The following is a 144179-nucleotide window of genomic DNA, read 5'->3' as shown; positions in this document are numbered from 1 at the left end:
TTGGTAAACTTGGTAATAAAGAGGGTATTAGAGGATTCCTCACTTTTACCTTCAATCCTTCTACTCTCGCCACCCATAGTATACCTATCAATGGCCTCATCAATGTGCTCCTCACGGTACCCTTTTTCTAGAAATCTTCTCTTTAATATATCAGCCTGCACCAGGTACTCTGAGACTTCTGTACAATTCCTACGCAACCTACAAAATTGGCTGTGGGGTATATTCTCCTTCCACTTAGGTAAATGGCAACTTGTACGATGTAAGTATGAGTTGCCTGCAGTCTCCTTAAAATGCGTCCTAGAGGTGATGTTTCCATCAGCATCCCAGGATAGCTCTAAATCCAGAAATACCAAAGTTAGCGCATCGACTACATGTGTGAAGCTGATACCATAGGGATTGGAATTGCAGTAGGCCACAAATTCAGAAACTGAATTGAGGTCACCATCCCATATGATAATCACATCGTCGATGTAGCGCCCATAATAAACAAGATGCTTGGCAAATGGGTTCCGGGTCCAAATATGATTTTTTTCCCAGAAACCCATAAACAAGTTAGCATAGCTCGGCGCAAAATGTGCACCCATAGCTGTGCCAGCAACTTGTCTATAAAATGAGCCATCAAACTGGAAGTAGTTTCTTTCCAGCGCAAATTTAGTGCACGAGCATATAAATTCAGACTGAAGCGGGTGCATGTATTCCGCCTCAGAAAGAAAATACTCCACTGCTCTTAACCCACCCTCATGCGGAATAGATGTGTAGAGAGAACACACATCTAGGGATAACCACAGATAGTTGGCTTCCCATTTATATTTTACCAAGGTGTCCAAAACCTGGGAGGAATCCTTAATGTAGGCCGGCAGGGACGTCACCAATGGTTGTAAGAATATATCTACATATTGGGATATTTTGCTGGTGATGCCTTCCATACCAGCCACAATAGGTCTCCCAGGTGGACACCTGGGGTCCTTGTGGACCTTAGGGATGTGGTAAAAATAGGGCGTCTTGAAATAATTATTAAGGAAAAAAGATTTTTCTGCCTTACTGATGATTCCAATACCACATGCCTGATTCACCAATTGTTTTAATTCCAATTTATACCCTGGTAATGGATCCTCACTTAAGCGCTCATACGTGTTTTCATCAGATAACAGTCTGTGGGCTTCAGCAAGATAGTCCATCCTATCTTGAATCACCAATCCTCCACCCTTATCTGCTAAACGTATAACAATGTCATGATTTTCCTTTAAAAGATTCAAAGCACTCTTCTCTGAACTAGATAGATTTTGGGCACTAATCTTCCCCTTGGGCTGCATACATATTTTCTTAAAATCGGCATAAACCATGGAGTAATAGGTCTTAATATACTCATTCTTCACATGGTGTGGATAGAAGGTAGATTTAGGACGAAAACTCGTGTGAATGAAGTCATTGCCAAACGGGGTGGAAACCAAATCCAGTGGTTCCACACATCCCTCGAAGAGCAATTCCTCCAGCACATTGAGTATTTCAACGTCCATCTCAGTGTTCACAATATCCCCACCGATAGTATCTGTGGGATTTGATATCACCTCTACAGCCCCACAGTCACCCTCACCTTTCAGAGACTGCAGACTATAATACCGTTTAACTGTAATATTACGTATATACCTATGCAGATCCCTAAACAATTCAAAAAGGTTTGCATTACAACTCGGGGCAAAGTTGAGTCCTTTATGCAAGAGACTCAATTCCCCTTCATTGAGTATATGGGTTTTTTTTTTTTTTTTTTTTTTTTTTTTTTTTTCTTGTTTGTTTTTTTTTGTTTTTTTTTTTGTTATTTTTTTTTTTTTTTTGTTTTTTTTTTGTTTTTATTTTTTTCTTTTTTTTTTTTTATATCTTTTTTTTTTTTTTTTTTGGTTTTCCATCATGTCTGTACCGTCTATTTATACTGTAGAAGAAATTGATAGTAGGAGACAAAAATCCCTGCAGATTTTTGAAGGATTATTTCCCAAGAACACCAATGATTCAGGTGATAAGGGGATTAATGGTGGTTTACCCCAATCCACTACTGGGGACAATATGAATAATGCTGCTATATGTGATAGAGAAAGAGTTTTTTGGACTCTTTGTAAAAAGACCGAAAATGCATATAATTATAATGCCACCCAATGGTGGGACATCACGTTTCTTAAGCAATATCTAGGTGAAGGTTTGGCACCGAGGGGGTTGAGGAATAAGAAGAGGTGTAACTTCCTGGACCCTGATCTACAAAAAACTTGGGATAAGGTTTCATCACTGTGCACCGCACAATGGATGGAAATTATAGTTATGCAGAGGGAGAGGATGCTGGCCTCAAATACCACCAAATTGGAACAGCTAGTTTCTGAATTAAATACATATATAGAAGTTCAGAGCTATAATAGCTGTAGGGATTTGCTAGAGAAAAAGAGGGTGGAATTTGAGGAACACCTTATCCGAGGAAAGCGGAATAAGTTTTCCAGGGATATAGCAGATTACGCAAGAGGTACCATCTTCAATTGGAAACAGAAAGGACCCATCCACCCCTCTGAAGGTAGTAGTGGAATAGCCGATAGCCATGATAACAATTGCCATGGGACCCCAATTCAGGGCCATGATACCGTGCGATCCCAGCATCGGAATCCTAATAGGGAAGGTACTGGTGCTAATGATGCACGATTTATCCACCATCACGATGTTACCAATGGTAACATTAATAAGAATAAGAAGGGCCAGTTTAATAAAAATAAAAATAAAAATAATTCTAATAATAAAAATAAAAATAAAGGATATAGGGAATATCCCAATCCCCATCAAAATCCATCTGGAAATACTAACAACAATCATGGTACATATGGGCAGATTTTCAAGAAGCCACCATACCAATCCCAAGCTGGGGGAGGGGTGTACACTGGGGCTGACCGTCGTGAGACCCACCCTTCAGGTAAAGGGATTAGATCCACACAGAAGCATCAGGAGTGGAATTTCAATAATGACCCTAAGGGTAGAAAAGGATATAAGGAGTGTGGTATAGATACAGGAGGGCACTCCGTCCCCAATAGAAACAGGGGTGGAAATAGGGAGACCACTGATATATATAGGAGACACAACCTTCCATGTCAAGGGGAGGATCCCCCTATCAGGTCATCCTCTTCGTTAGAGACTAATAAGGTAGGTCCCCAGGGAGGGATCAGTGATATCACTCGTGTTGGGCCTCTACCGGTATATAATATACCAGTATCCAACTCATTTGACGCCCTAGATGGACACATCGGTCAAGCTGAGGGGGCTATATTGGATATACGGACATCTGAGGATCGTCCGGGTGTGGTGTCTATAGACACACTAGATGCCCCAGCCGTTATTGTCCTGCCACATTTGTCATCCAATGCATGTATGGGTGTGAATGGGAATTTTTTAGTCCTACCCCCTCCCGTAGAAAAAAGAAAAATAGGAGACCCAGAGGAGCCAGAGGAGGAAAGGGGAAGCGAGGCAAAAAGAGGAAAATTGGAAGTCTAGATTCCACTGTAAAGATATTTAATTTATCCACCCATATACTCAATGAAGGGGAATTGAGTCTCTTGCATAAAGGACTCAACTTTGCCCCGAGTTGTAATGCAAACCTTTTTGAATTGTTTAGGGATCTGCATAGGTATATACGTAATATTACAGTTAAACGGTATTATAGTCTGCAGTCTCTGAAAGGTGAGGGTGACTGTGGGGCTGTAGAGGTGATATCAAATCCCACAGATACTATCGGTGGGGATATTGTGAACACTGAGATGGACGTTGAAATACTCAATGTGCTGGAGGAATTGCTCTTCGAGGGATGTGTGGAACCACTGGATTTGGTTTCCACCCCGTTTGGCAATGACTTCATTCACACGAGTTTTCGTCCTAAATCTACCTTCTATCCACACCATGTGAAGAATGAGTATATTAAGACCTATTACTCCATGGTTTATGCCGATTTTAAGAAAATATGTATGCAGCCCAAGGGGAAGATTAGTGCCCAAAATCTATCTAGTTCAGAGAAGAGTGCTTTGAATCTTTTAAAGGAAAATCATGACATTGTTATACGTTTAGCAGATAAGGGTGGAGGATTGGTGATTCAAGATAGGATGGACTATCTTGCTGAAGCCCACAGACTGTTATCTGATGAAAACACGTATGAGCGCTTAAGTGAGGATCCATTACCAGGGTATAAATTGGAATTAAAACAATTGGTGAATCAGGCATGTGGTATTGGAATCATCAGTAAGGCAGAAAAATCTTTTTCTCTTACGTCCTCCGACAGTCGCCGCCTCTTCATATTCGTCACATATGGGGTATTAGACTTTGCTCCGAAGGAGTAGCTAGGCAACAGAATATGTTAACAATAAAGCTTTAACATATCCCACCCTCAAGGGGTGGTCCCCTCAGTCAATACCCTCCTACTTCCTGCAACCATATCTCAGTTTTAATGTCTAGCTTGTCAGGAGTGGCTGGCTCTCTCTGTGCTGGGACTTTTTTGTCCCAGACTCTTTCTTCTTTTTAATATTTTGTTTGAGTTTTCTCTCTACCTTTACTTAGCTGTTATTTTTGTCAGCATTAGTTAGTTCTTCGGACGAAGAGGATCATGCGGACTGGGTCTCGGGCTGATCCCCCTGATCGCAGGTCGTGGGTCAGTGGCTTCCCAGTCTGCCATCGAGCGTTCAGCCAGGTAACGCTCCTGGCACAGTGAACGACCCATCCCTGTTCGGTGCAGGGATGATTGGTGAGGTGGCTACCTCACTGGACGCTGTGCGGTTTCTTAACCGCCATTGTGTGCGTCTTGAATTGCGACTCTCCCTGCCTCATGTGCAGCGGCTTGTTCGCCTGTGCGGGTTCCCCACGCCATGTGAGGTAAGTGTATCTATGTGGGGACCTGTCTGTCTGGGGGGGGTCTCAGTCTGGGACTGTGTAACCTGCCTTTATTCACACTGCTTGTCTCCCTATCTCTCGGCTGCATGCTGTGGGCTGCAAGGGGGGGGGGGGAGCTGTATGACACTGAGTGTGTCAGGCTGGGCAGTGTAAGGAGCTGTGTGCTGTGGGGCATGTTTTAATGGCATGTTGGGGCATATACAGCGATCGCTGCGGCGATCTAACATGTATCCATATAATGGGATAAAAATTGTGTGTGTTTTATGCACTGTGGAGCGGCGATTTCGGCGCCAAACGACGCCATTTTACCGGCGCCCGCTCCGGCCGCATGGTTTACATGCACGGCGGCCATTTTCTTGTAGCCTCCATAGGCTTACATAGAGCGCCCTGGCAGCATCACTTCCTCTCTCCTGGAAGCACCGATCGAGGCAGCAGCAGCAGCGGAGTCTCCTCAGGTTTTATCCTTCTATTCCTGTGTTCCATTGCCTGTATTCAGTCTGTATATTCCCTGTGGGGGTCTCATTGTGCCTGAGTGTGGTGCGGTGGGCTGCGCTTGCCGCGCTTGCTGGAAGGGGGCAGTTAACCCTTGGTTGTCTGGCTACAGGGGCAATGGATTCTCAGGAGGGCAAGTTTCCCACAGTATTGGTGGAAAGCCAGGGGACCGCTGTTTCCCCCCCAGGGGGGGATTTAGCCACTATTGTGGCTGGCCTTGCTGCACAGGTGCAAATGCTGGTGGCTGCTCAATCTACTAAACGGCCCAGAGTTGCTCTGTCCTCTGATTCTGAGGGTGAAGGTGATGGGGCTGTTCTGGCAGGGACCCCCCTATCGGGGTCCCGCTCCTCTCTTGATCTAGTGGGGTCTGAGGTAGAGGCTGAAGTTGAGGGGGTTGATAATTCTCCCCCTGGCTCGCCTGAAGAGCTTGCAATCATGGATGAGTTGATTGCTTCCATTAAGCAGACGCTACGTTTGCAGGACGAGGTGTGTCCCCCAGCTGCCTTGGCGGCTTATGGGACGCAGAGAAAACGCAGGACGCCGCAGGTCTTTCCCTGCAATGCTGATTTTCAGCGCGCTGTTAAGGACCAATGGCGCGATTTGCGCAAGCCTTTTGCGGTACCAAGTAAATTTAAGCTGCGTTATCCTTTCTCGCCTGCCACTGATGAACGGTGGTGTGTGCCTCCGCCAGTGGATCATGCTATTGCGGTTTTGAACAAAGCCACTGCGATCCCTGCAGAGGGATCCCCTGTTTTCCGTGATGCCACGGATAGGAGACTGGAGTCTCTTGCCCGTCATACTTATTCTGTTACGGGTTCTATGCTTAAGGCTCTGTTTGCTTCTCTCATGGCGGCCCAGGCGATCGCAAGTTGGACGCAGATGCTTAGGCGCGTCCTAGTGGCCGATTCGGCCTCGGCGGCGACCCTGGATATGGTGGATCAGATCCACCAGGGTGTCATGTATCTGTGTGATGCGGACCTGGACCTGATTCCGTTGGCTGCACGGGTGCACAGCGTGGCGGTGTTGTCTCGCCGCCTGGTTTGGTTGAAATGTTGGTCGGTGGACCAATCTTCACGTAAAACCTTAGCCAATCTGCCTTATGATGGGTCTCGCCTTTTTGGGGAGTCCCTGGATGTGTTGATTAAGGGGATCACTGGGGGTAAGAGCACTCTCTTGCCCCATTTCCCCAAGGCTAAGGGGACTTCTGGGAAGAAGCATGCTAATTTTCGGCCCCCTCAGGGGTCCTTTCGTGCCTTTCGGCCGCACTACAAGGGCAAGCCGTTCAAAGGTCAAGGCTCTCAGAAGAAGCCCTGGTCTGGTAAACAGAAGTCCGGCCAATCCGGATCTGCAGCCCATAACAGTGCGGCCTGAAGGGGCGCCCTCACCCAGTTTTGGGGTGGGGGGACGCTTGCTCGGTTTTCTTCAGCCCTGGTTGGCCCGTGTGCGGGACAGATGGGTTCAGGAGATCGTTCGATCTGGTTACAAGATCGAGTTTCTCTCTCGGCCGGAGAGCAGATTTTTTCCCTCAAATCTTCAACTGTCTCCAGAGCGTTTGCGGGATCTGCACCTGGCGGTGCGGGACCTGAGGGCTCAGGGAGTGGTGGTTCCGGTGCCTCATCGGGACAGATTTCAGGGGTTTTATTCCAATCTGTTCACCGTGCCCAGAAAGGAGGGCAAGGTTCGTCCAATTCTGGACTTGAAGGCTCTGAACCGCTCTGTGCGGGTTCGCAAGTTCCGCATGGAATCCCTGCGGTCGGTGGTGGCTGCCCTGGTTCCGGGGGAATTCATGGCCTCCATCGATTTGAAGGATGCGTACCTTCACATCCCCATATTCGAGGGTCATCAGAGATACCTTCGATTTGCCATTGCGGAGGATCACTACCAGTTCGTGGCGTTGCCCTTTGGGCTCGCCTCGGCTCCGAGGGTCTTCACCAAGGTGCTTGCACCGGTTCTGGCATTATTGAAGGCCCAGGGCATTTCTGTCCTGGGGTATCTGGACGACATTCTGATTCGGTCTGCGACCAGTCAGGGTCTGGAGGAGGACCTGTCTGTCACTATGCAAACTCTGCAGGAGTTCGGTTGGACGATAAATGTTCCAAAGTCGACACTGAGTCCGTCGGTTCGTCTTCCCTATCTGGGAATGATACTGGACTCGGTGCAGGCGAAGGTCTTCCTGCCGGAAGACAAACTCAGGACTCTTCAGGAGGAAGTCAGGTCCCTCAGGGACGTTCCGCACTCGTCTCTGCGGACGTGTATGAGATGTCTGGGGTTGATGGTCTCGGCCTTCGAGGCGATTCCTTTCGCGCAGTTTCACACGCGGGGTCTCCAGGCGGAGATCCTGTCCAAGTGGGACGGGCGACCTCAATCTCTGGATCTTCAGATCTCGTTGAGTCATCGCACCAGGGAATACCTTCTGTGGTGGCTCCAGTCCCCGTTGGTGTCCGGGGGCAAGTCGTTTCGTCCGATCTCGTGGACGATAATCACCACGGATGCCAGCCTGTCGGGCTGGGGTGGTGTTCTGGGCGTTCTGTCCGCCCAGGGGACCTGGTCGGAGGGGGAGTCTTCCCTCCCGATCAACATTCTAGAATTGCGTGCGATAAGGCTCTGTCTTCATCGCTGGACGGACCGGCTGCAGGGCTGCCCGGTTCGGGTACAGACGGACAATGCCACGGCGGTGGCCTATATCAACCACCAAGGGGGCACCAGGAGTGCCCGAGCGGCTCGAGAAGTAGCCGACATTCTGTCTTGGGCCGAGACTCATGTCCCGGCGATAACGGCGGTTCACATTCCGGGAGTGGAGAACTGGCAGGCGGACTATCTGAGTCGCCAGACCCTGGATCAGGGGGAATGGTCTCTCCATCCGGCTGTCTTCCAGAGGTTGTGCGCGAAGTGGGGTCTTCCAGATGTGGACCTGTTCGCGTCTCGCCTCAACTACAAGGTGAAGAGGTTCGTGGCAAGGACGCGCGACCCTCGGGCAGACGCGTCGGACGCGTTAGTGGCCCCGTGGCATCAGTACAGGCTGATGTACGCGTTTCCACCGATTCAGTTGCTGTCCAGGTTCCTTCGCAGGTTACACTCGGAACGCAGCACGGCGATTCTTGTGGCACCGGACTGGCCTCGCCGGTCCTGGTACGCAGACCTCGTGAATCTGGCGGTCGACGCCCCTTGGCGTCTGCCTCTTCGAGACGATCTACTGTCTCAAGGACCGATTTACCATCCTGCTTTACAGTCGCTGGCTTTGACGGCCTGGCTGTTGAGACCGAGGTCCTGAAGGAGAAGGGTCTCTCTCCAGAGGTCGTTCATACCTTGATCAACGCGAGGAAGTCTTCCTCGGGAAAGGTTTATTACCGTACTTGGAAGGCCTATTTTGCCTGGTGTGAGTCCAGGGGGTTTTCACCCCGCACGTACTCGGTTTCCCGTGTGCTGTCTTTCCTTCAGACGGGTGTCGATCAGCGTTTGGCGCTGGCTACGATAAAGGGTCAGGTGTCTGCGCTGGCCGTTCTGTTTCAACGTCCCGTGGCTTCCAACTCCTTGGTTGGCACTTTTATTCAGGGTGTGCGGCATCTGGTTCCTCCTAGGAGGGATCCTTTGCCACCTTGGGACTTGAATCTAGTCCTATCTGTGTTACAACGTGCTCCTTTTGAACAGATCAGGGAGATCTCGTTGTCTATGTTGTCCAAAAAGGTCGCCTTTTTGGTGGCGATCACTTCGGCTCGCAGAGTGTCGGAACTGGCGGCTTTGTCCTGCAAGTCTCCGTACCTGGTTGTTCATTTGGATAAGGTGGTCTTGCGACCTAATCCTTCTTTTCTGCCGAAACGAGTTTCGGAATTCCATCTTAACGAGGATATTGTTTTGCCTTCGTTGTGCACGAAGCCTAAACATCCAAAGGAGGTGAGATTGCACTCTCTGGATGTTGTTCGGGCAATAAGGGTTTACCTTAAATCGACTGAGTCTTTTCGTAAGACGGACTCTTTGTTTGTTCTTCCAGAGGGTCCTCGGAAGGGCATGGCGGCTTCGGCCTCTACCATCGCCAAATGGATCAGGCAGACCATTGAACAGGCCTATGCCTTGCAGGGGAAGGTTCCCCCTGTGCCTGTGAAGGCGCACTCTACTAGATCTCTGAGTACGTCTTGGGCCTGCCGTCATGGGGCTTCTGTAGCCCAGGTGTGTAAGGCGGCGACCTGGTCGACCGTGCACACTTTCACAAAATTCTACAAAGTAGATGTTCAGGCATCGGCGGATGCTTCCTTTGGCCGCAAGGTTCTTAGTGCGGCTGTTCCATAGGGTCCCTTGTTGGGGACTCCTGGCTGTTGGGATAGTTTTTTGTATCCCCTGGTTTTTTGTCTTTTCCTGGGTTGTTGCTCCTGTTGAGCACTTATTTTTGCTGTTGCCCAGCTGGTTTCCTTCCTTTGGTAAGGTTCCTTTCTTTGATGTGGAGACTGCGTTGCCTTTCGGCGCGGATGCGTTTCCCACCCCTCATGTTTGCACTGCTTTGGGACGTCCCCATATGTGACGAATATGAAGAGGCGGCGACTGTCGGAGGACGTAAGAGAAAACGGAATTTTTGTAAAATCTTACCTGTAAAATTCCTTTCTCTGAGTCCTCCGACAGTCGCCGCCCCCGCCCCTCTTGGGGTTTGAATGTATACTCTACTGCTATTCCACTAAAACTGAGATATGGTTGCAGGAAGTAGGAGGGTATTGACTGAGGGGACCACCCCTTGAGGGTGGGATATGTTAAAGCTTTATTGTTAACATATTCTGTTGCCTAGCTACTCCTTCGGAGCAAAGTCTAATACCCCATATGTGACGAATATGAAGAGGCGGCGACTGTCGGAGGACTCAGAGAAAGGAATTTTACAGGTAAGATTTTACAAAAATTCAGTTTTTCCTTAATAATTATTTCAAGACGCCCTATTTTTACCACATCCCTAAGGTCCACAAGGACCCCAGGTGTCCACCTGGGAGACCTATTGTGGCTGGTATGGAAGGCATCACCAGCAAAATATCCCAATATGTAGATATATTCTTACAACCATTGGTGACGTCCCTGCCGGCCTACATTAAGGATTCCTCCCAGGTTTTGGACACCTTGGTAAAATATAAATGGGAAGCCAACTATCTGTGGTTATCCCTAGATGTGTGTTCTCTCTACACATCTATTCCGCATGAGGGTGGGTTAAGAGCAGTGGAGTATTTTCTTTCTGAGGCGGAATACATGCACCCGCTTCAGTCTGAATTTATATGCTCGTGCACTAAATTTGCGCTGGAAAGAAACTACTTCCAGTTTGATGGCTCATTTTATAGACAAGTTGCTGGCACAGCTATGGGTGCACATTTTGCGCCGAGCTATGCTAACTTGTTTATGGGTTTCTGGGAAAAAAATCATATTTGGACCCGGAACCCATTTGCCAAGCATCTTGTTTATTATGGGCGCTACATCGACGATGTGATTATCATATGGGATGGTGACCTCAATTCAGTTTCTGAATTTGTGGCCTACTGCAATTCCAATCCCTATGGTATCAGCTTCACACATGTAGTCGATGCGCTAACTTTGGTATTTCTGGATTTAGAGCTATCCTGGGATGCTGATGGAAACATCACCTCTAGGACGCATTTTAAGGAGACTGCAGGCAACTCATACTTACATCGTACAAGTTGCCATTTACCTAAGTGGAAGGAGAATATACCCCACAGCCAATTTTGTAGGTTGCGTAGGAATTGTACAGAAGTCTCAGAGTACCTGGTGCAGGCTGATATATTAAAGAGAAGATTTCTAGAAAAAGGGTACCGTGAGGAGCACATTGATGAGGCCATTGATAGGTATACTATGGGTGGCGAGAGTAGAAGGATTGAAGGTAAAAGTGAGGAATCCTCTAATACCCTCTTTATTACCAAGTTTACCAATCAACATTGGGCTGTCAAAAGGGCCATTAAAAAACATTGGCCCATCCTTATGCAAGACTCCGCCCTATGTAGAGTACTTCCTACTAAACCTAAGATCGTTTTTAAACGGGCTAGAAGTGTCCGGAATATTGTGGCACCTAGTCTAATTAAAAACAAGAAACAACGGTCAGTAAATAACATCCCGTTATTCCTAAATATGGTGGGCTCCTATAGATGTAAACTCAAAAGGTGCATGGCCTGTAATTTCATGCACCATGGGAAAAAGCACTTTGTTGGAAAAGATGGGCGGACATTTAATATTCAACAGTTTGTCTTCTGCGGCACACAATTTGTTGTATATGGTCTGCGGTGCCCATGTGGATTATTCTACGTGGGCAGAACGGTGAGGGCTATGAGAACCAGATTTGGTGAACATCGCCGTTTCATCGAACAAAAGAAAGACAAACATAGCGTTCCCTGCCATTTTTGCCAAGTACATGGGGGCAGCACTGAGGGGTTAGAGTTATTTGGTATTGAAGCCATCCCTATGACATTATCAGAAGGTGAAAGATTTTCGCGTCTATGTATGCGCGAAACGTATTGGATATTTACGCTTAACTCTATGTCCCCCGATGGCTTGAATGAGGAATTGGAGGTTGGCACTTTGATTTAAAACTTTGTTTTTATGTATGTACCAGTCTATATATTTTACATGTTGTCAGCATATATTTATATCTTCCTCATCTCTTATGGTCTTCTATGTCAGTGTACATATATGTTGGCATGTGTGTTCCTTTATACGCACCCAGTATCAGTATACGGGAATATTTTGAGATACATATGCGCACATATATGGTGTTTATCTTGTTTTGTTAGTCTAGTCTCCACAGTGTCATGTAGGTTTATATATGTATATTGTGTATATATATGTGTATATATATATATATATATGTATATATGTGTGTATAAATTTTTTTTTTTTTTTAAGTTTTTTAAAGTTTTTATTGTATTATGAACTTATTCACTTTTATACATTTTTATTAGATATGTACAATTCATGGATATATATGAATGTTTGGATATTATTGCCCCTGATTACAGGCTCTCTATTGTCATGTCCCTTTAAGAAATAGTGAGGGGAGGAGCCGCTATATTGTTATATAAATGAGGGCAAAGGATCTCTGGGGTGTTGAGATCTGAAGAAGGAGGCTACGCCTCCGAAACGTTGTCCTTAGCAACCCCATGCAAGTCATGCTCTGGGTCCCGATCGTGGAGTCTCCCTCTGCTTAACCGCATTGTCAGTTTCTCTGAGCGGCTATAGCATCCGGCTCTTGGAGGGTGTGCGGCGGCGGCTGGACCGTGCGCAGGCTCACCACATCGAGTCTCCTTGAGTAATCCGAGGCGGTTGGCTTAGCCGTACGATACTCACTGACTAGTGCAGGACGAACAGCTGAGCCGCCGAGGCTAGGAGGAGACAGCCCTGTAAACATCATCGGGGGATATTTATTTCCATGCATGACTTCCTATCTGTTTGTGAGTACCTGTTTTTACGGCTTCTATTAACTTCAAATAAATGGTGTTACACTAGGGCGGTGTGCGCTCTGTTCCTTTATTTTTTGTACAGCTGCTTTGCCTCATATCCCATGGAGAGTTAGGAGAGCTGCCACGCTTCATTCATGTGTCTCACCACAGGCCATATTACAAGATTACCCAGCTTGAGAATCAATCTCCAGGATCTGCGCAGGGACTGGTAATGTGTGTTTTCTCTCTGCTTGCTTGCAGCTTCTCAATTGGTCATGTCCATTATAAGGTAAACTCCCTCCAAACTAGGAATGTTATCTGTTGTCTTTCTTGTGAAGTCGCCATCTTTGTTTCCACATTGCTTAGACGAAGGGAGGGGTGATCTAGCAGCCATTTTGAGTAAGGAAATACGTTGTAGCTGTAACATGTACAGTACATATACATAAGGCATATGGTATGCATCATAAGGTGAAATAGGCATTTCACTATAACCATTGATTACATCCATTACATAACAAGAGGGTTTGGAAGTCGCCTTTTGTGGAATCCAGTGCCTAAAGACCACTTCCAGCCTAGCCCTGCAACGTGCAGTAACCAGGCTCTAAAAGCGAAGCTGAGGTAGGCTGCACCAGCTAGCTGCAATTGTAAAGATCAGCTCTGGCAACAATGTGGAGAACAATCTTGATTGAAGGAACAGCAAAATAGGTTTTACTTTTCCAGCAGAGCTGAAGAAAAGACATCAATCCTTCTAGGACACTAGCAAAAACTGAGGTATGCAAGTAGTAGGAGGGATTATCCTGGACTGGCTTAGTTTTTTTTGTCAATGTCCAATCCTCCTGTAGGTGGCTGTAAAACCCAAAGCTGGGGACTAACAGTGTCCCTCAATGGACAAAAAAAGAAAACGCCCGGCATTTGCCCATGTGGTTTCTGGTGGAAAGAAGGATTCAACAACTCCAAACTTTGAGCCTGCAGCACTAGAGGCCACCTAGAGTAGAATGTTTTCCAGAAAAGGCATTTTTTAAATATTTATTACTCTTTACAAATACCTATAAGATTCATATTAGAACTCTGGGAACTGTAGGCTCTGGTTTACACTGATGCGATTTTGGATGCGTCCCAGAACACACTGATTCGCATGACAAATTAAATAACATGTGTTCCTATGGAGGCTGTTCACATATATACAGTTTGAACGCGATGCGATTTTAACTACTTCTCCTTAAGTGGACGTCATATGGGTCCTGGAGCTTAAATGGGTAACTCTGAATGATGCCTGCCTGCAGCATCATCATTCAGATAACTTATTTTTCAGCTGCTTGATTGTTTTTACAGGCAGCGGGAGGGGATGCCCTCCCCCTCCTGCCACACTCTGGTGCTTCTACAGGCTCACCCGTGCGATTGGCAAGCCAGAGAATGAATTGACCAGGGGCAGCTGTTTACCATAGAGCTGACCGAGGACAGATGGTCCCCGGTCTTACTAATGACCTTCGGAGGCTGGGCGCAATGTTATGACATCACGTCCGGCCTCGACAGATGTAAACACTGCTGTTTCCTCGGCTGGGAGGCAGAGATAATTTTTTTTAATCTCAGGCTTTACAGCCTAGAGGTGAAATCTGGGGACTTATAGACCCCAGATCTCGCTGTAAAGAGGACCTGTCATGCCCTATTCCTATTACAAGGGATGTTTACATTTTAACCACTAGCCTCTGCTTACAGTGATATTACTGCGGCAGTGCGGCTCCCCTGGGTCCAGCGACGTAGACGTCGCTTGACTCCTAGTGGTCTCGGCGGCGCCTGCCACTGGAGGCTTGCGTCTAAACACAGCGGGAGTCGGGCCAGAGGAGGAGAGGCGGCGATCACAGCCTCCCTTCCCCGATTGTCGGGGAATGTCTGAGAAGACCCGCCTGCTTATGTAAACAAAGCAGGCGGATCTTCTCAGTGACAGATAGCAAGAGATCACAGGATTCAGCGTAGCTGAACCTGCGATCTCTGTGTCTCTCACAGAACCCCCCCCCCCCCCCCACACACACACACACACGTCAGTAAGCATGAGGCATACATTTTTTTTTTTAGGAGGCATACATTTAACCCCTTGATCACCAACAGTGTTAACCCCTTCCTTGCCAGTGTCATTATTACAGTAACAGTGCATATTTATAGCACTGATTACTGTAGTAATGTCACTGGTCCCCCCCAAAAGTGTCAAAAATGTCAGTTAGGCTCCGTTCACATGTAGGCGTTTTGGGGCGTTTTTCTGCTCTAGGATCAGCTCTCAAAACGCCCAACAAGACAAATCCTATTCATTTCAATGGCCCCTGTTCACATCTGAGCGTTTTGAAGCTGTATACAAAACGCCCAACGCTCAAAAAAGTACATGAGCTTCTTTTTGGGCAGATTACAGGCGTTTTCCATTGATCTCTATTCAATCTAAAAACGCCTGCACAAAAATCGCGGTAAAAATCGCGGTAAAATCGCGGTAAAAAAAACGCCGCAAAAATCGCGGTAAAATCGCGGTAAAAAACGCGCGAAAAACGCTACGCTCAGGTGTGAATGTAGCCTTAGGGATCCGATCTGTCTGCCGTAATGTCGCAGTCCCCCTGCCATTACTAGTAAAAAAAAAAACGTTAGTAAACGCGATAACTTTTGCGCAAACCAATCAAAATCCGCTTATTGCAAGTTTTTTTACCAAAAATATGTAGCAGAAAACAAATTGGCCTAATAGCAGAAAGTAAAAAATATTGTTTTTTTTTTTTTTCAAAATTGTCGCTCTTTTTTTTATAGTGCAAAAATTAAAAAATTGCACAGGTGATCAAATACCACCAAAAGAAAGCTCTATTTGTGGGAAAAAAAGGACGTAAATTTCGTTGGGTACAGCGTCGCACGACCGTGCAATTGTCCGTTAAAGTAACGCAGTGTCGAATCGCAAAATAGGGCCTGGTCAGGAAGGGGGTAAAATCCTCCGGGGCTAAAGTGGTTAAAGCGTGACATGTTAGGTATCTGTTTACTCAGCGTAACATCATCTTTCACATTATACAAAAAAAAATCAGGCTAAAGCCCCGTACACACGTAGCGATTGTCGGCCGTAAATATTCGGCCGCCGAACGATCGGACGATTGTCGGCTTGTTAGTATGATGTTTCCGACAGCCGACAGCGCATTTTCGGCCGAACAGAATCTGTCCTGCAGGCATTAAAATTTTTGTAGGCCGACACCAGAACGGCCGATTGTTCGCCAGTCAGTACAGATTTCGGCCGACAGACAGCCGATTAGCAAGACTGGGCATGCTCAGAAAAGAAAAAAAGACAAGGAAAGTTAACCATCACATGACATCACTTCTGCAGTCGGCTGTTACTGGCCGACAAAATTCGCGTGCAGTCTTTTGCAGTTTTCAACAGACACGACAGCCCTGGACAAAAGACGGCCGATCATTCGGCCGACGATCAGTACGTGTGTACGGGGCTTTACTTTAAATGCTTTTGAAAGGTTGCTGCGGAAATACAATGTGATATAAAAACGACCACCATTTTGTTCCCTAGGGTCTCTGCTAAGAAAAATAAATAAATAAATAAAAAAACATATATAATGTTTAGGGGTTCTGAGTAATTGTCTATCAAAAAGAATGATAATTTTTACATATAGGAGAGGAGTGCCAGAATAGGCCAGATATGGAAGGGGTTAAAAAGGGTCCAATACGTATTGGATGCAATGCGGTGACATTTTGAACCCCTATACACTTCAATAGAAACTGGAAATGCATGGAAATGCATAGGTGTTTCCACTGCGTTTTCTAGGACTCTGTGCTGAGAGAGGGTGAGAGACCAGCCATACAGTAATCCGAAATTGCAGCTGCATCCAAATCGCATATGAACGTGGATGAAGTCGCACTGGCTGTGATCCTCCAAATTGCACTACAAACCTCATTCTAATCGCACCATATCAGTGTAAACCAAGCCTAAATGTGGAGAAAAAAATGAATCATCCTTCTGTTGCTGAGAAATCTGTACTTTCCTCACAGTGTCCCTGCTGCCCACATGTTTGCAGACGGCATTGTTTGAATCAAAGTAATTGACCCCATAGAAAATTTGTGATGATTTCCAGACTAAACAGGATATACTCCTGTGAGTTTCCTAGTAAGATTAGACTGTTATAGTTTATGACATCCAAGTTATTTTGGGGCTTTCTTTTAGTGATGTCCTGTGACAGTAAAAGAAAACATGAAATGCAAATATGAAATGTGTTTTGTGTGCCAGTCCCACAGGGGCAGGAGACCCGCAAACTAGTACATGTTTGTCCTTGTGTTCTGAGCTGTCAGATGGGATAAACAGGAATGGAGCCGTGATCGAGAGCATTATTGGGTGCTGTAAATGGCACCTGGAAAATAGAGGTTTATTTAAAAGAAAGTCACACTTGCCATTTTTTCATTTGCTTTTAAATTACAGATGTAGCACCCTCCTAGGTAGGTGCTAGGAAAATGCATATGTGGCCCCGTCTGCTTATCAGGGGGGCCTGAATTGTTAGCTAGCTGTCACATGTTTCCAGGTGTGTATTGAGTCTGAGGAGTCTCCCTACTGTGTCCAATGAGGAATCTTGTTGGTCAGTGGAGGAAACCTAGCCAATGGCACACAAGGGTTTATAACTGTCTCAGTGAGCAGGGTCTACCGCAATGCACCCTGGTATTGGATATAAATCTGTGGGGAGCATGTGACAGAGGGTCTTTTGGCGGGAGCATCAGTCCCAGGAAAACCAGTATAGTGAGTACTCAAGATCTGCCCAGGGGTCTGCCTAGGAAAGGGGACCACTCCAGAAGGTCAAGGGGATCAAGGAGCAAGCTAACCAGTAGTATTGGCAGTGAAAGGGGGTGCCAAGTGTTCAAAACCCTGAAGATAGGGAAGTGAAAGGGGGCGCCAGTGTGGGCCCTAAAGTGTTCGGCAGTGTAGCAAAGGTCCAGTGTGGGCCCTGAAGTGTTCGGCAGTGCAGAAAAGGTGTACAAGTAGCTACCTCAGGCGAGAGTACCTCAGTGAGCTAAAAAGGGACTTCCGCAGTAGAAAGGAAAGTTAAAGCATCAAGTCAGCGTTAACCGGCATCTGGCCAGCGTTAACCACCGGCATCTGGCCAGCGTTAACCAGCGTTAGCCAGCGCTAATCAGCGTCAAGCAGCATTTATCCAGAGTCCCCATCAAGTTGTGTATAGTTCAGTTGCAGGAGTATCCCACTCATCCCTTATCCCATCCAAGTTCCTAAATAAACCAAAAAAACCCCAAAGATACTGGATTGGTTCTGGTCTCAGTGCTCACACTTGGAGAAACAGGTTTAAAAAGGTACTTTTGTTGCACCCGGTGACCCAGGGGGACCCCACAGCCAGCACCTATGTTGGGAATTCTGCTACACAGATACAGGTTAGCACCAGGGCCGAAGGTAATTTTTTTTTTTTTCCTGGGGGAGGGTTCAGGCTTGGGTACCCAGAGGGCAATAATTAGCGCGCCTGCCACACTGACAAAATTGTGGGTGTGGAACAAATGAATTAATTTCTTAATAATATAGTGCCTTGCGAAAGTATTCGGCCCCCTTGAACTTTGACCTTTTGCCACATTTCAGGCTTCAAACATAAAGATATAAAACTAATTTTTTGTGAAAAATCAACAAGTGGGACACAATCATAAAGTGGAACGAAATTTATTGGATATTTCAAACTTTAACAAATAAAAAACTGAAAAATTGGGCATGCTAAACCAGACGGGGGGGGGGGGCCTGTACTTACTGGACCACGCTGCTGTGGGTGGGCGTCCATCCGGACAGACAGCCTCTGCACCGCAGTGAGGGCGCTGTTGGCCAAAGGGTACACTGCGACGCCGACATGCCAGGTGTGTTCCCTTTAAGACATTTAAAAATGAAACTGGAACCAACGTCCCAGCAGGGAGCCGTTTGGCCACTCCTGAGACCAGGCAGCTAAAAAACCTGACAATGCAGCCGTGAGGCCAAGGGTAATAGCCTAGGGGTATGCCCCCTGGGCATGTCAAAGCCTTTGGCTCTGCCTGTTCACTCCTAGTGGGAGGGGCTTATTACCCAACCGTCTAAGATTTAAAGCAGCAGCTACGTCCGTCGGTGGACGATAGAGAAATCAGAAGTAAAATTGCTTCCGACGAACGATCTGCCGATTTTCGGATTGTTCGTATGGTGCTTTCGAAAGCTGATTACAAATTTTCGGACGACAAAATCTGGATGTGCAGGCTATAACATTTTTATCGTACGTCAACACAACGTCCGATTTTCATTTAATTAGTACAGTTTTCGTCCGAAAAAAAAAAATCGTAAGAGCAAGACTAGGCATGCTCAGAAACGAAAGAAAACATACAAAACAATTCAACACATGACATCACTTCTGAAGTTGAATTCTGTGGCACAGGAATTTTCCTATGAAAGTAACCTCTTCACTTTCGATATGAGACTAGCATGCAAAAAAAATAAAAATCGGACGTAAAATTCTTCGATAATCTGATCATGTGTATGAGGCTTAAATGTAGTATAAAAACACTTTAATAAAAAGGTAAAAGCAATGTTACAAGAGTAGCGTATAAACCGGCATCAAACAAATTGGAAGGTTCTGGGCATCAGGCATCTATGGGGTCCTTCTGGTACCGGACATGCTAGTGCAGGGGAGCAGAGGTCTCCTGTGTGCTGGCAGGAGGCTCCCCTGCACTAGCTATGTCCGATACTAGAGGGACCCCCTAGTGGTGCTCTCCCCTTGTGCACTGAATTTTTTCCCTACTCATCTTTAGTTTTTCACTACTTTTGCATTTGGCTAGGGTCAGTGTCACTACAGTTAGCATGAGGCAATACCTGGACCCTATATAGAGGTTGCACAGGCATTTGAACTCCTCCAGGATGGCACATCACTATGTGCCATTGCCAGAAGGTTTGCTGTGTATCCCAGCACAGTCTCAAAAGCATTGAGGAGATTCCAGGAGACAAACAGTTACTCTAGGAGAGCTGGACAGGGCCGTAGAAGGTCCTTAACCCATCAGCAGGACCGGTATCTGCTCCTTTGTGCAAGGAGTAACAGGATGAGCACTGCCAGAGCCCTACAAAATAACCTCCAGCAGTCCACTGGTGTGAATGTCTCTGACCAAACAATCAAACAGACTTCATGAGAGTGGCCTGATGGTTTGATGTCCTCTAGTGGGCCCTGTGCTCACTACCTGGCACCATGGAGCTTGATTGGCATTTGCCATTGAACACCAGAATTGGCACGTCCACCCCTGGCACCCTGTGCTTTTCATAGATGAGAGCAGGTTCTCCCTGAGCACATATGACAGACGCGAAAGGGTCTGGAGAGGCAGTGGAGAACGTTATGCTGTCCTGTAACATTGTTTAGCATGACCTGTTTGGTGGTGGGTCAGTGATGGTATAGGATGCACAGACCTCTACATGCTACACAATGGCATCCTGACTGCCATTAGGTATCAGGACGAAATCCTTGCCCCATTGTGAGACCCTACACTGGTGCAGTGGGTCCTGGGTTCCTACTGGTGCACGAAAATGCCCAGACTCCTGTGGCGAGAGTATGCAGCCAGTTCCTGGGGGATGAAGGAATTGATACCATTGAAAGATCCCCACACTCGCCTGACCTAAATCCAATAGAACACCTCTGGGACATTAGGTTTTGGTCCATCTGATGCCGTACGGTTGCACCTCAGTCGGTTCAGGAGCTCAGTGATGCCCTGGTCCAGATCTGGGAGGAAATACCCCAGGACATCATCTGTTGTCTCTTTAGGAGCATGCCCTGACATGATCAGGCATGCACAAAAGTACGTGGGAGCCATATCACCTACTGAGTACCATTTTGAAATGCTGCAATTTGGACTAGGCTGCTGCATCATTTTTTCACTTTGATTTTCAGCGTATCTTTGAATCCAGCCCGCTGTAGGGTGATAATTTTCATTTCCATCAAACGATGTGGCATTCTTTAGTTCCCAACACATTACCCAGTCCATATCAGTATAGATATCCAGCATGATATTTTTCCCTATTGAGATCTGATGTGTTTTCAAAGTGTTCCTTTAATTTTTTTGAGCAGTGTCTATACACACACCATCGTTTGTAGACCAAGAGCCGGTTCACACTGCCGCTACCATAAGTCGCCCCATGTCGGAGCGACTTTTTACAGCGACTTTAGCTCCGGCTTGCGGCTTATATGACAGATGACTTAGTGTTTGGCCAATCAGAATATGATGTGTTGTGACCTAATTCCCCTTTTCTGTTTTTTTTTTTTACTCATTTCCTCATTGCCCACCAGTGCCACGTATCAGTGTCCACCAGTGCCACTGCCCACCAGTGCCACGAATCAGTGTCCACCAGTGCCACATATCAGTGTCCACCAGTGCCACTCACACAGACCAAGCAGAGATAAAGGAATATATATATACACACATATACACATATACACACACACACACACACACACACACAAAATATATATATATATACAGTGGGTACGGAAAGTATTCAGACCCCCTTAAATTTTTCACTCTTTGTTATATTGCAGCCATTTGCTAAAATAATTTAGGTTCATTCTTCTTCCTCATGAATGTACACATAGCACCCCATACTGACAGAAAAACACAGAATTGTTGACATTGTTGCAGATTTATTAAAAAAGAAAAACTGAAATATCACATGGTCCTAAGTATTCAGACCCTTTGCTCAGTATTTAGTAGAAGCCCCCTTTTGATCTAATACAGCCAGGAGTCTTTTTGGGAAAGATGCAACAAGTCTTTCACACCTGGATTTGGGGATCCTCTGCCATTCCTCCTTGCAGATCCTCTCCAGTTCTGTCAGGTTGGATGGTAAACGTTGGTGGACAGCCATTTTTAGGTCTCTCCAGAGATGCTCAATTGGGTTTAAGTCAGGGCTCTGGCTGGGCCATTCAAGAACAGTCACGGAGTTGTTGTGAAGCCACTCCTTCGTTATTTTAGCTGTGTGCTTAGGGTCATTGTCTTGTTGGAAGGTAAACCTTCGGCCCAGTCTGAGGTCCAGAGCACTCTGGAGAAGGTTTTCGTCCAGGATATCCCTGTACTTGGCCCCATTCATCTTTCCCTCGATTGCAACCAGTCGTCCTGTCCCTGCAGCTGAAAAACACCCCCACAGCATGATGCTACCACCACCATGCTTCACTGTTGGGACTGTATTGGACAGGTGATGAGCAGTGCCTGGTTTTCTCCACACATACCGCTTAGAATTAAGGCCAAAAACTTATATTTTGGTCTCATCAGACCAGAGAATCTTATTTCTCACCATCTTGGAGTCCTTCAGGTGTTTATTAGCAAACTCCATGCGGGCTTTCATGTGTCTTACACTGAGGAGAGGCTTCCGTCGGGCCACTCTGCCATAAAGCCCCGACTGGTGGAGGGCTGCAGTGATGGTTGACTTTCTACAACTTTCTCCCATCTCCTGACTGCATCTCTGGAGCTCAGCCACAGTGATCTTTGGGTTCTTCTTTACCTCTCTCACCAAGGCTCTTCTCCCCCGATAGCTTAGTTTGGCCGGACAGCCAGCTCTAGGAAGGGTTCTGGTCATCCCAAACGTCTTCCATTTGAAGATTATGGAGGATACTGTGCTCTTAGGAACCTTAAGTGCAGCAGAAATCTTTTTGTAACATTGGCCAGATCTGTGCCTTGCCACAATTCTGTCTCTGAGCTCTTCAGGCAGTTCCTTTGACCTCATGATTCTCATTTGCTCTGACATGCATTGTGATCTGGAAGGTCTTATATAGACAGGTGTGTGGCTTTCCTAATCAAGTCCAATCAGTATAATCAAACACAGCTGGACTCAAATGAAGGTGTAGAACCATCTCAAGGATGATCAGAAGAAATTGAAAGCACCTGAGTTAAATATATGAGTGTCACAGCAAAGGGTCTGAATACTTAGGACCATGTGATATTTCAGTTTTTCTTTTTTAATAAATCTGCAACAATGTCAACAATTCTGTTTTTTTCCGTCAATATGGGGAGCTGTGTGTACATTCATGAGGAAGAAGAATGAACTTAAATGATTTTAGCAAATGGCTGCAATATAACAAAGAGTGAAAAATTTAAGGGGGTCTGAATACTTTCCGCACCCACTGTATATATATTTTATATATATATATATATATATATATATATATACAAAATATATATATATATATATATTTTATATATATATATATATATATATATATACAAACACACATACACTATATATATATATATATATATATATATATATATATATATATATATATATATATACACACATATATACATACACACACACATACACACATACATACACACACAATATATATATATATATATATATATATATATATATATATATATATATATATATATATATATATATGTGTGTGTGTGTGTGTGTGTGTGTGTGTGTAATGGTATATATATTCAATTATAGGCATGGCTAATCTCTTTCTTCTTCCTGGAAAGTCTGATAACAAGTCGTGTCAATTAAGATAAGGAGGCGACTCCCATTGAAGTATATGGGACAGGTCGGATCACAGGTTGCTCAAAGTATTACAGGACCCTTTTCTGAAGTCGGAGTGACTTCAGTAGTGCCAATTAAGACGGCACTGATTAACATTGCTTTTGTTATGTCAAGCGACCTGGGGCAACACAAGTCGCCTCACAAGTCGTGCTAGTGTGAATGGGCTCTAACTTTCACGCAAACTAAAAATATATACTGATCTGGGTTATTTTTACCAAACAAAATGTAGCAGAATACAATTTGGCCCAAATTTAACCCCAGTTCACATTAGTGCGATCGCGGAGATTGCATGTAATTCGGAGTGCACTGCTCCTAAATTACATGCGATCTCATGTGCGGTGCAAATTTCAGCCATACACTCTGTATGGCTGAATTCGCACTAAACACGCACCTGACCCTTTTTTTTATCCGCAGCAGAATCGGATCGCATAGTGGTTGACACTAGTGCGATCCGATTCTGTGCAAACTTGCAGATCGAACTGCGATTGCAACTGGGGGTGTCGTCAACTTTTTGACACCCCCTGCGTATCGCATATGGCAGTGTGAACTGCCAGGGGTGCGGATGCAATGCGGGATCACACTGCATATTCGGAGCGTTCCCACATCGCACAAATGTGAACTGGGACTCATGGAAAAAGATTTGCAAAATTTTATACGAAACGAAGAAAAAATTTAAAAAATTCAGTACTTTCATTTATAAAGCATAACAAAACAAAAACAAACAAACACATGCAGTGTTGATTTAAACACCACCAATAAAAAATGATAAATTAATTTGGGTACAGTGTTGCATGATAATTGTCAAAGTTTGACAACGTTGCAAGCTGAAAATTGGTCAGGCCTGGGGTAAAACTGAAAAAGTGTCCGGTCTTGAAGTGGTTAAATCAGGGCTAAAAAATAAACTGGTTGTATACCTTGTTTTTTCCTGTCCTAATTTGTGGGAAGCTTTTCTATGTCCCACAGCTCTACCACCCCAATAATAAATTAAAAACAATATGCCAATAAAATTAAGTAATTTATTAAAAACATTGTTACATTATGCATAACTGCATAAAAAACAAACAAAAAAAAAAAAAACACCCTTATTTCATTAATTGAAATACCCAAAATATTCCATCATATTAAAGTGCACCCAGAATAAGCACAATAAAAAAAAGCCTCTTTCATTGCTGTAGCTATAAAAACTGGAGAAATTCTGAAAAAATAACTGAAATCACAGATTTATTTTATCCCATTTTTTATTTTTATGGGGAGCAGATCTTCTGAGCATGCTTCTAATGTAAACACAGTAGACTTTTTAATAGTGACACTAAACAGTCTCTTTATTCTCCAAAAAGAAAAAAAAAAAGAAAAAGAAAATCCACACATATCCACTTCTTCATGATCATGTAATCTATTTTTCATGAAATCATCTCACTGTTTTTCTGCCTCCTTGTAACATTCTCAATGCGCTCCAGAACCTCTCCTAATAACCCCCCCCATCATAATGGTCAGTGTTCATTAGTTGCGGTCATGTGCACACTGGTCAGTGGGACCGCAGAAAAGGAATGTATCTACCCTATAAAAAAATGTCTGTCCACAGCAGAAAATAAAGAAAAAAAAAAAAAAAGAATTTAAGGATTTGGAGGAGGAGACAGTGCAGAAGATTTGTTTTGTTTTTTTGGTGTTAAGGATATATTTTTTAAAATTCCACTTTAGTGTCATTTTAAGCTGTTAGAAACTGACTGAAACTGGACACCAAAAGTATTTTTGTGATCTTGGAGTATGAATTACACAGTACAAGCAGCTAGAGAGGTCAGGAATTTCTTGTTTTAAAGTTATCTGTTAAAGAAAATGTAAAAGCTTCTAATGTCTCTGGGCACAGGTGCACTTTTAAGACAAAATTCAAGGATATTCAAATCAACTGAATAAAACTTGAGGGCTAATCAAAAACAGCCCCAAAGAAGTAGATATTGATTAACTTTCTTCAAACAAGAGGTCCCAATTTAAAATACTGGTTCTTACCATGTCAGTTTAAAAGAACCCACCAAGTAACAGAAAGCTCCCACTCTGGAATCTGGAGAATGCTGTCTAGTGGACCCTACTTGTAGTCCCTAAACCCCCATGTGAAACAGTACAAGTTTTAAAATGGTGCCAATGTAGTGAAGGCTAGAAAACCAAGCCTACATAAGCAAACAATTTCTCCATTTCATTCAGTCTTTGTTCTTTGGAAAAAAAAAAAAAAAAAAATTGGCAAAATTGGGAACAACCCCACAAAATCAAGTCTCAACATTTCAGTCCAAAGGTTTACAGCTGCCAATGTTCATAAAAGCAGACCCTTCTGCTCAAATTTATACCACAAAAAAAAAAAAAATTATATATATATCTTAAAGTTCCATTTCCTCCTCTTCTCTGCCCCACAAGGGGTCATTATCACAGTCTAAATTCAAAATGTGCGATTTGTCTTCCTCCAGTGGATCTACTTGCCGGAGGAATGGTGTTTTAGGAATATCTTGTCTGGATGCTTGCGTTTCCTTCTTATGACTGGTAAAGCTCTGGAGTTTGTTAATCAGAAATTCTGGTTGGGGTTTCCAAAGGACGAGCTCCATGGAGGGACGATTCCTACAAAATAAGTACAATAAATACAAGCATATTCTTTAATACTGTGCTGTAATAAATTAAAATGTAAAGATTTGTAAATAGTTCACAGCAACTATTCTTTTCCAAAAGATGATCATGCTGGGGGTACATCAAATATTGTATAAGGTATCGATGCGCTGATCAAGTATGTAGATTGCTGCACTTAGAATTCCTGAATATGGGAACAATTGAATAGAGATAAAATAAAGTGCGCTATCTTCTCTGTATGTGATCAAAAATCACTGCATATAAAAAAAAAAAAAAAAAAGTCCACAGTGGCCTGAAAGAGCTATGAACATGGACCAATTAATGAATTCAAAGGTATAAAAAGTGATAAAATCATTAAAGTCAATAAAAACTGCTATAAATAACATAGTGTGTAAAATGACAGTCTCTGGCTTTATGACACTGTAACAGTCTTAACAGATTCTGCAATAAAGGTGCAATATCAGATGACATCCAAAGTGAGGACGGACTAAGGCAATGGCTTCTTACCAGCTGGCTGCGGGTAAGCACGGTCTGCACTGCAGGCAGCCGGTGTCATTTTTACCCATTTCGATTGAACGTTTTAGGAATTGATATAAGTGCACTTCTTTTGATAAACTTTTTGTTTTAATAGTAATGCACTATCAGCCTCTTCCTTTCCCTGCATGTTTTTTCTGCTAACTGAGCCGACCAGCCGATGCAGTGATCATCTCAGCTGTATCATGTGCAGGAGCATTGAGTATACAGAGGAGCCGACCAGCCCGTATTCATACGAGCCACAATACACAAGCAAAATGGCCAGCAAACAGCAACAGAGAGGGACTATCCATCCACAGAGAGGTCCGATATCTCAATGCTGCTTACCTGCAGCCAGCCATTGCCTTAGTCCGTCCTCACTTTGGATGTCATCTGATATTGCACTGATATTGCGTAATCTGTTAAAAGACTGTTACAGTTCCATAAAGCCAGAGCCTGTAATTTTACATGATATAGGTTATTTGTAGCAGCTTTTGTTGACTAATGATTTTATCACTTTTTACACCTTTGTGAATTCATTAAATTGGTCCATGTTCATAGCTCTTTAAGGCCATACATACACACACTATAATATATATATATATATATATATATATATATATATATATATATATATATATATATATATATATATATATACATATATATACACACACATATACACACACATATACATACATACATACATACACACATACACACATACACAGTGATTTTTGATCACATACAGAGAAGATAGTGCACTTTAATTTATTATTTCTATACCTCAAATATTAGTAAAAGGAAAAAAAAATAAAAACATGATCACTGCCTAAATATGGGACTAAAATAAAATGCAATACCCATTATTTTATTCTCCCCGTCTGAAAAAGTATATAATGTTTCGGGGTTTCAGGTAATTTTCTATAAAAAAAAAAAAAAAGCTGATTTTTTATGTGAGAAATGTCCGAATTGGTCTGGGTGGCAAATTGTTAATTTCCATATGTTTTATGTAAAGTAGTAAGACATGTACTTCGTACATAACGCATAGGTTAGCTTTATTTTAAATGAGACAAACTAAAGAAAACGGAATTTTTGTAAAATCTTACCTGTAAAATTCCTTTCTCTGAGTCCTCCGACAGTCGCCGCCTCTTCATATTCGTCACATATGGGGTATTAGACTTTGCTCCGAAGGAGTAGCTAGGCAACAGAATATGTTAACAATAAAGCTTTTAACATATCCCACCCTCAAGGGGTGGTCCCCTCAGTCAATAGTCTCCTACTTCCTGCAACCATATCTCAGTTTTAGTGGAATAGCAGTAGAGTATACAACCAAACCCCAAAAGAGGGGCGGGGGCGGCGACTGTCGGAGGACTCCGAGAAAGTTTACAGGTAAGATTTTACAAAAATTCCGTTTTCTCTTACGTCCTCCGACAGTCGCCGCCTCTTCATATTCGTCACATATGGGGACGTCCCAAAGCAGTGCAAACCTGAGGGGTGGGAAACGCATCCGCGCCGAAAAGGCAACGCAGTCTCCACATCAAAGAAAGGAACCTTACCAAAGGAAGGAAACCAGCTGGGCAACAGCAAAAAACAAGTGCTCAACAGGAGCAACAACCCAGGAAAGGACAAAAAACCAGGGGATACAAAAAACTATCCCAACAGCCAGGAGTCCCCAACAAGGGACCCTATGGAACAGCCGCACTAAGAACCTTGCGGCCAAAAGGAAGCATCCGCCGATGCCTGAACATCTACTTTGTAGAATTTTGTGAAAGTGTGCACGGTCGACCAGGTCGCCGCCTTACACACCTGGGCTACAAAAGCCCCATGACGACAGGCCCAAGACGTACTCAAAGATCTAGTAGAGTGCGCCTTCACAGGGACAGGAGGAGCCTTACCCTGCAAAGCATAGGCCTGTTCAATGGTCTGCCTGATCCATTTGGCGATGGTAGAGGCCGAAGCCGCCATGCCCTTCCGAGGACCCTCTGGAAGAACAAACAAGGAGTCAGTCTTACGAAAAGACTCAGTCGATTTAAGGTAAACCCTTATCGCCCGAACAACATCCAGAGAATGCAATCTCACCTCCTTTGGATGTTTAGGCTTCGCGCACAGCGAAGGCAAGACAATATCCTCATTAAGATGGAATTCCGAAACACGTTTCGGAAGAAAAGAAGGATTAGGTCGCAAGACCACCTTATCCAAATTAATAACCAGGTACGGAGACTTGCAGGACAAAGCCGCCAGCTCCGACACTCTGCGAGCCGAAGTGATCGCCACCAAAAAGGCGACCTTTTTGGACAACATAGACAACGAGATCTCCCTGATCTGTTCAAAAGGAGCACGTTGCAACACAGATAGAACGAGATTCAAGTCCCAAGGGGGCAGAGGATCCCTCCTAGGAGGAACCAGATGCCGCACACCCTGAATAAAAGTGCCAACCAAGGAGTTGGAAGCCACGGGACGTTGAAACAGAACGGCCAGCGCAGACACCTGACCCTTTATCGTAGCCAGCGCCAAACGCTGATCAACACCCGTCTGAAGAAAAGACAGCACACGGGAAACCGAGTACGTGCGGGGTGAAAACCCCCTGGACTCACACCAGGCAAAATAGGCCTTCCAAGTACGGTAATAAACCTTCCCCGAGGAAGACTTCCTCGCGTTGATCAAAGTATGAACGACCTCTGGAGAGAGACCCTTCTCCTTCAGGACCTCTGTCTCAACAGCCAGGCCGTCAAAGCCAGCGACTGTAAAGCAGGATGGTAAATCGGTCCCTGAGACAGTAGATCGTCTCGAAGAGGTAGACGCCAAGGGGCGTCGACCGCCAGATTCACGAGGTCTGCGTACCAGGACCGGCGAGGCCAGTCCGGTGCCACAAGAATCACCGTGCTGCGTTCCGAGAGTAACCTGCGAAGGAACCTGGACAGCAACTGAATCGGTGGGAATGCGTACATCAGCCTGTACTGATGCCACGGGGCCACTGACGCGTCTGCCCGAGGGTCGCGCGTCCTCGCCACGAACCTTCTCACCTTGTTGTTGAGACGAGACGCGAACAGGTCCACATCTGGAAGACCCCACTTCGCGCACAACATCTGGAAGACAGCCGGGTGAAGAGACCATTCCCCCTGATCCAGGGTCTGGCGACTCAGACAGTCCGCCTGCCAGTTCTCCACCCCCGGAATGTGAACTGCCGTTATCGCCGGGACATGAGTCTCGGCCCAAGACAGAATGTCGGCCACTTCTCGAGCCGCCCGGGCACTCCTGGTGCCCCCTTGGTGGTTGATGTAGGCCACCGCCGTGGCATTGTCCGTCTGCACCCGAACCGGGCAACCCTGCAGCCGGTCCGTCCAGCGATGAAGACAGAGATTTATCGCACGTAATTCCAGAATGTTGATCGGAAGGGAAGACTCTCCCTCCGACCAAGTCCCCTGGGCAGACAGAACGCCCAGAACACCACCCCAGCCCGACAGGCTGGCATCCGTGGTGATCACCGTCCACGAGATAGGACGAAACGACTTGCCCCCGGACACCATCGGGGACTGGAGCCACCACAGAAGGTCTCTTCTGGTGCGATGACTCAACGAGATCTGAAGATCCAGAGATTGAGGTCGCCCGTCCCACTTGGACAGGATCTCTGCTTGGAGACCCCGCGTGTGAAACTGGGCGAAGGGAATCGCCTCGAAGGCCGAGACCATCAATCCCAGACATCTCATGCACGTCCTTAAAGACGAGTGCGGAACGTCCCTGAGGGACCTGACTTCCTCCTGAAGAGTTCTGAGCTTGTCTTCCGGCAGGAAGACCTTCGCTTGTACCGAGTCCAGAATCATTCCCAGGTAGGGAAGGCGAACCGACGGACTCAGCGTCGACTTTGGAAAATTTATCGTCCAACCAAACTCCTGTAGAGTTTGCATCGTGACAGACAGGTCCTCCTCCAGACCCTGGCTGGTCGCAGACCGAACCAGGATGTCGTCTAGATACCCCAGGACAGAAATGCCCTGGGCCCTCAACAATGCCAGAACCGGTGCAAGCACCTTGGTGAAGACCCGCGGAGCCGAGGCGAGACCAAAAGGCAACGCCACGAACTGGTAGTGATCTTCCGCAATGGCGAATCGAAGGTACCTCTGGTGACCTTCGAAAATGGGGATGTGAAGGTACGCATCCTTCAAATCGATGGAGGCCATGAATTCCCCCGGAACCAGGGCAGCCACCACCGACCGCAGGGATTCCATGCGGAACTTGCGAACCCGCACAGAGCGGTTCAGAGCCTTCAAGTCCAGAATTGGACGAACCTTGCCCTCCTTCCTGGGCACGGTGAACAGATTGGAATAAAACCCCCGAAATCTGTCCCGATGAGGCACCGGAACCACCACTCCCTGAGCCCTCAGGTCCCGCACCGCCAGGTGCAGGTCCCGCAAACGCTCTGGAGACAGTTGAAGATTTGAGGGAAAAAATCTGCTCTCCGGCCGAGAGAGAAACTCGATCTTGTAACCAGATCGAACGATTTCCTGAACCCATCTGTCCCGCACACGGGCCAACCAGGGCTGAAGAAAACCGAGCAAGCGTCCCCCCACCCCAAAACTGGGTGAGGGCGCCCCTTCAGGCCGCACTGTTATGGGCTGCAGATCCGGATTGGCCGGACTTCTGTTTACCAGACCAGGGCTTCTTCTGAGAGCCTTGACCTTTGAACGGCTTGCCCTTGTAGTGCGGCCGAAAGGCACGAAAGGACCCCTGAGGGGGCCGAAAATTAGCATGCTTCTTCCCAGAAGCCCCCTTAGCTTTGGGGAAATGGGGCAAGAGAGTGCTCTTACCCCCGGTGATCCACTTAATCAACACATCCAGGGACTCCCCAAAAAGGCGAGACCCATCATAAGGCAGATTGGCTAAGGTCTTACGTGAAGACTGGTCCACCGACCAACATTTTAACCAAATCAGGCAGCGAGACAACACCGCCACACTGTGCACACGTGCAGCCAACGGAACCAGGTCCAGGTCCGCATCACACAGATACATGACACCCTGGTGGATTTGATCCACCATATCCAGGGTCGCCGGTGAGGCCGAATCGGCCACTAGGACGCGCCTAAGCATCTGCGTCCAACTTGCGATCGCCTGGGCCGCCATGAGAGAAGCAAACAGAGCCTTAAGCATAGAACCCGTAACAGAATAAGTATGACGGGTAAGAGACTCCAGTCTCCTATCCGTGGCGTCACGGAACACAGGGGAATCCTCTGCAGGAATCGCAGTGGCTTTGTTTAAAACCGCAATTGCGTGATCCACTGGGGGTGGCACACACCACCTTTCATCAGTGGAAGGCGAGAAAGGATAACGCAGCTTGAATCTACTTGGTACAGCAAAAGGTTTGCGTAGATTGCGCCATTGATCCTTAACAGCGCGCTGAAAATCATCATTGCAGGGAAAAACCTGCGGCGTCCTGCGTTTTCTCTGCGTCCCATAAGCCGCCAAGGCGGCGGGGGGACACACCTCATCCTGCAAACGCAGCGTTTGCTTTATGGAAGCAATCAACTCATCCATGATTGCAAGCTCTTCAGGCGAGCCAGGGGGAGAATTATCAACCCCCTCAACTTCAGCCTCCACCTCAGACCCTATTAGATCAAGAGAGGAGCGGGACCCCGATAAGTTGGCCCCCGCCATAACAGCCCTATCACCTTCACCCTCAGAATCAGAGGAAAGAGCAACTCTGGGCCTTTTAGTAGATTGAGCAGCCACCAGCATCTGCACCTGAGCAGCAAGGCCAGCCACAATAGTGGCCAAATCCCCCCCTGGGGGGGAGACAGCGGTCCCCTGGCTTTCCACCAAGGCTGTAGGAAATTTTCCCTCCTGGAGAATCCATTGCCCCTGTAATGCCAGACAACAAAGGGTTAACTGCCCCTTTTAAGCAAGCGCGGCAAGCGCAGCCCACCGCACCACACTCAAGCACAATAAGACCCCCACAGGGAATATGCAAACTGAACACAGGCAATGGATAGCAAGAACAGAAGGGTAAAACCTGAGGAGACCCTCGCCGCTGCTGCTGCCTCGATCGGTGTTCCTGGAAAGAGGAAGTGATGCTGCCAGGGCGCTCTATGTAAGCCTATGGAGGCTACAAGAAAATGGCCGCCATGCATGTAAAACATGCGGCCGGAGCGGGTGCAGGCAAAATGGCGCCGTTTGGCGCCGAAACCGCCGCTCCACAGTGCAGTAAAAAAACACACATTACATTCCAGTCAGAATACATGTCAGATCGCCGCAGCGATCGCTGTATAGTGCCCAAACATGCCAAAAAACATGCCCCACAGCACACAGCTTCACACACTGATCAGCCTGACACAGACAGTGTCACACATCTCCCCCCCCCCCCCCCCCTTGCAGCCCACAGCATGCAGCCGAGAGATAGGGAGACAAGCAGTGTGATTAAAGGCAGGTTACACAGTCCCAGACTGACACCCCCCCAGACAGACAGGTCCCCACATAAATACACTTACCTCACATGGCGTGGGGGACCCGCACAGGCGAACAAGCCGCTGCACATGAGGCAGGGAGAGTCGCATTCAAGACGCACAAAATGGGGGTTAAGAAACCGCACAGCGTCCAGTGAGGTAGCCACCTCACCAATCATCCCTGCACCGAACAGGGATGGGTCGTTCACTGTGCCAGGAGCGTTACCTGGCTGAACGCTCGATGGCAGACTGGGAAGCCACTGACCCACGACCTGCGATCAGGGGGATCAGCCCGAGACCCAGTCTGCGTGATCCTCTTCATCCGAAGAACTAACTAATGCTGACAAAAATAACAGCTAAGTAAAGGTAGAGAGAAAACTTAAACAAAATTTTAAAAAGAAGAAAGAGTCTGGGGCAGAAAGCCCCAGCACAGAAAAAGCCAGCCACTCCTGACAAGCTAGACATTAAAACTGAGATATGGTTGCAGGAAGTAGGAGGGTATTGACTGAGGGGACCACCCCTTGAGGGTGGGATATGTTAAAAGCTTTATTGTTAACATATTCTGTTGCCTAGCTACTCCTTCGGAGCAAAGTCTAATACCCCATATGTGACGAATATGAAGAGGCGGCGACTGTCGGAGGACGTAAGAGAAATATACTTTTTACCTAAAGTAATAACCATTAAATCTTATTACTTTAAAATTTTAATAGCCACTTCCGACCGCAATACATTATAATCCCTCTCTATCTCTGTTTACCGGGGTTAAGGCTGAAGCTATCAGTATAATTTCTTTTCAGCCAGCGGCTGACTCCCTCATGAAAATTGGTCCGAGTGGCTCATAGCCTTTGGATCGGTTTCAGAAGCAGCAGGAGGAGACGTCCCTCCCTCCTGACGGTGTTTCTCAGGCTTACCCAAGAAACGTTCCGACAATGCAGCCAGCTGGTCACAGAAGCAGACGGAGACCAGATAGTCTATGGCCTTGGAGGACCAAGGGGGCGTCACGATGTGCCTTCTGGTCTAGAGCTTTTTTTTTTTTTTTTTTTAAGCAAAAATTATACTTTTCTTCCTGTTACAAGGAATGTAAACATCTCTTGAAATAGAAATAAGGATGACAGGCCCTCTTTATGGAGAGACCTGGGATTCGAAAAAGATCCCCAAATCTCTCCCTTACATTTTAAAAGCAAAAGAAAAAAAATGGATTTTTGTAAGAACTTACTGTAAAATCCTATTCTCTGAAGTTCGACAGACGCAGCTCCTTATCTATATGACTCATAGGGTTATGCTCCTCCTTCCAGTAATAGGCACTAGACAGGAAAAAAAAAACGTAACCACGCCTATGTGGGCTGTCCCTGCAGGCATAACCCCTCAGACTCTGCTATCATCAAACAGTTTAGTTGCAGTGTTTAGAAGACAAAAAACCTCATACCTCAGAAGTAGAGGGGCGGTTGCTGCGTCTGTCGAACTTCAGAGAAAAGGATTTTACGGTTGGTTCCTACAAAAATCCAGTTCTCCATCGTTCGACAGACGCAGCTCCTTATCTTCACGATTCATAGGGATGTCCCAAAGCAGTATAATCATGAGGGGTGGGAAACAAGCAGAAACAAAAACGTAAGTCCCCAATGGCTTAACGAAGCCAACCAGGCAACATGGAGCTCAACCAGGAACAACTGGAGCTCACCCGGAAAAAATTGAACCCTCAAAGAGAAACTAAACAGTTTTTTTTAAACTGCAGCCTGAAAAACCTTGCGGCCAAGAGAAGCATCCGCGGATGCCAACACATCTACCTTGTAGAATATTGTGAACATATGCACAGATGACCAAATTGCCGCTTTGCAAACTTGTAGCACCGACACCTGCTGGCAAAAAGCCCAAGAGGCACTCTGCACTCTCGTTGAATGAGCCTTCACTGGGAAAGGAGGAACCTGACCCCTCCGTGAATAGGCCTGTACCACAGTTTTACCTAATCCATCTGGAAATGGTCGCAGCAGACGCAGCCAATTCCTTACGAGGTCCATCAGCAAGGACAAAAAGAGCGTCTGATTTTCTCAAGGACTCAGTGGTCTCTAAATAAACCCTGATCGCCCGAACCACATCCAAAGAATGCAAGGCATACTTCTTAGGATGAGAAAAAAAATATACTACAAAGAAATGTCTGCATGTCCCTCGCGCCTATGGATGTTCCAACATGTGTGTAGAAAAAATATAGGTAAATAGATAAATATATGTAAAGTGCAGCTGCTACAGGAAAATGGGATGTGGTGAAAATAAGGCAAAAATGAATTGGGGCCAGCTATAGCGCTTGCTTGAAATAAACCAAGGCTGGACAATAGCTTGTCAGTACTAAAGGTTAGAATAAGGGTGGGCTTTAGATAAAGTGCTGGATGCTAATAACTAAATCAAGTAATATATATATATATATATATATATATATATATATATATATATATATATATATATATATATATATATATATATATATAAAAAAACACGAGAGATTAATAGCAAAAAAATAAAATAATTGAGGTAGATATCACAATGATAGTATAGGAATATAATAGACGGATAAGCCGTAAAAATAATGGTGAGGAAGGTGCTATATATATGAGTGATTAAAGCAATCAAAATTAGTAATAGCAAAATAAATAAAAATATATTCAATACATTTCATTAATAAGTGCCTCAGGTGCAAAATGTGCAGGTAGAAGAAGACTTCTTAGGATGCTGAGGTTTAGGGCAAAGTGAAGGCAACACAAGGTCTTCATTCAGATGAAAATCAGAAACCACCTTAATTAGGAAAGACTGATTAGGCCGAAGTACCACCTTATCCCTGTGTACCACCAGACAAGGTGAGCCGCAAGACCACGCCGCCAATTCAGATACCCTGTGGGCAGAAGTGATCGCTACCAAAAAGGCAACCTTCTGAGACAAAAAGGCAGCGAAATCTCCCGAAATTTTTCAAAAGGAGGCTTTTGAAGAACAGATAACCCACAGAGGTAACGGGGATCGCCTTGGAGGAGCCATATGGCGCACTCCCTGGATAAAAAAAACAGATTAGTACATGCGTGGCTAACGGGCCTTGAAAATGTATAGCCAAAGCGGAAACTTGGCATTTGATAGTACCCAAAGCCAATTGCTGTTCAACCCCTTTCTGCAAAAAGGCCAAAACCCTAGCGATAAAAAACAAGCGAGGGTGCACCTTTCATCGACTCATACCATGAAATGTACAATTTCCACATACGATGGCAGATCTTCCTGGTGATTGACTTCCTAGCCTTCCAAGAGTGTAGGAATTACAGACTCCGAAAGACACCCATCTCTCAACACCTGACTTTCAACAGCCATGCCGTTAAAGCCAGTGACTGTAAAGCAGGATGGAAGATCAGACTTTGAGTCCGATCTTCCTTGAGAGAAGTCTCCAAGGGGTATCGACGACCTGTCTTATCAGATCTGCGTACCAAGACCACCGAGGCTAGTCTGGAGCCACCAGAATGTTTTACACCCCTATCATGCACAGAATCCTTGGCAGGAGTTTCAATGAGGGAAATGCATAAATCAGCCGATACCGACCAAGGAGCCACCAGTGCGTCCGTCTGTGGCGTCGGCCAGAGTATCTCAAGACCTAGCTACAAATCTCTGCACCTTCTTGTTGAGGTGAGAGGCAAACAGATCAACCTCGGGGAGTCCCCCACTGAACACACAGGAGGTGGAACACCTCCGGGTGTAGGGGCCACTCCCCATGATCCAACACCTGACGACTCAGGTAATCCGCCTGCCAGTTTTCCACACCTGGAATGTGTACAGTAAAGAGGGCTTTCTGCCACGGCCAGAATCTCAGCCACCTCCTTGGTCCCCAAGACACTCTTGGTGCCCCCCTGGTGATGTAAGCCACAGCGTTGTCGGATTTAATCCGAACCGGACAACCTTGCAGACGAGTCATCCAATGACTCAGACAAAGCATTATCGCTCTCAGCTCCAAAAAAATGTATGGGAAGTTTTGACGCCATCGTCCAGGTACCCAGGGTACGGAGCTTCCCCACCACCCCGCCCCAGCCCAACAGGCTGGTGTCTGTGGTTACCACCGTCCAAAAACATCGGAAGGAAGGACTTGCCCTGGCACAGTGCTGGAGACTGAATCGTTAACAGAGCAGATTTTGTGTTGTGGCTCAACCGGATCACAGAATCCAAAGACTTTGGATTCTTGGTCCATTTTACAAGAACCTCCCTTTGCAAAGACCTTGTATGGATCTGAGGAAAAACGGAGCCGCCTCGAAGGGCGATACCATTAGACCCAAGGCTCACATGAAAACTCGTAGAGAGGACAGGTTGTTGTCCAACAACTGAATAGCCCCCTGCAACTTTTGCAGTTAGTCCAGGGGAAGAAAAACCCTTGCTAAGGGTGAATCCAGAGCCAAGCCCAGATAATCCAGTCTCAGAACCGGAGTCAGCGCGGATTTCTTGAAATTGATGTTCCAACCGAACTCCTGCAGACATCTGTCCATGATCGTCAGATCCCCCCCCCTCCCCCCCAAGGCTGAATGAGAGTCCGCTCTCAACAGGAGATCGTCCAGGCACCCCAGTACCGCAATGCCCCACCGGCACAGCAGTGCGAATACCAGTGCCAGTAACTTGGTAAACACACTGGGAATGGAGGCGAGACCAAAGGGTAATGCCACAAATTGATAATATTCCTCTGCTACCGCAAAGTGAAGAAAAAACTGGTGTGCAGCATAGATAGGGAGGTGTAGATATGCGTCCTTGATATCTATGGAGGCTAAGAAATCGCCCTGATGCAGAGACGCTACTACCGTGCAGAGGGACTCCATCCGAAACCTCTGTACGCGCACAAAGCAGTTCAGGGCCTTGAGATCCAGGATGGGACGCACCTTGCCTTCTTTTCTGGGCACAGTAAATAGGTTTGAATAACACCCGTGAAAATGTTCCTGAGCGGGAACTGGCACAATCACTACTTGCGACAGCAAGTCGTGTACCGCCCCTCGCAAGTCCCTTAACCGGACTGGGGATAACTGAAGATTGGATGGGAAGAACCTCTCCGGAACTCGATCTTGTACCCTAACGGTATCAGTTTGTGAACCCATTTGTCCTGAATCAAGTAGGTCCAGGGTTCCTGAAAGAATCGAAGATGTCCCCCCCACCCCAGACTCGGGTGAGGGCGCCCCTTCCTGCAGCCGAGGACTTGTCTGCAGGTCCAGATTGGGCGGACTTAGATTTTCCCAACCATGGCTTCTTGGAACCCCCAGAAGACCTAAACGGTTTACCTTTTTCTTGCAACCCGGAGGCAAGAAAAAGATGTTTGCGAGCAGTAAAGACTCCCGCCTAGTAGGTAGCACCTTGCCCTTAGAGGATTGGGGCAAATTAGTGCTCTTACCCCCCGTGATACCTTTGATCAAGTCATCCAGGGAGGATCCAAACAGCCTCTCCCCTGTAAAAGGAAAATCAGTCACGGCCTTCTTAGAAGCCTGGTCAGTCGACCAGCGTTTTAGCCATACCATGCGCCTAATCGCAATCCCCATTGCTGACGTCCTGGCCACCAACAAAGCTCAGTGCAGGGACGTATCACACATGAACACTAGGGCTTGGGTCAACTGGTCTAATTAGTTCCAGTACCGCAGAAGGAAGCCGAGCATTTTCCAAGTTACTTTCAGTAATTTCACCCATTCAGTAGCAGTGTGCGCTACCAAAACATTCACAAAGTTAGCCTTTAACATGTGACCTGCTACCACATGTAAATGGCGGGACAAGGATTCCACCAATCTATCCATGGGATCCAGAAGGTTGGCAGCTCTTCCACCGGTACCAGAGTCGCTTTATTCAACCTGGCCACCGGGGAATCCACTTTCGGTGGTACAGTCCACCTATTAGACACCGCCTCCGCAAAAGGATAACGGCGTTCAAAACACTTAGGCACCACCAATATGTGCTTAATGCGTTGCCATTGTTCATCCACAATAGTATGAAACAATTCTGGACAAGGGAATTTGCGGATGCTAAAAAAGACACCTGCGTATCTGATGCTGTAGGTTTATCAGCCAATTTTAGGGTTTCCTGCACAGAAACTATCAGAGCTTCCACCAATACAAGTTCCCGTGTGGCGGCTGATGAGGACAGGTCCTCTTCACCGTCAGAATGTGAAGACCCCGACCACTCAAGGTGGTCTGAGTCCACAGCAATCATATCCGTCTTAGAATCCGAAGACCCTGCCGATGGAGGTGAGGGCGAAGGGCGTTTGGGGCTGGCAGCACCAGAAATGACAAAATCAACTTTTGACAAGGTTTTGCAAAAAAAACTGCAATTTCTGGCTGCAACTGTGAACCAGAGAGTCCCGCAGTCGCATCCAGGGGGTCTGCAGGTGAATTTTTATCCTGGGACTCTATTGCTCAAATAAAATATTTTGTGTAATGTCCCTTTAAGACCACGAAAAACGCAGTCCCACCACTATTACTGCAGATTTACAAGCCCTGATTATTATGTAATAGCAGAGCAGAAGGGGAGAAAACCCACAGGGAAACCCTGGAACGTTACCAGACCACAGAGAAGCATTCAGCCTGATCAGTGTAAAAACAGAACTAACATTGTCTGCACAGGAAGAGGAAGAAGCTCTATCTCCATCATTACAAGCCATGCTGCATGCCTGTCCATCCCACGGACCTCAAGAAAATGGCCGCTCATACATTCTAATCCATGCAAACTAATGGGAACACAGATCATGAACCACAGCAAAATGGCGGCGCGCCATGCGGTCTCCAGCAACCCCCCCCAAAGGGGTCCCAGAACAATAGGCATCTAAAAAGGTCCCTAGCCAGGGACCCACCCAGGACAATGAACCCCCCTCAAATAAGAGCCATAATGGCCGCATTATTAACCCCCCCCATGGTAAAACCTGCTGGGGGGTAGGGGAAATGCCAGGGAGTACACCAGATTAGTCCCCTGGGGGTGACAGGGAACCCCCTAAGGTCCGACCATTCCAGGGAGGGGCCCACGTCCGTCCAGGGTGTTTGGGGGGACAATTTTACTCACTATAACATGGTACCAGGTGGGCGCCACTCCGAAACAGATCACCTCTCACCCGAGATGGAGGTGCTGTCAGCCAAGGGGAAGCTGCGACTCAGGGCTTTCCAGGTCGATGCGTTCCAGCTAGACTGTCCACTCAAAGGATCGCCCCCCTCCATCGGGGCACTGTTGTGGCGAGGCCTAGTTCTGGAATATAACCTGCTCACGCTCGCTGGCCAGGCTGAGAGACCATAAGGATCTAGATAATCCAGTGCGAAACCGCAGCCGGCTGTTACTTGTAGTGCCTCAGGAACTAACTAGTAAAAAAAAAAAAAAAAAAAACACACACAAACTTTCCCTGTTACAGCTAAGACTGAAGTCCCAGCAGGGAGCTAGGTCCTATTCCTAACACTAGGCAGAACAAACTGATGATAGAGTCTGAAAGGTTATGCCTGCAGGGACAGCCCCCATAGGCATGGTTACGTTTTTTTTCCTGCTTAGTGCTTATTCCTGAAAGGAGGAGCATAACCCCATGAGTCATGAAGATAAGGAGCTGTGTTTACATTCCTTGAAATAGGAAAAAAAGTGATCACAATCAAATCAAATGAAGGGACAGTGTAAAAATGGAAGAAGGAAAAAGAAAAAAAGAGAAAAAAAAAAAGCACCTCATCCCTCCAAGCACGTACGCACAGCATATGCAAGTCGCGCATGCATATATGCATATGTAAACGGTTTGCACCACACGTGAGGTATCGCCGCGTTCAAGCAAGAGCAATAATTCTAGCACTAGATCTCATCTGCAACTCCAAACATTTAACATTTCCACAAGCGTGCACAAATTTATAGAGTGACATGTTCGATATCTATTTACTCGGCGTAACTTTAGCTTTCATATTTTAAAACAGAAAAAATATTTATTATATATCTATATATCATACATACATACATACATACATACTTTTTTTTTTAATTCAATTAATTTAATTGTATTTTTTCCAAAAAAATTGCATTAAAAAAACAAAAAAAAAAAAAAAAAAAAAACACTGCACAAATACCGTGCAACAAAAAAATTGCAACAATCGCCATTTTTTCCCCCTACAGTCTCTGCTACAAAAAAAAAAAAAATCACACACAACACACACGCATTTGGGTAATACAAAGTTATTTTTTTTTAAGCAGAGACCGTCCGTAGAGGGAAAAAAAAAAAAATGGGATTTTTGTAAAATCCATTTCTCTGATGTTCATTGACAGACACAGCTCCTAATCTTAACCATTGGGTTATACTGCCCCCTACAGGAGTAGGACACTAGGCAGGAAAAAGCTTGACTATGCTTATGGGCCGTCCCAGAGGGTATACACCCACTCTCAGCTATAGGCACTCAGTTTTGTTACAAGCAGTATCAGAAAAAACCCAACTCCACAGAGGGGTGCTGTGTCCATCAATGATCATCAAGAGAAATGGATTTTACAGCAAGACAAACACAGAATTTTTGTAAAATCTTACTGTAAAATTCCTTTCTCTGAGTCCTCCGACAGTCGCCGCCCCTCATTAAGTCTTCACCAATGGGTATTGACTTCTTATCCATAGGAGCAAGCTAGGCATAAGACTTGTTAAAAAACAAAGTAATCTACATAGACACACCTATGGGGCTGTCCCACTGGTCTAATACCCCCTGCCATCAGAATTCCCAACTCAGTTTGGTAGCAAGCAGTTAAGTCCACAAGAACCCCAAAAGAGGGGCGGGGACTGTCGGAGGACTCAAAGGAATTTTACGGTAAGATTTTACAAAAATTCAGTTTTCTCTTACGTCCTCCGACAGTCGGCGCCCCTCATTAAGTCTTAACCAATGGGATGTTCCAAAGCAGTGTAGACATGAGGGGTGGGAAACGTGACCGTCGTATAAAGGCAACGCAGCACCCACGTCAGAGAAAGGAACCTTACATGAACAGCAAGGTAATCCTCTGGGTAACAGAAAGCTCAACTGGAGCAACAACCCAGGAAGCAAATCACCAAAGGGGGAGAAAACACCCCCCCCCAACAGACAGGGACAGGCAACGACCTGACCCCATCAAGGCACTGCCGCACACAGAACTTTGCGGGCCAAAGGAGGCATCTGCTGATGCCAAAACATCAAGTTTGTAGAATTTTGAGAAGGTGTGCACAGACGACCAAGTCGCAGCCTTGCACACCTGGGCCACCGAGGTCTGATGCCGGAAAGCCCAGGACGCACTCACCGCCCTGGTAGAGTGCGCCTTGACAGGGAACGGCGGAACCCGTTCTTTAATTGAATAGGCCTGTACAATCGTCTGTCTGATCCATTTTGAAATGGTCGCCGCAGACGCAGCCATACCCTTCCGAGGTCCCTCGGGGAGAATGAAAAAAGAGAATCCAACTTTCTGAAGGATTCAGTGGATGACAGGTACACCCTGCTCGTCCGGACCACATCCAGGGAGTGCAGAGCCAACTCCTTAGGATGCTTAGGATTCGCACACAGTGAAGGCAAAACAATATCTTCGTTAAGGTGGAAATCCAAAACCACCTTGGGAAGAAAAAAGATTGCTGAGGTCCCAAGACCACCTTATCCCTATGAACCACCAGGTAAGGTGAGCGGCAGGACAGGGCCGACACTCTGCGAGCAGATGTGATCGCCACCAGAAAGGCAACCTTTCATAACAGCACAGGCAGAGGAATTTCCCTGATGTTTTCAAAGGGAGGACGTTGCAAATTGGACAGGACCAAATTCAGGTCCCAAGGAGGTAAAGGTGCCCTCCGAGGAGAAGCCAAATGACGCACCCCTTGAATAAAGGTGCGTATCAAGGAGTTCGGCGCCAAAGGGCGTTGAAACAGAATGGCCAGTGCCGACAACTGACCTTTTATCGTGGTCAGCGCATGACGCTGGTCCACACCGGATTGCAGGAAGGCCAGCACCCTCGCCACCGAAAAGGAGCAAGGATGGAAGCCCCTGGACTCACACCAGGCTAAATAAGTCTTCCAGGTATGGTAATAGATCTTACTGGACGAAGCCTTCCTAGCCTTAAGTAGGGTAGGAATGACCGCTGCAGAGAGACCTCGTTCTCTCAGGACCTGGCTTTCAACAGCAACGCCGTTAAAGCCAGCGACTGTAAAATCGGCCCCTGAGACAGCAGATCGTCTCGCAACGGGAGCCGCCAAGGAGGCTCGACCACCAGTTGCACGATGTCCGCGTACCAAGACTGGCGCGGCCAGTCCGGGGCCATCAGGATCACCAACTTCGGTTCCGAGACCAACCTGCGAAGGAACCTGGACAACAACTGAATCGAGGGAAAGGCATAAATCAGACGATACTGATCCCAAGGCACCACCAGCGCATCCGAGGCGTCTGCCAGAGGATTGCGTGTTCTTGCCACGAACCTTCCCACCTTGTTTTTTAGCCGGGATGCGAACAGATCCACATCCAGGGATCCACATTTCGGCCACAGCATCTGAAACACCTCCGGGTGCAGGGACCATTCCCCCTGGTCCAGGGTCTGGCGGCTCAGATAATTTGCCTGCCAATTTTCCACACCCGGAATGTGAACTGCAGAAATCACCGGGACATTGTCTTGGCCCAAGACAGAATTCTGGTCACTTCCTGGGCCGCCCGGGCACTCCTGGTGCCCCCTTGGTGATTGATGTAGGCCACCGCAGTGGCATTGCCCGTTTGTACCCGGACGGGGCGGCCCCGAAGAGGATCCGAGCAATGGAGCAGGCACAGTCTGATCGCTCGTAATTCCAAGATGTTTATCGGTAGGGAGGATTCCTCCTCCGACCAAGTGCCCTGGGCAGACAGCGTGCCCAGAACGCCACCCCAGCCCGACAGGCTGGCATCCGTGGTAATCACCGTACACAACAACGGTCGGAAGGACTTTCCCTCCGCTACGGCTGGAAACTGGAGCCACCACAGAAGATCCTCTCTGGTCGGGCGACTCAAAGATACCCTCAGGTCCAAGGACTAAGGAAGTCTGTCCCACCTGGTCAGTATCTCCGCCTGGAGAGACCGTATGTGAAACTGTGCAAACGGTATCGCCTCGAAGGCTGACACCATCAACCCCAGGGACCGCATACAGGTCCTGAGCGACGAGGACTCGTTGTCCCTGAGGGACCTGACCTCGTTCTGCAGGGACCGGAGCTTGTCCTCTGGCAGAAACACTTTTGCTTGAGTAGAGTCCAGGACCATCCCCAAGTAGGGGAGACGAACCGAAGGAGACAAAGTCGACTTCTGAACGTTGACGGTCCACCCGAACTCCTGGAGCGTCTGAACCGTAGTGGACAGATCGCGCAGCAGGCTCTGACTGGCACTCGATCTTAACAGGAGATCATCAAGATATCCCCAAGATTGCGATTCCCTTTGCCCTTAACAGGGCCAAAACAGGAGCCAGCACTTTGGTAAACACCCTTGGAGCCAAAGCGAGACCGAAAGGTAACGCCACAAACTGATAGTGTTCCTCTGCAATTGCAAATCGGAGGTACCTCTGATGACCCTCGAATATGGGGATGTGTAAATACGCATCCTTGAGGTCGATGGAAGCCAGGGAATCTCCTGGGCTCAGAGAGGCTACCACCAAGCAGAGTGATTCCATGCGGAACTTTTGAACGCGCACAAAGCGGTTCAGAGCCTTCAAGTCCAGAATTAGACGCACTTTGCCCTTTCTGGGCACGGTGAACAGATTCTAATTGAACCCCCGAAATCTGTCCCGGTGCGGCACCGGGACTATCACCCCTTGGGCGAGCAAAACCTGCACCGCCCGACGAAGATCTTGCAAATGATCTGGGGTCAAATGCAGATTTGAGGGAAAGAACCTGTCCACCGGCCATGAAAGGAATTCGATCTTGTAACCTGATCAAATGATTTCCTGAACCCACCTGTCCGGAATCCGGAGCAGCCAAGGTTCGAGAAAACCGCGCAGACGTCCCCCCACCCCTGAAACGGGTGAGGGCGTCCCTTCTGGTTGAGGCGGACTGGGCCGCCGCTCCAGCCTGGGCGGCTTTTTGCTTGCCCGCCCAAGGCTTCCTCTGGCCACCTTGGCCTCTAAAGGGTTTCCCCTTATCCTGTGCCTTGAAGGCACGAAAGGACCCCTGGTTCGGTTTGAAGGAAGGGCCCCGCTTACCGCGGAAAAATTTTCCCTTAGGATTCTGGGGCAGCAGAGTGCTCTTGCCCCCAGTGACCCCCTTAACCAATTCGTCCAGGGACTCCCCAAAAAGACGAATCCCCGCATAAGGGATGTCAGCCACAGTTTTTCTAGAAGTCTGGTCAGCCGACCAGCCCTTCAGCCAAATCAGGCGACGGTTAAGCACCTAGATACCAGACAGGCGCGCGGCCAAGGGAGCCTCATCTAAGGCCGCATCACACAGGTACATAACCGCCTGACTAATCTGGTCCACCATCTCTAAAGTAGTAGAGGGGGCAGAGTCAGCCACGAGGGTGCGTCTCAGCACCTTGGTCCAATCTGCCACAGCCTGAGCCACCATGATGGAGGCGAAAATAAGTTTTAGCATGGAACCCGCCACAGTATAGGCCTGGCGGGCAAGCGATTCCAACCGCCTATCCGTAGGGTCCCTAAACACCGGAGAATCTTCGGTGGGTACCAGAGTGGCCCTGTTCAATCTGGCCACCGTGTGGTCCACCTTAGGGGCCACAGACAAGCGCGAATCCGTAGGAGACGAAAAGGGGTAACGGACTTGAAACCATTTAGGCACCTCAAAATTGCTTCTCAAATTGCGCCATTGTTCATTCACAGTTTCTTGAAACTCAGCGGGGCAAGGAAACACCTGCGCTGATTTTCGGGATCTGCGAGTCCCAAAAGAGGACCGCTTGCCCGGAGGATTGGGCTCATCCTCTAAATGCAGTGTATCTTTATAGAAATAATCAGCGCAGCCATAGCTGCGCATTCTTCGGCCGTCCCAGGGGGGGAATCATCCCCCTCCTCCGCCTCCCCTTCCGATTGGGAAGAGCGAGACCCCTCAAGGGGCACACTATCCACGGTAACCATGTCAGAATCAGAAGGAAGCCTAGGCCTTTTTCTAGTATCCCGTTTAGCCATCAAAAGATCCGCTTTCAAAAGATCCACTTTGGACGCTAAAGTCGCAAGTGCAGCAGTCAGAGCAGGCAGAGCAGAAGATCCGGAGAAACCGGAATCATCCACCAAAGTTGGGGGGAATTTGCTGTCCTGGGACTAAGGAAAAAAATTTTTTTTTTTTTTTCTCCAAGGTACTGGCCCTTTAAGCGCACAGCGAACCCACCGCAGTACACCGCTATGAGGACTATGCAAGCAGACCCCGAAAGTAGCAATGAGCTGACAGCCAGAGATATTCCCACACAAAACAAAGACAGACCCCACAAGTGTTACCACACGCCTGCCGATCTCCACTGTAGAGAAAAAGGAAGTGATGTCACTGCAGGAGGCTGAACAAGGAAAAAACAGGCTAAGGAAAAATGGTTGCCCATAGAAAGTAAATGGGAGGCTCCGGGAAAATGGCCGCCGACATGTGCTCAGAAGAACACATTGCCACACACAAGATGGCGCCGTAAGGCGCCAAAACACACTACATTCATCGCTGCATAGGCGCCCATAGTGAAGCCAGCAGCATGCCCACACTTAAAATGGCGGACCGGCGGTTTTTAACCCCGCAGCTGTCGCCGCACATGTCTGTACCCCAAACACACAATACAATGGCACTCAGGAGAGGGACCCCCAGATGGCGATCCAAGCGCAGTACAGCCCCCGCAGGGACCGAGAGGAAGGGAGCCCCAAAAAACGCACAGACATGAGGGGATACCACAGACGCATCAGATTGCCATCCTCAGACAGAGGCCCCACACAGAATGTACTTACCGTACCCGATGGCGTGGGCGCCTCTCATTGACGGGAAGCCTCCCACCCCAGGTGGTGGGGGTGCCGTCAGCCAAAAACGCAGGACGCTAGCAACGCACGGAACCGCGGTTGAGACGTCCAAGCGAGGTGGCCACCTCGCGGGCTTTTGTCCCTGAGGACAGGGACAGGTCGTTTGCGAGGCCAGGGCGTACGCATAGCCTGCTAAACGCTCAATGGCAGCTGGGATTCCATAAGGCCCTCTGTCCTGGAACACCAAGACGACTAGTCCGACTCCCAGCTCCGCAACGCCGTCTTCATCCGAAGACCCAACTAACTAAAAAAGCTGACAAACAGCTAGTAGTGCAAAGAAAAAAAAAAAAAACATTTGCAGAAAATAAAATCATAAAATAGAAGAAGGCTGAGACCGTAGCCCCAGCACACAGGGAAGCCCATCTTACTCCTTAACTAGGCAGAAGACAAACTGGGTTGGGAATGCTGATGGCAGGGGGTATTGGACCAGTAAGACAGCCCCATAGGTGTGTGTCTATGTAGATTACTTTGTTTTTTAACAAGTCTTATGCCTAGCTTGCTCCTATGGATAAGAAGTCAATACCCATTGGTGAAGACTTAATGAAGGGTGGCGACTGTCGGAGGACGTAAGAGAAATCCCATTTTCTCTATCATTCATTGACAGACAGCTCCTGATCTTAACCATTGGGAAGTCCCAAAGCAGTGTTAAACAAGGGTGGGAACAGCATTAAAAAAACTCAAGGCTAAGCCAACTAGGTAACATGGAGCTCAACCATGAACAACTGGAGCTCACCTGAAAAAAAAACAATACACCCTCAGTGTACCAACAGCAGCCTGCAAAACCTTGCGGCCAAATGAAGCATCCATAGATGCCAACACATCTACTTTATAAAATTTTGTAAAAGGTGTACACAGATGACCAGGTAGCCACCTTGCAAACTTGCATCACTGACGACTGATAATGGAAGGCCCAGGAGGCACTAAGCACCCTAGTAGAGTGTGCTGTAACAGGGAAAGGAGGAACCTGACCCTAAATTGAAAAGGGTTGGACCATCTAGAAATGGTCACAGCAGAAGCGGTCAACCCCTTCCGAGGTCCATCCGTGAGCACAAATAGTGAGTCCGACTTCCTAAAAGACTCCGTAGCTGCCAGGTACACCCTAATTGCCTAAACAACATTCAAGTAATGCAAGGCAATTGCCTTATGATGTTTTGGCCTGGGACACAGGGAAGGCAACACAATACTTCATTTAAACGAAAATCAGAGACAACCTTTGGAAGGAACGATGGACAGGGGGCGAAGAATCACCTCATCTCTGAACCACCAAGTAAGGTGAATGACAAGACAACGCCACCAGCTCCGACACCCTGCGCGCAGAAATGATTGCAACCAAAAAAGGGCACCTTCTAAGATAACGTAAGCAGGGGAACCTCCCTAAGCCTTTTAAAAAGGAGGTTTCTGGAGGACTGAAAGCACCAAATTGAGGTCCTGAGGCGGTAATGGAGACCACACCGGAGGAGTCAAGTGTCGAACTCCCAGGATAAAAAGTACACCCCAAGGAAAGTGTGGCCAATGGTCACTGAAAGAATACCACCAAGGCCGAGACCTGGCCCTTGAGCACTCAAGGCTAGGCGCTGCTCAAACCCCCCCCCCCCCCCCATTGGAGGAAGGTCAAGATCCGAGCCATCAACGCTTTTAAAAGCGTAGGAATCACTGGAATCAGACAACACCTCCATCTTTAAGCACCTGGCTTTCAACAGCCAAGCCGTTCAAGGCAGCGACTAAAGCAGGATGGAAGGTTGCTCTCGAGACAGCAGTTCTTCCCTGAGAGGAAGTCTCCAGGGAACATCAGCAACCAGCCGTACCAGATCGGGGAGGCCAGTCTGGAGCCACTAAGATGACCGGAATCCCTTCTGCCGCGATCCTGCGCAAAAGTCTTGGCAGAAGCTTGAAAGGGGGAAAGGCGTAAATCCGACTATACTGATCCCACGGGGGGGGGGGGGCACCAGCGCATCTGTGGCATCCGCCAGAGAGTCCCAAGAGCGTGCCACAAACCTCTGCACCTACCCGTTGAGACAAGAGGCCAACAGGTCCACGGGGTACCCCACAGGAGGCGCAACTGAGGAAACACCTCTGAATGAAGTGACCATTCATCCTGGTCCAACACCTGTCGACTGAGGTAATCCGCCTGCCAATTTTTCACCTCCAGAATGTGTACAGTAGAGATGGCTGGAATGAAACGTTCTGCCCACCTTAGAATGCCAGCTACTTCCCGAGCTGCCAGGACACTCCTTGTGCCCGCTTGGTGATTGACATAGGCCACAGCCGTGGCATTGTCCGATTGAATTCGCACCGGACATCCTAGAAGACAATCCGTCCAATGATCCAGACAGTCTGACTGCTCGGAGCTCCAGTAGATTGATCGGCAGTCTGGATTCTTCCAGTGTCTAGACCCCCTGAGCAGAATTTTTTCAGAGGATGGCTCCCCACCCGGACAGGTGACCACCGTCCAGTACAGTGGGAGAAAGGATTTGCCCTGGTGAAGTGCCGGAGAATGAAGCCACCAGATCAGGGACCCTCGTGTCCTGGCTCAGCCAGATCAGATTATTTATTTGTCTATAGTCTGTGGATCCTTGTTCAATTTGACCATACTCGCTCTGCAGAGATCTCGTGTGGAACTGTGCAAACGGAACCGCCTCGAAGGCAGACACCATCAGGCACAGCACCCACATGCAAGTCTAAAGGGATGACCGTCTGCTGGACAACAGAAGTGGAATTGCTTGCTGCAGTTTCTGGAGTTTTTCCAGAGGAAGGAATACACTGGCCGAGTTTAGAGTCAGACCCAGATAGTCCAGATTTGCGGATGGAACCAGAGCAGACTTCTGATGGTTCAGAATCCAAACAAACAAACTCCCTCAGAGTTCACAGAGTAATCTCCAAGTTGTCCACCAGAGACTCCACTTGCAGCATAAGATCATCCAGGTACCCCAGTACCACGATCCCCCGCTGACGCAACAAGGCCAAAACTTTTGTAAAAACCTGGGGAGAGACCAAAGGGTAATGCCACAAACGGATAATGCTCCTCTGCATCAGCAAAGCGGAGTAAGCGCTGGTGACCAACACATATTGGAATGTGAAGGTATGCGCCCTTTAGGTCGATAGAAGATCCCCCCTCATGCAGGGATGCCACTACCGTGTAAATGGACTCCATTCAGAACTTCTGAACCCGCACAAAGCAGTTAAGCGCCTTGAGGTTCAGAATTGGATGCACTTTGCATTGCTTCCTGGGGACTGTAAACAGGTTTGAATAAAACCCTGAAAATGGTCTGAAGTCGGAACCAGGACAATCACCCCTTTACTCAGCAAGTCTTGCACTGCCCCAAAGAGACCCCGTAAGCGGTCTGTCTGGGGACAGGCGCAAGTTGGAGGGAAATCACCTCTCGGGAGGGTAAGGACGACACTCGATCTTGTAGCCAGACTGTATGACTTTGTGGACACACTTGTCCTGTACCAGGGAGGTCCACGGGTCCAGAAACCAGCAAAGACATCCCCTCACGCCACATATGGGTCAGGGCGCCCCTTCATGCTAAAAGAAGCCTTGTCCGCAGGTCTGGAGAAGCCTGCTCTCTGCTTGCCTGACCAGGTTCCTCGGAGGAGGCCCTGAAGGGTTTTAATCCCTTGTCTTGAGACCCTAAGGGATGAAAAAACTTCTGAGCTGAGAAGGATGGACCACGTCTACAAACTGGCTCCTTGTCCTTACTAGCCTGCAGAAGAAATGTACTCTTCCCACCTGGGAGACCCTTAATGATGTCATCCAGGGAAGCTCCAAACAGGTGATCCCTAGGAAGGGGAGATCAGAGAAGGCCTTCTTAGAAGTTTGGTCCGCAGGCCAGCATTTAAGCCAAATAACACGCTTAAGGACCATTGCTGAGACAGATAGCCTCGCAATCAGAGGAGACGAATCCAAAGAGGCTTTACAGACAAACTGCTGAGCTGGCGGACCAGTTGGTCCAGGGGCTGCAAAGGCAGGGGAAAGCTGCTCCCCCCTCCAGGTCCCGGCGTAAAAGCTTGGCCCACTCAGTTTGCGACACCAGGTCAATAGTAAAAACTGGCCTACGTGCTGAACCAGTCACAGTGTACATATGGCGGGCCATAGCCTCCACTTTTGTCAGTCGGGTCCTTAACAGCTTCTGGACCGCCCACCGCACATTTACTGGGGCAGGCTATTCCCTCCTGCGCGAACCGACTTAGGCCTACGTCGGTTGCGCGCTTGGTGCTGGGGGGGGTGGGTGGGGGGGTGTCGAGCGTGCGCAACACTCCTGCCCCCACTAGGTAGCGGGGATGCCGATACACAAGGCCAACGGCCACGATTGCCGCAGGGCCCCCGCAAATAGTCAGGCCAGTTCGTTGTTGTAAACGCAGCCAACTGTTCTCTCTAAAATAATCAGAGCGCCTGTGATCCTTCTATATAGGATCACAGATCTCTGGTCATTTCACAAGCCCCTCCCCCCACAGTTATTAAACACTCCCCTAGGCTCACATTTAACCCTTTGATCACTCATTGGGTTAACCCCCTTCTCTGCCTATGTCATTATTACAGTAATAGTGCATATTTTTTAGCACCGATTGCTGTAGTAATGTCACTGGTCCCCCCAAAAGTGTCAAAAATGTCAGTTAGGGGTCTGCTCTGTCCACAGCAATGTCGCAGTCCCAATAAAAATTGCAGATCGCCGCCATTAGTAGCAACCAAAAAAAAAAAAAAAAAAAAGTCTTTCCCCTAGTTTGTAAACATGATAACTTTTGCGCAAAACCAATCAAAATATGCTTATTGCGATTTTTTTTTTTCCACCAAAAATGTGTAGCAGAATACAAATTGGCCAACAAGGATTAAAAATTTTGATTTTAATTTTTTTTGGGAGTGTTCTATAGCAGAATGTGAAAAGTATTGTTTTTCTTTTTTCAGAATTGTCGCTCTTTTTTAATTTATATTGCAAATATAAAAAAATCACACAGGTGATCAAAATACCAAAAAAAAAAAAAAAAAAAAAAAAGCTCCATTTGTGGGGGGGGAACGGACATCAAAATTTTATTTCGGTACTGTGTCGCATGACCGCACAATTTTCCTAAGAAGTAAAGCAATGCCAAATCGGAAAAAATGGAAAAATGGCCTGGTCATTAAGGGGGGCAAATCCTTCCGGTCCAGAAGTGGTTAAAGACTGGGGACTTCTCAACCAGAATCATGGCTGCTTTGCTTAACCTAGAAACCAGAAGTCCACCACAGGTGGGACAGTCCACTTTTTAAGCTGGGAGGCCTCATAAGGATACTGCATAGCAAAATGCTTCGGGACCACAACGTTTTGGACAACCCCACTGTTTAGTGACAATTTTGTCAAAGTAGGCGGGAAAGGGGGAACACCCTTGCCACTCTGGAGGGCTTGTGGGTGCCAAAAGGAACCGACACCTCCGATGCAGCATCAGCCGCAGCCTCCATTCCCGCTGAATCTACAGCACACAGGCTACAAGAAAACGGCGGCCCAGAAGGGGTTCCAAGAGCCCCAAAAACGACACCAGCAGGAAGGGGGTGGGGGCCCTCCCCATCACCAGCTCAGCACCCTAGACCAACCTGAAAAGGTGGTACGGCCAACCACATGGGGAGGGGGGGGTTGGCAGATGAGGGGCGAAGGGACAGAGTGGGGGGGGGGGATGCTGCATGTAAGGGGGAGAGCCTGGGGTCCAACCCTCTAGGGGGAGAAGAGTGACAGCCAATTACCATACAGGGAACAGGGTTCACTGCTCCAGACAGAACCTCCGCTCCATCAAAATGGGGGGCTGCCGGCCAGGAGGAACGCTGCGACTCAGGCTGCAATCTCGCAAGACGTTTTATCTCGCAGGCCAGCCCCCGTCCAGTGGGGCTATGTTGCAGCCAACCTAGCGTGGAGCTGAGGCCTGCACGCGCTTGCTGGCCAGACTGGGGTGACCACTAGATTTTAGGAAATATCCAGCACATCGCTCAGTCCAACAGTTTTAAGTAGATTCTCACAGGAAAAATAGAAAAAAATCCATTAAAAAGGAAAAAATGGCCAGGATCCAAGATCCCAGCAAGGAACTAGGTCCTTACTCCTGACTAGGCAGAAAAAAAAAAAAAACTGAGTGCCTATAGCTGAGAGTGGGAGTATACTCCCTGGGACTGACCATAGGCCTAGTCAAAATGTATTTCTGCCTAGTGTCCTACTCCTGTAGGGGGCAGTACAATCCAATGTAAGATCAAGAGCTGTGTCCTTCAAGGAAGAATAGAGAAATATGGATTTAAAACTTGTAAACAAAAGTGCCAGAAAAGGCTTGGTCTTCAAGTAGATAAGCTTTGTCAAATTAAAGAAGTTTCGGGGGAAAAAAAAAATAAAAAAATACTCATAGGTGGATGCAGCATTGATCGCAATCCATTAATTTGTTGCCCGTCACTTTAGTCACCAGCTCTCTGCTCTACTCCTCCAGTGTTCACCTGGAATGCTGGGCTGTTGAGTGTCTCCCAGCAGCTTGCCGAGAGGCCAATCTAGCAGATGGATAGGGCAGATGGATTCCAGGAAATAAATGCTACATGAATCATCTGCCCTTACTGAAAATGGCCAAGGCCACAAAAATAGTGCTGTTTTTCAAAGTGATTTTTCAGCAAAATAAAGCATAGCAACATGGATGGATGGATGGATGGGGGAGTTTGTTTTGAATGTTAAAAATGAATTACATAGTGTTTTTTGTTTGTGGCACAAGATGCAGTGTAGTTCTGCTTTCATTAGGTCAGACTGATCTGTGCTGGCGCTGCATTGGCAGCTGTAAATGCTGGAGTGCTCTAAAGGAAGCCTATCAGGACCTGATCTTGGGAAGGCAGAGAGCAGCAGGGAGGCAGAGAGCAGCAGGGAGAGGACACACCCTCTATTTGCAATGTATTGCATGGAGGGTCATGCTGGTCTCATCTTCAGCACAGCGTGTCACTCACAGGAGAAGGGGTAAGGAGTGTCATTTTTTTTCCTGGTGTTGGATTTATTCTGTTCAGAAGAGCAGAGAGGATTTGTAGACAAGGGGAATGCTTTGAGATACAAAACTAAGCTCAATGCTTAGTATAGATAGTAGAGCTGCACGATTCTGGCCAAAATGAGAATCACGATTTTTTAGCTTGGAATAAAGATCACGATTCTCTCACGATTCTCTGTGTAACAAAAAAAAATTGGGATAACTTTACTGTTACGTTTTTTTTTTTATTTATTAAAGTCTATTAATTGCGTTTGAAAGACTGCTGCGCAAATACAGTGTGACATAAAATATTACAACAATCGCCATTTTATTCTGTAGGGGCTAAAAAAAATATATAAAATGTTTGGGGGTTCTAAGTACTTTTCTAGCAAAAAAAATGATTTTAACTTGCAAGCAACAAGTGTCAGAAAAAGGTCTAGTCTTTAAGAGGTTAAACTTCCTTTCTCCCTAGCAGAGGGAAGGAAAAGATACAATGTAATCATTTTGTTTATAGTTACTGGGAGACTTTTAATGCTGATAGGCATTTGCCGGGAGGCTTTTTTTTTTTTTTTTTCCACAGCTGTTCTCTCTGCTTCCTCACAGCAATGCAGCTATGCAAAGAATCGAGCATATGTCAGGTTTAGATCGTCAGGGGGGGTGAATCGAGATCGCGATTTTCATACGATTAATCGTGCAGCTCTAATAGATAGTAAATATTCAATAGTATAATCAGGTTTGTGTTTTTTCACGTTTACAACCACTTCGCAAAAGGGACCACAAATTTTTATATTTTTTCCACTCACAAAAGTTAAAATCTGCATTTGTTAAAAAAAAAAAAAAAAAAAACAAACAGAACAAAAATACGATGGCAGCTGCAATTTTTTATGGCACACAATAGTTATGAAACGGTTTAAGAAATATTTTCAGGAAAAAATGCACTAAATGTTGAGGTTGCGCCAAGTAAGGACACCAGAACATGTCAAGCCTTAAAAATCACACAATCCCATAAAATGGCAAAACACTACAGAGTTTTCCCCAGAGAATCCTGTGCCCTCACCATCACCCAGCTGTCACATGCTTTAAACACTGCCCATCGGAGCGTACTCCATTAGGATATTGATAAGATTTAACTAAAACCAATATGAAAGACTCACATGGAATCTAAAATCCTCTTGGTCAGTGATTCATCCAAGCCTTTTTTCAAACTTTCTACAAGTACATCAGACATTACAAGTTTGGGCAGACAATCCTTTTTATTTTCTTCCTCTTCATCATCCTCTTCAATGACTAGCCTAAAAACAGAAAGAAATTTTTTTTTAAAAAAACTACAGTGATTTTTTTTTCCCAACAAAAGAGTTTTTACATTTCATACTACAAACACACAAGTCACTAAAATTTAGAAGCCCCAAACACCAATTGTAAAATGTGCTGTTTTCCAGTAGACTTCCTATTCAGCTCAGTGACCTGCAACTTTGGAAGTAATAATTTTACCACGGAGGAGATACATTGTGTGTCACAAGCCACCTTTCACTTGTAATTTTTTTCTTCTTCGGAAGACGTGTTATCTGACGAAACGCGTCAAGTTGGTACGCACGCTGCCTCGCTCTGAGCCCGCTGGTGAACCGCACGCCGAGATCCCACTTCCGGGTACGGCGAAGTCACATACAGACACGGTATAGCAGCCGCGAGGCTGTAAAGTGTCCAGCAAAGGGCAGGAGCAGTAACTTCATTTATACAGCTTTTAGCTTGCTCACGTCTTGGAGTGACTTTTATACACAAGAGTGCACTTTTGTTTGGAGTGGTTTTAATCATTTTTTGGAGTGCTTTTTAAATACTATTGATGTTCGTGTAATGACCTTTCAAAAAAAAAAAGGAGTTTTTAACATTCTGTACGATGAGGAGCTCTCTGCTTTTTATATCTTGAGCTATAAGCCTTACCCAGAGGAGGAGCCCATGTCTTTTATACCTTGGAATACAAGCCATATCCAGTGGACCCTTGCCATTATATAGGAACCTGGAGCTAAAAGATCAAGCGCAGACTGATTCTTGTCGGCGTATGCCAACAGGAATCCACGGCATCTGGTAAGTGAGCCATCTTACCATTCAGCACTCAAGGTGATCAGTGAGGGGTCACACCACTACTATTTCAGCACGGCATAGCACTGAAAGGACTTATTTGCACAACTGCACTTTCTTCAGCACAATATTATGAACTTTTTGGAAACCATAAGCCTAATTTTGGATACTTTGAAACTATCTATGCATGGAATTTAATATATTGGCATAGGATTTACATATGCATTTTATAATATTTATAATATGAACTTCATGGATATTGTTCATACAGTATATTGATGGTTACAATTCTATATTGGTATCGATCAGTTTTTTTTTCACAGTCTTTGTTTCAGCCAGATACAATGCACATTCAATATACTTGAACACTATGTACACTTTATGGGTGCTTTATGAATAGGAATCCGGCCATACCTATACATATTGAAGCCAATTTAACAGCGGGGTTACACAACCCCCATTTACCAGAGGTTAGTGCAGTTATTTAAGTTACTCATATCTAGCAGGGAGCCGTGTACAGGGAAAACTCTAGCATGTTTCTTATGGGTAGTATACATAAGATCATGCTTAGATAGTTGCACCTTCCTCTTCAATTTAAAGTGTAACATACACTGCCTTAAGTAAATCGTCCACGTCCTCTAAGGAAAGTTTCAAATTAGAGTTTCCATATTAAACTCCTTCCTTAGGTTCCTCCCCTGACCCAGACTCCTCAAATGAGGAATGGGGGGACTCTGATTCTTCCCTTCTGTCATCCTCATACACTTGTGTTGGTTTGGTTACAGGTGTGGGGATTTGGGATTGGACAGGGACCTGTACTGGTGTCTGAAATTTTTCCATGAGGGTCCTAAATGAGCTAAAAGTACTAGTTAGTTCATCTCTAACTGAAGTTAACATTCTCTGAGTGGATACCGTAGGATCATCTTTAACCAGATTATCTATACACGTGCGGCATGCTGTTTTGTTCCAAGTGGAACTTAACTTGGCTCCGCAAATTGCACATTTCTTTTTGGGGGGCTGTGTCTGGACCTTGTCCTGAGCCTTGGTCTATAATAAAAACAAACACATTTTTAGTTAAGACTCCATTATCTTCCCACTTTGTGCAAGGTAAAGAAAATAGTGCCCCCTTTTTGCCGACCATTTACTTAACAAAGGAAAGGAATAAGGAATAAGGAATCCGACAGGTATTAGCAAACCGGGCTAAAGACAATCCCCATCGCTTACCTGGGAGGTGCCGATGCCAGAGCCGGCTTCTACCGACTGTGCGGTTGCTGCCGAGGAATCCATTGCTCTGTCTGGTGGTCCACAGCGTGTGCCGAGTCTCCCCCTTAACACCGGTCACCCAGCCGTCTCACTGTTCGCGCCTCTGGAAACTGGGACTGTTTCCGGCGCCCGCGGATGTGCATCACTGCGCCGGAAGCTACGTGTGCCACTTCCTTTTAGGCCAGAGTAGAAACGCCGGAGTTGCGTCCTCTCAGTTCTGGCGGCAAATTCAAATTTGCAAGTGGCCGTCTGCTTGAATCGGCAGCGCCACGGGTACACAGTGTGTGCTGCTCCAAGGGCGCCGCCAGGAACGGAAGAGGACTCCCCTGCGATCCACTTGACCACATCCACGGTCCTGCCCGTGTGGACCACGAGGACAGGAGACAGCGGTCAGCCCCTATTGCGGCACTAAGGGGTACCGCTCTTGGGCAGAAGATGATGCATATTTTTCCAAGTCTTTCTATGGACAGTCCAGGAGACCAGGCGCTTCAGTTCCAGGAACATGTTACCCCCTGTCCGGAGATAACACTAAATACTGAAGGTGAGGACCAAGGGACCGCCTTTTTATTTTAATTTTGGAATGAGTTTCCTGTCCTGGTAGGAGGAGCCCTAAGGTCTCATGGGCTGTCCTGGAAGACGATTCTGAGAAAATGGCTTTCAATTCTCCCCAGTTTGACGGCTTCCTGGCTTCTGTTTTGCACCATGTGCCTTGAACAGTACAGTAGTCTAAATGGGCTCCCCAGCCCCATGCACTTACATCCGTGATTAGCCTTTTGCTTAGGGGAAAGGCCCAAATTAAGCCCTTTAACAGATTGTTTGGGATTCGCCCCCACCAGAGCACTCTTTTCACCTTTGTGGTTTCTCCAGAGGCTGGAGGTGTGACCAATTTCCCAGAATGTGCATCTGGAGGGGGCGAGAGTAACCTGGCCCACTGGACGGCTGGAATGGATGCAGTCAAGAGGCCCATCGCCGCCATCGCTGTGCAAACCGACACCATGTGGTTGGTCTGAATCTGGGCCACCACGGACTGGACTTTTATCATCTTTTCTTGAGGGAGAAAGACTTTTTGAAGTAACGAATCTAAGGTGTCCCCCAAAAACCAATCTCTTGCGATGGAATTAAGCTGGATTTTTCCAGGTTTAGAAGCCACCCCAAAATCTCGAGATGGGACAGAGTCTCCTGGAGATTTGTTAACATCTTCTCGTCTGCGAAAAGCAGCAGGTCATCTAGATAAAGACAACCAAGATCCCCTTCAATTTCAGGGACACCAGAGCTTCCGCCATCACTTTTGTAAACCCTCTGAGGGAGGAGGACAGTCCGAAGGGGAAGATGCCACATTGACTGCCCCAGGTTGATAGCCAGACAGAGAAACTTTTGGCAAGACCCGGCTATTGAGGTGTGCAAATAAGCATCCCTCAGATCCAGGGACGTCACGAAGCATCCCAGGGATAACCGCTGTGTTACCGAGTAGATAGTGTCCATCCGAAAATGTATGCACTGTATAGACTTGTTTAGCAGTTTTAGGTTTAGGACCAATCAATATTTGCCCGAGCGTTTCTTCATTAAGAAAACGTGCGAGTAAAAACCCCGGCCTTCCTGATCCTTGGGGACCTGGATAACGGCTTCCTGTTGCATCAGATCCTGTAACCGAGACATCATTGCGGAAGCTTCCTCTTTGTCCCTTGGAAGAGGGGTTGACAAAAAACCTGCTTGGGGGAGTGTGAGAACCCCAGGTTGTAACCCGAAGACATGACGTTTCGGATGAAGGGGCTTGAGGAAACTTGTTCCCATTGAGGGAAAAATAACCCCAATCTTCCTCCCACTGGGAGAGGGAACGTCATTTACTTGTGGAAGACTGATCTGGGCCTTGAAGTGAACCCCCCCTCTTCTTTTGCCCTTCTGGGAGGACTATCTAGACTTCTGGTTTTGTCCCCCATTTTTCTGGGACTGTGAAACAGCACGAAAATTTCTCTTGATAGCGGTTTTTCCCCTTAGAGGGAAATGTTTTTTTTTTTCAGCCGTTGTATCCAGGACCGATTCTAGATCTGGACCAAACAGGTCCCCAGAAAAAAGGCAACCTGCAGTTTGATTTTAGAGGCTGCGTCAACAGACCACATCTTTGCCAAATTGCACGCCTGGCCGAATTGACCAGAGCTGAGGATCTTGCAGACATTTTAAATTGATTCCGCAGAGGCATCAGCCAAGTATTTAACTGCCTTAAACAGTAGAGGAAAAGATTCCAAATAACCCTTCCTAGGAGTCCCAGCTTCCACATCACTTAAGCTGTTCCAACCAGCACTCCAAATTTCTGGCAACCACATTGGATGCCATCGCTGGCTTAAGGCTGGAGGAGGTGGAATCGCACGCCTCCTTAACCACTTGCCTACAGTGCACTTTCACCCCCTTCCTGCCCAGACCGATTTTCAGCTTTCAGCGCTCTCACACTTTGACTGAGAATTACTCAGTCATGCAACACTGTACCCATACAAAAATTGTGTCCTTTTTTTCACACAAATAGAGCTTTCTTTTGATGGTATTTGATCAATACTGGGTTTATTTTTTGTGCTATAAATAAAAAAAGACTGAAAATATCGTGAAAAAACACATTTTTCTTTGTTTCTGTCATAAAATTTTGCAAATTAGTCATTTTTCTTCACAAATTTTGGCCAAAATGTATACTGCTACTTATCTTTGGTAAAAATAACCCAAATAAGTGTATATTATTTGGTCTTTGTGAAAGTTATAGAGTCCACAAGCTATGGTGCGAATCATTGAAAATTGATCACACCTGATGTACTGAAGGCCTATCTCATTTCTTGAGACACTAAAAAGTCAGAAAAGTACAAATACCCCCCAAATGACCCCTTTTTGGAAAGTAGACATTCCAAGGTATTTAATAAGGGGCATGGTGAGTTTTTTGAAGTTGTAATTTTTTCCCACAATGCTTTGCAAAATGAAGATTTTTTTTTTTTTTTTTTTTACAAATTGCCGTATTAACAGGTTATTTCTCTCACACAGCACATGTATACTTGCAACTACACCCCAAAACACATTCCACTACTCCTCCCGAGTATGGCGATACCACATGTGTGACTTTTTCACAGCCTGGCCACATACAGAGGCCTAACATCCAAGTAGCAGCGTCCGGCATTCTAGGAGCACAAATTACACATATAATTTCCTGACAACCTATCGCACTTTTGAAGGCCCTGGAGCACCAGGACAATGGAAACCCCCATAAAATGACCCCATTTTGGAAAGCAAACAGCCCAACGTATAATTTTTGAGGCATAATGAGTCTTTTGAATATGTCATTTTTTTCCACAAGTTTTTGGAAAATGTGGAAAGAAAATGAAAACACATTTTTTTTTACACAAAGCTGTCCATTTATGCAATATTTTTAACACATAGCATGTACATAGCAAAAATTGCACCCCAAAATACATTCTGCTATTCCTCCTGAGTATGGCGATACCACATGTGTAACACTTTTTCACAGCCTGGCCACATACATAGGCCTAACATCCAAGTAGCGCTTTACACAAAGTTGTCCATTTATCCACTTTAAGACTGGGCCTATTTTTGACACTTGGTGTTTACAAGCTAAAATCATTTTTTTTGCTAGAAAACTACTTGGAACCCCCAAACATTATATATTTTTTTTTAGCAGAGACCCTAGAGAATAAAATGGAGATCGTTGCAATATTTTTTATCACACCATATTTGTGCAGCAGTCTTCCAAATGCGATTTTTTTGAAAAAAATTCACTTTTTTGAACTAAAAAATAAGAAAACAGTAAATTTAGCCCAATTTTTTTCCATAATGTGAAAGATAATATTACGCCGAGTAATTAGATACCCAACATGTCATGCTTCAAAATTACGCATGCTCACAGAATGGCGCCAAACATTGCTACTTAAAAATCCCCATAGGCAACATTTTAAAAATTTCTGCAGGTTACTAGCTTAGAGTTACAGAGGAGGTCTAGGGCTCAAATTATTGCTCTCGCTCTAACGATCGTGGCGATACCTCACATGTATGGTTTGAACACTGTTTACATATGTGGGCGGGACTTGTGTATGCGTTTGATTCTGCGCGCGAGCTAACGGGGACAGGGCGCTTTAATTTTTTTTTTTTTTTCCTATTTATTTTATATTATTATTTTTACACAGTTTAAAAAAAAAAAAAAATGTTTTAATCATTTTTATTCCTATTACAAGGAATGTAAACATCCCTTGTAATAGAAATAGGCATGATAGGTCCTCTTTATTGTGAGATCTGGGGTCAAAAAGACCTCACACCTCACAACTACACTAAAAAAGAAAAAAAAAAAAAAAAAAATGTTGAAAGAGGAAAAAAAAAAAAAAAAAAGAAAAAAAAAAAAGCAGCCCTTTAAACCGGTTGCTAGGCAACGTCTTTTGACGTAGCACCCGTCCTCCAAGACCATAGAGTCGAGTGAGGGCCATCTTGCCCTCACTCGACTTCCTGTCTCTGAGGATCCGGGACCGGATAGTTTTCCCCGCTGCCGGCGGGTCCGGTAAGCTGGGAAAACGTCTGGGACGCGGCAGGAGGTGGGGGGCACCTCTTCCCCTGCACCGGAAGGGTAATTCCGTGGCAAATCCGCCACTGGGACCCACCCTTATCTGAAAGCCGACCGCCCGCCGTTTCAGAAAATACCGGGGTTATGGGGGCTATCTGCTGCCATAACCCCAGTATTTAGCTTTTAATGGCCGACGCATATAGTCGTTAGGCGGTCAGTAAGTAATTGCATGTATATGGCAAACAGGTGACGATGACTGATGGGGTGACAGGTGACGATGACTGATGGGGTGACAGGTGACGATGACTGATGGGGTGACAGGTGACGATGACTGACGGGGTGACAGATGACAATCACTGACGGGGTGACATGTGACGATGATTGATGGGGTGACAAGTGACGATCACTGATGGGGTGTCAAGTGACGATGATTGATAGGGTGACAGATGACGATGACTGATGGGGTGACAGATGACGATGACTGATGGGGTGACAGGTGACGATGACTGATGGGGTGACAGGTGACGGTGATTGATGGGGTGACAGGTGACGGGCGATGGTGCACGGCGGTACTGATGGCAGTCTCTGGTGACAGGTGAACTTTAGGTTACGTTCACATGTGAGCGCAGCGATCATGGGCAGAATCACTGCGATTCTGCCCGCGATCCAGAAATCATTGCAAATCGCGGAACGCCTGTGCGTTGCCTGTGATTTGCAATAGCACCCCAAACGCTGTGCGATGTTGCTGCGATTTCCGCCTGCCGAATCGCGGTAACATCGCGCAAACAACGCATGACGCCCCAAAGAAACTCTTGTACCTTTTTTGGGCGTCATGCGATGTTTGCACGATGTTACCGCGATTCGGCAGGCGGAAATGGCGGCAACATCGCACAGCGTTTGGGGTGCTATTGCAAATCAGGGGCAACGCACAGGCGTCCCGCGATTTGCAATGATTTACGGATCGCGGGCAGAATCGCGGTGATTCTGCCCGCGATCGCTGCGCTCACATGTGAACGTTATGGGTGTCAATTTCTGGGCACTGATGAGGTGACTGTTGGGTGACAGGTGACATTGGGGGGGGCTAAGGACTGTGTGGGGACATTTATTTTTGTGATTTTACTTTGTTACATGTGTACAGAGCAGTAACTCACTATTTCTAGCTCTTCTCCCCTCATACTGGAAGCTGTATGAGGAGAGAAGAGCTAGTAACACTGAGTTACTGCTCTTTGTTTACATTTTGTGATCGGCTGTGAATGGATTCACAGCCGATCACATAGTAAACAGTCACTGTCAGTGACTGTTTACTACCGCCGGTGACAGCTGTGTTCCTACGGAACACAGTGCCATCGACATGACCGCGCTGCGCGCTCCCGATCGCGCATGCGCGGTCATCTCCCGGGCGCCTCCATTGTGATCGGCTGTGTCATTGGAACACAGCCGATCACGTGGGAAACAGCCACGCCCATTGGCTGTTTCCCCCCTGCCGGTGACGGGGGGTGTCCCAGGGACACCCCGACACCGGCAGTGCAGGGCGGCGTGCACACGATCGCGCGCCTGCCCTGCTTAAAGTGCCGCCGTCATATGACGGCGGCCCAGGATAATGGTCGCACCGCTCCGCCGTCATATGACGGCGGGCGGGCGGCAAGCGGTTAAGGAGTGAATCTGCCCTTTTATCCATTGCATCCTTCAAAACACCCATATCCTTGGGCAAATCTGTGCGGCGAGAAGCTTGGGAAAAGGCTGCATTGATTTCTAGGCCTTTTATTCCAAACATGGGCTTCCTCATCCTTGAAAGGGAACATTCTCCTAAGTTTTAGAGAAGGAGCTCTTTCCGGATCTTTCCATTATTTTTTAATGGCTTCTGTCAGAACCTTGTGCTTAGCCTCATCCAACCCCTGATACATTTTATCATTTACAGACAGCTGGACCTTTTCTTTCTGGATCTCGAGAGTAGAATATATATATATATATATATATATATATATTGTCCTGAGCACATCATCTACCTCTTCTAAGGACAGTTTGTATCTGGAAGAGGTACCCCTGTCCTCTTCCTCCTCATCCGTATCCCTAAGGGAAGGTAGTGTACTTGCTCCTTCTCCCTCCAATTCGCTGGCCTCTGCCGACTTTGAGGTGGATGCCAGGAAGCTAGATAAAGTACTCTGCCAGGAGTGTTGCTGGAAACTTAACCAATAAGGAACAGACTGAACTTAAAGTATCGGTTAACTCTTTCACAGATGAAAATAAATCTTTACATTGCTGCACAGACTCCTCCTTAACAAGATCTGCTATGCAAGTTTTGCACAGTGGTTTCAGCAGAGTATCTCTTAAAGGGTTCTTGCAGGAACGGCATTTCCTCTGAACCTAGGAGACCTGGATTCAACTGTAGCTTTAACCTAAACCAAGCAGAAAAAAACCATAATTACCTAATGGCTTCTTTCACTATAACACCTACAAACTAGAAAAAAAGCTATCCTCTATGCACAAATCAGCCAACACCAAAAAGACAGAATCCCAGCTAGATCCTGTAAGGCTGAGACCGTTTAAACCCAGCAATTACAGAGGCAGGCTCCCGTGGAGCATTAGAAAAAAAGACACACAAAAGAAGGCTAATAGTAAGATGAAGGCACCACTGTACCCCTCTTACCTGAGCCTGGCGTTATCCCCTCCATCTCATGCAGAGAGTGCAGCGGAATAGGACAGAAACGAATAATCGCTTAAAAATGTTGCTTCCTGCGTCCCCACGCTCCGGGGACCAGAAGCGGAAGGAAGCACCGACCCCTGACCTGCTGCAGATCCTTGCTTTCCAGCGGCCAGAACCAATGCTGCAACGCCCCCGCCAGAAGCCCCGCCTACCAGGACATGCATACTCACAGACCGGGACCAACATGCAGGGACTGCCACAGAAGCAGCTCCCTACCTGGGCTACCTTCCAGCCCAAAATACGTGGCTCCCAGATGGGGTATCCCAGCAAGGCAGTTTCTCCCCTGAGCTAAGAACCAGCAGCTCCGGAACACCCCCCTAAAGTCCTCCGGTGGGGGTGATGGGATGGTCATTGCACAACAAAAGTAAGCCTACCCTTTCTCCCACCTGGAGAGAGCGCAGCCCCCCTAATGGTTTCTGCAGCGCTCCCACCATGGTGGAGGAAAACAATAACTGAAGGCATGGTGGAAGAGGAGGAATTTAAAGACTGCAGTGTTTCCTGGGAAATTAGGTGGAGCTACGGTCTCCCCAGGTGCTGTCCTGAAAGGCGATTTGAGAAATACAAATATTGCATTAAGAGCTAAAAAAATTAAACTCCATGAGAAGTTGAATTATTATGTGTAATGTCCATAATAACCAACGTGATTTAAACATGGAATAGGACTTTAAATCACTCCTCTGAATCCTCCACAGAATATACCGAGATCTTGTGCTCTTATCCACCACCAGTAAATGGATAACCTACTCACCAGAGGAAAGTACAGATCTCGCATATAGGTTGGGTGAGGGAGACCCTCAAACTGGCAAAATCCTCTCCACCAGGACCACAGCGATATACTACACAATGAAAGTTTTCTTGTCTGTCTAAGGAGTTTATTTTAAAAACGCAAATGTTAAAGATAACTTAGTGTTGCAAGTAGATAGAGCTCAGACAGCAGGGTTTGCCACTTGCGTTCCACCTGCACTCCAACCGGCAAACATGACGTCGTTACGGGGTAACGGGACACGTCATTTCCACAGGTTGGAGTGCAGGTGGAACGCAATTGGCGTCCCTGCTGTCTGTATAGAGCTCTGTCTATTGCAACATTAAGTTATCTTTAACATTTGCGTTTTAAAATAAACTCATACTACACAATGGAGGATTTCTTGTCTTGTGCCACTTCATATGGTCGATCGCTGTGGTCCTGGTGGAGAGGTTTTTCCCAGTTTGAGGGTCTCCCTCGCCCAACCTATATGCGAGATCTATACTTGCCTCTGGTGAGTAGGTTATCAATTTACTGGTGGTGGATAAGAGTACATGATCACGGTATATTCTGTGGAGGTTTCAGAGGAGTATTTTAAAGTCCTATTACATGTTTGACTCAGGTTGGGGATTATGGATATTACAAATAATTTATGGAGTTTAATATTTATAGAACTTTATGCAATATTTGTATTTTCACATTTCTAACTGTTCAGTTTTATTATTGGCACTTTATGTATTGATTGCACTTTATCATATGATTGGTATTTTATATATTGGTTGCAATTTATTCGGTATGATGCACTACTTAAGAAGCGCAGTTTGTCAAGGATCGATCACAATGGTTGATTGTTTGATTATTTACAGCTATTAAAGCTTTTTCAGCCTTACAACCAGCAGCTCCATATTATATTTGGCACATTTCATTAGTCACTTACTGTAGGGTGCGCAACTAGTGGATATATATCCTCAAATATGTATTCCAATTTTTATTTATTGTATATCAGACGATACTGACTCCAGGGAGCCACTAAGGTGTCTCTGGTGTTGGCTAGAGGATCCCGAGACCGTGCCACAAACCTGAGCTTTTCTGTTGAGGCGAGAGGCCAACAGATCCACCTTGGGGGTCTCCCACCGGAGACACAGCTGATGTGCTTCCAGTGGGGGGGGGGGGGGATCTAAGGTGAAACACCACCTCAAGTGACCATTCTCTTTGGACTAAAGCCTGTCAACAGATAGTCCACCTGCCAATTTTCCATTCCTGGAATGTGCACAGCAGAGAGGGCTCGAACGAACCAATCTGCCCACTTTAGAATGCCGGCTACTTCCCGAGCCGCCACAACACTTCTTGTGCGCCCTTGGCAATTGACATAGGCCACGGCCGTGGAATTGTCCGATTGGATCCATACCGGACTACCCTGGAGACGACTGACTACCCTTCAGACAGCCTGATCGCTCGGAGCTCCAGTACATTGATCGGTAGCCTGGACTCTTCTAGAGTCCAGATCCCCTAAGCACACTCTGTTCCGAGGACGCCTTCCCACCCAGGCAGGCTGGCATCCATGGTAACAACCGTTCAGTACAGGGGGAAGAAATTATTTTCCCAGAAGAACTGCCAGAGAACGAAGCCACCAAGCCTGGGACCCCCTCGTGTTACGGCTCAACAAGATTAGGTCGTCCAGAGACTTCGGATCCTTGTTCCACTTCACCAGAATCTCCTTTTGCAGGAGATTTTGTATGGAACTGTGCAAACGTGACTGCCACAAAAGGTAGACACCATCAAGCCCAGCACCTACACGCAAGCCTGATGAGATGACTGTCTGCTGGACAGCAGAAGCCGAATTGTCTCCTGCAACTTGTCAAATTTTCACAGAGGAAGGAACACTCTGGCCGAGGCAAAGTCCTGAGTCAGATCCAGATAGTCCAGGCTTGTGGACGGGACCAGAGCAGACTTCTGAAGATTCCAGTAATGCCAGAACCAGGCACAAAAAATTTGTGAAGACCCAAGGAGCGGAAGCGAGATTAAAGGGTAATGCCACAAATTGATAATGCTCCTCGCCCCCGGCAAAGCGGAGGAAGCGCTGATGGAGATGTGAAGGTAGGCAGCCTTGAGGTCGATCAAGGCAAGTAAAATTCCTCTGATGTTGGGACGCCACCACCATGCAAATGGATTCCATTCGGAACTTCTATACGCGCACAAAGCAGTTTAGCGCCTTGAGGTCCAGAATTGGACGCATCTTGCCCTCCTTCCTGGTAACCGTAAACAGGTTTGAGTAGAAACTAGTGGTGCACCGAAATTCGGCAACCAAAATTTTCGGCCAAAAATGGGTTAAAGATGCCGAAACTTAACGGCCGCTAACAGCTGTAAGAAGTGAGGCCTTCACTTTCCTGTAAGGCGGGTATCTCCGCTGACTGCCTTTCTTTGTTCCTCCGCCGGCCCCTTTAGTGTGAGCTACACTGGTTGCTTGGATGGCCAGCTGACTGGCGTCTAGCAACCAGTGACATCCAGAGGAGAGGACCCAGCAAGCACAGTTGAGGAGGATCCTCCTAGTCGTCCTCCGCATCTATTGCAGAATGGCTCCACCCACCTCCTCCCTTCATGTGCTCTGGTGCTGTCGCTGCGGAGGAGGTTAATCTGGTTGAACTCTCTCGCTCTCTCCTTTTTAAAATAACTAGAACCAGTTTTATTCTTTCCTTCAAAACTTGGCAACATCTCTTAAAACATTCTACTGTTAATTTAAACTTCAGGCTAAATATGTTCTTTTATGAAAAATGTATATTTTGTCTGTGCAGGTTACATCACTTCAAGGCTTGCTGCATCTCAATAGGTCCTATTTAGTAGTGTAGGAAAAGCTGTGATGTTGTCCTCAGCAAGCAACCTTGTCCTAGCTGTAATCGTTTAGGCCACAATGAAACAATATAAACTACTCTTTTCCACTGAACTAATTTTCCACGCTAAGCAGGAATACATTTACAGCAACTAAGACTCTTAGGAAAGTGTATTTTTCCTGAATTTTTCCTGAGAGTTAAAGTATATGTAAACCCCACCTTGTAATATAACCCATTAATTTAGTACAGAGCGGTGTGTGTGTGTGTGTGTGTGTGTGTGTGTGTGTGTGTGTGTGTGTATATATATATATATAAATATATATACACACACACACACACACACACACACACACACACCATATAATAGTACAGAGCTGTGCGTGTATACATATAATATTATATATATATATATATATATATATATATATATATATATATATATATTACATTACACACACACACACACACACCATATAATAGTACAGAGCTGTGTGTATATATACACACCATAGAATACTACAAAAACTATTTTAAAATCATTTGGGGGAAAAAAGTCATTTTTGATTTTCAGCCAAGGGCATCCTGAATTTTCGGTTTCGGCCCAGAATTTTCATTTCGGTGCATCCCTAAAAACGTTCCAACGTCGGAACCGAACAATCACCCCTTGAAGTAACAAGTCTTGCATTGCCCCATAGTGATCCTTTAAGCGATCTGGGGATAAGTGCAGGTTGGAAGGGAAGAACCTTTCTGGGGGATAGGATCGAAACTTGATTTTGTGGACCCCTTGTCCTGAATTAAGAAGGTCCACGGATCCGGAAAACAACAAAGATGTCCCCCCTCCCCCGATACGGGTGAGGGCACCCCTTCCTGCAGAGGGGATTTTTATCCGCAGTCTGGCGTAAAATTTATGCCCATTCAGTCATAGCTTATGACACCAGGGTGATGGTAAACACCGGCCTAGGTGCCGACCCAGCTACAGTGAACATATGACGGATCAAGGCCTCCCGACCTCCTATTAGCCAGATCTTAAAAAGATCAGTGACTCTTCAACCGGTATTACAGTGGCTTTATTCAACCTGGAAACCGGGGAGTCCACTTTAGGAGGTACCGTCCATTTTTTAAGGAGGGATTCCTCATAAGGGTACCGCATTGCAAAACGCTAAGAGATTGCAAAGGTGCGTTTTGGGGGCCCCAATTGTTTTGACACCATATCGTCAAAGATGGCGGGGAAAGGGGGGGGGGGGGGGGTTGGGACACCCTCGCCTCATTGGAGAACCTGTGGGTGCCAAAAGGTGACCCGCGCCTCTGATGCTGCATTAGTCGCATCTTCCATATGTAAGGTTTCCCGCACTGATACAATCAGTACATCCACTAGCGTCTTTTCATGTGCAGCTAGAGTACCAGAGGAATCATCCTCACTATCTGAACACGCAGGGTGTGTGGACGCAGATCTGAATCAAACTCTGGATCTGAGGAGACAGAAGAAGCAGGTGAATGTGGGGGGTGCTTTTTGCTAGCCCGTTTGCCCAGGAACGCCGTCAGTGCAGATATTTGTTGGGCGTTGGAGAGCCCCACAGCCTCAGAGGGGGTCAGGTGGTGAAACATGCTCAATGGACTCTATGAAAGGAGAGGGGAAGCCACAAAAAAAAAAAAAAACACTGCAAAAGGGACACCCCACCGCGCTGTGGCACTACAAGGCCGAGCACAGAGCACTACCACTCAATAGCAGGAAGAGGGAGAGAAGGCCCCACAAAAAAAAAAAAAAAAAAAAAAAAAAAAAGGTACTTGCCACACCGGTCAGGTACTCCTAGCCCAAACTATCTGCACACCATGCAGCGATCAGTTAAGAGTGACATCGCTGTATCAGGCCAACCACTGAATCACCGCCCATCTGACTCCAAAAACATGGTCGCCGCTATTTGCGATGGAAAACCATAGGAAAATGGCCACCAAGGCTACACAAACATGGCCGCTGATCTGTAGCACATAGGGCTACAAGAAAATGGTGGCCCCAGGAGCACAAAAAACTACCCCCATCAGGAAATGGGGCCCTGGCAGGCACCCCCACCAGGCCCATCCCCCTCCCGAGGAATTGTCATTCGGTCGCTGACAGCGCGCTCCCCCCCACCCCTATATAACCTAAAAAGGTATAAAAAAAATAAAAATATGGGGGAATTGCTGCGCATAAATATGAATAAAAAATGTGTACAGATGAAAATAAAAGCCAAGTACAGCTGCCAACACCTGACCCCCAAATCAGAGAAACCAGATCGCAAATATATAACAGTAATTGGTGTAGTGCTTAAAAGTGACAATAAAAAGGTGAACTTCACAGTCCATCAATCTTTATAGAGTCCACACATATCCCAACTATGGTGTTAATGGTCCTTCAAGAATATGATGTGTAATCCCAAAAGCATACAGACACTCCAAACTCCAATAGCCCAGTGCAGAGATGCCACCACCAAGGGAATAAGATTGGCCTCTTACCACAAAAACATGATCCCCATTACAGGGATCGTGATCAGCATAAAATGAAATGCAGAGCCGCAAACCAGGTCCCACACCGGCTTCCTTACTGATCGTACCCGCTCCTCTCAAGAAAGGTATATATGGAAAAGAAGGGGAACAACTTCCATAGTGTAATACTATCAGGAGACTATTGGTAAAAAAAAACAGCAGAATGGCAACTCACATATTAGCTGGAGTAATAAGCGTGTATTGTGGAGTGTCCTAGACCCAACGTGAACGGGGAGATAGGGGAGCCCAAAACCCGCCGAGTAGAGGGAGGGGGACAGCTACTTACCACACCAGGAACAGGGTAGGCCCCACTCCGGACAGGACACCGCTCATCATAATGTGGGTGCTGTGGACCAGGAGGAAACAATGCGTCAGGTTAAAGCCAGTTTGTATGCGCCCTTGTGAAACGTTGAACTCGTAAGCCACCCCTGTCTAGTAGGGCTATGTTGCGGCCAACCTAGCGTGGAGCTGCAGTCTGCACGTGCTCGCTGGCCGGACTAGGGGGACCCTAAGGATCTAGATTATCCAGTGCGTCGCCCAGTCCGGCACTTGAATGTACACTCTCACAGGGAAAAAATAATAAAAAAGGAGGAAAAAAAAATTGCCAGGACCAGAGATCCCAGCGAAGAACTAGGTCCAAAAAAACAAAGACCCTTAATGCTCCTGAAGAAGCGTGTGGCGCGAAACGGCCATAGAGCAGGATTATATGGCAGAGGTCCATAAGCCGCCAGTCTTTTTAGTCTGGTGGCTTCATATGCAAGTGCTATATATGTTGTTGCACTGTATGGATCTCCATTTTGTGTTTTGTACATTGCTTTTAACTATTATGGAAGTTTTAATACTACACCATGAGGATATTTCTTCTTTTCTCTCTTGCCTGTTAATTTGCCACTCTGGAGTTAACATCTGAGGAAAGCAAGTCAGGTAAAGGGATAAGAAGATCACCCCCCCCCCCCCCCCCGCCTGATTTCTCTGGCTTCATCTTACACGCTTTTTAGCTGTCCTGATAAGACCGCATAAGAGTCTGGTGAGTGTTCACTTTTTACTTTGTTGGAGAAACACTAACTGGTGTCGGCATTGATTTTATATTGACACAGAATACGGTTATCCACTTGGATTTATGAGTTGACTGGACTTATGTTTCATAGTTGGACTTGATTTTCAGACACTCCTTATAACACTGTTTAGCGCTGCAACCTTTTATTTATTTCACTGGTGTTTGTATATTCACACTGTTTTGCAAGCTGCTATTTCTTATGGATTAGGCGCTGACATTTTTCTTTGTCCAAAAAAACGAATACCTATATAGCAAAAGTGGGAGTATACCTCAGGGACTGCCCCAAAAGCATGCTCAAGCTTTTTTCTCTACCTAGTGTCATACTCCTGTAGGGGGCAGTATAACCCTACTTTCATGAATATGAAGAGCTGTGTCCGTCAATGAACAAAAGAGAAAACTGGATTTTTGACTTACCGTAAAAACCTTTTCTCTCAGGTTCATTGGTGGACGCAGGACTCTGATGCATATCAGTAGGGTAATACTGCCCCCTACAGGAGTAGGACATTAAGCAGAAATAATTTCTGGCTACGCCTATTGGAAGTCCCTGGGGGTATACCCTCTCTTCCTGCATAGGATGTCAGTTTTGTATCAAAGCAGTGTAAAAGAAAAGCACACCAACCCACTCAAAAAATAGAGGGATGGGTACTGAGTCAGTCAATGAACCCAAGAGAAAAGGATTTTGCGGCAAGTCAAAAATCCAGTTCTCCATTGTTCATTGACAGTCCTCTGATGCATATTGTTAGGGATGTCCCAAAGCAGTATCCAAATGAGGGGTGGGAACAGCAGAACAAGAAAAACACAGTCCCCAAGGCCAACATGGCCAACCAGGTAACACAGGACTCATCAGAACAACCAGGGGAGGTCCACCTGAAAACAAACAGAAAAACACCCTCAAGGAAGGCCAAAGGGCCCTCTAAACCTCAGCCTGCAAAACCTTGTGGCCAAAAGGAGGCATCCGCAGATGCCATCACATCCACCTTATGTGTGAACAGAAGTCCAGGTCACCACCTTGCACACCCGAAGCACAGATGCCTGATGCGAAAAGCCCAGGAAGCACTAAGCGGCCGAGTAGAATGCGCCTTGACAGGGAAAGGCGGAACCCGACCCTTAATGGAATAAGCATGCACCACTGGCTGTCTGATCCATCTGGAAATAGTCGCAACAGACACAGGCATTCCTTTCTTTAGGCCATCCGTGAGCACAAAGAGCGAGTCAGACTTGCGTAAAAGACTCAGTAGACTCCAAATACACCCTGACCCCGTCCAAACATCCAGGATATGCAGAGCAAATTCCTTAGGCTGTTGAGGCTTCGAGCCCAAGGAAAGTAACACTATGTCCTCATTCAAGTGAAAACTGGAAACCACCTTGTCCTTGTGAACCACCAGGTAGGGAGAACGACACGACAGCGCCGCCAGTTCCGACACCCTGCGAGCAGAAGTGATGGCCACCTTCTGAGACCAGGCAAGCAGGGGAACCTCCCGAATATTCTCAAAGGGAGGTCTCTGGAGAACCGACAGCACCAAAATTAAAGTCCCATGGTGGTAGCGGAGGTCGCACCGGAGGTACCAAGTGTCGCACCCCCTGGATGAAGCTACACACCAGGGAATGGGTGGCCAATGGCCTCTGGAAGAAAATCGCCAAGGCCAAAACCTGACCCTTGATAGTAATCAAAGCCAACTTTTGATCAACTCCCCGTTAAAGGAAAGCCAAGATCCGAGTCACCAAATAGGAGTGAGGGTGGGTCCCAAGGTACTCCCTACGAAATGTACGACTTCCACGTACGATGATAAATCTTCTTGGAAGTCGCCTTCCTCGCTTTTCGCAGAGTGGGAATCACTGAAGCAGACAAACCCCTGTCCTTCAGCACCTGGCATTCAACAGCCAAGCCGTCAAAGCCAGCGACTAACGCAGGATGGAAGATTGGCTAAAAGTCTCCACGGGCGTCTGCGACAAGCCTGACCAGCGCAGCGAGGCCAGTCCAGAGCCACAAGAATGACCAGAAACCCCTTCGCCTCTATCCTGCGAAGAAGTCTTGGCAGCAACTTGAGAGGAGGAAAGGCATACAGCAGCCGGTACTGGCCCCAGGAGGCCACCAGCACGTCCACGGCGTCTGCCAGAGGGTCCCGAGAGCGGGCCACAAACCTCTGCACCTTCCTGTTGATGCGAGACACCAACAGATCAACGTCCAGAGTGCCCCAGCGAAGGCACAACTGCTGAAACACCTCAGGATGCAGTGACCACTCCCCTACGTCTAAGGCCTGACGGCAGAGTTAGTCCGCCTGCTAATTTTCCACTCCCGGAATGTGGACTTCAGAGAGAGCTGGAACATGGCGCTCCACCCAACGTAGAATGCCTGCCACTTCCAGGGCTGCAAGGACACTCTTGGTGCCCCCTTGGTGATAGACATAGGCCACAGCCATGGCATTGTCCGATTGAATGCGCACTGGATAGCCCTCCAGGACGGATGGTCCAGTGTGCCAGGCAAAGCCGGATCACTCTCAGCTCCAGGACATTGAGCGGCAATCGAGATTCCTCCAGGGACCAGACTCCCTGCGCCAAGTCCTGATTGAGGACTCTCATCCGTGGTGACTAATGTCCAGTATATGGGGAGAAAGGACCCCCCCCCCCCGACTGAAGCATCAGGGACTTAAGCCACCAAGACTCCCTGGTCCTGTGGCTCAACCGAATCCGAGAATCCAGAGAATTTGGATGTTTGTTCCACTTGAGAATTTTCCTTTTGAAGAACCCTCGTGTGAAAACTGAGCGAATGAGACCGCCTTGAAGGAGGACACCATCAGTCCCAGCACTCTCATACAGGTCCGAAGGGACGGTCGGTCATTGGACATCAACAAATGAACTGCTGACTGGAGCTTCTGGAGTTTTTCCAGAGGAAGAAACACCCTGGCTGACGAGGAGTCCAAAAAGTCAGGCCCAGATAGACCAGTCTCATGGAAGGGGTCAGAGACTACCTCTGAAGATTCATGATCCAACCAAACTCCTCCAGAGTTCTCATAGTGACCCCCAAGTATTCCGTCAGTAACGCTGGGGACTACGCACGGAGAATCAGAGCGTCCAGGTAACCCAGGACCGATATCCCCCACAAACGCAACAGTGCCAGAACTGGGCCAACACCTTTGTTAAGACCCGAGGAGTGGAGGCGAGACCAAAAGGGTAATGCCACAAACTGATAGTGATCCTCAGGAGGAAACGTTGGTGAGCGGCACAGATTGGAATGTGAAGGCAGGCATCCTTTATGTCCATGGAAGCCAGGATGTAGGGAGGCCACCACCGTGCCAATAGTTTCCATCTTGAACTGTTGAGTACGCACGGACACATTCAGTGCCTTTAGGTCCAGGATCGGACGCACCTTGCCCTCCTTTTTGGGAACCGTAAACCGGTTGGAATAAAACCAGTGAAAGCGTTCCACGTGCGGGACAGACACTATCACTACTTGTTGTAGCGAGACCTGTGGGGGGGGGGGGGGGGATATAGGCGGACATTGGAAGGGAAAAATCTGACCGGAGGAACGGATCGAAACTTGATCTTGTATCCGGACCACAAAACCTCCCAGACCCATTTGTCTGGGATCCGGGCCAGCCACGAGTCAGAACCGGCAATGACGTGCCCCCACCCCAGTCACGGGTGAGGGCACACAGTCAGGCCAAGGACGCCTTATCCGCAGGCCTGGCGGAACCAGACTTCTGTTTCCCAGACCAGGGACGCTTGGAACCACCCAAGGGAGCCTTGAAGGGCTTTGCCTTATCGGCTGCCCCCGAGGAACGAAAATACTGTGAGCCGAAAAGGACGGACCCCGCCTACGGCGAGGATTCCTACCCTTGGAAGCCTGCGGGAGAAAGGTACTCTTACCCCCCCGTAACAGTTTTAATAATGTCGTCCAGGGTAGCCCTCAGACAGTCCCCCTGAAAGGGGAGATCCATCAAGGCCTTCTTAGAGGCCTGATCCGCAGGCCAACAATTCAGCCAGAGTATACGCCTCATGACCACCGCAGAAAATGACAGGCGACCCAATAGGGAAGTAGTGTCCAGCGCGGCATCGCAAGCAAATTGCAGCCCCTGCACCATCTGGTCCAACAGTTCCCCAAAGGCAGGAGGGACAGGCTTGCCCTCCTAGTCACGGCATAGCATCTCCACCCAGTCAGTCACCGTTTGGGTGACAAGGGCTGCAGCAAAAGCAAGCCTCAGTGCAGTCCCCACTATAAGTGTACACGTTGCGGGCCACAGCCTCCGCCCTTCTATCCTCTGGGTCCTTAAAAGGCGGAGAATCCTCTACCGGAATAACGGTAGCCTTGTTAAGCCTAGAGACCGGGGGATCCACCTTAGGTGGCACCGATCACTTCACCAGAGACTCTGAAAAGGGGTAGCGCCTATTAAACCGCTGAGACACCCCAGGGAAACATTTTAGCCGATCCCATTCTTCAGCGAGCAGCCCGCAAAATAAGTGGGAAAAGGAAAACACTTTTCCACCCTTGAAGGCGTATGGGTGCCGAAGGCAACCTGGGCCCCAGGAGCGACAACGGCCGCATCCCCCAATTTTAGGGTTTCACGAACTGAAACAACCAGTGCGTCCACCAGCGCCTTATCCTGCGCAGCAGTAGAAGTAGAGAGCGCATCCTCACTATCAGAGGAGGCATGGCGCGGAGTACCAGACCCGGCCGGGGTATCCGCGTCTGCGGTGGCTGGGTCGGACTCAGAGTCCGAGACATCAGAGGAGGCAGGGGTAGGTGGGGGTCATTTCTGCGCACCCCGCCCTCTATAAGGCCACCTCCACCCAGGACACAAAAAGCTTCCAGGACCGCTGAAATCACATCGGTGGACAGTTGAGATCCAGAGGGCCCTGCGGCCTCCGTGAGGGGGTCAGGTGGGGACACATGGTTTGAGGGGTCCATGTTGCACTAATAGAACCCGTCAGCAAACTTTGAAAAAAAAGTTACAGAATTTTTTTTTTATATGAAAAAGAAACGTCCTCACAACGCTACAGTGCCCCACCCCCAGAGGTCAGGCACGCGCTAAGGACCCCCACAGAGAGGGAGAGAATAAACCCCCAGCGACTCACTGTCCGTAGAATGCAATCTGATCAGGGATGTCAGCGATGGCTCAGAAAAAGAGCCAGGAACTTCCCGGGCTGAAGAGAGAGGCCCCTCCTTCCGAAAAAGGCCACCAGGCACACCCACGGGCCTTCCCAGCAAAAAAAAAAAAAAACAGAAAAATGGCCAAAAACCAATCCCCCCCCCCCCCCCAGAATGGCCGCTGCCATAACTGCAGACAAGGCTACAACAAAATGGTGGGGTGGGCCAGCGCAGCAATAAGACCCCCCCAGCCCTACTACATCATCCAGCCCTGGAGTGCCTGACCGAGCCCCCCCCCCCCCCCCCCCGCACCATTGACTGAGCACCACGAACGGCGCACCCCCCAGCCCCCATGCGGCCTGAACACAAGGCCCAAAACAGTCCACCACGCGGGGGGAGTCACAACCGGACAGAGGGAAACCCAGGAGTTTGAAGGTCCGACCATACCAGAAAGAGGGCCACATCCACCCCAAAATCCGCCAGGGAAGGAAGGGGGGGGGGGGGGGTGGAACCGGGAACACAGGCAGATGCCAATGACTCATGACAGGACCCCACGCCACCGGAGTAGGGGGGCTGTCGGCCAACTCTTCCTACATAGGATGTCAGAGAGGGTATACCCCCAGGGACTGCCCATAGGTGTAGCCAGAAATTCTATCTGCCTAGTGTCCTACTCCTGTAGGGGGCGGTATTACCCTACAGATATGCATCAGAGGACTGCGTCCGTCAATGAACGATAGAGAAATGGGATTTTTGACATACCGTAAAATCCATTTCTCTGATGTTCATTAGGTTATACTGCCCCCTACAGGAGTAGGACACTAGGCAGGAAAAAGCTTGACCACGCCTATGAGCATTCCCTGGGGGGTATACACCAGGGCTTGACAAATTTGTTTACAATCTAGGAGCCAGAAAAAAAGTTAGGAGCCAGTTTTTTTTTGCGCATGCCGAATGGCTGGCTTCTGTGGGACCAGCTGCCATACACACGGGCCGAATGGCAGGCAGTTTTTAATAAAACGGCTGATGTTGCCCAGCATTCGGCCCGTGTGTTTTTGGCTTGATGGTGTGATGGGCAGTGGCTTACTAGGGAACGACAGTGCAGCAAGTTGGAGGCGATAGGGGATCCAGTAACTCAAGCCACCTTAGGCTTCTTTGAACACGTGCACCTACGCTAAGCGGAATCCGCTTGCTCAGCGGATCTTGTAGCCTGACCGTAAAACGTTGTGGACCCACTCGTCCTGTATCAGGGAGGTCCATGGATTCAGAAACCAGCAAAGACATTTCCCAAAACCAGATACAGGTGAGGGCTCCCCTTCATACAAAGGCAGCCTTGTACGCAGGTCTGGAAGAGCCCGCTCGTGGTTTGCCAGGGCAGGTCCTCTTGGAACCTCCGGTGGAGGCCCTGACTTTTGACCCCTTATCTTGAGAACCTGAGGGACGAAAAAAACTCTCATAAGCCAAGGAGAATAGCCCACCTTGCCCTTGGTAGCTGGCGGAAAAAGTGCTTTTACCCCCTGTGAGACCCTTAATGTCATCCAAGGAAGCTCCAAACAGGGAGAAGATCAGATAAGGCCTTCTTAACAGCATTCAAGCCAGTTAATACACAGAAGGACCACTCCTGATAAAAATAGCCTAGAAATCAAAAGTAGCCGCTCACAGGAATATAAACGATAGGAAGATTAAAAAAAAAAAAAAAAAAAAAAAAAAAAAAAAAAATCGCCAGGAACAACGATCCCAGCAAGACTTAGGTCCTTGCTCCTGACTAAGCAGAAGAAAAAAAAAAAAAAAAAAACTGAATGCCTATAGCTGAGAGTGGGTGTACACCCCGCCCCCTGGGACTGCCCATAGGCGAAGTCAAGCCAGTGTCCCACCTGTATGGGGCAGTATAACCCAATGGTTAAAAAGAATCAGGAGCAGTGTGTCAACGAACGAAAGAGAAATTATACTTACTGGACACAGCGTGCGATAGCCCCAAAACAGACCGCCTCCCCCCGAGGTGGGGTTGTTGACCAGGGAAACACTGACGTCAGGTGCCCAGCCATATGTATCCCTGTGAAGCGTTTAACTCAATGGCTGCCCTGGTCCAGGATGGCACCATTGCAGCTGACCCACATGTAGCTAGAGATCTGCATGTGGTGCTGGCCAGGCTGGGGTAACTACTGGATCTAGATTATTCCGCCTGTCACTCAGCCTGGCTGTAACTGAAGATCTTCACAGGGAAAAAAAACAAAAAAAAAAAAAACTATGGAACCAGAAGTTCCAGTAGGGAACTAGGTCCTCACTCCTTACACTAGGCAGAAAAAAAAAAAAAAAAAAAGAAAAACTGAGCTGCACTATAGCAGAGAGGGGGTTGATTACCAGTTAGGACTTGCCTGTAGGCAGTGCTGTGTTACTTTTTATGCATAGTGCCCTACTCTGAAAATGGCACCATAACAAGAACAGAAGAGCGGTGTTCATAAATGGAAGTAGAAGAAACCCATTTAAAAAATGTTATGCTCACCATTTTAAATGCGCTTTTCTGAAAAATCTTGATTCTCTTTATGAGGGGGCTTTTGAGCTGTGTTTGCCACATTTAAACCAGTCTATACAGATCTTATTAGTCATAAACTTGATTTAAACACTTTTCTAACAAAGGATTAAGCCTCTGCCTCCCAACAGACATGAACGAGACTGCCTGTACAGAACACCTGTGCATCGAATGCAGGCAAGTACACTTATATTAAAAGGAGGCCTAAAAAAGGTAAGTAATAAAAAAAGAAAAAAAAAAAAAAAAATGTAGGTATGCTGTGTAAATGGGAACACAAACATAGTGGTATGTTCTCGGATTTGAATGCAAAAGCAGAAATATACAGTTTCTGATCAATGTGGTCACCACATCTAAGCACTGGTAAGTGGCAATTTAAGATTATTTGCTCTTCAGTAAAGAGAACGTTTAGATGTCAAATTATATAATATACTTTACCTGTTTTCAATATCCCGAATTCTTTTAAGAGCACTATCAGATTGAGATTCTACAGTGGTTTCATCCATGCCCTCATTAAGGGCTACCTGCATCTCAGATGGTGATGTACATGATGGAACTATAGCTGCTGGCATGACTTGTGAAAAGCTAGGTCTCCAGCAGGGCTGTGATGTATCTTCGGTATAAGTGGTTGGAGCTTGACATTCTTCAAGAACAGGGGATGCACACAGCTTCCTTCTCTTCGATGGATAGCTAAAGATTGACAAATAAAGCCCATTAGATTCACAAATGTGCTTATGCCTGCAATGTTAAAGTAAAACTGTCATTAGAGCAATCTAGTGGCTGCCATTGCCGGCACAGCCAGATAACCTTTTTATTATGCCTAACACTACCAAGGTCTTGGAGAAGGAAAGAGACACAATTCTCAAACTGGCTGGAGTTTTAGCCCCGGTTCACACTGGGGCGACCTGTGAGGCGACCTGGTCGCCTCACAGGTCGCCGCAGGTCGCCTCCCATAGGGAAGCTGCGGACCCGTTCTGATAGGAGCGACACAAGTCGCTCCGACTCAGAAAAAGGGTCCGGAGCTTCTTTGGGGCGACCAGGAGGCGACCGCCATAGACTTCAATGTTACGAAGTCCGTGGCGGCCGCTCCGAGGTCGCGGTGCGAAGTAGCGTCGCCCCAGTGTGAATGGGGGCTAAGACTTTATGCATGGCACCCATTTCCACAATCTTCATATGCTTGAAGGAACTCACATTTTGGAGGACCCTCCATGAAGTCAAGCCGCCACATACTTGCATCACCAACAAAGTCTAGCACTACCTCACTCATATGCTACATAGCTTTCAGTGCAGCATCTTAAAAAGGTAAGTATGGCCTGTTTTTCTAGGAGGATCACTTACATATACGAAACTAACAAAAAAAAAAGAAGACGGGAGGGCGCAGTGGGTGTGTATTCTGCACAAGCTATACACTTAAAATTAAAATGCACAAGAATAATGAGCTGTCACTTACTTAAAGCCATCTTGATCTTGCCTATGCTTTTTCCTTATCCGGCTACTGGGCCTAAATGTTGAAGGGAAAAAAATAAATAAATATTAAATAAAAGCCTCACAAAATACAAACCAGCACTTAAGGCCCGGTTCACACCTGGGTGTTTGCGGGCAGAATTACCATGATTCTGTTCCGCGATTCCAAAATGCTCTGCAAAACTCACCAATCCCACCACGCTTGCTCAGGTGCCATTAATTTTCAATGGCAGCTAAACATAGGTGCGGTTCTAACGCAGTAGTAGAGTGATAAATCGCGCTGCAATCGCGGCAAACTGCATTGTGTGAAGCTTGTCACCAAAAAGAAAAAAAAAAAAAAAAGCTCCTGCTACTTTGAGCGACAAGCTTTGCACAGCAGAACGCTCTGCAAAACTGACAAATTGCACCCTGCTTGTTCAGGTGCAATTTTTCAGTTTTGCAGAGTGTTTTTGGATTGCAGGCAGAATCACTGATTCTGCCCACGATCCCCAAAGCTCAGGTGTGAACGTGGCCTAAAATAATACAAAGACAAAATTAGTGTTCATTTTATTACCAGGTACGTTTTTTTCATACATTTTATTAGGTTCAGAAATAAATCTATTTAAAATGTTTGGTTTACATTAACTCAGGTAAATGTGAGATTTTGCATGTTAGGTTGCAGATCACACACACCTGAGGAATAGGTATGCTCTTGGCAGGGTTTCTAAAAGTGTGCCACATCCCTGGGTCATAAGACAAAAGGTTTGGGAATTCCCCTGGAGAGATTTTTTAAAGGCACATAAAAAAAATATAATTAAAAAATTGAAAAAATAGTAAATGTTATTAACAAAAGTATGTCAACAATAAAAACAGGTGCAAGCAGAAAACCTTACACCATATCAGAAACCAACCACATAGTACAAAGTCGGTACCCAACCAACCACATAGTACAAAGTCGGTACCCAACCAACCAAAGTTACCCCTGAAGATGAAGCTGCTCACTTTAGGTGGTTGGGTACCGACTTTGTACTATGTGGTTGGTTTCTGATATGGTGTAAGGTTTTCTGCTTGCTCCTGTTTTTATTGTTGACATATACTTTTGTTAATAAAATTTACTATTTTTTCAATTTTTGAATTATATTTTTTTATGTGCCTGAAAAATCCCACTCCAGGGGAGTTCCCAAACCTTTTGTCACACACCTGAGGAAGTCACCCTTCTCCAGCAGGTCAGGACAAAAAAAAAAAAAAAAAAAAAAGAAAAAATGTTATATATTACATATACACACATACATACATACATATACATACATATACACACACACACAGTACTCCTCTGCAATACATGCACATTCCCCATGCTTTATCGTTTTGGAGATCCTCCAAATACAGAATACTACTTGCTAATTTTCCAGAAATAACTCAGATCCCAATTGTTTTCAGTTGACTTACAATTTATGCCTTTTTCTGGGCTAAAATCACAAGAAATTGTGTCAGCCCCACCCAATTGCCTTTTGCTACTAAATCCCTCCTCTTGTTCACAACAGGGAGTAGTTCAAAATAACTGGAAATGGTCTTTGAGATAGCATAGGAAGTATGCATGGAACAGCTCTGAATTTGACAAGATTTTTTTTCAGATATAACAAAATGCTTTCAACGATATACAGTATCTCACAAAAGTGAGTACACCCCTCACATTTTGGTAAACGTTTTTATATATTTTCATGTGACAACACTGAAGAAATGACACTTTGCTTGTATAACAGTGTATAGAGCTGCATGATGAAACAAAAAAAAAAAAAAAACACACCTACCGTTAGTACACCGGTAACGGTCTTTTCTTCCGAGCCTACCAGGACGGCCCAACAGTGAGGGATGATAGGCTCCTCCCACCGGAAACACAATCAATTAAGGTTAAAAGGCCCCACCCATCCCTCAGGCCCTCAGTTGTAATAAAGTATCTTCCACAACCATTTCCGAGGGAAGTGTTCTAATAGTTCTATAGGTACTTAGCACCTACATTTATCCATATTATCATACACCCTTTTAACAAGGGCGGGTAGGCGGGCCGTCCTGGAAGGCTCAGAAGAAAAGACCGTTACCGGTGTACTAACGGTAGGTTTTCTCTCCTCGTCTTCCAGGACGGCCCAACAGTGAGAGGAGAATAGAGATCCTTTTTGCCTACCTTAGGGTGGGACCACTGCCTGTAAGACCTTTCGGCCAAAGGCTAGGTCTTGTTGAGACAGTATGTCGACACGATAATGCTTCAGGAAGGTGTCATGACTAGACCAGGTGGCTGCAGTGCGGATTTGTTCCCATGATGCTCCTGCCTTTTCAGCCCAGGATGTAGCAATGGCTCTTGTAGAGTGCGCCTTCACCGTAAGCCTCGTACACACGCAACAAATTTCCGCCGACTGGTCGTCCATCTTTTGTCCAGAGTGCGTGTCTGTTGGTTGGAATATGCTCTAGACTGCACACGAATTTTCCCGTACAACAGAATTCTATTTTAGAAGTGATGTCATGTGTTGAATTGCATCTATGTGTTCTTTCATCTCTGAGCATGCCTAGTCTTGCTCATAAGATTTTTTCCCCGTCAAAATCTGTACTAATGAGACTAAAATCAGACGTGTGTTCACGGAGGACAAAAATTTTAATGCCTGCACATCAGGATTTTGTCAGCCGAAAAGTCCGAGTTGGCTGTCGAAAGCACCCTACTAACAAGCCGAAAACCGGCAGATCGGTCGGACGAAATTTCCCAGCCGAATTTCTTATCGTGTGTACGGGGCTTTAGTTGGAGCAGGAACACCTGATAATTCATAAGAAGTGGTAATTGCTTGCCTAATCCATCTACCTACTGAAGACTTAGAAGCCTGCAAGCCCTTTCTAGGTCCAAAAGGAAGGACTAAAAGGTGATTTGATCTCCTGAAGGTCTTTGTTCTTTCTAGATAAGTGAGAAGAGCTCTTCTTACATCAATACAGTGGAATTCCCATTCTCTCATTTTTTGGTTTGTCACAAAAAGATGGTAGAATTATCTCCTGCGTCCTATGGAATGAGGATGCTACCTTAGGTATATACAGGGGATCTGGCTTTAGGACGATCCTATCTGGGAAGACCACCATAAAAGGCTCTTTAATGGAAAGAGCCTGTAGATCACCTATTCTTCTAGCTGTAGTGATGGCTAGCAGGAAAGCTACTTTTAAAGACAAAAATTTTAATGAGATTTCCTTTAAAGGTTCAAAAGGGTCCTTAGATAACACCTCTAGGACCCTGTTCAGGTCCTAAGTAGGGAACCTGTCTTTAGTAATAGGGGTAACCCTTTACCTAGCCAACAAAAATCTTTTAAGCAACAGCTCTTTTGCCAGACTGGAGTCCAAAAAAAATGAAAGAGCCGCTATCTGTACCTTAAGGGTGTTCACCGCCACACCCTTGTCTACTCCATCTTGCAAAAATTCCAGAATCATGGGAGTAGAGGAAGAAGCAAAGTCCTTTTGCTTCCTCCAGGCACAGAATTTTTTCCATACTTTCAAATAAATTTTTCTAGTTGACTGTTTTTCTGCTCAGTAAGAGTATCTACCACTCTGAGCATCCCTTTGCTCTAAGCAATTGGCGTTCAGTAACCAGGCTGTCAGCTGGAAAAAAACTGAATTTTTGTAAAATCTTACCTGTAAAATTCCTTTCTCTGAGTCCTCCGACAGTCGCCGCCTCTTCATATTCGTCACAATGGGGTATTAGACTTTGCTCCGAAGGAGTAGCTAGGCAACAGAATATGTTAACATTAAAGCTTTTAACATATCCCACCCTCAAGGGGTGGTCCCCTCAGTCAATACCCTCCTACTTCCTGCAACCATATCTCAGTTTCAGTGGAATAGCAGTAGAGTATACAACCAAACCCCAAAGAGGGGCGGGGGCGGCGACTGTCGGAGGACTCAGAGAAAGGAATTTTACAGGTAAGATTTTACAAAAATTCCGTTTTCTCTTACGTCCTACGACAGTCGCCGCCTCTTCATATTCGTCACAATGGGGACGTCCCAAAGCAGTGCAAACATGAGGGGTGGGAAACGCATCCGCGCCGTAAGGCAACGCAGTCTCCGCATCAAAGAAAGGAACCTTACCAAAGGAAGGAAACCAGCTGGGCAACAGGAAAAAAATTGCTCAACAGGAGCAACAACCCAGGAAAAAACAAAGAACCAGGGGATAAAAAACCTATCCCAACAGCCAGAGGTCCCAACAAGGGACCCTAGGGAACTGCCGCACTAGGAAGCATCTGCCGATGCCTGAACATCTACCTTGTAGAATTTTGTGAAAGTGTGCACGGTCGACCAGGTCGCCGCCTTACACACCTGGGCTACAGAAGCCCCATGACGACAGGCCCAAGACATACTCCGAGATCTAGTAGAGTGCGCCTTCACAGGCACAGGGGGAACCTTCCCCTGCAAAGCATATGCCTGTTCAATGGTCTGCCTGATCCATTTGGCGATGGTAGAGGCCGACGCCGCCATGCCCTTCCGAGGACCCTCTGGAAGAACAAACAAAGAGTCCGTCTTTCGAAAAGACGCAGTCGATTTAAGGTAAACCCTTATCGCCCGGACAACATCCAAAGAATGTAGACTCACCTCCTTTGGATGTTTAGGCTTCGCGCACAGCGAAGGCAAGACAATATCCTCATTAAGATGGAATTCCGAAACTCGCTTCGGAAGAAAAGGAGGATTAGGTCGCCAGACCACCTTATCCAAGTGAATAACCAGACACGGAGACTTGCAGGACAAAGCCGCCAGCTCCGACACTCTGCGAGCCGAAGTGATCGCAACCAAAAAGGCGACCTTTTTGGACAACATAGACAACGAGATCTCCCTGATCTGTTCAAAAGGAGCACGTTGTAACACAGATAAAACGAGATTCAAGTCCCAAGGGGGCAGAGGATCCCTCCTAGGAGGAACCAGATGCCGCACTCCCTGAACAAAAGTGCCAACCAAGGAGTTGGAAGCCACGGGACGTTGAAACAGAACGGCCAGCGCAGACACCTGACCCTTTATCGTAGCCAGCGCCAAACGCTGATCGACACCTGTTTGAAGGAAGGACAGCACTCGGGAAACCGAGTACGTGCGGGGTGAAAACCCCCTGGACTCCCACCAGGCAAAATAAGCTTTCCAAGTATGGTAGTAAACCTTCCCCGAGGAAGACTTCCTCGCGTTGATCAAGGTATGAATGACCTCCGGGGAGAGACCCTGCACCTTCAGGACCTCGGTCTCAACAGCCAGGCCGTCAAAGCCAGCGACTAAAGCAGGATGGTATATCGGTCCTTGAGACAGGAGATCGTCTCGAAGAGGCAGACGCCACGGGGCGTCGACCGCCAGATTCACGAGGTCTGCGTACCAGGACCGGCGAGGCCAGTCCGGTGCCACAAGAATCACTGTGCTGCGTTCCGAGTGTAACCTGCGAAGGAACCTGGACAGCAACTGAATCGGTGGAAACGCGTACATCAGCTGTACTGATGCCACGGGGCCACTAACGCGTCCGACGCGTCTTCCCAAGGGTCGCGCGTCCCTGCCACGAACCTTCTCACCTTGTTGTTGAGATGAGACGCGAACAGGTCCACATCTGGAAGACCCCACTTCGCGCACAACATCTGGAAGACAGCCGGGTGGAGAGACCATTCCCCCTGATCCAGGGTCTGGCGACTCAGATAGTCCGCCTGCCAGTTCTCCACCCCCGGAATGTGCACCGCCGGGACATGAGTCTCGGCCCAAGTCAGAATGTCGGCCACTTCGAGCCGCTCGGGCACTCCTGGTGCCCCCTTGGTGGTTGATGTAGGCCACCGCCGTGGCATTGTCCGTCTGCACCCGAACCGGGCAGCCCTGCAGCCGGTCCGTCCAGCGATGAAGACAGATTTATCGCACGCAATTCCAGAATGTTGATCGGAAGGGAGGACTCCCCCTCCGACCAAGTTCCCTGGGCGGACAGAACGCCCAGAACACCACCCCAGCCCGACAGGCTGGCATCCGTGGTGATCACCGTCCACGAGATAGGACGAAACGACTTGCCCCCGGACACCATCGGAGACTGGAGCCACCACAGAAGGTCTCTTCTGGCGCGATGACTCAACGAGATTTGAAGATCCAGAGATTGAGGTCGCCCGTCCCACATGGACAGGATCTCCGCTTGGAGACCCCGCGTGTGAAACTGGGCGAAGGGAATCGCCTCGAAGGCCGAGACCATCAATCCCAGACATCTCATGCACGTCCGCAGAGACGAGAGCGAAACGTCCCTGAGGGACCCGACTTCCTCCTGAAGAGTTCTGAGTTTGTCTTCCGGCAGGAAGACCTTCGCCTGCACCGAGTCCAGGATCATTCCCAGGTAGGGAAGACGAACCGACGGACTCAGTGTCGACTTTGGAAAATTTATCGTCCAACCAAACCCCTGCAGAGTTTGCATCGTGACAGACAGGTCCTTCTCCAGACCCTGGCTGGTCGCAGACCGAACCAGAATGTCGTCCAGATACCCCAGGACAGAAATGCCCTGGGCTCTCAATAATGCCAGAACCGGTGCAAGCACCTTGGTGAAAACCCGCGGAGCCGAGGCGAGACCAAAAGGCAACGCCACGAACTGGTAGTGATCCTCCACAATGGCGAATCGAAGGTACCGCTGGTGACCCTCGAAAATGGGGATGTGAAGATACGCATCCTCCAAATCGATGGAGGCCATGAATTCCCCCGGAACCAGGGCAGCCACCACCGACCGCAGGGATTCCATGCGGAACTTGCGAACCCGCACAGAGCGGTTCAGAGCCTTCAAGTCCAGAATTGGACGAACCTTGCCCTCCTTCCTGGGCACGGTGAACAGATTGGAATAAAACCCCCGAAATCTGTCCCGATGAGGCACCGGAACCACCACTCCCTGAGCCCTCAGGTCCCGCACCGCCAGGTGCAGGTCCCGTAAACGCTCCGGAGACAGCTGAAGATTTGAGGGAAAAAATCTGCTCTCCTGCCGAGAGAGAAACTCGATCTTGTAACCAGATCGAACGATCTCCTGAACCCATCTGTCCCGCACGCGGGCCAACCAGGGTTGAAGAAAACCGAGCAAGCGTCCCCCCACCCCAAAACTGGGTGAGGGCGCCCCTTCAGGCCGCACTGTTATGGGCTGCGGATCCGGACTGACCGGACTTCTGTTTCCCAGACCAGGGCTTCTTTTGAGAGCCTTGACCTTTGAACGGTTTGCCCTTGTAGTGCGACCGAAAGGCACGAAAGGACCCCTGGCAGATTGGCTAAGGTCTTATGTGAAGATTGGACCACCGACCAACATTTCAACCAAACCAGGCGGCGAGACAACACCGCCACGCTGTGCACACGTGCCGCCAACGGGACTAAGTCCAAGTCCGCATCACACAGATACATGACACCCTGGTGGATTTGATCCACCATATCCAGGGTCGCCCGCGAGGCCGAATCGGCCACTAGGACGCGCCTAAGCATCTGCGTCCAACTTGCGACAGCCTGGGCCGCCATGAGAGAGGCAAACAGAGCTTTAAGCATAGAACCCGTAACAGAGTAAGTATGACGGGCAAGAGACTCCAATCTCCTATCCGTGGCGTCACGGAACACTGGGGAATCCTCTGCAGGAATCGCAGTGGATTTGTTTAAAACCGCAATTGCGTGATCCACTGGGGGTGGCACACACCACCGTTCATCAGTGGAAGGCGAGAAAGGATAAACGCAGCTTGAACCTACTTGGCACAGCAAAAGGTTTGCGTAGATTGCGCCATTGTTCCTTAACAGCGCGCTGAAAATCATCATTGCAGGGAAAAACCTGCGGCGTCCTGCGTTTTCTCTGCGTCCCATAAGCCGCCAAGGCAGCTGGGGGACACACTTCATCCTGCAAACGCAGCGTTTGTTTTATGGAAGCAATCAAGCCATCCATGATTGCAAGCTCTTCAGGCGAGCCAGGGGGAGAATTATCAACCCCTTCAACTTCAGCCTCCACCTCGGACCCCACTAGGTCCGGGGAGGAGCGGGACCCCAATAAGGAGACCCCCGCCATAACAGCCCCATCACCTTCACCCTCAGAATCAGAGGAAAGAGAAACTCTGGGTCTCTTAGTAGATTGAGCAGCCACCAGCATCTGCACCTGAGCAGCAAGGCCAGCCACAATAGTGGCTAAATCCCCCCCTGGGGGGGGGAAACAGCGGTCCCCTGGCTATCCACCAAAGCGGTAGGAAATTTGCCCTCCTGAGAATCCATTGCCCCAATATCAAATGCCGGATAATAAAGGGTTAACTGCCCCTTTAACAAGCGCGGCGTGCGCAGCCCACCGCACCACACACAAGCACAATGAGACCCCCACAGGGACAATAAAACTGACACAGGCAATGGATAAGAAGGATATAACCTGAGGAGACCCTCGCCGCTGCTGCTGCCTCGATCGGTGTACCCAGGAGAAGAGGAAGTGATGCGACCAGGGCGCTCCATTAAAGCCTATGGGAGGCTACAAGAAAATGGCCGCCATGCATGTAGAACATGCGGCCGGAGTGAGTGTAGGCAAAATGGCGCCGTTTGGCGCCGAAACCGCCGCTCCACAGTACAGTAATGCACACATTTTAGCCATATATAAAAAACATGGTAGATCGCCGCAGCGATGGCTGTATAGTGCCCAAACATGCCACAAAACATGCCCCACAGCACAAAGCTTCTCACACTGACAAAGCTGACACACAGTGTCACACAGCTTCCCCCCCCCCCCCTTGTAGCCCACAGCATGCAGCCGAGAGATAGGGAGACAAACAGTGAGAGCAGAGGCAGGTTACACAGTCCCAGACTGACACCCCCCCCAGACAGACAGGTCCCCACATAGATACACTTACCTCACAATGGCGTGGGGGACCCGCACAGGCGAACAAGCCGCTGCACATGAGGCAGGGAGAGTCGCATACAAGACGCACAAAATGAGGGTTAAGAAACCGCACAGCGTCCAGTGAGGTAGCCACCTCACCAATCATCCCTGCACCGAACAGGGATGGGTCGTTCACTGTGCCAGGAGCGTTACCTGGCTGAACGCTCGATGGCAGGCTGGGAAGCCACTGACCCACGACCTGCGACCAGGGGGATCAGCCCGAGACCCAGCCCGCATGATCCTCTTCATCAGAAGAACTAACTAATGCTGACAAAAAGAACAGCTAAGCAAAGGTAGGAGAGAAAACTCAAACAAAAAAATCAAAAAAGAAGAAAGAGTCTGGGGCACAAAGCCCCAGCACAGAGAGAGCCAGCCACTCCTGACAAGCTAGACATTGAAACTGAGATATGGTTGCAGGAAGTAGGAGGGTATTGACTGAGGGGACCACCCCTTGAGGGTGGGATATGTTAAAAGCTTTAATGTTAACATATTCTGTTGCCTAGCTACTCCTTCGGAGCAAAGTCTAATACCCCATTGTGACGAATATGAAGAGGCGGCGACTGTCGGAGGACGTAAGAGAAACCTGGGTTCTGACACTGTACTGGTCCCTGAGACAGAAGGACTGGAGAGACTGGGAGATACCAAGGACAGGCTATGGACATGGCTTTCTGGATTGGGAACCATGGCCTTTTGGGCCACCAGGGAGCGATCAGAATTAAATTTAGATCCTGCGTCCTGCTCAACTTCTGGAGCACTCTGGGAATTAGCATCAGAGGTAGAAAGGCGTAGGCCAGATTGAAGTTCCAGGGCTGGGCTAAGGCATCCAGCCCGACCATTTCTTTGGACATGGTTAGGGAGAAGTTCTTCACCTTTTTGTTCAGAGCTGAGGCAAATAGTCTATCTCTGGTTGCCCAAACCTCTATTACCGACTGGAAACTTTGGGATTCGGTTCCCATTCCCCTTCTTTGATGCTGTAGCAGCTGAGAAAATCTGCCCGCAGGTTGTCCTTTCCCCTGATGTGGACAGCTGCTAATGAGATTACCCTGCCTTCGGTCCATCCCAAGACTTCTTGGGTTAGGGTAAGGAGAGATCTCGATCTGGTCCCTCCTTGTCGGTTCAGGTAGGCCACAGTTGTGGTGTCTGATAATATCAGAACCTCTCTGTTCCATACGAGTTTCCGAAAGGCTTTTAGGGCTTTTCCTACTGCCTTCAGTTCTCTGAAGTTGGATGTTGTGCTGTTCGTTTGCCCCATATTCCCTGGGTTTGTGCCCCCTCTAGGTGGGCTCCCCAGCCTCTGGTACTGGCGTCTGATAATCCTTAGCGGCTCCCACTGACCCCATGGCCTACCTTCCGCTAGGTTGTTTGAATTGGTCCACCATTCCAGGGAGGTCTGGACCTGTGGAGTGAGGACAACCATTTCGTCTAGAGACTCTATTCTTCTGTCCCAAGAGGACAGATGGAAGAACAGCAGTTCTCTTGTATGCAGCTGTGCCCACACAATGGCTGGGATACTGGCTGACATAAGGCCTAAGACTTTAAATACTTTTCTCCTGGGGCAGGATTGTGCATTCTTTAAGTCTAAGACTGCCGAAACTATTTGTTCCCTCTTCTCTTTGGGAAGAAAGAGTTTGTGACACAGAGTCCACCTGAAATCCCAGGAAGGATTGTACCTGTGTTGGCACCAGGGACGATTTTTCCCAATTTATAAGCCATCCTAACTCGTGCAGGCAGGTTATTACTTGCTGGGTGTCTGTCTTTAGTTGGGCCTCTGTTTTTGCAAAAACCAGCAGATCGTCCAGGTAAGGGATTAGAGCTATCCCTTGGTTGTGTAACCAAGCCACTGCCGCCGCTAGGATCTTAGTAAAGATTCTTGCACTGGAGGTTAGTCCGAACGGTAGAGCCCTGAACTGCCAGTGAGAAGTTCCTTCCTCTGTCACCATTGCAAACCTCAGAAACGGCTGATGATCCTGGTGAATAGGAACATGCAGGTACGTATCTTTGAGGTCCAGGGTGATCATGAACTCATCTTTCAGTAGGTTTTTTCTTACTGAGTAGATGGTCTCCATAGTGAATTTTTTGTATAGAAGGGACTTGAGGTTTTTCAAGTTTATTATCAGGCGATGCTTCCTTGAGGGTTTTGGGACCACAAACATGGGAGTAAAACCCTTGAAAGAACTGCTCCTTTGGTACTGGGATGATTACCAGTTGTTCCGCCAGTTCCTGAATCCCTAATAGTAGGGCTTGTCCTTTTTGAGTTCCCTTGGGGACGTGTGTAAGGATTACTGTTGGAGGGGGTATTGATGCAAATTCCAGTCTGTAGCCTTCTTTTATGGTGCTGCGGATATATGGGGAGACTTCTCTTCCCAGCTGGAAAGAAATTGACTCAGTCTGCCCCCTACTTTGACTTTTAAGTCATTTTTTTATCCTTTGCAGCCGAGGTGGAAGGAAAGGACGCACTGTTTCTTGATCTTTCCTTCCGAAAACTTCAGCTCTGAAGGTTCCCTTTTCCTTTGCTGTTTATTATCCCTGGGGCCATGAAAAAAAAATTCTGTTAGCCTCTCTAGGCTTTGTGGGAAATTTCTTCCCTTTTTCTGAGGATCTGGAAAGGACATCGTCCAAACCTGAACCAAACAGAAGGGTCCCCTCAAATGGAGGACCACAAAGCTTGGTCTTGGATGTGAGGTCACCTTCCCACTCCTTAAGCTGTGTTCTGGAGGGCTCCTGTTTTGGCAGATGCTTCCACTGTTATTAGTGCGGAGTCTGCCAGGTAGGCCACTGCCTTACTCCTCACCGACGGAGTCCTGGATTTCTTGGGTTTTTGTCTGAGACAGACTTTTACTGAGTCTATCCACCCAGAAAAACGGAATTTTTGTAAAATCTTACCTGTAAAATTCCTTTCTCTGAGTCCTCCGACAGTCGCCGCCTCTTCATATTCGTCACATATGGGGTATTAGACTTTGCTCCGAAGGAGTAGCTAGGCAACAGAATATGTTAACAATAAAGCTTTAACATATCCCACCCTCAAGGGGTGGTCCCCTCAGTCAATACCCTCCTACTTCCTGCAACCATATCTCAGTTTTAGTGGAATAGCAGTAGAGTATACATTCAAACCCCAAAAGAGGGGCGGGGGCGGCGACTGTCGGAGGACTCAGAGAAAGGAATTTTACAGGTAAGATTTTACAAAAATTCCGTTTTCTCTTACGTCCTCCGACAGTCGCCGCCTCTTCATATTCGTCACATATGGGGACGTCCCAAAGCAGTGCAAACATGAGGGGTGGGAAACGCATCCGCGCCGAAAGGCAACGCAGTCTCCACATCAAAGAAAGGAACCTTACCAAAGGAAGGAAACCAGCTGGGCAACAGCAAAAATAAGTGCTCAACAGGAGCAACAACCCAGGAAAAGACAAAAAAACCCAGGGGATACAAAAAACTATCCCAACAGCCAGGAGTCCCCAACAAGGGACCCTATGGAACAGCCGCACTAAGAACCTTGCGGCCAAAGGAAGCATCCGCCGATGCCTGAACATCTACTTTGTAGAATTTTGTGAAAGTGTGTACGGTCGACCAAGTCGCCGCCTTACACACCTGGGCTACAGAAGCCCCATGACGGCAGGCCCAAGACGTACTCAGTGATCTAGTAGAGTGCGCCTTCACAGGCACAGGGGGAACCTTCCCCTGCAAGGCATAGGCCTGTTCAATGGTCTGCCTGATCCATTTGGCGATGGTAGAGGCCGAAGCCGCCATGCCCTTCCGAGGACCCTCTGGAAGAACAAACAAGGAGTCCGTCCTACGAAAAGACTCAGTCGACTTAAGGTAAACCCTTATCGCCCGAACAACATCCAGAGAGTGCAATCTCACCTCCTTCGGATGTTTAGGCTTCGTGCACAACGAAGGCAAAACAATATCCTCGTTAAGATGGAATTCCGAAACTCGTTTCGGTAGAAAAGAAGGATTAGGTCGCAAGACCACCTTATCCAAATGAACAACCAGGTACGGAGACTTGCAGGACAAAGCCGCCAGTTCCGACACTCTGCGAGCCGAAGTGATCGCCACCAAAAAGGCGACCTTTTTGGACAACATAGACAACGAGATCTCCCTGATCTGTTCAAAAGGAGCACGTTGTAACACAGATAGAACGAGATTCAAGTCCCAAGGAGGCAAAGGATCCCTCCTAGGAGGAACCAGATGCCGCACACCCTGAATAAAAGTGCCAACCAAGGAGTTGGAAGCCACGGGACGTTGAAACAGAACGGCCAGCGCAGACACCTGACCCTTTATCGTAGCCAGCGCCAAACGCTGATCGACACCCGTCTGAAGGAAAGACAGCACACGGGAAACAGAGTACGTGCGGGGTGAAAACCCCCTGGACTCACACCAGGCAAAATAGGCCTTCCAAGTACGGTAATAAACCTTCCCCGAGGAAGACTTCCTCGCGTTGATCAAGGTATGAACGACCTCTGGAGAGAGACCCTTCTCCTTCAGGACCTCGGTCTCAACAGCCAGGCCGTCAAAGCCAGCGACTGTAAAGCAGGATGGTAAATCGGTCCTTGAGACAGTAGATCGTCTCGAAGAGGCAGACGCCAAGGGGCGTCGACCGCCAGACTCACGAGGTCTGCGTACCAGGACCGGCGAGGCCAGTCCGGTGCCACAAGAATCACCGTGCTGCGTTCCGAGTGTAACCTGCGAAGGAACCTGGACAGCAACTGAATCGGTGGAAACGCGTACATCAGCCTGTACTGATGCCACGGGGCCACTAACGCGTCCGACGCGTCTGCCCGAGGGTCGCGCGTCCTTGCCACGAACCTCTTCACCTTGTAGTTGAGGCGAGACGCGAACAGGTCCACATCTGGAAGACCCCACTTCGCGCACAACATCTGGAAGACAGCCGGGTGGAGAGACCATTCCCCCTGATCCAGGGTCTGGCGACTCAGATAGTCCGCCTGCCAGTTCTCCACTCCCGGAATGTGAACCGCCGTTATCACCGGGACATGAGTCTCGGCCCAAGACAGAATGTCGGCCACTTCTCGAGCCGCTCGGGCACTCCTGGTGCCCCCTTGGTGGTTGATGTAGGCCACCTCCGTGGCATTGTCCGTCTGCACCCGAACCGGGCAGCCCTGCAGCCGGTCCGTCCAGCGATGAAGACAGAGATTTATCGCACGCAATTCCAGAATGTTGATCGGGAGGGAAGATTCCCCCTCCGACCAGGTCCCCTGGGCGGACAGAACGCCCAGAACACCACCCCAGCCCGACAGGCTGGCATCCGTGGTGATTATCGTCCACGAGATCGGACGAAACGACTTGCCCCCGGACACCAACGGGGACTGGAGCCACCACAGAAGGTTTTCCCTGGTGCGAAGACTCAACGAGATCTGAAGATCCAGAGATTGAGGTCGCCCGTCCCACTTGGACAGGATCTCCGCTTGGAGACCCCGCGTGTGAAACTGCGCGAAAGGAATCGCCTCGAAGGCCGAGACCATCAATCCCAGACATCTCATACACGTCCGCAGAGACGAGTGTGGAACGTCCCTGAGGGACCTGACTTCCTCCTGAAGAGTCCTGAGTTTGTCTTCCGGCAGGAAGACCTTCGCCTGCACCGAGTCCAGTATCATTCCCAGATAGGGGAGACGAACCGACGGACTCAGTGTCGACTTTGGAACATTTATCGTCCAACCAAACTCCTGCAGAGTTTGCATTGTGACAGACAGGTCCTTCTCCAGACCCCGTCTGGTCGCAGACCGAACCAGAATGTCGTCCAGATACCCCAGGACAGAAATGCCCTGGGCCCTCAATAATGCCAGAACCGGTGCAAGCACCTTGGTGAAGACCCGCGGAGCCGAGGCGAGCCCAAAGGGCAACGCCACAAACTGGTAGTGATCCTCCGCAATGGCAAATCGAAGGTATCTCTGATGACCCTCGAATATGGGGATATGAAGGTACGCATCCTTCAAATCGATGGAGGCCATGAATTCCCCCGGAACCAGGGCAGCCACCACCGAGCGCAGGGATTCCATGCGGAACTTGCGAACCCGCACAGAGCGGTTCAGAGCTTTCAAGTCCAGAATCGGACGAACCTTGCCCTCCTTCCTGGGCACGGTGAACAGATTGGAATAAAACCCCCGAAATCTGTCCCGATGAGGCACCGGAACCACCACTCCCTGAGCCCTCAGGTCCCGCACCGCCAGGTGCAGATCCCGCAGGCGCTCTGGAGACAGTTGTAGATTTGAGGGAAAAAACCTGCTCTCCGGCCGAGAGAGAAACTCGATCTTGTAACCAGATCGAACGATTTCCAGAACCCATCTGTCCCGCACACGGGCCAACCAGGGCTGAAGAAAACCGAGCAAGCGTCCCCCCACCCCAAAACTGGGTGAGGGCGCCCCTTCAGGCCGAACTGTTATGGGCCGCAGGTCCGGATTGGCCGGACTTCTGTTTCCCAGACCAGGGCTTCTTCTGAGAGCCTTGGCCCTTGAACGGTTTGCCCTTGTAGTGCGGCCGAAAGGCACGAAAGGACCCCTGAGGGGGCCGAAAACTCGCATGCTTCTTCCCAGAAGCCCCCTTAGCCTTGGGGAAATGGGGCAAGAGAGTGCTCTTACCTCCGGTGATCCCCTTAATCAACACATCCAGGGACTCCCCAAAAAGGCGAGACCCATCATAAGGCAGATTGGCTAAGGTTTTACGTGAAGATTGGTCCACCGACCAACATTTCAACCAAACCAGGCGGCGAGACAACACCGCCACGCTGTGCACACGCGCAGCCAACGGAATCAGGTCCAGGTCCGCATCACACAGATACATGACACCCTGGTGGATTTGATCCACCATATCCAGGGTCGCCGCCGAAGCCGAATCGGCCACTAGGACGCGCCTAAGCATCTGCGTCCAACTTGCGATCGCCTGGGCCGCCATGAGAGAAGCAAACAGAGCCTTAAGCATAGAACCCGTAACAGAATAAGTATGACGGGCAAGAGACTCCAGTCTCCTATCCGTGGCATCACGGAAAACAGGGGATCCCTCTGCAGGGATCGCAGTGGCTTTGTTCAAAACCGCAATTGCATGATCCACTGGTGGAGGCACACACCACCGTTCATCAGTGGCAGGCGAGAAAGGATAACGCAGCTTAAATTTACTTGGAACCGCAAAAGGCTTGCGCAGATCGCGCCATTGGTCCTTAACAGCGCGCTGAAAATCAGCATTGCAGGGAAAAACCTGCGGCGTCCTGCGTTTTCTCTGCGTCCCATACGCCGCCAAGGCAGCTGGGGGACACACCTCGTCCTGCAAACGCAGCGTCTGCTTAATGGAAGCAATCAACTCATCCATGATTGCAAGCTCTTCAGGCGAGCCAGGGGGAGAATTATCAACCCCCTCAACTTCAGCCTCTACCTCAGACCCCACTAGATCAAGAGAGGAGCGGGACCCCGATAGGGGGGTCCCTGCCAGAACAGCCCCATCACCTTCACCCTCAGAATCAGAGGACAGAGCAACTCTGGGCCGTTTAGTAGATTGAGCAGCCACTAGCATTTGCACCTGGGCAGCAAGGCCAGCCACAATAGTGGCTAAATCCCCCCCTGGGGGGGAAACAGCGGTCCCCTGGCTTTCCACCAATACTGTGGGAAACTTGCCCTCCTGAGAATCCATTGCCCCTGTATGCCAGACAACCAAGGGTTAACTGCCCCCTTACAGCAAGCGCGGCAAGCGCAGCCCACCGCACCACACTCAGGCACAATGAGACCCCCACAGGGAATATACAGACTGAATACAGGCAATGGAACACAGGAATAGAAGGATAAAACCTGAGGAGACTCCGCTGCTGCTGCTGCCTCGATCGGTGCTTCCAGGAAAGAGGAAGTGATGCTGCCAGGGCGCTCTATGTAAGCCTATGGAGGCTACAAGAAAATGGCCGCCGTGCATGTAAACCATGCGGCCGGAGCGGGCGCCGGTAAAATGGCGTCGTTTGGCGCCGAAATCGCCGCTCCACAGTGCATAAAAACACACACAATTTCATCCCATTATATGGATACATGTTAGATCGCCGCAGCGATCGCTGTATATGCCCCAACATGCCATTAAAAACATGCCCCACAGCACACAGCTCCTCACACAGCCCAGTCTGACACACTCAGTGTCATACAGCTCCCCCCCCCCTTGCAGCCCACAGCATGCAGCCGAGAGATAGGGAGACAAGCAGTGTGATTCAAAGGCAGGTTACACAGTCCCAGACTGAGACCCCCCCCAGACAGACAGGTCCCCACATAGATACACTTACCTCACATGGCGTGGGGAACCCGCACAGGCGAACAAGCCACTGCACATGAGGCAGGGAGAGTCGCAATTCAAGACGCACACAATGGCGGTTAAGAAACCGCACAGCGTCCGGTGAGGTAGCCACCTCACCAATCATCCCTGCACCGAACAGGGATGGGTCGTTCACTGTGCCAGGAGCGTTACCTGGCTGAACGCTCGATGGCAGACTGGGAAGCCACTGACCCACGACCTGCGACCAGGGGGATCAGCCCGAGACCCAGTCCGCATGATCCTCTTCGTCCGAAGAACTAACTAATGCTGACAAAAATAACAGCTAAGTAAAGGTAGAGAGAAAACTCAAACAAAATATTAAAAAGAAGAAAGAGTCTGGGACAAAAAGTCCCAGCACAGAGAGAGCCAGCCACTCCTGACAAGCTAGACATTAAAACTGAGATATGGTTGCAGGAAGTAGGAGGGTATTGACTGAGGGGACCACCCCTTGAGGGTGGGATATGTTAAAGCTTTATTGTTAACATATTCTGTTGCCTAGCTACTCCTTCGGAGCAAAGTCTAATACCCCATATGTGACGAATATGAAGAGGCGGCGACTGTCGGAGGACGTAAGAGAAAAAGCATTTTTAGCCACACAGGAGGCTGTTAGGCCTGAAGCCATAGTAGCTGCACTGGCATCCCAGGATTTTCCCAGTAAAGTTTCTGCTTTTCGGCTCATGACATCCTTGATTCTACCTGCATCTAGAAAGGAGAGATCTGATTTTCTAGAAACTTGCGCCAGGGGTGCATCCAGTTTTGGTCTTTTTAGGAATTTGCCTGTATCCTCCTCCTCAAAGGGGAATCTCCTCTTCCAAGAGCTCCCTTTATTTAACCTGTTCTCAGGTAATTGCCATTGTTGAAGAATCAGAGTCTTCAGTGAATGGTGAATATGAAAAAACTCTAGAGGGGCTCTTCCCTATCCCTTTGTAGAGGTTTTCTTGTGCCGTGGTTTCTCTAGGCAAATCAGGTATTTCTTCTGAGGCATAGATGGCCTGAAGGAGAACCTGCATATTTTCTAACCCAAAAAGGTTTTTTGCTGACTCTGCCTCGTCTGGAGCATCTGAGCCCTTATCCCCTTCAGCCTCTAAACAGGATGGGGAATCTGAGCGGCTCTCCTCTGGAGATAATCCTTCTGTCCTGACTCGAGTTGGGGGAAGGTTTACTGTAGTTGGTGTAGTACCCGACAGTCCTGCTCTAGATAGAGAGCTTTCTTGAGAAGAAGTCCCTTCCATTGAAGAGGGATCTATAGGGTCCACTCTATTAGCTCCTAGAGTGGACCTAACTGTCATCATAGTGGACAGCATTTCCTCCTGCATGGTCTTAAAAAAAGTCTATCATTCCTGAAGTTTCCATGGCAGTCATTCTATAAAGGCATTTATAGCAGAAGGCCTTAGTGTGGGAGCTGGGCAACTTACCTGAGCAATTACCACACTTCTTATGAACAACATGCCCTGACAATGCTGCTGTAGAAACAGAGGTTTCTTGTGGACCGCTCAAGGACTCTGGAAGACAGGATACAAGATAGTATAAGTATCACCCTTCCTATAATAAATTATGACATGAGGACCATAGAAAGAACATGGTGGGTTCGACTAAGGTCAGGGAAATGCTACAACTTCCAGGTATTTTTTATGTCGGTAACCAGCAGTCTTTAAAAATGCATAGACCCAATAAAGGATACATATTCAGCACTTACCCTGCTCAGACCTGGTTTTGGCTGCAGACACCTGGAGCTGCCTCTCCTCCTCCTTCCCCGGAGGATGAGTCATGGAGGGCTTCATTTCCGCAGCAGACATCCGAGCTCCAATAGCCTTGGGACTCTGCATTGCCTCTTGTAAGCGGCTCCGGCGTCTCCTCCACATTCTTTTTCCTTCCCATGTCGCGCGTGTATGACGTTGCGCCGGAAGTTCCGGTTTTGAAGATGAGGCTTGAAGCGCCCATCCGGCGGGAAATTAAAAAACCTTCTGTGGAGGAGAGCTGCTGGCGCCGGATCGCAAGACCTGGAAACATCCCGCAGGTGACCGAGGGCTTGCACCACATTGGGCGACCTGTGAGAAGCCTGGATGGGGCAGCAGGTAAAGCTCTGCTCGTAGGGTCCCCCCCAGGGGGAATCCATGGCCTTCCGCTGAACCTGGCTCACAGGGTTACCTTTTGACTCCAATAGTCTGCAGGTTAGTACATAACACACGTTTCTTGTAGGAAGAAACACAATCTAAACTGAGGGCCTGAGGGAAGGGTGGGGCCTTTTAACTAATCTTAATTGATTGTGTTTCCGGTAGGAGGAGCCCATCATCTCTCACTGTTGGGCCGTCCTGGAAGACGAGGAGAGAAAATTGAGATCGCAAACTCGATTCACCCCCTCCCTCCCCCGACAATCTTAAAACGGCATTTCCTCGATTCATACATAACAGAGCTGTTCTCTACTCACTCACAGCTGTCAAAAAAAAAAAAAAGGAGCATCCAGCAAATGTTCATTACCTTTGTTAAGGCTGCTAGATAACTAAACAATGTTTTACAATGTATAATTTTGTTCTTTTAGATCAAAGTAATTAACATTCGTCTGTAAAGGAGGGCAGTTTAACCTCTTAAAGACTGAGCCTTTTTATGACACTTTTTGCTTACAAGTTAAAAATAAGAACCCCCAAACATATGATGGGATTTTTGACTTGCAGTAAAATCCATTTCTCTGATGTTAATTGACGGACAGTCTCAGCTCTTCATAACCGTTGGGTTATACTGCCCCCTACAGGAGCAAGGCACTAGGCAGAAAAAGTCTGGCTATGCCAATGGGCAGGCCCAGGGGGTATACTCCAGCTCTCTGCTATAGGCACTCAGTTTAGTTACAAGCACTGTCAGAAGAATTACAACTCCACAGAGGGGTGGGTACTGTGTCTGTCAATGATCAGAGAAATGGATTTTACTGCAAGTCAAAAATCCCATTTTCGGTTTCCTTCCTTAATGGACACAGCTTCAGATCTTCATACCGTTGGGACATGCCAAAGCAGTGTTAAACCTGAGGGGTGGGAACAGTAAAAAATTTCCCAAGGCTAAACAGTAGCCAACCAGGCAACAGGAGCACATCTGAAAAGATTGGATTTTTGCAAGAACTTACCGTAAAATCCTTTTCTCTGACAGACGCAGCTCTCAATGCTTCTTCACTAATGGGTTATGCGCCATCTACAGGAATAGACTAGGCAGTGAAAAGGTTTTCACTCGACACGCCTATAGGGGCTGTCCTTCACACAACCCCAGAGCACTGCTCTAAAATCAGTTTCGTAGCAAGCAGTGAAAGAAGAAGACACAACCAACCCCAAAAATAGAGGGGTGGGAGCCGAGTCTGTCAGAGGACTCGGAGAAAAGGATTTTACGGGCAAGTTCTTTAAAAAATCCAATTTTCTTTTACGTCCTCTGACAGACGCAGCTCTCAAAGCTTCTTCACTAATGGGACGTCCCAAAGCATTGTAGGCATGAGGGGTGGGAAGAACGCAACCAAAAACTGTTCAAGGCTAAAAACGCTAAAAAAGCTCAAACACCAACAGGAGCTTACCCCAAAACAAAAATTCACCCCCAAAAAGAGAAAACCATGTGTCTTCGTCAAACAGCAGCCTGCAAAACTTTGCGGCCAAAGAAAGCATCCGAAGATACCATCAAATCCATCTTTTAGAATTTTGTAAAAGTGTGTACAGATGACCAGGTCGCCGCTTTACACACCTGAGCCACAGCAGCCTGATGGCAAAAAGCCTAAGAGGCACTCAGCACTCTAGTAGAATGCGCCCTCACAGGGAAAGGAGGAACCTGACCCTTTAACGAATAGGCCTGAACAATAGTCTGTCTGATCCACTTTGACATGGTTGCCGCAGACGCAGCCAAACCCAAAAGGATTCCGTGGCTGACAGGTAGACCCTGACCGCCCGAACCACATCCAGCGAATGCAAGGCAAATTCCTTGGAATGCTTGGGCTTAGCACAGAGCGAAGGTAAAACAATATCTTCATTGAGGTGGAAAGTGGACGCCACCTTAGGGAGAAAAGATTGGTTATGAAGCAGAACAACCTTATCCCTATAAAAAGACCAGATAAGGCAAAATGGCAGGACAGAACCACCAACTCAACCTAACATGCAAAATCTCACATTTACCTGCCCCCAAAAAGGCAACCTTCTGAAAGAACAAAGGCAGAGAAATTTCCCTGATATTTTCAAACGGAGGTCATGGAACGGAAAAAAAAAAAATCAGATTCAGATCCCACGGAGGTAAAGGGGATCTCCTCGGCAGAGCCAAGTGACGCACCCCTTGAATAAAGGTGCGAATCAAGGAATTAGTCACCATGGGATGTTGGAAGTAAATGGCTAAGGCCCGACACCTGGTCTTTTATCATGCCTAAAGCCAAACGTTGTTCCACTCCTTTCTGCAAGAAGGCCAAAACCCTTGCCACCGATAAGGAGCGAGGATGCAACCCTTGCGACTCACACCAGGCAATATACATCTTCCAAACACGATGATAAATCTTCCTGGAAGTCACCTTCCTGGCTCTCACCAAGGTAGGAATCACAGAATCAGAGAGACCCCTATCTCTCAACCAGTGTTAATTTAGTCGAATAAAACGTTTTCGTCGACTAAATTAACACAATTTTAGTCGACTAAAATACTACTAAAACAATTCAGATGACTAAAATACGACAAACTAAAATGGCATTTTAGTCAAAAGACTATAACTAAAACTAAATCAAAATTTTCGGCCAAAATTGGTGCATGCTCAAAAGCTTAATACCATAAATAATAACATATTAGATTTTTCACTCCAGGACCAGCAGTAGCATATAATGAGTTTGGAAATTGTAGAGAAATGCTTAAATAATGCATTACAAATTACGATTGAACTACACCCATTCGATTATAGATGACTAAATGGAGTTTTAGTCGACTAAAATGCAGGACGTTTTAGTTGACTAAAATGTACTGGAGTTTTAGTCGACTAAATACGACTAAAACTAAAACACTTGCGGGAGACTAAAATGGGACTAAAACTAAAATGCCATTTTAGTCCTAAGACGAAGACTAAAACTAAATTGAAATTTGCTGCCAAAATTAACACTGCTCTCAACACCTGGCCTTCAACAGCCATGCCGTTAAAGCCAGCGACCGTAAAGCAGGATTGGGGGGGGGGAGAGAAGAAATCGGTCCTTGAGACAGAGGATCCTCTCTCTCAGAGGCAGCCGCCAGGGAGGCTCGATGACCATCTTCACTAGGTCTGCGTACCATGACCACTGAGGTCAGTCTGGGTCCACCAGAATGCACCTTCTCCACCGCCAACCTACGGAGGAACCTTAACAGTTGTATCGAAGGGAAGGCATAAATCAGCCAATATCGGCTCCCAGGCATCACCAATGCATCTGTGGCATTGGTGAGGATCTCGAGCCCTGGCCACAAACCGCTCTACTATTTTGTTTAAACAAGACGCAAACAGATCCACCTTCCGGAGTTCCATCGGGCACACAGGAGGCGAAAAAACCTACAAATGCAGGTACCATTCCCCCTGATCCGGAGCCTGACGACTCAGGTAATCCCCCTGCCAGTTCTCCACTCCAGGAATGTGAACTGCGGAGAGAGCCGGAACCTGCGCCTCTGCCCAAGTCAGAATCTCTGCCACTTCCTTGGCCGCCCGGGCACGCTTGGTGCCCCCTTGGTGATTGATGTAAGCCACAGCCGTGGCATTGTCGGATTGCACCCAAACCGGAAGACCGTGCAGCCGAGGCGTCCGATGGAGCAGGCAAAGTTTGACCGCCCTGAGCTCCAGGATATTTAAAACGTATGCATCAAAAAGGAAGGCCCACGTCTACGATGAGGTTCCTTGCCTGCGGAACCATGGTACTCTTCGCCCCCCTGTGAGACCTTTTATGAGCTCATGCAGGGTAGCTGTCATTAAGCGATCTCCTTGAAGATCAGTCAAGGCCTTTTTAGAATTCTGGTCCGCAGACCAGCATTTGAGCCAAAATACCCGCTGAAGGACCACTGCCAAAAACAGAAAGCTGAGCCACTAGGGGAGCCACATCCAAAGGAGGCATCACAGATAAACTGCAGCCCCTGAACCAGCTGGTCCACCAGCTAAGCAAAGGCAGAAGGTGGGCTGTTCTCCCTCCAGGTCAAGGCGTAAAAGCTTAGCCCACTCGGTCAGAGTTTGCGACATCAGGGCAATGGTGAATACCGACCTCAGAGCCAAACTAGCCAGAGTGTACATATTGCGGGCCACAGCCTCCGCCTTCCTGTCAGCCAAACCCTTAAAGGTCAGGTACTCTTCCAACTGGAATCAGGATTGCCTTGTTCAATTCTTGAAAATGGAGGGTCCACCACCGGTGAACCTGTCCACTTCTATAGAAGGGACTCAGGAGGTAACACCTTGTAGTGCCCACTCTTTAGCGACAGTGGATGTTACACATCCTCACTATGAGGATTCCGGGCACGTGGATGCAGACCCAGCAGGGTGACCCACATCCACGGCAGCCAAATCAGATTCAGGATCTGATGAGACAGAACAGGCAGGGTGCGCTTGTTAGCCCATTGTCAGAAGACCACCTCCACCCGGGACACAAAACTCCAGGACCGCCGTCAGTGCATCGATGGCTGGTTGGGACCCAGAGGGCCCCCCAGCCTCATAGAGGGATCAGGTGGGGAGATGTGCTCCAAAGACTCCATGAGCCACCAGGGGAACCCCATAAAATGTAAAACACTGCAAGGGACAAAACCACCACCGTGCTGGCAGCACCACCTGGTCGCCAGGCACAAGCACCAAGCAATCCTTAGCAGAGAGGGAGAGAACCCCACCAGACTCCCCACCCTGCAGAAACAGGCACCTGCAGCAACCAGGATAGTCTGCATTACAGGTGCTGCAATCAGGAAACGAAGAGTAAGAAGTCAGCACCAGGGGATGAGTAGGGGCTCCCATCACTGAAATCGCCGCCCACAGGACTCCACTGTCATGGCCGCCGCTATTTTCAATGGCAAACCACCTCAAAATGGCCACTGGACTACCCGCGCAGCACCACAAGGTTTACAGGAACCCAGACCTCAAGGACAGAACCAGGCAGGACAGGGGTGCCCTGGCAGCAGCCCTCACGAGGTACAACCCCCCGCAGAGTCGATCACGTGGTCGCCGGTGGCGCACCCCCCCCCCTCCAGCTCCCCATCTCCCCATCGCCAGCATAGCGCCCTGCTCCCACCCCAGGAGGTGGACCAGACCACCCAAACAGCCCCAACATATGTGCAAGGGGGTAGGATGGGGGACAGACGGCAAGGGGGAGGTGCCTGATGGCAAGGAGGGGAACCCGGGAGTCCGACCATCCCAAGGAGGGCCCCACGTCCACCCCAAATCCCTCCAGGGGGAGACAGCTACTCACCATACCTGAAACCAGGCAGGCACTACTCCAGACAGAACCCCTCTCAATCAAAATGGGGGAGACCTGGGTGCATGCAACCTCATGAGGCGTTTAACTCGCAGGCCAGCCCCTGTCCAGTGGAGCTATGTTGCAGCCGGCCTAGCGCAGAGCTGAGGACTGCGCGCGGTTGCTAGCCAGACTGGGGGTGACCACTGGATCTAGATTATCCAGCCCGTGGCCCAGTCCGACAGCTGATTGTAGACCTCACAGGAAAAATCAAAAATAAATTCTATCTAATAAGAAAAAATTGCCAGGACCAAAGATCCCAGCAAGGAACTAAGTGCTTACTCCTGACTAGGAAGAAAAAAAACTGAGTGAGAGGGAGTATACCCCCCTAGGACTGCCCATAGGCGTAGCCAGACTTTCTGCCTAGTTTCCTACTCCTGTAGTGGGCAGTATAACCTAACTGTTTTGAAGTGCTGAAGCTGTGTCCGTCAATGAACGACAACTTTCTTTCAGCAGAGACCCTAGAGAAACAAGTGGCGATCGTTGCAATCCTTTTAGGTCACACTATTTGCACAGGGGTCTTTCAAACACAATTTTTTGGGAAAAAATACACTCGAATTTAAAAAACAGTAAAGTTAGCCCAATTGTTTTGTATAATGTGAAAGATGTGATGCTGAGAATCATGAGGATTTTTATTCTAAGCACAATAGTGATTCTCATTTTATACAGAATCGTGCAGCTCTAACACATAGCCATTAATGTCTAAGCCTCTGGCAACAAAAGTCAGTACACCTTGAAGAGAAAATGTCCAAACTGAGCCCAATTAGCCTTTTTCCCTCCCCGGTGTCATGTGACTCGTTAGTGTTACAAGGTCTCAGGTGTAAATGGGGAGCAGGTGCATTTAATTTGGCGTTATCGCTCTCACTCTCATACTGGTCACTGGAAGTTCAATATGGCACCTCATGGCAAAGGGCTCTTTCTGAAAAAAAAGAATTGCTGCGCTACATAAAGATGGCCTAGGCTAGGAGAAGATTGCCAAGACCCTGAAACTGAGCTGCAGCATGGTGGCCAAGACTATATAGCGGTTTAACAGGACAGGTTCCACTCAGAACAAGGCTCGCCATGGTCAACCAAAGAAGTTGAGTGCACGTGCTCAGCATCATATCCAGAGGTTCCCTTTGGGAAATAGACGTATGAGTGTTGCCAGCATTGCTGCAGAGGCTGAAGGGGTGGGGGGCATCAGCCTGTCAGTGCTCAGACCATACGCTGCATACTGCATCAAATTGGTCTGCATGGCTGATGTCCCAGAAGGAAGCCTCTTCTAAAGATGATGCACAAGAAAGCCTGCAAACAGTTTGCTGAAAATAAGCAGACTAAGAACATAGATTATTGGAACCACATCCTGTGGTCTGAGACCAAAATAAACTTATTTGGTTCAGATTGTGTCGAGCGTGTGTGGCGACAACCAGGTGAGGAGTACAAAGACAAGTGTGTCTTGCATACAGTCAAGCATGGTGGGAGTGTCATTGTCTGGTGCTACATGAGTGCTGCCGGCCCTGGGTAGCTACAGTTCATTGAGGTAACCATAAATGCCAACTTGTACTGTAACATACTGAAGCAGAGCATGATCCCCTCCCTTCAGAGACTGGGCCGCAGGACAGTATTCCAACAAGATAACGACCCCAGACACCTCCAAGAAGACCACTGCCTTGCTAAAGAAGCTGAGGGTAAAGGTGATGGACAAGCCAAGCATGTCTCCAGACCTAAACCCTATTGAGCATCTGTGGGGAATCCTCAAACGGAAGATGGAGGAGCACAAGGTCTCTAACATCCACCAGCTCCGTGATGTAGTCATGGAGGAGTGGAAGAGGACTCCAGTGGCAACCTGTGAAGCTCTGGTGAACTCCATGCCCGAGAGGGTTAAGGCAGTGCTGGAAACTAATGGTGGCCACACAAAATATTGACACTTTGGGCCAAATCTGGTGGTTTAGACATTAATGGCTGCGTGTTGAGTTATTTTGAGGGGACGGTAAATTTACACTGTTAAATAAGCGATACACTCACTACTTTACAATGTAGCAAAGTGTCATTTCTTCAGTATTGTCACATGAAAAATTATAATAAAATATTTGCAAAAATGTGAGGGGTGTACTCACTTTTGTGAGATACTGTAGTTAACAGAGCAAAAGGACACGAGAGAAGATCAGGGTTATGATGTACATGCTTGACTTGACACTTACCCGGTACAACTCTGAGTTAGAAGATGGGTCCTCCCAGGATTCTGCACAGGAAATGCATTTCCCAAAAACACTCCTCCAGTAACAGGGTTTGCAAGAAAAGGATTGTACACATCGAAGCATGAAGTGTTATTGCTGAGGCCAGTACCCATGGAATTACTGTTCATCTGGTTATGTTCACTGCCAGATGCATCACTGAAAGGAGAGTCTACAATCCCTGATGTGTTGGTCCTTTGAAGAAACGAGTCTGGCTGATGGTATTCCATTCTGCACAATGGTACTGCACTAAAAACTCTGTTAATGACAGCCATTCCAAATCTCCCCTGTAAGAGAAACACAAATGTTACAAACAATCCATTCCAAATATAAGGTCTAAATATCCCTTTCATTAAAAAAAAAAAAAAAAATATGCTCAAGAGGACATGTATGCACTGCTGCACCAGATTTTGTATGCACCAGTTTTAGCAAATCTCCTCCATAGGCAGGAACATTTAGAGGCAGAAAAACAAACACCAGACACTCCTATCAGCCATGATAAAAACATCCAGTGTGCACGAGGCCTTAAAGTGGAAGTAAATAGTACATTGACTGCGACACACGCGAGAGGGGATATTATATCAATGTACAAATACTGTACTGGTGACCATAGCATAAGGAATAAACTTTTCAGAGAAAGGGAATACAATAAGACACGGGGCCACTCACTAGAACTAGAAGAAAAGCGGTTTAACCTTAAACTACGTAAGGGGTTCTTTACTATCAGAGCGGTAAGGATGTGGAATACTCTTCCACAAGCAGTGGTATCTGCAGGGAGCATCGATAGTAAAAAACTAACTATTAGATGGGCACCTTAAAGACCACAAAATACAGGGATACACGATGTATGGTTAGCAGCAAACACACACGCACACACATTATGGCAGGGCTTGACAAATTTGCCTGAAATCTAGGAGCCAGCTAAAAAAGTTAGGAGCCAGTTTTTTTTTTTTTAAACTAACAACCAAGCTTTATTTAATAAAACGGATACTAAATTTACACATAAATACGACTAGAACCCCACTCTCCTCTATAGCGCAATTGGATGGAAACAGACTGTCTCTCTTTTTCCATCCGATGCCATCTGATCCGATCCTCCGATTACCGCTCCATAGAGGAGAATGAGGGGTCCGATCAGGTCTGTCTGAAAAACTGTCAGGCGGACCCGATCAGACAGCCCGTGTGAAAGGGGCCTTCGGCTGTGGCACGGCGATGAGGAAAAAAAAAAAAAAAAAAAAAAAGATAGATAGATAGAGATATAATAAACTCTTTTTTTTTTCAATTCTTATAAAAAAAAAAAAATGATATATATATATATATATATATATATATATATATATATATATATATATATATATATATATATATATATATATATATATATATATATATATATATATATATATATATCTCATATATCTCATATATCATATTTTTTTTTATAAGAATTGAAAAAAAAAAAAAAAAAGGTTTTTTTTTTTTTAATTTAAAAAATAAATTAATAATAATAAAAACACTCCCTGTCCAGTTACCTTTAAGCAAAGGTAACTGGACAGAGAGATGAAGCCTGCAAAAACTTCCCATCTCCTTCCAAAGAGCAGATGAGAAGGAAGGCATTGAGAACATGCATTACTCCCGGCCACCACAAGAGGGCACCAGTTCCCCTAGCCTCTCATCTAACAGAAGAAGGCCGAAAAGCCGGGGCCTCAATTTATGGATGGCGTGGAAGTCCGTGCACTCGGGAAAGAAGGTGGGGGCGCAAAAGGGACAGGACACCTCCTGCAGGGCCCCCCAGGCGCCAGGTCGCTAATTCTAGTCGCAAATGCGACCTGGCGCCCGGGGTTTGTCGAGGCCTGCATTATGGGTTGAACTGGATGGACTGAAGTATTTTTTCAACCTCACCAACTATAAATATGCAACGTGCAGAACATCACACAATCCTCTGTATGGAGCCAAGTGCTGATATAATGGGATTTTGACTTACCGTAAAATCCATTTCTCTGATGTTCATTGACAGACACAGCTCCTGATTCTTCTTAACCATTGGGTTATACTGCTTCCTACAGGAGTAGGACACTAGGCAGGAAAAAGCTTAAAATACGCCTATGGGCAGTCCCAGGGGCTATGCTCCCACTCTCAAGCTATAGGCATTCCGCTTTCTTACAAGCAGTGTCAGAAGAAAGCCAACTCCACAGGAGGTGTGGGTGTCAATGATCACAGAAATGGATTTTACGGTAAGTCAAAAATCCCATTTTCTTTCGTTCTTTGGCAGACAGTTCCTGATTCCTAACCATTGCGAGATCCCAAAGCAGTGTTAACTATGAGGGGTGGGAAAACAGCAGAAAAAAATTGCAAAGGCTAACCATAGCCAACCAGGTAGCATGGAGCTCAACCATAAACAATTGGAGCTCACTCAAAAAAAAAAAACACCCTCAAAGAGGACCAGGTCCTCTAAACCACAGCCTGAAAAACCTTGCGGCCAAAAGAAGCATCCACAGATGCCAACACATCAACTTTATAAAACTTTGTGAAAGTGTCCAGAGGACCAGGTGGCAGCCTTGCAAACCTGCAATGATGCCCGATGACGGAAGGCCCAGGAGGCACTAAGCACCCGAGTAGAGTGCGCCTTAACAGGGAATGGAGGAACCAGACCCCTAACTGAATAGGCCTGAATCCCTGTTAGTCTGATCCATCTGGAAATGGTCGCAGCAGAAGCAGCCAACCCTTTCCGATGTCCATCCACGAGTACAATAGTGAATCTGATTTCCTAAAAAACTCTGTAGCTGCCAGTCACATCCAGGGAATGCAAGGCAATTTCCTTAGGTTGTTTAGCTCTGGGACATAGGGAAGGCAACACAATGTCTTCATTCAGATGACAATCAGAGACAACCTTTGGAAGGAACGGCGGAAAGGGACGAAGAATCACCTTATCTCTGTGAACCACCAGGTAAGAGGAACAACAAGACAACGCTGCCAGCTCAGACACCCTGCGTGCACCAAGAAATGTGTAGCCAATGGACATTGAAAGAAAACCGCCAGAGCCAAAACCTGGCCCTTGATGGTACTCAAGACCAGACACTGCTCAACCCCCCCGCTGGAGGAAAGCCAGGATCCAAGCCACTGAAAAAGGAGCGAGGGAAAACACCAAGAGACTCACACCACACAATGTCCATCTTCCAAGTACGATGGTAGATATTCCTAGAGGTAGATTTTCTAGCCTTTAACAGCGTAGGAATCCGATTCAGGCAAACCTCTATCCTTCAGCACCTGGCTTTGAACAGCCAAGCCGTTAAAGCCAGCGACTGTAAAGGCCCGTACACACGATAAGAAAATCTGAAGGGAAATTTCATCCAACGACCGATCTGCCGATGTTCGGATTGTTAGTATGGTGCTTTGGACAGCCGAATCCAACTTTTTGGCCCACAAAATCCTGATGTGCAGGCTATATAATTTTTGTCGTCCGTCAAAACAACGTCCGATTTTCGTCTCATTAGTACAGATTTCAATGGAAAAAAATCTTCAAGACTAGGCATGCTCAGAGACGAAAGAACACATACAAAAACAATTCAGCACATGACATCACTTCCGAAGTAGAATTCTGTCGTACGGGAAAATTCGTATGAAAATAACCTCTTCACTTTCCACATCAGACTAGCATGCCACAAAAAAGACAAAAGATTGTTCGATAATCTGATCGTGTGTACGGGGCTTAAAGCAGGATGGAAGACTGGACCTTGGGAAAGCAGATCTTCCCTGAGAGGAAGTCTCCAAGGAGCATTAGCGACCAGCCATACCAGATCAGCGTACCAAGACCGGCGAGGCCAGTCTGAAGCCACTAGAATGATCGGAATCCCTTCTGCCTCGATCCTGCACAGGAGTCTCGGCAGAATTTGGGGGGGGGGGGGCGTAAATCAGGACAAAACTAATTCCAAGGAGCCACTAATGCATCTGTGGCATCCGCCAGAGGATCCCAAGACCGTGCCACAAACCTCTGTACCTTCTTGTGGAGACGAGAGGCAAACTCATCCACCTCGGGAGTACCCCACTGGAGACAACTAATGAAACACCTTCGGATGAAGTGACTCCTAATCATTCTGCCCACCTTAGAATGCTGGCTACTTCCCAAGCTGCCAAGACACTTCTTGTGCTCCCTTGGTTCTTGACATAGGCCACGGCCGTGGCACTGTCCGATTGAATTCGTACCAGACACCCCTTAAGAGGAACTGTCCAATGATCCAGACAAAGTCTGATTGCTCGGAGTTCCAGTACTTTTGATCTTCGAGTCCAGACCCTCCTGAGGATGCCTTCCCACCCAGACAGGCTGGCATTGGTGGTGACCACAGGGAGAAAGGATTTTCCCTGTCGAAGTGCCGGAGAAAAAGGCCATCAGATCACGGACCCTCTCGTAACCCAGCTCAACAGGATCAGATTGTCTAGAGACTGGATTCTTGTCTCCTTTCACCAGAATCTTTTTGCAGAGAGTTCGTGTGTGGAACTGTGCAAACGGAACCAAATCGAATCAACGGTAAACACCATCAGGCCCAGCACCTGCATGCAAGCCCCGGAGGGACGACCATCTGCTGGATAACAGAAGCTGAATTGCCTCCAGAGGAGTTTTCCAGAGGAAGAAACACTCTGGCTGAGGCAGAGTCCAGAGTCAGACCCAGATAGTCCAGTTTTGTGGACGGAACCAGAGCAGACTTCTGAAGGTTCAGAATCCAACCAAACTCCATCAGAGTACACAGAGTAATCTTCAAGTTGTCCAGCAGAGCAGTCTCAGACTCTGCTCGCAGAAGATCGTCCAGGTACCCCAGTACCGCAATCCCCCCAGTGACGCAACCACGCTAGTAATCGGGGCCAACACTTTTGTGAAGACCTGAGGAGTAGAGGCGAGACCAATGGGTAAAGCCACAAACTGAAAATGTTCCTTGCCCATGGCAAAGTGGAGAAGGCGCTTGTGACCGGCACATATGTGAAGGTAGGCATCCTTAATGTTGATAGAAGTGAGAAAATCCCCCTGAGGTAGGGTTGCCACTACCATGCGGAAGGACTCCATTCGGAATGTCTGTACCCGCACAAAGCAGTTTAGAGCCTTGAGGTCCAGCATTGAATGTACCTTGCCTTCCCTCCTGGGAACTAAAAAACAGGTTTGAGTAAAACCCCTGAAAAATGTCCCGGTTCCTACTTTGGAACCGGGGCAATCACACCTTTAACGAACAAGTCTTGCACCTCCCCAAAGAGACCCTGTAAGTGATCTGGGGACAAATGCAGATTGGAAGGGAAGAACCTTTCCGGAGAATAAGACAGAAACTCGATCTTGTGGCGGGACCGAATGACTTTGTGGACCCACTTGTCCTGTACAAGGGAGGTCCACGGATCCAGAAACCAGTGAAGACATCCTCCCCCCCCCCCCCCTCCCCAGATACAGGTGAGGGCATCCCTTCATGCAGAGGAAGCCTTGTCTGCAGGTCTGAAAGAGCCGCTTGTGGCTTGCCAGACCAGGTCCTCTTGGAAACTCCGGTGGAGACCCTTTGGCTTTGAAACCCTAATCGACAAAAAGGCCTCTTATGAGCCGAGAAGAATTGTCCACGTCTATGACGGGGCTCCTTATTACTCTTATGCACATACTGACCATGAAGCACTCTATTCTTTTCTTTGCTCTCTTCCTGGCTTTGGTATTTCACCACAGTCTCTCAATACCCGTCACTTAGTTACTATATATTACACCCTACTCTATACAATTTTAGAAACAATATTGGACGGGCAACTGAGGGGACTGTTACCCCACCAGTGAATATGGCTTCCACACTGTATTCCCATTTTTCCACTCCATGTGCGCTTGGAATGGCTTCCTCAGCTCCCGGGTTGAATGGTCTCAGAGTACCCCCCATCACATGTTCCATGAGGCAACAGCTTGGACAGTTTTGCAAGAAATTCATGAATTGTGATTGACATTGCCCAAATTTTGGGCGTTCCTACTTGTATATGAATTGTTACTTTCATACATTTCCTTTTTGTAGATTACTGATTGTACCAGTTCCTGAAGAAGTGTATTTGACATGAAATGCGTAGAGCATATATGGATACAGTCTCTACAAATTATGTATATTGTATCATTTACAACCATTTTTGTCTTCATATATTTGTGTTCATCACTGTATATCTCTCTACATGTGTTGGTCCTTTTTGAACCACATTGATGCAGCAAACCACTGTCTTTACATTTTTTACCATCTTCTGCATTATTAAAACAGTCTACTTTTTGATTTCATCTCAGGTCTATTGTTTCATTATGTGCATACTTTTCCTATTCTTTTTGTCATTATGGTCATCCTTAAGTCACATACCTTTCTTTTGTCTTCCGAATACAGGGATGGAGATGCAATCACCTTGCAATCTCATTTAAAGTCCCACTCCCCTTTCCTTTTTTCCTTGCCCTTGGTAGCCTGCAGAAGAAGTGTACTCATCCCCCCTGTAAGACCCTTAATGTCGTCATCCAAGGAAGCGCCTAACAGGCGATCCCCTACAAAGAGGAGATCAGATAAGGCCTTCTTAGAAGTCTGGTCTGCAGACCAGCATTTTAAACTGAAAATACCCAGAAGCACCACTGCTGATACAGACAGCCTAGAAATAAAAGGAGCCGCATCAAAAGAGGCATCACAGATAAACTGTAGCCTCTTGACCAACTGATCCACCAGCTCCACAAAGGCAGGGAGAAGCCCACTCGGTCAGAGTTTGCGACACCAGGGCCTAAGTGCCGAACCAGCCACAGTAAAATGATGGCGGGGCGAAGCCTCTGCCCTCGTATCAGCCAAATCTTTAAAGGCAGGGGACTCCTCAACCAGAATTAAGGTAGCTTTATTTAACCTGGAAACCGGCGAGTCCACTACTGGTGGGACGGTCCACTTTTTAAGCAGGGAATCCTCATAAGGATACTGCATAGCAAAACGCTTAGGGACCACAAGAGTGCATTTTGTACAACCTCACTAATTTTGTGACAATGTTGTCAAAGTAACTGGAAAAGGGGAACACCCTCGCCGATTTGGAGGGCCTGTGGATGCCAAAAGGGACCAGCGCCTCCGACGTAGCATCAGCCGCATCCATCATTTTTACAGTTTCACGCACTGATAGAATCAGTGAATCCACCAGCGCCTTTTCATGTGCGGCTACAGGAGCAGAGGAATCATCCTCACTATCTGAGCACTTCAGGTGTGTGGACGCAGACCCAGTAGTGTGACTCACATACCCCCAATCAGATTCAGGATCTGATTAAACAGATAAAGCCGGTGAAGGCGGAGGACGCTTTTTGCTAGCCCATTTTCCCAGGACCAATTCCACCTTGGACACCAAGGACTCCAGGACCGCCGTCAGTGCAGTCAGTGATTGTTGGGACCCAGAGGGCCTGGCAGCCTCAGAGGGGATCAGGTGGGGAAAAGTGCTCCAGGGACTCCATTAGTTCGAGTGGGACCCACACACACAAAAAAAAAAAAAGTCTATAACACTGCTAAGGACACCTACCGCACTGGCGGCACCACAGGTCCCAGCACAGAGCACTACCGATGCTATAGCAGAGAGAGAGGGAGAAGGAACCCTACAAAAACAACTCACCACCACCACCGATCGGCACTTCCAGCAAAAGGCTACCTGCACACCATGGGGCGATCAGGAAGAGAAAGATCCAGGAGTCAGCACTAGAGGATAGGAAGGGGCTCCCACTGCCGAAATCACCGCCCATATAGCTTTAAAATCATGGCCACCGTTATTTGCAATGAGAAAACTAAAGAAAATGGCCACGAGGCTATACAAAACATGGCTGACGATCTACAGCACAAAAAGGCTACAAGAAAATGGCAGCATGCACAGCACCACGCAGCTTCCGGGGGGCCCAAGGAGCCCCACCCAGCAGCAAGTGGGGCCCTGGTAGGAGCATCAGGTACAACCCCCTCCCAAAAGCCGATTGTTCGGCCCCCCCTACCATCACCGGCTCGACACCCCAGACCGACCTAAATGGTATGGCCACCCCATTGGAGGGGAGGGCAGGGGGTAAAAAGTCTGCAGAGGACCACCGAGAAAAGGGGGAGATGCTCCATGGGAGGGAGGGGAACCCAGGGGGTCCAACTGTCCAAGGGAGGGGCCAACCTCCACCCCAAAACCCTCCAGAGGAAGAGGGGTGACAGCTACTTACCATACCAGGAAAAGGGTGGGCACCTGCTCCGGACAGACCACCTCTCCATCGGAATGGGTGTGTTGTCCGGCCCGGAGGAACGCTGCAACTCAGGCCGAGACCAGGTCCTATGCGCCCTCGCAAGACGTTTAACTCGCAGGCCAGCCCCCGACCAGTGGGGCTATGTCACAGCTGACTTAGCGTGGAGATGAGGCCTGCACGCGCTCGCTGGCCAGACTGGGGGGACCCTCGATTTCTTTAAAAAAATATCCAGTCCATCGCCCCGTCCGGCAGTTAATTGTACATTCTCACAGGAAAACCACAAGGATAGAAAAAAATTCCATGTAAAAGGGGAAAAAATTGCCAGAACCAACTAGGTCCTTACTCCTGACTAGGCAGAAAAAAAACTGAGTGCCTATAGCTGAGAGTGAGAGTTTGCCCCCTGGGACTACCCATAGACGCAGTCAAGCTTTTTCCACCTAGTGTCCTACTCCTGTAGGGGGTAGTATAACCCAATGGTTAAGAAGAATCAGGAGCTGTGTCCGTCAATGAATGAAAGAGAAAATTACCCTCTCAGTCATCCGTGTTATAATGCACAAGTATCTCCAGCACGCCTGCACATTATGGAAAATGGCATCTGCTATCACAAAAACGTATTTTCCACTTGTCCACCACCCCATGTTGTAAAAAAGGCCAAGTGCTGGAGGTTTATAAAACAGTACTACAGAACTCAACCTTCGGATGGCCACTGTGTCCAATAATGGATGTCTCAGTTCAAACACTGCATACAGAGCTGATCCCAGGCTCTTTACCTTGTGATTGCAGTGATGACCAATCACAGTGATCACAAATATAAACAGTGTAGTTGATAGATCGTGGGATTATATTTTTAGTTTTTTACCCCCTCCTCCCCAGTCTCTGTGGTCTTTATATAAACCAACTCCTCTCCATCCTCCCTCTATGTGACCTGTACACTAATCTACTATTGATATTCCAACCACATACACATTCCTGGAATAGGCTGAGAACTAAATGGGTGTTGCAGAAACAACCAGACTGGGAACAGGCAACATTACAGATCATTGAATATATTTGCATGCCATGGGTCCAAATGGTTTGTTTCAAAGCGTTCACATCACGGCAGAAAAGTGTAATGTTTTGCGCCCACACAGAATCACATGCCTTACCAGGGTGCCCTGTGTGACTCTGAAACATTGCACTTTTCCACTGTGATGGTATCTCTTTGAATAAAAGCATTTTGATCATTAGTATGCTAGCAAATATGTACATTGATCACAATAAGACCGTACCATAGATTCACTGACCAAATTTACATGCACACTAGAGATCTTCTCAACCTCCTCCCACTGCATACAATCTGCAAAATCTGTGAGAGCTTTGTATGTCACAAGGATGATTTTACACACAGAGCTGTCACAAATCCCCCACAAACGTTACACCAAGCACAAATCCCCCACAAACGTTGTCACGCCTGTCCCTATACAACATCTGTACCAGTGTACAAAACATCTGCAATAGTGCACCACCAATAAATAAATCAAACATTTAAAGCGCCCCCATGCTCGCGAGTAAACATTTAAAGCGCTCGCGTGTAAACGGGACCAGGGCAGGTGTTGGTCCCGTACACATACATAAACAGCAATCGCTCCACACATGTGCGAACGTCAGAGCGAGAGCAATAATTCTAGCATTAGACCACCTGTGCAACTCAATTGGTAACCAAGGCTTAGAAAGCATTGCCTATGGAGATTTCCAAATACAGAGGTTTGGCACAGAAGTTTGGCGCCATTTCACAAACGTGTACAATTTTAAAAAGTGTGATATGTTGGTATCTATTTACCCAGCGCATCACCAAATTTTATATTTTACAGAAAATGTGGGTATTATATTGTGTGTGCACTGAAATGTATTAAAATGGATTTATGCATTAGTGTGTAAATTTATGTTCGAAAAAAAAACTGCTGTGCAAATAGTGACATAAAAATTTGCAAAACCCACCATTTTATTCTCCGGGGTCTCTGCTACAAAAAAAATTAATTTTTGTAAAATCTTTCCGTAAAATTCCTTTCTCTGAGTCCTCCGACAGTCGCCGCCCACTCATACAGTCTTCACTAATGGGGTATTGCTTTCTCTCCGCAGGAGTACCTAGGCATAAGACTTATTAAGATCAATTTCACCTACATAGACACACCTATGGGGGCTGTCCCTCTGGTTCAACACCCCCCTGCCATAGCCATTCCAACTCAGTTTGGACGCAAGCAGTAAAGTGTATAAGAACCCCAATAGAGGGCGGCAACTGTCAGAGGACTCAGAGAAAGGAATTTTACAAAAATTCAGTTTTCCCTTACGTCCTCCGACAGTTGCCGCCCACTCATACAGTCTTCACTAATGGGGATGTCCCAAAGCAGTGTAGACATGAGGGGTGGGCAACGCAACCGTCAGAAAGGCAACGCAGAACCCACATCAGATAACAGCAAGGGAACCTTCTGGGCAACAAAAAGGCTCAAAAAGGAGCAACAAACCAGGAAAGCAAAAAACCAAGGGTAAACAAAACCCAACAGCCAGGGACCCACACAAAACCAGGGTCCCCTATGGTACTGCCGCACAGAGAACTTTGCGGCCAAAGGAGGCATCAGCTAATGCCAGAAGATCAATATTGTAGAATTTTGAAAAGGTGTGCACTGACGACCAAGTCGCAGCTTTGCACACCGAGGCCTAATGCCGGAAGGCCCAGGACGCACTCACCGATCTGGTAGAGTGCGCCTTGACAGGGAAGGGTGGTACCTGTTCCTTCAACGAATAGGCCTGAACAATTGTCTGTCTGTCCCACCTGGCTAGGATCTCCGCTTGGAGAGATCGCGTGTGAAACTGTGCAAGTGGTATCGCCTCGAAGGCCGACACCATCAATCCCAGGGACCGCATACAGGTCCTGAGTGACGAGGATTCGTTGTCCCTGAGGGACCTGACCTCGTCCTGTAGGGTCCGGAGCTTGTCCTCCGGTAAGAACACCTTTGCTTGAGCAGAGTCCAGAACCATCCCCAAATATGGGAGATGAACCGAAGGAGACAAGGTCGACTTCTGAAAGTTGATGGTCCAACCAAACTCCTGGAGCGTCCGGACCGTAGTGGACAGATCGCGTAGCAGGGTCTGACTGGCACTCGACCTTAAAAGAAATTCAATCTTGTACCCTGACCAAATGATTTCCTGAACCCACCTGTCCGTGATTCGGGACAGTCAAGGTTGGAGGAAACTGCGCAAACGTCCCCCCACCCCTGAAACGGGTGAGAGCGCCCCTTCAGGCAGAGGCGGACTGAGCCGCCACCCCAGCTTGGCCGGATTTTTGTTTGCCGAACCAGGGCTTTTTCTGGTCACCTTGGCCTTTGAAGGGTTTTCCCTTGTTCTGCGCCTTGAAGGCACGAAAGGACCCCCGATAAGGTTTAAAGGAGGGGCCCCGCTTGCCGTGGAAAAACTTGCCCTTAGGATTCTGGGGCAGCAGAGTGCTCTTGCCCCCAGTGACTCCTTTAATCAATTCATCCAGAGAGCCCCCAAAAAGGCCAGACCCCGCATAGGGAATATCAGCCACCGTCTTTCTGGATATCTGGTCAGCCGACCAGCTTTTCAACCAGATCAGGCGACGGTTAATCACCGTGACACTGGACAGGCGCGCAGCCAATGGAGCCTCATTTAAGGCCGCATCGCACAAATACATGACCCCTTGATAAATCTGGTCCACCATCTCCATGGTAGTGGGGGGGCAGAAACAGCCACGTTTGAGCACCTTGGTCCAATCCGCCACAGCCTGAGCTACCATAACAGAGGCAAAAATAAGTTTTAGCATGGAACCAGCCACCATGTAGGAATGTCGGGCAAGAGATTCCAGCCTCCTATCAGTAGGATCCCTAAATACTGGAGAGTCTTCGGTGGGGACCAGAGTAGCTTTGTTCAATCTGGCACAGTGTGATCCACTTGAGGAGCCTCACACCAGCGTGCAACCGTAGTAGACGCAAAAGGTTAAAGAAGTTGAAACTTTTTAGGCACCACGAAGGTGTGTTTCAAATTGCGCCATAGCTCATTCACCGTGTGATGAAACTCTGCGGGGCAAGGAAAAACCTGCGCCGTCTTGCGGGTCCTGTGTGTACCAAAAGAGGACAATGCCTGGAGGATTGGGCTCATCCTCTAAATGTAGTGTTTCTTTTATGGCAAGAATCAGCGCATCCATAGCTGCACGTTCCTCTGGCGCCGCAGGTCGGGAATCATCCACCCCTGCAACCTCCGCCTCCCCCTCAGACTCTTGCGGGTCCAGAGAAGAGCGAGACCCTGAAAGGGGCACGCTACCTACAGCAACCATGTCACATTCAGAATCAGAAGAAAAAGAAATCCTAGGCCCTTTTCTAGCAGCACGTTCAGTCATCAGCACATCCATTTGGGACACCAAAGTCGCCACTACAGCAGCCAAATTAGTCAGGGTAGAGGATTCAGAGGAACCTGAATCCCCCACCAAAGCTGGAGGGAATTTGCTGTCCTGGGATTCCATTGCAAAGAAAGTTTTTTTTTATGGTACTGGCCCTTTAAGAACTCCGCAGACCCCCGCAGCACACCGGTACAATGACAGTAATCACAGACCCCCCCCCGCAGGGACAAAACTGAAGCCAGGAAGATTGCACAAAGTAGGAAAGGAAAGGACAGCAAAACAGAACCCCACCAGTGTGTTACTACCACCTTAGTTCGTTCCTGAGAGAAAGAAGGAAGTGATGTCACCGCCGGAGGCTGAACTGAGGCTGCAGGCCAAGGGAAAATGGATGCCTATTGAAAGTAATGGGAGGCTTCGGCAAAATGGCCGCCAACATGTGCTCGGAACGATCGTTTGCCACACACAAGATGGCGCCGCAAGGCGCCAAAATACACTACATATCATGCTGTATAAGTGCCCATAGTGAAGCCAGACATGCTGCCCACACCTAAAATGGCAGACCGGCGGTTTTTAACCCTGCAGCCGCCGCACGTGTCTGTACCTCCAAGCACCCTAAAGTGACAGTAGGAGAGGGACCCCCAAAACCCCACACAGCGCTGGCTGTGAGAGAATAAACCCCCGCAGGGACCAGGAAGCCCAAAACGCACAGACATAGGGGACACCACAGACACACAGGACTGCCGACCCCAGACAGAGGCCCCACACAGAGTGTACTTACCTGTACCCGATGGCGTGGGGTGCCTCATATCAACGGGAAACCGCCTCAGATGGCAGGAGAGTGCAGTCAGCCAAAAACGCAGGACACCAGTGGTGCACGGACGAACCGTTGCTGTGTCCAGTGAGGTAGCCACCTCACCGGCTGCATCCCTGAGGACAGGGATGGGTCGTTTGCGAGGCCAGGGCGAACACATAGCCTGCGAAACGCTCAATGGCAGGCTGGGATTCTATTTGAGAACCAGGACGATCAGTCCGATTCCCAGCTCCGCAGAACGCCATCTTCATCTGAAGATCCGACTAACTATCGCTGACAAAATAAACAGCTAGCAATGCAAAGAAAAAAATGACATTTTTCAGAAAATAAATCATAAAGAAAGGAAGAAGGCTGAGACTGTAGCCCAGGCACAGGGAAGCCTATCTACTCCTAAGCTAGGCAGAAGACAAACTGAGTTGGGATGGCTATTGCAGGGGGGTATTGGACCAGAGGGACAGCCCCCATGGGTGTGTCTATGTAGGTGAAATTGTTCTTAAGTCTTATGCCTAGATACTCCTGCGGAGAGGAAGCAATACCCCATTAGTGAAGACTGTATGAGTGGGCGGCGACTGCCGGAGGACGTAAGAGAAATATGTTTGGGGGTTCAAAGTCATTTTCTAGATTTACAGAAATTTTTTTTTTTTTTTTAAACAAAAAGGGTCAGAAGAAGGCCTGGTCTTAAAGTGGATTATGGCTGAAGGTGCCATTTGGATTTTGCGCTCATCTATGTGGCCAGGCTGTGAAAAAGTCCCACACGTGTTATCACCATACTCAGGAGGAGTAGCAGAATGTGTTTTGGGGTGTAGTTGCAAGTATGGCAATGCCATAAGTGAGAAATAAATATGAAATTTTTGTGAAAAAAATAAATAAATTTCTTAATTTTCCAAAAGAGCTGTGGGGGAAAAAACTACAACTTCAAAAAACTCGCCATGCCCCTTACTATATACCCTGGACTGTCTACTTTCCAAAAAATGGGTCATTTGGGGTGGCATTTGTACTGTCTTGACATGTTAGGCCCCTTTCACACAGGAGTCTGTCAGGCGGACTCCTGTTTTTCTCAGCGGGGAGGATCGATCCGCCGATTCCCCGCTGAGCAGACAGATGACAGCTGTGTCTCCACGCTGTGTGCAGAGACACAACTGTCAGGTCCCCACGTATCTCTATGGGGGAATCGGATGGGAACGGACCGTCTGTCCGTTCTCATCCAATCCGATCCGCCAGATGGATGGAAAATAGGGTTTTCATCCATCCAGTTTTGGCGGATCGGATGTCAGTGGACATGTCTCCGCTGACATCCAATGCAACTCATGTCGCTCCGACTTAGAAAAAAGGTTTCTGCAGTACTTTGGGGGCGACTTGCATTGACCTCTATTAGAAAAATTGTTTGCAAGCCCCGCTGAAGTCACGCTGCACGGGGTGGCTTCAGAGTCGGGCGACTTTGAAGCCGCCCCAAGGTGAACCCAGCCTTAGACTAATGCTGGCCATACACGCACAGAATTTCGGCCGTTTGCAGACTGAACAATTATTTGTCGGTTGAAAGCGGATTGGCCACTGACTAACTTACAGAATAAACTCTTTTACATAATCGTTTTCATGATCATAATGATCATTTGATAACATGCACAATACGAGTCAGAATATTATTTTCGTTTCAATTTTACCATACACGTAAAAACTTTCGTAGAAACTATAAAAGTTTTCGCTATGGATCCATCGACATTAGCCGGGCACACGATCGAAATCGTCAGTAAACTTGTGTTCACTAACGGCCTGATTTTCGAACAATCTTTCCTAAAATGACCATTTTTCGGCCGAAATTCTGTGCGTGTATGGCCAGCATTACTTTCACACAGACCAAACATACCCCGATTTGGGTTATTTTTACCAAAAAAATGTAGCAGTATAAATTTTGGTTGAAATTTATGAAGAGAAATTACTTATTAGCAAAACTGTATAACACTTTTTTTCATTTGTAGCGCAAAAAATAAAAACCCCAGTGGTGAATACCACCATTGTGTGAAAAAAATGATAAAAATTTAATTTGGGTACAGTGTTGCATGACTGCGTAATGGTCATTGAAATTGCAAGAGCACTGAAAGCTGAAAATTGGCCTGGGAAGGAAGGAGGTCAAAGTGCTCAGTATTGAGGTGGTTAAAGCGGAGTTCCGGCCTCGGAAATGATTTTTTACTAAAAATACCCCCGGGACAGCCAGGGCTAGTGCATTCCACAATGGATAGCCTCTGAACTGTGCCAGGTCGCACTTACCTTTTAGAAGAAATACTTACCTTGAAAATTTCTTCTCCAGCGCTGCCATCTCAGGTGTGGGCAGCTGAAGCCCGCGAGTCCTCTTCTGTGGCCTCTTCCGTGTCCTCTTCGGTCCCACAATGCACTGCACCGGCCCCGCTCGTCACTTTCGGGGCATGCGCGTCATCCCTGCACAGCTTCTGGGCATGCCCAGAAGCTGTTTAGCAGGGAATGACGCGCAAAAAAAACAATTGTTGTCCCCCTGTGGTTATAGACATTTTTCAATGCGGTAAACCATCTGTCACCGCATATAGTGTAAACTGGCCCTAAATCCAACCTTTCATCAAAATTCTAGGTACGCTTTACTGACATGCCCCATGCGATACAAGATGCCAGCTTTCATATATAAAAAAAACAACTGATTCATCTTTGGCTCTCACCCACTTCCTGTCAGCAATGCCACCGCGCCCCAACGCTGCCTCCAGGGAAATCTGGGCACGATGAAAGCAGAGAGGTTGAGCTCTGCAGGAGTGTACAACAATCAGCCATAACATTATTGCCAGTGCCAGGTAACGTGAAAAACATTGATCATCTCATTACAATGGCACCTGAAAGTGGGTGGGATATACTAGTGAGCAAGTGAATACATTGTCCATGAAGTTGATGTGCTGAAAGCAGAAAAGAAAGGGCAAGTGTAAGGATTTGAGCGACTATGACAAGGGCCAAATTGTAATGGCTAGACAGCTGGGTCAGAGAAATGCCAACACTGCAGCTGTTGTGTGATTTTGCAGTGGTCAGGACAGACCAAAAGTGGTCTAAAGGGCCATACACACTATAAGATTTTCTGAAGACTTTTTCCTTTAGGACTTACCAAAACCAGATAATGAGGTCAAACCTAAACACTTTCAATTTGTATGCAATCTGGCAGGCCCTTGAACTACATAGAAAAGGTAATTCTGAAGGAAATCTAACCACAAAAGTTGGATAGTGTGTATCCAGCTTTAGGAAGGAAAACAGGCAAACCATGGAAGGCCACGGCTCATTAATGCATGTGGGGAGCGATCACTGGGCAGTGTAGTCCGATGCAATAGAAGAGCTACTCAAATTGCTTAAAGTGTTTGTTACCCCAATACTTCATATTCCTGATATGTGCCTGATGTACTTGTATGAGAAAGTATCCTGTTCTCTTTGTATTGCTTTCTTTATGCAAAATCCCTGGTGTACCTGCTAGTCCCTCTGCTTTCCTATTAAAAAAACTAACCACACTAAGCAGAAGAGCACACCGTGATCAGTTCTCTAGCTATGCTGGAAAACGCAGTGTGCTCCCCTCCAATGATTAGACTTTCCCTGACGACCCCCCCCCCCCCCCCCCCCACTGTACAGCTATTCACTGGCAAGCTTGGTGTGCTGCTGCTACTCCTCCTCCAGCTCTTATGCAGCTGAGAACAGAGGAAAGGTGATCACAAAATATACAATATAATAATATATCTATACACAAATGTTTTGCCTTTGATTTGCATTTTAAACTGAATGGGTCATTTTACAAGGTGATCGTTTACAATCACTTTAATGCTGGTTCTGAAAGAAAGGTGTCAAAACACACAGTGCATTGCAGTTTATTGTGTATGGGGCGGTGTAGCTGCAGACCGGTCAGGGTGCCCCTACTGACCTGTGTCCACAGCCAAAAGCACCTACAATGGGCATGTGAGCATCAAAACTGGACCACCGAGCATTGGAAGAAAGGTGGTCTGGTCTGATGAATTCACAAATGGCTTAAGGAACACAAGTTTGAGGTGTTGGCCTCCAAATCCTCCCGATCTCAATCCATAAAGCATCTGTGGGATATGCTGGAAAATACAAGTCCAATCCATGGAGGCCCCACCTCACAACGCACAGGACTTAAAGCAGAGCTTCAGTCATTTTTGTATTAAAAGCCAGCAGCTACAAAAGGTGTAGCTGCTGACTTCCAGCAGTGCACTTACCACAGCTGAGTTCACCCTATGTCCTCCCTTGGCAGCGCCGCCACCTTTACTATGGGCCCTGACAGCTTGCGGCTTCACAGCTGGGTATCCATTGCACATGCGCGAGCAACGCTGTGCTCTGACTGGTCCCAAAGTCTTCTGGGACCTGTCACATGTCCCAGAAGACATTGGGAAGGAAAACTTCCGCTTCAGATTGCCTAAGGCGATCAAAGTGGGACCAGGTACCTGTCAAAATCGGGTACCTGCTCCCCCCCTCCTTCCCAAAAGCTCAATTTCACAAACAGGAGTAAGGGGAGGAGGCCTTGAAGCAGAACTTCCCCTTTTTGGTGGAGCTCCGCTTAAAAGGATCAGCTACTAACGGCTTGGTGACAGATACAGCATATCTTTTGAGGTCTAGAGAAGTTCTTTAACCACCTCCCACCCGGGCCATAGCACATATACGGCCGGGTGGGAGTCTCGTCCTTCTGAATGGACGTTCCGGAACGTCTTTCAGAAGGAGAGAGAGATCGCGCCGCCGCGGGCACGCGCAGCGGCGCGATCTCGATGTGCCTGTGTCCCTAGGACACAGAGCAACAAGCCTCGGCAGGAGGGCCCTGTGATTGGCCCTCCTGATCACATGACGGCTGTGACCAATCACAGCCGTCATGTAATGTCAATACAGCCGTTGTAATGGCTTCGATCTCTTCTCCTCCTGACAGATCCTGTCAGTGAGGAGAAGATCAGAGGATCGATTCTGCAGCCGTGGTGATCAGTGATTATTTCTAATTACTCACTGATCACAGGGGGGGGGTCTGTGCTGGTAATCAGATGATTGATTACCAGTGCAGCCCTGGGGGGAGGGGATGCCACTAGAGCCACCAGGGATGCCCACCCATGACCACCAGGGATGCGCACCATGACCACCAGGGATGCGCACCATGACCACCAGGGATGGCAAACAGGGCTCAGAATGCCTGCCAGTGGTGCCCCCCCTATCAGTGCTGCCCACCAATGCCATCTATCAGTGCTGCCCACCAGTGCCCATTATTGCCATCTATCAGTGCCGCCCACCAGTGCCCATTATTGCCCACCAGTGCTGCCTATCAGTGCCCCCCATCAGTGCTGCCCATCAGTGCCACCCATTAGTGCCGCCTATCAGTGCTATCTCAGTGCCACATATCAGTGCTGCATATCAGTGCTACCTATCAGTGCTGCATATCAGTGCCACCCCATCAGTGTCTCCTCATCAGTGCCTGTCAGTGCGGCGTCATCAGTGCTCATCAGTGCAGGAAAAAAATTATCTATTTACAAAATTTTATAACCTAAACTTTTTTTTTTTTTCAAACTTTTCGGTCTTTTTTTATTTGTGCACCAAAAAAGAAAAAACCTGGCGGTGATCAAATACCACCAAAAGAAAGCTCTATTTGTGGGGGAAAAAATGACACAAATTTGGTTTAGGTACAGTGTTGCATGACCGCGCAATTGTCATTCAAAATGCAACAGCGCTAAAAGCTGAAAATTGGTCTGGGAAGGAAGGGGGTTTAAGTGCCCAGTATTGAGGTAGTTAATGTAATGAAGCCAGCTATTTAATAACATCTATTGCACCATGAGTTATTTTTTGGCTACATGGCAGTATACAACAGTAACACTTTAACACATTTTAACCAAAGCCTTAAGCCTGGTACACACGATGAGATCAGACGAATGAGCGTCTTTTTTTGCATAATAATTAGGGATGCACCGAAATTTCGGCCACCGAAATTATCGGCCGAAAATGAGCCTCTCTCATTTCGGCCGATAATGGGTTAACAGTGCCGAAAATAAAATATGGCCTCCGTGGGGAAGGAGGAGGGCGCAGCGCAGGGCAGGTTTTAAAAGTCCCGCCTCTGGCCGGCCGTCCGCCTCTCAGTGACGTCCCTACTACAATCTGTGCATTATGAATGGACATACCAGGTCGGGGGGCGGGGCGAGCGGCCGCTATAGAGAGAACTAATGTGATCCTTCCTGTCAGCTCAGCACGTCTGTGTGTGAATGAGAACAGAACTGAGCTGACACCGGGGGCGGGGGGGCGGTCGGAGCGGCCGCTATTAGCTGTAACTATGTGAGAGCTTCTCTTCACTGACAGGCATGTATCTCCGCTGACAAGGAAGAGAAGCTCTCACATAGTTACAGCTAATAGCGGCCGCTCCGTCCGCACCCCCCCCCCCCCCCCCCCCCCCGGTGTCAGCTCACCCCCCCCCCCCCCCCCCCCCCCCCCCCCCCCGGTGTCAGCTCAGTTCTGTTCTCATTCACACATAGACGTGCTGAGCTGACAGTGAAGGATCACATTAGTTCTCTCTATAGCGGCCGCTCGCCCCGCCCCCCGACCTGGTATGTCCATTCACAATGCACAGATCGTAGTAGGGACGTCATTGAGAGGCGGTGCCGCCTGCCAGAGGCGGGACTTTTGAATGCAGGACACCCGAGGAGGACGACGCTGAGGCAGTGGGAGATGGGGGGGGGGGGGGAGCTGAGGCAGCTTACCAATGATATTAGTATTATGCAGCATGAGGGGGTTAATGTATTGTCACTGCAGGTCACTCATCTATTAGTGATCGACCAGTGGCAGGTAATTAACCCCTTTGTGCTGCATTAGTGCAACCAGTATCAGTGTTAATTAACACTGGTTGCACTAATGCAGCACAAAGGGGTTAATTACCTGCCACTGGTCGGTCACTAATAGATGAGTGACCTGCAGTGACAATACATTAACGCCCTCAGGCTGAATAATACAAATACCATTGGTAATTAAATTAACCTATTGCCAACCCATCACAGTACATATACTGTGACAGGGTGGCAGCGACAGGTGTACGTCACTACCTGTTTTTGGTGTATGCCCCTCTTCTATCCATTTTAAAAAAAATTTTGGGGGAAAAAGTCATTTTCGGTTTCGGTTTTCGGCCAAGGGCATCCTGCATTTTCGGTTTCGGTCCAAAATTTTCATTTCGGTGCATCCCTAATAATAATCTCATCAAAATATATATGAGTGAAGTGGGTGCTAGAAATAAATATTGTGAATAGCAGCTAGCACAAATTAAAGGTGACTATACAACCTTCGGATAACAGTATATAATAAATATAAGTGCAGCGCTAATAATTATACCATTGAACAAACAATTGAAAAGTCAAAGAAAGGAAAAAAATCTTCATAAAGTGATCAAAGTGTGTATAAAGTCCAAAAATATGTAGCAATCAAAAGTCAGTTGCCAGGATCGTTACATTCAGAACGATTCCTCTTATCCCAGACACTGAGTGCCAGAACACTCACCAGACCTAAGCCAAAAAACAGCCGTGAGATACAGAGAGTGAAAAACAAAAAAGTGTGTTACCAAAGGTTTCTTCGCTGTGCTCTCCCTCCACCATCCAAATGCACTCAGATGCAGGAATGGAACAAGCCTGGTAATAACGTAGTCATTCAGAATGATGGAAGTATGGCCTGCTATACTGGTCCCACAGTAGCTAATCATACAAAATGTGCTGAATAAAAAAAGCTAACCAGCAGGAGCCAAAATGATTGATGCTCAGGCAGGCATGTAATGTACCTCAGGCAGTGAGAGTCAGGAGTCTCAGGACAGGACATCACATAGTAGCCCTTTCTCACAGGACCATCTGTTCTGCTACAGAGAGAGGAGGCGTGCACATCACAGCGGAAGAGTTTACTAAAGTTAGGAAAATTTGCGTACGACAGAATAAAAATTTGGAAGTGATGTCATGTGTTGTAGTATATTTGTATTGTATTTTCGAACGACAACTGTATGATCTGGTATAGGGTTGCCACCTTATCCCTTTAATCCAGGACACATTAATTACATAGGTTGTGAGGCTGACATGCACAGAAGGCACCGAGTTCAAAGAGGAAGTAAACCCAGTGTTTTTTTTTTCCCCCTGAACAGTAAAAGCAATCTGCTAGTGTGCATCGCATACTAGCACATTATGTGACACTTCCCTCCAAACAAAGCCTTTGTCATCCCCACTGGAGGCTGCATCCATTTTCCTTCCTGGTCTGTGGACTCCGGCCATGCTACTGGCTGGGAGCCATGCGACATCACTCCTGCCAAAAAAAAAGATAAGTGCTATTCAGCACCCCACTCCTGCGCTCAGAACCCGGTCCTCAGGCTGCCTCAATCTCAGGAACTCGTACTCACACTTGGCATCCATGATGGCTAGGCTTTGCTGCCCCTTACGACCGGGGCGATCGACCAGACACTGTAGATACAAAACAAAGAAAGGGCGCACCAGCCTAGCGCATTATCCTCAGCGAATTTATTAAAGATATCAAGATAAAAATCTGCTACTCACAAACATTCATGAAAATCAAGCACATCAATTCCATAAAGCCGCCTCATAGCAGGAGTCCGATATCTCATAAAAGCAGAGGGCTGACGCGTTTCGAGGCTGTGCCTCTTTCTCAGAGGCTCTGAGAAAGAGGCACAGCCTCAAAACGCGTCAGCCCTCTGCTTCTATGAGACATCACTCCTGCGCATGCCCATTCCTTCAGAGTGCATGCGCCGATTACGTCATCGGCGCACTATACAGTAAATGATCTCCTAAACGGTGCAAGTTTAGAAGATAGTTAAAATACCTATAGGTAAGCCTTATTTTAGGCTTACCTATAGGTACAACTTACAGAGGGGGGTTACAACCACTTTATCACCTTAAGTGGGAGTTCCACCCTAAAAATAAACTTTGCAGCAACAGTTAGCTTAAAAAAACCTGAAAAATAATTGGATAATTAATATTTTTTTTTGTTTCACTTACCTTGTTTTTAATGAAAATAAACTTACCTTCCTTCCCCTTCCTCTTCCTCCATGTGCGGCCACGGCCCCCGACGTCACTTCCTCCTTTGCATTGCATCCTCGGAGATGAGCGTCATTAATCCCAGGATGCAATGTGAACGGCCGGCCGCTACTCTGATGGCGATCGCAATCTACAGTGCATGCGTGAGATTGCGATCGGCATTCTGGGTATCCCAGAAACAGGAAGAGGGACACAGCGGGGGACACCATGGCTTCAGATGCCCACACCGGAGATGGCCGCGCTCTGCAATAAATTTTAAAGGTAAGATTTTATTTTTATTCTATAACTGTAATGTACTGTAATGTGGGGTTAGTGTTAGGGTAATTGGGGATAGCTTAGGATTAGGGGGGTATTTTTAGCTCAAAAACCTTTATGTGGCCGGAACTCTGCTTTAATCAGCCACAGAACCTGTGTAATTAATGTGTGTCCTAGTTTAAAGGGATGATGGTATTATACATCGTGCTTGTCCAATCGGATAACATCGGATGAACTGTCATGATCAGCTCTTGAAAACTGTGTACTAATGAAGAGACTATCGTACGATCGTTTCCGAAGCTGTATTTTTCGTACGATTTTGGTGTGTACGGGCCTTTACGCATCACATTCTACAATGCTATGAATAGAGCTTCAGCCAAAATGCGGCTACTGTTGTATCCTTTGATACTAACAAAGAAAATCCGCTCAGGTGAGACAGGGCATTCCAGTGCGAGTCGGATCCATCATCCAAATACTTCACAGCCAAAAAAGAAAAAATTGACCGCACTCAGGAATTGATGAAAATCGAAGGGTTTCATTCCTCATCAAAAATTGATACAGACAGTACATCACAGGGACATGCAAATGGTTGACGCGTTTCACGATTCAGAAGATCGCTTACTCATAACCATAGCTCTTCTGAATCGTGAAACGCGTCAACCAGTTGCATGTCCCTGTGATGTACTGTCTGTATCAATTTTTGATGAGGAATTAAACACTTAGGGCTCTTTCACACGGGCGATCCGATCAGATCCGCCTGTCAGTTTTTTAGGTGGATCTGATCGGATCCTCCACGCAACTTTATGGGGCAGCGGGTGTCAGCGGAGACACCTCCGCTGACATCCACATCCGATCCGGTGTGTGAAATCTGGACGGATGGAAACCCTATTTTTCCATCCGTTCAGTAATCGGAGCAGAGCAGATCTGATGAGAGCGGACAAGCGGTCCGCTCTCCTCCGATCCCCCATAGAGGGCAGCGGGTGCTGAGACACCTCCCTCTCCGCAAGCGGAGACGGAGCTGTCATCCGCCCGGCTCAGCGGGGATCGCGGATCGATCCCTGCTGAGCAACACGGATCCGCCTACGGACCGGACCGTGTGAAAGAGCCCTTAGGATTTTCATCAATTCCAGTCAATTTTTCTTTTTGGCTACTGTTGTATCCTGCCATGTAGCCAAAAAATAAATAAAAGTAATGATGCAATGGAAGTTACCAAGTAGCTGGCTTCATTATATGGGAGCATTATTGCTCCATTCCCAAGGCACTTGGGACAGAGCAGAGTCCCCAGTCTTCCAGGTAATGTGGGTAGAGCAGGATTTCTTTGTAGGACTGGCCTGGATGGCTCAGAGGTGTTCTGGTAGCACTACGGGACCTAAAGAATATTAGGTAGAGTTGTTGTGTATAAGTAAGTCCTCCATCCATGTAGGAATGATGAGATGTTCTTTATAATGGACACATCGTCCATGTGTGAGCTGAAAACACTGTACAGGTGGTCTCCCCAGCAGGGTGAAGCGGGGACACAGCATGCTGTCATGCTTGTGTTTACTATGACAGCACAGAACAGGCGGAACAATAACAAGAGCCCACGTGTGTGACATACAGCGACACTCACCCGTCACCAAAAGTCACCTCTCCTCCCTCCTTCAGCAGCCGCCACACTTCCGAACCAGACCGAGGCCCCCCCGGAGCGCTCTCACCTCACCTGTCCTAGACACTACAGCGCGGCACTGCTCCACTCAGCCGCAGATATCCATTACTGGGCGGAGCTTGTGCTTTTCTAGAACGCTCTGAACCTTTCCATTCGGCCACCATAGAGGAGGCTCCTGATAGGGCCACGGAGGGCGGCGGGGGAGGGGGGGGGCGGGGGTGTGGCTGGGGGAGCTGCTCATTCCTCCATAGAGGAGAGATCCAGCAAGGGAAGGGGGCGGGACCTAGAGAGTGGTTAATAGGTCGCCGAGCAGCGCGCGGACATATTGTTGGTTAGCTAGTTTTACTCAAAATCGGCACACTTGTATGAAATATTTACAATACCTTCTTATCCTCTTCATCGCTGGAAGATTTACCCCCCATTTATGACCAGGCCATTGTTTTTGCGATACGGCACTCCGTTACTTTAAGTGACAATTGCGCAGTCTTGCAACGCTGTACACAGATAAAATTGATGTCTTTTTTTACCCACAAATAGAGCTTTCTTTTAGTGCTATTTGATCACCTCTGCGGTTTTTTTTTTTTTTGCGCTAGAAAAACAAAAAAGACCGACAATTTTGAAAAAATATATATATATTTTTTTTTCTGCTATAAAACTTTCCTAAAAAAAAAGATTTTAAAAATCGAATTTCAGTTTAGGCGAATATGTATTCTGCTACATGTTTTTGGTAAAAAAAAAAAATAAAAAAATCTCAATAAGCGTATATTGGTTTGAGCAAAAGTTATAGCATCTACAAACTATGGGATATTTTCATAGAATTTTTTTTTTTTCTGCAGCAGCACCTTCTAATCAATTTATATCCAGTAAGATTGGCCTTGATGTCATTTAGTTAGTTCATTAAAAGATAGAGATTGTATAGGTGATTTGTAATGTGTGCGACCAATTTAATATTTAGCAAATTTTCTGCTTATGTTCGGCTGGAATATGCATTATCATGCATCCTGTTCATTTGGATGTGCTGCCTAATGCATCAATAAAAAGTCGCATGCACTATTTTTTGGGTTGCCAAGCATTTGGCTGCCAATTGGAACTAAAGTCTCTCTGTAACAAATAGCGAGCAAGAAGGCTTTACACTTACAGGCCACTTTATTAGGTACACCTGTTCAATTGCTTTGTAACACAAATTGCTAATCAGCCAATCATATGGCAGCTACTCAATGCATTTAGGCAGGGCCGTCATTCCGAATGGGCATGCCTGGCAGTTGCCCGAGGGGCCCCACTTGCCAAGGGGCCCCACACACAGGGTGGCAATTTACACCGATCTGTCCCCCCCCCCCGGCCAGTTTAATTTACCTGGTGGTCTAGCCCCCCCAGACCAGTTTGTTTGTCCGCCGGTGTTGTGACAGAATGCTATACCCCCTCAGATTGCTATACCCTCGTCACTTCCGCCTGGGTGCGCATGCGCACAAGGCATTCTGGAGGTCCGCTGAGAAGCGTTCTTACAGGGGGCGGAAGAGTTCTTACAGGGGGCGGGGCGGGAGGCGGTAGATGCAAATATCATCTAGTTCTTACAAGGGGCGGGGAGGATTAGTAGACATCGAGTTCTTACAGGGGGCGGGGCAGGGAGGATTAGGAGACTTGCGGCCGTGTAATAAATGTATTAAAATTAAAAGTAGTTCCTTCGGTACCGCTGTATACTAAATAATAAAATAATAATAAAATAATGAATATTACTATTAAAAAAAAATATATATATATATATATATATATATATATATATACACACATATTCCTTCGGTACTGCATACTAAATAATAAAATTATAATAATAAAATAATGAATATTAGTATTAAAAAAAAATATATATATATATACACACATATTCCTTCAGTACTGCATACTAAATAATAAAATAATAATAATAAAGTAATGAATATTAGCATTAAAAACAATTATATACACGCACACACACACACACACATATATATATATATATATATATATATGGAAGAATAAAAAAAAATATATATATATATTGAAGATAAATATTAAAAACCAAATATGAAATATCAGAATAAAAAAAATTAATTACATATATATATATATATATATATAATTTTTTTTTCTAATACTTCTAATACTGATATTTCATATTTGGTTTTTAAACTTTATCTTTAGTGTGTATGTGTATATATATATATATATATATATTTTTTTTTTAATTCTTTTTATCTTCAATATATATATATATGTTTTTTTTTATTCATATATATATATATATATATATATATATATATATATATATATATATATGAATAAAAAAAAACATATATATATATTGAAGATAAAAAGAATTAAAAAAAAAAAAAATATATATATATATATATATATATATATATATATACACATACACACTAAAGATAAATATTAAAAACCAAATATGAAATATCAGTATTAGAAGTATTAGAAAAAAAAATTATATATATATATATATATATATATATATATATATATATATGTGTGTGTATATATATATATATATATATATATATGTAATAAAAAAATTTTTATTCTGATATTTCATATTTGGTTTTTAATATTTATCTTCAATATATATATATATATATATATATATATATTTTTTTTTTTATTCTATATATATATATATATATATATATATATATATATATATATATATATATATATATATATATATATAGATATATATATATATATATATATATATAAGAATAAAAAAATATATATATCTATATATGTATATATATATATTGAAGATAAATATTAAAAACCAAATATGAAATATCAGAATAAAAAATAATTAATTACATATATATATATATATATATATATATATATATAATTTTTTTTTCTAATACTTCTAATACTGATATTTCATATTTGGTTTTTAATATATATATATATATATATTTTTTTTATTCTTCCATTTATATATATGGAGGAGTGGGGGGCCCGTCATGTAACTATAGGTGCAGTCACGCTAGGGAAAGTAGAGGGGCCACAGCTCAGGCCCTGAATAAGTCCAGGGTCCCAAATTTGGCAAAGAGATAGGGGAGATCTTCATTTACCACTCTTAAAATGTTGGAGTAGCTAGCCTCAGATTTTTTGGTCAACTTTTTCAGGGGCCTCTTGGCAGGGGCGTCACAAGGGGGGTGCAGGAGGGCGTCGAAATCCGTGGCTGCCGAGCGGGAGGGGGGGTCGGCGGGACCGGGCGCACCCGATCGGGGGGCGGCCGCGCTGTCCCGCATCCCCCAGGGTGCGGTGGTGGGAGTTGCTGGCGTTGTGCGCACCGCCGCCGGGGCGGGAGGCCATGGTCGCGAGGTCGGGACGCCCTCGGATGACGGCCCGGGAGGAGGAGTGGGGCAGGAGGCCACCGTTCTCCCCGCGGGGAGCGCTCCTAGGGAGGACCCGGCCGCGACGGACCTGCCGGCCGTCCGGCGGCGTCTGTCTGGCCGTCTGGAAGCTGATTCGGGTCCTGGCAGACTCACCTGGCCCTCTGCGGTGGAGGTCCGGCGGACCGGAGGCGGGGCGCCTCCGACCATGGGGGCCGCAGGGAATCGTCGCCTGGTCGGTGGGACCGGCGCTCCCGATGACGGACGGGAGGGGGGCGAGGCGCCCTGGGCGGTGGGCCAACATCTGTCGCTTCGCCGTGATCGAGGGCTCCGATAAACCACCCTCTCATATATCCGCAGCAGCAATTCCCTCCGACCCCCCTGCCCGACCGGAGTTCCAGGCGCGACTGGCAGAAAACCGGAATTTCGGTCCGCTCCCCTGGAACTCCCTGCCGGCCCCGGCCGGCAAATCCGTCCTCATCCGCCACTTCCGCGGGCCGCCGGCGGAAAATCGCGCAAAGTCCCGGGGGCCAGCTTGGATCGCGCGGCCAGCCTGGCGCGGGGTGCCGTTTCGCGGCCGGGGGACGGCAAAGTCCCGGCGGGCCAGCTTGGATCGAGCGGCCAGCATGGTGCGCGGTTCCGTTCCGCGGCCGGAGGGCGGCAGCCCCGGCGGGCCAGCTTGGATCAAGCGGCCAGCATGGCGCAGGGTGCCGTTTCACGGCCGGAGGACGGCAAAGTCCCACACAGTGCCAGGGTGTCTCTCCGGTCACCCTGGCATGGAAGCCGACTTCTCCCCACTGACGCCAAGAGCCACGGCCAGCAGGGCGAGCAGTTCCAGGCTCTCCCCGCCGGTCACCCTGACACGGAAGCCGTTTTTTCCCCTTTGACTTTTTCAACTTTTTGGCCCCCGGGGGGTACGGCCGGAGAAGGCCTTGACGTGCCCCCTTAAGGGGGACTTCCAGAAAATTTATCTCGGGACCCCTTGTGTCCAGGGACCCCAAACTTGCACCATACCCAGAGGGGGTCCCGAACCCCCGGCCCACCGAGTTTCGCGTTCCTGCCGCCTACGGTTCCGGAGATATCGACCGGTAAAAACCGCAAGTTTGATCCGCCGAGGCCGCGGCTAAATCGCGACGCGCCGCTCGCGGCGCCCCCGGCTGCCGGGGGCTCCCGCGTCTGGGGTCGGTTCTCCCCCTCCGCTTCCAGCTGGGAACCCCAAATTTTTCAGGGAGGTCGCCCGCCCCCCTGGCGACGTAAAACAAGGAGCTCGAACCTCCGGTCGCCCCGGGGTCCGGAGTTACGGCGGGTGTCCCAAAACCTTTGAACATCCGGACTTTGGACTTATTCTTGGACCCAGAGAGACAGAGCCAGCGGGTGCCTCGATGCACAGGCCGGACTGGGAATAAGATTCAGCCCTGGAAAAAATTTCATACCAGCCCCATAGCATTATTATACCGGCCCAACAGCATAACGCCATTATTTTCTTGTTCATAAAAGGGAAAACCATGCATTTTAAAGCAAATTTGAAGAGTGTATTATATACAGATAAGATAGATATGAAAGCATATAGGGCTTTATATATAAAAGAGCAAATTCTAGTTAAAAGTGGTAAAAGTGCGGACATGGTAAAGGAAATGTCAGAGGCTGTGCGGACATGGTACAGGACATCAGGGCCTGTGCGGACATGATACAGGACATCAGGGCCTGTGCGGACATGATACAGGACATCATGGCCTGTGCGGACATGGTACAGGACATCAGGGCCTGTGCGGACATGGTACAGGACATCAGGGCCTGTGCGGACATGGTACAGGACATCAGGGCCTGTGCGGACATGATACAGACCATCAGAGCCTGTGCGGACATGGTACAGGACATCAGGGCCTGTGCGGACATGGTACAGGACATCAGGGCCTGTGCTGACATGATACAGGACATCAGGGCCTGTGCGGACATGGTACAGGACATCAGGGCCTGTGCGGACATGGTACAGGACATCAGGGCCTGTGCGGACATGGTACAGGACGTCAGGGCCTGTGCGGACATGGTACAGACCATCAGAGCCTGTGCGGACATGGTACAGGACATCAGGGCCTGTGCTGACATGATACAGGACATCAGGGCCTGTGCGGACATGGTACAGGACATCAGGGCCTGTGCGGACATGGTACCATGTCCGCACAGCCCCTGACATCTCCTGTACCATGTCCGCACAGCCTCTGACATATCCTGTACCGTGTCCGCACAGCCTCTGACATCTCTTGTACCATGTCCGCACAGCCCCTGACATCTCCTGTACCATGTCCGCACAGGCCCTGATGTCCTGTACCATGTCCGCACAGGCCCTGATGTCCTGTACCATGTCCGCACAGGCCCTGATGTCGTGTATCATGTCCGCACAGGCCCTGATGTCCTGTACCATGTCCGCACAGGCCCTGATGTCCTGTACCATGTCCGCACAGGCCCTGATGTCCTGTACCATGTCCGCATAGGCCCTGATGTCCTGTACCATGTCCGCACAGGCCCTGATGTCCTGTATCATGTCCGCACAGGCCCTGATGTCCTGTACCATGTCCGCACAGGCCCTGATGTCCTGTATCATGTCCGCACAGGCCCTGATGTCCTGTATCATGTCCGCACAGGCCTTGATGTCCTGTACCATGTCCGCACAGCCTCTGACATTTCCTTTACCATGTCCGCACTTTTACCACTTTTAACTAGAATTTGCTCTTTTATATATAAAGCCCTATATGCTTTCATATCTATCTTATCTGTATATAATACACTCTTCAAATTTGCTTTAAAATGCATGGTTTTCCCTTTTATGAACAAGAAAATAATGGTGTTATGCTGTTGGGCCGGTATAATAATGCTATGGGGCTGGTATGAAGTTTTTTCCAGGGCTGAATTTTATTCCCAGTCCAGCCTGTGCGTCGAGGCACCCGCTGGCTCTGTCTCTCTGGGTCCAAGAATAAGTCCAAAGTCCGGATGTTCAAAGGTTTTGGGACACCCGCCGTAACTCCGGACCCCGGGGCGACCGGAGGTTCGAGCTCCGTGTTTTACGTCGCCAGGGGGGCGGGCGACCTCCCTGAAAAATTTGCGTTCCCAGCTGGAAGCGGAGGGGGAGAACCGGACGCGGGAGCCCTCGGCAGCCGGGGAACGCCGCGAGCGGCGCGCCGCGATTTAGCCACAGCCTCGGCGGATCCAACTTACGGTTTTTACCGGTCGATATCTCCGGAACCGTAGGCAGCAGGGACGCGAAACTCGGTGGGCCGGGGGTTCGGGACCCCCTCTGGGTCTGGTGCAAGTTTGGGGTCCCTGGACACAAGGGATCCCGAAAATAAATTTTCTGGAAGTCCCCTTAAGGGGGCACGTCAAGGCCACCTCCGGCCGTACCCCCCGGGGGCCAAAAAGTTGAAAAAGTCAAAGGGGAAAAAACGGCTTCCGTGTCAGGGTGACCGGCGGGGAGAGCCTGGAGCTGCTCACCCTGCTGGCCATGGCTCTTGGCGTCAGTGGGGAGAAGTCGGCTTCCGTGCCAGGGTGACCGGAGAGACACCCTGGCACTGTGTGGGACTTTGCCGTCCTCCGGCCGCGAAACGGCACCCTGCGCCATGCTGGTCGCTTGATCCAAGCTGGCCCGCAGGGGCTGCCGCCCTCCGGCCGCGAAACGGCACCGCGCGCCAGGCTGGCCGCGCGATTCAAGCTGGCCCCCGGGACTTTGCGCGATTTTCCCCCGGCGGCCCGCGGAAGTGTCGGATGAGGACGGATTTGCCGGCCGGGCCCTGCAGGGAGTTCCAGGAGAGCGGACCGAAATTCCGGTTTTCGGCCGGTGGCGCCTGGAACTCCGGTCGGGCAGGGGGGTCGGAGGGAATTGCTGCTGCGGATATATGAGAGGGTGGTTTATCGGAGCCCTCGACCACGGCGAAGCGACAGATGTTGGTCCACCGCCCAGGGCGCCTCGCCCCCCTCCCGTCCGTCATCGGGAGCGCCGGTCCCGCCGACCAGGCAACGGTTCCCTGCGGTCCCCGTGGTCGGAGGCGCCCCGCCTCCGGTCCGCCGGACCTCCACCGCAGAGGGCCAGGTGAGTCTGCCAGGACCCGAATCTGCTTCCAGACGGCCAGACAGACGCCGCCGGACGGCCGGCAGGTCCGTCGCGGCCGAGTCCGCCCTAGGAGCGCTCCCCACGGGGAGAACGGTGGCCTCCTGCCCCACTCCTCCTCCCGGGCCGTCATCCGAGGGCGTCCCGACCTCGCGACCACGGCCTCCCGCCCCCGGCGGCGGTGCGCACAACGCCAGCAACTCCCACCACCGCACCCTGGGGGGTGCGGGACAGCGCGGCCGCCCCCCGATCGGGTGCGCCCGGTCCCGCCGACCCCCCCTCCCGCTCGGCAGCCATGGATTTCGACGCCCTCCTGCACCCCCCTTGTGACGCCCCTGCCAAGAGGCCCCTGAAAAAGTTGACCAAAAAATCTGAGGCTAGCTACTCCAACATTTTAAGAGTGGTAAATGAAGATCTCCCCTATCTCTTTGCCAAATTTGGGACCCTGGACTTATTCAGGGCCTGAGCTGTGGCCCCTCTACTTTCCCTAGCGTGACTGCACCTATAGTTACATGACGGGCCCCCCACTCCTCCATATATATAAATGGAAGAATAAAAAAAAAATATATATATATATATATATATATATATATATATATATACACACTAAAGATAAATATTAAAAACCAAATATGAAATATTAGTATTAGAAGTATTAGAAAAAAATTATATATATATATATATATATATATATATATATATATATGCAATTAATTTTTTTTATTCTGATATTTCATATTTGGTTTTTAATATTTATCTTCAATATATATATATATATAATTGTTTTTAATGCTAATATTCATTACTTTATTATTATTATTTTATTATTTAGTATCCAGTACCGAAGGAATATGTGTGTATATATATATATTTTTTTTTTAATACTAATATTCATTATTTTATTATTATTATTATTTTATTATTTAGTATGCAGTACCGAAGGAATATGTGTGTATATATATATATTTTTTTAATAGTAATATTCATTATTTTATTATTATTTTATTATTTAGTATACAGCGGTACCGAAGGAACTACTTTTAATACATTTATTACACGGCCGCAAGTCTCCTAATCCTCCCTGCCCCGCCCCCTGTAAGAACTCGATGTCTACTAATCCTCCCCGCCCCTTGTAAGAACTAGATGATATTTGCATCTACCGCCTCCCGCCCCGCCCCCTGTAAGAACTCTTCCGCCCCCTGTAAGAACGCTTCTCAGAGGACCTCCAGAATGCCTTGTGCGCATGCGCACCCAGGCGGAAGTGACGAGGGTATAGCAATCTGAGGGGGTATAGCATTCTGTCACAACACCGGGCACAGGTTGCTAGGAAGGCCAGCCGACTGGCATCTATCAACCAGTGACGTCCCAAGGAGAGGACCCAGCATGCACAGCGGAGGAGGATTCTCCTAGTCCTCCTCCGCGCCTAGAATGGCTCCACCCACCTCCTCCCTTCATGAGTTGTGCGGCCGCTGTGGAAGGTAATCAGACTGCTGCAGCTGCTTAATTTTTCTATCTCTCTCTCCATCCTCTGTCTGTGCCATCCTTTACCTGCCATGTACATCCTCTGTGTGCCATCCTATACTTGCCATGTACATCCTCTGTGTGCCAGCCTATACTTGCCATGTACATCCTCTGTCTGTGCCATCCTATACCTGCCATGTACATCCTCTGTGTGCCATCCTATACTTGCCATGTACATCCTCTGTGTGCCATCCTATACCTGCCATGTACATCCTCTGTGTGCCATCCTATACCTGCCATGTACATCCTCTGTGTGCCGGCCTATACTTGCCATGTACATCCTCTGTGTGCCATCCTATACCTGCCATGTACATCCTCTGTGTGCCATCCTATGTGTGCCACCCTACACTTGCCATTTACATCCTCTGTGTGCCATCCTATACTTGCCATGTACATCCTCTGTGTGCCATCCTATACCTGCAATTTACATTCTCTGTGTGCCATCATCTGTGTACCATGTACATCCTCTGTGTGCCACCCAATACTTGCCATTTACATCCTCTGTGTGCCATCCTCTGTGTGCCATCCTATACTTGCCATTTACATCCTCTGTGTGCCATCCTATACTTGCCATGTACATCCTCTGTGTGCCAGCCTATACTTGCAATGTACATCCTCTGTGTGCCATCCTATACCTGCCATGTACATCCTCTGTGTGCCATCCTCTCTGTGCCATCCTATACCTGCCATGTACATCCTCTGTGTGCCAGCCTATACTTTCAATATACATCCTCTGTCTGTGCCATCCTATACCTGCCATGTACATCCTCTGTGTGCCATCCTATAACTGCCATGTACATCCTCTGTGTGCCATCCTATACTTGCCATTTACATCCTCTGTGTGCCATCCTATACCTGCAATTTACATTCTCTGTGTGCCATTATCTGTGTACCATGTACATCCTCTGTGTGCCATCCTATACTTGCCATTTACATCCTCTGTGTGCCAGCCTATACTTGCAATGTACATCCTCTGTGTGCCATCCTATACCTGCCATGTACATCCTCTGTGTGCCATCCTCTCTGTGCCATCCTATACTGGCCATGTACATCCTCTGTGTGCCATCCTATACTTTCCATTTACATCCTCTGTGTGCCAGCCTATACTTGCCATGTACATCCTCTGTCTGTGCCATCCTATACCTGCCATGTACATCCTCTGTGTGTCATCCTATACCTGCCATGTACATCCTCTGTGTGCCATCCTATACCTGACATGTACATCCTCTGTTTGCCATCCTATACTTGCCATGTACACCCTCTGTGTGCCATCCTATGTGTGCCATCCTATACTTGCCATGTACATTCTATTTGTGCCAGCCTACACTTGCTATGTACATCCTCTGTCTGTGCCATCCTATACCTGCCATGTACATCCTCTGTTTGTGCCATCCTTCACCTGCCATGTACATCCTCTGTGTGCCATCCTATACTTTCCATGTACATCCTCTGTGTGCCATCCTATACTTGCCATGTACATCCTCTGTGTGCCAGCCTATACTTGCCATGTACATCCTCTGTCTGTGCCATCCTTTACCTGCCATGTACATCCTCTGTATGCCATCCTCTATGTGTCATCCTATATCTGTCCTGTAAATCCTCTGTGTGCCATCCTATATCTGTCCTGTACATCCTCTGTGCCATCCCATACCTGTCATGCACTTCCTCTGTGTGCCATCCTATACCTGCCATGTACATCCTCTGTGTGCTATCCTATACCTGCCATATACATCCTCTGTGTGCCACCCTATACCTGCCATGTTCTCTCTGTTATTCAATAATCCATAGTGTTTTTGTACTGTAATTTCTTGTTTTTCAATTCCTTGTGTTTTAAACTCATGTTATATTGTCCAAACGTTGTGCTAATGTTTAAACACTGATTTTGTTGAAGGTACCAATAAATATTGCCTTATTGATAATTTGCATTTTTATTCTCGTGGGTGATTGTGTAGGTGGGGCCCCAGTGCACTGCATTGGCCGGGGGCCTATAAGGCTATTAAGATGGCACTGCATTTAGGCATCTAGATGTGGTAAAGACGACTTGCTGAAGTTCAAACCAAGCATCAGAATGGGGAAGAAAAGAGATTTAAGTGACTTCGAACTAGGGATCGACCGATTATTGGGGGCCAATATGCACTTTCCCTGATATATCGGAATAAGGTGACCGATATTGCCAATATTTTGGGAAAGTGCTTGTACCGGAGTGATGCCTGCAGCTAGAGGCATCACCCCGGTACCGGCGTCCATAGGTCGGCTGTCTTGTAATGACAACCGATGCGACTGAGAAGCCGATCGGCTGTCATTACAAGGAGCAGGAGTGGACGTCCCCCTTCCTCCCGCTGCTTTCCGCGGCTCGCCCGGGTCTCCTGTCCCACCGGGAGACCCGGGCAACCATGCTGCACGGCCGCCACATTCAGCTCTGATCGGGTCTCCATGCAAAAACCCGGAAGTGATGTCATGACATCACTTCCGGGTACTAGGCGCCAAATTTAAAAAAAATGACAGCATTCAAAACAGCCAAACTTGGCGTTTTTAATGCTTTTAAGTGCAGAGGAGGGGTTTGGGGTCTTTTAGACCCCCGGATCCCTCCACAAGAGTACCTGCCAAAAAAAAAAAATTTAATGAACGAAAATATCGGCCAATATGCGATGACCAAAATATCGGTATCAGCAATAAAAAAACTATATCACACGATCACTACTTCGAACGTGGCATGGTTATTGGTGCCAGGTGGGCTGGTCTGAGTATTTCAAAAACTGCTGGTCGACTGGAATTTTCACGCACAACCATCTCTAGGGTTTACATCAGAAAAAGAGAAAATATCCAGTAAAAGGCAGTTATGTGGGCGAAAATGCTTTGTTGATGTCAGAGGAGAATGGGCAGAATGGTTTGAGATGATGGAAAGGCAACAGTAACTCAAATAGCCACTCCTTACAACCAAGGTATGCAGAATACCTTACAAAACCATAGGAAATTCCCAGCTCAACTTGCCAACCAGTCTGCTACCAATCAAATTATCCTGTGTAACAGTTTGCATTAAAAGCAGGGGTTTAGTTAGCACACATTTGCACATACATGTGTAAGCTGCAGAGCCACTGCCATTGTGCTACGTACTGGGGTCAGGCATATCGGAGTGCCTTGGAGCGGCTCTGCAGCTTACACGTGTATTTTCAAATGTGTGCTAACTAAACCCCTGCTTAAAACGCAAACTGTTAGACAGGATAATTCGATTGGTAGCAGACTGGTTGGTGAGTTGTGCTGGGAATTTTCCATGGTTTTGTTTTGTATGCGTTGCCCTTCCATGTGCTCCTTGCTGTGAAGGCCCTTGCTGTGAAGGCCAGTTATAGGTGGGGGCAGGGGCCATTTGTTTGTTTGATGCAGATAACCATCTCTGAACACAGCACATGGAACCCTGATGCAGATGGGCTACAGTAGAAGAAGACCACTCCGGGTGTCACTCCTATCAGCTAAGA

At 47.7% G+C, this 144179-nt stretch overlaps 1 protein-coding gene across 1 annotated transcript; it reads right to left on the bottom strand.

Annotated features, from left to right (window-relative positions):
* Window positions 1–25556: 25556 nt before the first annotated feature.
* CCDC117 (coiled-coil domain containing 117) lies at window positions 25557–107649 on the bottom strand. Its single transcript, XM_082253868.1, has 5 exons — window positions 107332–107649; window positions 80553–80603; window positions 79541–79792; window positions 54923–55060; window positions 25557–25941 (listed from the first exon to the last, which is right to left on the bottom strand). The coding sequence occupies exons 1-5, from the start codon at window positions 107637–107639 to the stop codon at window positions 25707–25709; spliced, it is 984 nt and encodes a 327-aa protein (XP_082109994.1). The 5' UTR covers window positions 107640–107649; the 3' UTR covers window positions 25557–25706.
* Window positions 107650–144179: the final 36530 nt, after the last annotated feature.

This window comes from Pelophylax lessonae (genome assembly GCF_965119305.1).
Source record: "Pelophylax lessonae genome assembly, chromosome: 1".
NCBI classification, from domain to species: Eukaryota; Metazoa; Chordata; class Amphibia; order Anura; family Ranidae; genus Pelophylax; species Pelophylax lessonae.
The sequence above is the reverse complement of the archived record's forward strand: the minus strand, read 5'-3'. Positions and strand labels throughout refer to the sequence as shown.

Excerpts from the sequence above, each read along its gene's own strand:
- CCDC117 (XM_082253868.1), bottom strand. The coding sequence starts at position 107,639 with ATGGCTGTCATTAACAGAGTTTTTAGTGCAGTACCATTGTGCAGAATG. Across the intron at positions 80,604-107,331 it reads CTAACTCAGAGTTGTACCGG|GCCCAGTAGCCGGATAAGGA; the intron begins GTAAGTGTCAAG and ends TTCAACATTTAG. Across the intron at positions 55,061-79,540 it reads ATTCGGGATATTGAAAACAG|GCTAGTCATTGAAGAGGATG; the intron begins GTAAAGTATATT and ends TTCTGTTTTTAG.